At 45.0% G+C, this 138,134-nt stretch overlaps 12 protein-coding genes, 1 long non-coding RNA gene and 2 pseudogenes across 16 annotated transcripts; 9 read left to right on the forward strand and 6 right to left on the reverse strand.

Moving 5' to 3' along the window:
- Window positions 1-1,991: 1,991 nt before the first annotated feature.
- On the forward strand, window positions 1,992-57,257 carry OTUD7B (OTU deubiquitinase 7B). Of its 2 annotated transcripts, none has more exons than XM_025983080.2 (12): window positions 1,992-2,367; window positions 33,049-33,198; window positions 37,271-37,459; window positions 39,636-39,863; window positions 41,330-41,431; window positions 42,241-42,368; window positions 46,485-46,597; window positions 48,706-48,833; window positions 49,143-49,292; window positions 49,882-49,996; window positions 51,262-51,346; window positions 52,335-57,257. In XM_025983080.2, exons 2-12 carry the CDS (start codon window positions 33,114-33,116, stop codon window positions 53,541-53,543), a joined length of 2,532 nt encoding a protein of 843 aa, XP_025838865.1. In that variant the 5' UTR covers window positions 1,992-2,367; window positions 33,049-33,113; the 3' UTR covers window positions 53,544-57,257. The 2 variants fall into 2 exon arrangements, with proteins under 2 accessions (XP_025838865.1, XP_072622761.1); XM_072766660.1 differs by having other exon boundaries at window positions 1,997-2,367; window positions 39,770-39,863.
- A 3-nt stretch (window positions 57,258-57,260) lies between these two features.
- MTMR11 (myotubularin related protein 11) lies at window positions 57,261-67,948 on the forward strand. Of its 2 annotated transcripts, XM_025983076.2 has the most exons (18): window positions 58,105-60,173; window positions 60,527-60,617; window positions 61,059-61,180; window positions 61,388-61,448; window positions 61,624-61,766; window positions 62,251-62,329; window positions 62,449-62,584; window positions 62,834-62,921; window positions 63,069-63,157; window positions 63,243-63,367; window positions 63,828-63,894; window positions 64,132-64,202; window positions 64,760-64,926; window positions 65,223-65,396; window positions 65,647-65,829; window positions 66,466-66,759; window positions 67,279-67,466; window positions 67,698-67,948. In XM_025983076.2, the coding sequence occupies exons 1-17, from the start codon at window positions 60,108-60,110 to the stop codon at window positions 67,423-67,425; spliced, it is 2,103 nt and encodes a 700-aa protein (XP_025838861.2). In that variant the 5' UTR covers window positions 58,105-60,107; the 3' UTR covers window positions 67,426-67,466; window positions 67,698-67,948. The 2 variants fall into 2 exon arrangements, with proteins under 2 accessions (XP_025838860.2, XP_025838861.2); XM_025983075.2 differs by having other exon boundaries at window positions 57,261-60,173; window positions 67,279-67,948.
- Window positions 66,676-73,426, forward strand: SF3B4 (splicing factor 3b subunit 4). The gene is made up of 7 exons (XM_025983079.2): window positions 66,676-66,759; window positions 68,665-68,802; window positions 69,253-69,381; window positions 69,643-70,185; window positions 70,510-70,716; window positions 72,637-72,810; window positions 73,002-73,426. The coding sequence occupies exons 2-7, from the start codon at window positions 68,769-68,771 to the stop codon at window positions 73,187-73,189; spliced, it is 1,275 nt and encodes a 424-aa protein (XP_025838864.2). The 5' UTR covers window positions 66,676-66,759; window positions 68,665-68,768; the 3' UTR covers window positions 73,190-73,426.
- A 9,626-nt stretch (window positions 73,427-83,052) lies between these two features.
- Window positions 83,053-97,231, forward strand: SV2A (synaptic vesicle glycoprotein 2A). The gene is made up of 13 exons (XM_025983134.2): window positions 83,053-83,463; window positions 87,049-88,005; window positions 89,303-89,483; window positions 90,308-90,459; window positions 90,554-90,687; window positions 91,328-91,417; window positions 91,662-91,772; window positions 91,955-92,043; window positions 92,310-92,474; window positions 92,664-92,797; window positions 94,065-94,271; window positions 94,808-94,967; window positions 95,323-97,231. Exons 2-13 carry the CDS (start codon window positions 87,384-87,386, stop codon window positions 95,504-95,506), a joined length of 2,229 nt encoding a protein of 742 aa, XP_025838919.1. The 5' UTR covers window positions 83,053-83,463; window positions 87,049-87,383; the 3' UTR covers window positions 95,507-97,231.
- Window positions 97,232-99,898: 2,667 nt separating this feature from the next.
- On the reverse strand, window positions 99,899-100,812 carry BOLA1 (bolA family member 1). Of its 2 annotated transcripts, none has more exons than XM_025982982.2 (2): window positions 100,691-100,812; window positions 99,899-100,382 (listed from the first exon to the last, which is right to left on the reverse strand). In XM_025982982.2, the coding sequence occupies exon 2, from the start codon at window positions 100,377-100,379 to the stop codon at window positions 99,966-99,968; it is 414 nt and encodes a 137-aa protein (XP_025838767.1). In that variant the 5' UTR covers window positions 100,380-100,382; window positions 100,691-100,812; the 3' UTR covers window positions 99,899-99,965. The 2 variants fall into 2 exon arrangements, with proteins under 2 accessions (XP_025838767.1, XP_072622763.1); XM_072766662.1 differs by lacking the exon at window positions 100,691-100,812 and adding an exon at window positions 100,539-100,684 and having other exon boundaries at window positions 99,899-100,336.
- Window positions 100,813-105,306: 4,494 nt separating this feature from the next.
- On the forward strand, window positions 105,307-106,512 carry H2AC21 (H2A clustered histone 21). Its single transcript, XM_072766663.1, has one exon. The coding sequence runs from the start codon at window positions 106,071-106,073 to the stop codon at window positions 106,461-106,463; it is 393 nt and encodes a 130-aa protein (XP_072622764.1). The 5' UTR covers window positions 105,307-106,070; the 3' UTR covers window positions 106,464-106,512.
- Window positions 106,513-106,598: 86 nt separating this feature from the next.
- On the reverse strand, window positions 106,599-107,055 carry H2AC20 (H2A clustered histone 20). The gene has a single exon (XM_025983118.2). The coding sequence runs from the start codon at window positions 107,007-107,009 to the stop codon at window positions 106,620-106,622; it is 390 nt and encodes a 129-aa protein (XP_025838903.1). The 5' UTR covers window positions 107,010-107,055; the 3' UTR covers window positions 106,599-106,619.
- A 229-nt stretch (window positions 107,056-107,284) lies between these two features.
- H2BC21 (H2B clustered histone 21) lies at window positions 107,285-109,518 on the forward strand. Its single transcript, XM_025983037.2, has one exon. The coding sequence runs from the start codon at window positions 107,336-107,338 to the stop codon at window positions 107,714-107,716; it is 381 nt and encodes a 126-aa protein (XP_025838822.1). The 5' UTR covers window positions 107,285-107,335; the 3' UTR covers window positions 107,717-109,518.
- Window positions 109,519-113,370: 3,852 nt separating this feature from the next.
- LOC140599960 (uncharacterized) lies at window positions 113,371-121,932 on the reverse strand. Its single transcript, XR_012003041.1, has 2 exons — window positions 121,792-121,932; window positions 113,371-114,738 (listed from the first exon to the last, which is right to left on the reverse strand). It is a non-coding gene; the product is annotated as an uncharacterized lncRNA (long non-coding RNA).
- A 1,876-nt stretch (window positions 121,933-123,808) lies between these two features.
- On the reverse strand, window positions 123,809-124,457 carry LOC140599955 (histone H3-like). Its single transcript, XM_072766666.1, has one exon. It carries the CDS (start codon window positions 124,403-124,405, stop codon window positions 123,881-123,883), a length of 525 nt encoding a protein of 174 aa, XP_072622767.1. The 5' UTR covers window positions 124,406-124,457; the 3' UTR covers window positions 123,809-123,880.
- Window positions 124,458-125,234: 777 nt separating this feature from the next.
- Window positions 125,235-125,741, reverse strand: LOC140599957 (histone H2A type 2-C-like; annotated as a pseudogene).
- A 130-nt stretch (window positions 125,742-125,871) lies between these two features.
- LOC140599959 (histone H2B type 2-E) lies at window positions 125,872-129,324 on the forward strand. Its single transcript, XM_072766668.1, has one exon. The coding sequence runs from the start codon at window positions 126,100-126,102 to the stop codon at window positions 126,478-126,480; it is 381 nt and encodes a 126-aa protein (XP_072622769.1). The 5' UTR covers window positions 125,872-126,099; the 3' UTR covers window positions 126,481-129,324.
- On the reverse strand, window positions 129,261-135,100 carry LOC140599958 (histone H2B type 2-E). The gene has a single exon (XM_072766667.1). It carries the CDS (start codon window positions 134,870-134,872, stop codon window positions 134,492-134,494), a length of 381 nt encoding a protein of 126 aa, XP_072622768.1. The 5' UTR covers window positions 134,873-135,100; the 3' UTR covers window positions 129,261-134,491.
- Window positions 135,101-135,230: 130 nt separating this feature from the next.
- LOC140599956 (histone H2A type 2-C-like) lies at window positions 135,231-135,737 on the forward strand (annotated as a pseudogene).
- Window positions 135,738-136,323: 586 nt separating this feature from the next.
- LOC140599954 (histone H3-like) lies at window positions 136,324-137,163 on the forward strand. Its single transcript, XM_072766665.1, has one exon. It carries the CDS (start codon window positions 136,567-136,569, stop codon window positions 137,089-137,091), a length of 525 nt encoding a protein of 174 aa, XP_072622766.1. The 5' UTR covers window positions 136,324-136,566; the 3' UTR covers window positions 137,092-137,163.
- The last annotated feature ends 971 nt before the right edge of the window (window positions 137,164-138,134 follow it).

Genomic DNA, 138,134 nt, shown 5'->3' on the forward strand with positions numbered 1-138,134 from the left:
CAAATGGCTGCAGATCACTACAGAAGAGGTTCCCAGTTTCTAGGCAGAGAAACTGACACATAGGAATAGGAAGGGAGTCACTTAATGGCTTAGGGGCTGGCTGAGCTGGGACCAGAACCCAGGTGGCTTGGCTCCCAGCCTGGCTGACCACACTGCTACCCACATAGCCTGGGCTGACCCAAAACAAGCAGCCCATTGAGCAATTGCACAAACAACAATGAGTGATGGATGGTCAGAGCAAGAAACAGCCACAAAGCAACTGCAACCCCATCACTTCCTGGCCCCTAAATTTCCAGGCAAGCCTGTAAATTTGTGGTTACTTAATTGAGTTTGGCCCAGCTTTCAAATTTGGAAACTTTGTGGTCACTGCCAAAAGTAAAAGTCTGTCTTACAATGGGAGTGGAGAGTGCCTCTGAACTCTGTACCTGGTTCTAATAAGGTGGTAGCAGTGGAGTTAAGACTAGAAAGGCATTAAAAAAAAAAAAGGCTAGAAAGACAGGGTCAACAAATTAGCATAATTTCTTCCTGGGAGGGCTTTGGTGAAACAAGTCAACTTTAGATTTTTGAGGCTCCTGATCTGTGGATCTGTCCTCCTACCTCAGATTTAGCTAGCAAGGGGTGATTGTAATCAATGGAGTTCAGTTAGAATCTAATTAGATGACCAAGTCTCACTCTACTCTCCTCCTCAAATTTGCCACTGAACAGTAGCCAAAATTTGTAGTCCTCACATGCTTGAAGTCCAGGCCAAATGGCTCTGCTTGCCAATTTGTACTGTTGGTCCTGGGTGTGCCTCCTGCAAGGCACTCTGACCTGCTTGGCCTTGGTATGGCCTTAGGCCCAGCCCTAAATCAACACTAAACCTTGGGTGTCCCTAGGAGATAGAGCTGCCTGTCTAGGCAGCTTCCTGTTTCAGGTGTCCACTTCTAGTCACGGAGCTGGATAATTCCAAAATGTCTATGCTCCACCCTTCCCACTTAGAAACTGAGGACTTCAGGAAGTACTGAGGGGAAAAGCTGTGATACAGTATTTGTTTTTAAAGAGGCCTAGTGGACACAATTTAAACAATAAACATTTTGAATATGCAGATCAGGTGCCACAACGTTAGGAATCTGAATAGAAATTTAGGATTTCTTTGGTCAGATTATAGGAAGGGCTGGTCTCATTTTGTGTTTGTCATAAAGAGTAGATTAAATGGATCTTTACTAGAAATAGTCCACACTCTTCCTTTTATTTATTTAATAAATATGGAAGGTCTGCTATATGCTAAAGCTTATGTTCTCATAGTCATAGCCCATTGTAACTCACATAGCACACATGTGAGTTGTTTTATATAATAGTTTCCTGTATTTTACTAAGGTGTAAAGATCTTTGATGCCTGGGATTATGTCTTATTCATTTTTGTGTTCCTAATATCAAGGAGCATGGTACCTTGCACATAGTAGGGACTTAATGAGTTTGAATTGAATTATGCTGTAAAGCTCTTAAGAGGAATTAATAAAAACAGCGACACTTAACTTTTTCCGACTGCGCTAAGGCAGACATGTTATCACTGTGCAAGTATTAAGTGTTTTTAGAGAAGTATGTTCACTTCACGAGTGACGGAAGAAGACTGCAGACCTGGGTGGAGACTGGTCTGGTAGCAGCATTGTTAATGCTCCTCTGGTCAGTCCAGAATGACTGTGAGGAGTCACTAGAATTTCGGTCTTCTCCTTCCAAAGTATTTTCACCCCTCTCACCTTTCCAGAACTACCTGCCTCTTTCCGCTTCTTCCCAAAGGGCTGGAGCCAACTGACTCTACATCAAAGTCTCAAGAGCCTACTCGTTCCCTCCCCTCCCAGCTCCGGTTCAAGAACTCTCCAGATCAGAGGCCTTAAGAACACAGGCCAGGAAAACACGGGGTCACACGCAGGGCAGGCGCCAAACTGGCCGCAGCCCTGAGAGCGGCGCGGCAGGCGGGGCTGCTACGGGGCGGGGCGGGGCGGGGCGGGGCGGGGCCGGGCGGGCGGAGGCCTGGGGGCCGCTGGGGTGTCACCACCAACCCGCTCCGGCCGGAAACTGGCGCTAGTTTCCGGCCGGACGGCCGAAAGCCACCGATCCCTAACCAGCCGCCGGAGTCGGAGTGGAGACGGGGTGTGGAGCAGGCAAAAAGCCACTGGGGGAGGCCAGTCCCGATCAGTGCCTTCTGGCTCCAGCTTCTGATCCCGTGCGGAGCAGCAGCCGCGGTCGCAGCCTCCGCCACCGCCTCCGCCTCCATCGTCGTCAGGGGAGGGGCCAGCCGGACCCCGGGGTCACAGCAGAGGAATGAGGAGAGGCGGCCGGGCCCCGCGCTCCGCCCCGGCCTAGGGCCTTGCCCCGGGAGCCGCGAGGGTAACGGAGCCCCCTGCCCTGTCACCCTCCCCCGTCCGTCCCGCCCCTCCCGCGTCTTCGGACTCCCAGACCCTGACCCCCTGATCTCCACTGTCCCCCGTCTCTTTTCCGATGATATTCCACCCGGCGCCACCGCCTCCCGGCACCTCTCCGCGCCCCGGCTGTGCCTGCTTCGTCCCAGCCTTCCCCCGTTACTCCTCCCTTCAACCTGCGCCCCGCGTCCCCGGCCCCCTCCCCGCGCCCGGCCTCCCTCACCAAGCGGTGCCGGGCGGTCTGGACGGTCCTCCCTCGTTAGCTAGACTTTCCGGGAGGGATGGTGGAATTTGAAGGGGGTTGAGCGTGCGGACTGCCCCCTATCCTGCCCCCATAGTAGGATAAAGTTCAGTGTGAAGTCTCTAGAAAAGTACAACGAAGAGAAAACAAGCTTGTTTTCCCCTATAGATAGACAAACTGAGGTGCGTCCAGTAATGGAGGAAGGGAGCGAAGAAGGTGTGCGCGTGTGTGGGTGAGAGAGAGAGGGAGACTGATTGATAAATTCTAGGGCCGACTTGTGAACTTGAGAAAAAAAAGTTGCCATGAGCCGATGGAAACTTTAGAAGCTGATGATGAGTAAGCTGGGGGCTGCGTGATCTCACTCCTCTTCTCATAATTACTAGGTTAACGGTGTGGCTCCGGTTGGGATGGAATGGGATTTGTTTACTGGGCCGGCATATTTTTAGCTTGTCGGCTCACAAGGACCAGAGCTTTGAGTCTCCCTGAGTCTCTCTCCGTCTCTGTCTCTGTCTCTCTCCCTCCCTGTCTAGGTAGTCTGTCTAACCTAGGTGGTTCCTCTGGGCACGATACTGAGAAATTAAGTTGAAAGAAGTGGATTGGTGAGATTATATGGAAGAAAGTCTCCCCCATGCTCTTCAGGGGGGTTTCCTTTTCATAAATGCAAAAGCAGGGATTAGCCGGACTTTGAGGTTTTTTTTTTTTTTTTTTTTTTACTCATATGTAAAATGTTTTTTAGAAAAACCAGAAGCTGGTAATTTTTCAGTCTTGGCTTGTCATGCTGTATATTTAGGAGGTCTTTGAGGAGGTTACATCCCTTTGTCTTTCAGAATCTATAAGATGGAAAAGGACAAGAAGAGGTAGTGGCAAGGCTAGTCCAAAAAGATAGCAAATCCTGCATTAAAAAAAAAAACATTTGGAAAATTTCTTTTCTAGTAAACGAGAGAGCATTCCTGGTGGAGTGAGGATAGCAGGGACTTATGCTGGGTGACTAGGGAGAATTAGGCTTATAATTAAAAGTTTGCCGTGCATAATTTGTAAATGAATACATTATAGGCAAACAATTATACTCTTTGTCCTCATTGTTTTTCTGAACAGTTCTTTTAAAGTTTAGGAACCAACCTGCTGTGCTAGTCTGTTGATATTTTGAGGGCTGAACAGAACTGTAAAATAAATGAATTTGATGTTGCTCCTCTGAAGTGTGAATACCAGTCTTGTTCTAACTTCACTAGCTACCCGCATGCCTCAGAGCACCTCCCAGAGTTAAGTGGCCAGTTACTATGTACTTAGTGCTCACAAATGAGTACAAATATTAGCTCATGCTAGGAATAATTGAGAAGGTAAATATGCTGAAAAGATCTTCCAAAACTGAAATAGATTGTTTTTTGATTTTTTTTTCCATTTTGGAGTATCAGCACCCTTCTGCCAATAATTATCCATTAACCTGAATAATTTAGAATTGAACAGATATCCACTTTGGGCATTATGCATTCAAGCAGGAAGGAAAGATGGAAGGAAGATAATTTCCAAACTATTACTAATTTTTTGTTGTTGTTGCCTGACTCAATCTATCCCTTTCATTTAATGCCAAAGACTCCCTTGTGGGGGGAAGAATGTAAACCTTTGCCAGAAAAAGGGCTGTCTGCTGATTTGTATAAGGCAGGCTGAATAGTAATGAATGGTAATTGTTAGTTGGACTTGATGGAGTTAGGTCACTAACAACTTGGAAATATTCCTGAAGCTTTATTTCCTTAATCTCCTACTTTTGGGGACCCCTACTGAAAAAAGATTTAATTTGGAGGGAAAAATCAAATTTTTAAAAATCACACACACCCAGAGTTTGTCGACTATCAATAATTGTCTTAATTTGTGAGTCAGTTTATGCCAATTATTATTGATGTCTGGAAAATTCTATTTATATCAATGAGATAATTAGGGGAGATTTTTGAATCAGTACAATTTGAAATAGGATTGGAGGCTGTGGATTAAAGTCATAAAGAGGCATGACCTGTGGAGTTAGATAGAACTTGGTTCAAATCTTGATTATGGCATTTATTATGTGACCTTGGACAATTTACTTCTCTATCCTTATTTATAAAATATGTATGAGCAGTCAAGCAAATTAAATAGTTAGTCTTTGTTAGGAGTTTATGAAGAGAAAAGAACTTCCATTCAGAAAGTATATTTATTTCTATTTATATCAACCTCCCCTGCATTTATTATTTGGTGGCTGGTGGGGTAGGCTGGGGATGGGGATTGAAGCAGTTGAATAAGTAGGAATAGCATAGGGCAGCCTAATAGTCTAGCACTATTGCCATTTTTCAGAAGGCATTGTTTGGGGTTTTGAGATTCAGTATATCTAACCCAGTGAATTATGATTAAAAACAGTATTAAAAATAAATTTTCAGATTGTTATGGGCACTAAGTGCCACTTGTTAAAGTTTTCAAGCTTCCCAAGCATGCTTAAGCATGCTAAGGATCGGGGATCCCTGGGTGGCTTAGTGGTTTAGCGCCTGCCTTTGGCCCAGGATGTGATCCTGGAGTCCTGGGATCGAGTCCCATGTCGGGCTCCTAGCATGGAGCCTGCTTCTCCCTCTGCCTCTTTATGTCTATCATGAATAAATAAGTAAGATCTCTTTAAAAAAACAACAACAACAAAAAAAACTACTTCTCTTAAAAAAAAAAAAGCATGCTAAGGATCCTGGCAGATCCTTGTGAGGCTCTTTGTAAAGAGCACCTCCTCTTTTACCCCAAACATTCTCCCATCAAGGGAAAATCCTGAGACCGTGCTTTGAAGTGTGGCTTCAGCAGTGTCTTCCCATTAGAAATTTGGGAGCTGTGAAATCTTCTCAACAGCCCCTGATAAATTCAGGTAATTAAAATCTGTGTAATTGGGGCAGCCCAGGTGGCTCAGTGGTTTAGAGCCGCCTTCAGCCCAGGGTGTGATCCTGGAGACTCAGGATCGAATCCTATGTCAGACTCCCTGCATGGAGCCTGCTTCTCCCTCTGCCTATGTCTCTGCCTCTCTCTCTCTCTCTCTCTCTCTCTCTCTCTCTCTCTCTCTGTGTCTCTCATGAGTAAACAAATAAAATATTTTTAAAAAAAGATATAAAAAATCTGTGTAGCTGGAATATAGATGGAGGGCAGTTTTAGGAATGCCAGAACTCAGTTGATTTTTTGATATGTTGGAAGGTTTTTTTAGGAAAAGATTTATTTATTTGATAGAGTGTACATGAGCATGAGTGGGAGTGGCAGAGGGAGAGGGAGAGAGAATCTCAGGCAGACTCTACGGGGAACACAGAGCCTGATGTGGGGTTCAGTCTCAAGACCCTTGAGATCATGACCCAAGCCGAAATCAAGAGTCATATGGTCAATGGACTGAGCCATGCAAGGCACCCTTGCATTTTGTTTTGTGAAGTAAGAAATCCTGGCTACATAATGATTGAGCACTCTTGTGGATAAAGCTCTCTCTAAGCTCCAGTGACAGGCTTTGGGAAGATACAAAAGATATAAAGACAGGTTTCCTTGCCCCTGGGACAGGGATAGGGTTGTGGAAGGTGATTTATATAAATGGGAAGGCACACTATTACAAGCTTTAATATTTAGAGCATAACATATAAACAAAACCAAGTTTAATGTGCTATAAATAGAGTATATAAAGGCTAGAAAACTTGGAAGTAACAAAGAGTCTGTGAGATTAATTAGGGAAGATATCTGAATCGGCAAAATTTGCAATGGACTTGGAGGCTGTGGATTAGAGTCATAAAGAAGCATGGCCAATGAATTTAGACAGACTTGGTTCAAATCTTGACTATGTGATCTTAGACAATTTACTTGTCTATCCTTAACTGAAATATGTGTGAGCATTCAAGTAAATGAATAGCTGTTCTATGTTAAGAGTAGAAGAAAATAAAAGATCTTCCAGGCAGAAAGTATAGAATGCAGCATGCAGTGATGGTATGAATGACTAAGTTGTGTTTGTTGGGAGAATAAATGAGAGGGACTGGAGAGAATGTGGGTGGTCAAGTCATGGGTAGAGCAGGCAAGAGGGTGGAGGGGACTCAGAGGCCAGACTGTTGGGTGTTGATGGAAGGGTCAATAGAGTCATTGTAGGTTCTTGAACAAAGAATAGATTTAATGAGAAGTATTGAGCCTTCTGGTCCAGGAACTCAGGGACAAGGAATCAGGCAGCCACCGGTACATTGTAACTCTTTGGTTTCTCTTCTGGACCATCTTGGCCTAAAGGGATCATCTAGGAGACATAGGATTCCTTGCAGAAGTTTTGTGGTCATACATCTTACTAACTATGCTGAGCTCTGCTTGTACCTGTCTCAAATTGTACTATGCACTTGTGGGCTAGTTGGATTATCCTCAATAGTTTATGGTAAGGAAGTATCATGTTTTAAGTACATTTAACTTTCAGTTATCTCTGCTATAATAGTGAACAGTAGTATAAGTAATTCAGAACTTAATATGGAAATTTCTTGGTTAGAAAATCATTATTTTTAAAGCCAGATTCATTTTAATGTTTTGAGGATCATACTGATGTCGAAATGAATTTGCATTTCTAAGCCTATATTACCTGATGGTGAGGAGGTTATACTGATGATGAAGAAGAACAGTCAAACTTTGTTTAAAGATTATGCCTCAGAAATCCTGTAAATTGGATAATCCATTTATGAATAATTAAGACTGGGCTATATGAATATATTAATGAAGTTTCTTTTCAAAATCTGTGCAGGTCCAGTGTGGCCACTTAGGCTGTATGCCTTATGCCTAAGAGCGATTTATAGATGATGCCTATGTTGTAGCCAGAATGAGTCTTCAATCATAGTATCTGGAGGAATCCTATTGTGTCATGTTGCATTGTTGAAGATGAAGGTGGCCTTTCAAAGGACTTGGCTTTGTAGAGGCTCTTCCAGATAGTAACTCCACTAAAAAACCATCAGGTTTTTCCTCCTAAAGTAAACTTGTTTGAAAATCTGGCCAATTAAAAAAAAAATTAAAGGAATGAGGAGCAATGTCCACATTTAATAAACAAACAAAAGATCACATGCCTGTTCTTCCAACCTTGTTCTTTTTTTTTTTTTTTTTCCAACCTTGTTCTTTGAGTTGACTTGCTTTCCTTCATCCCTGCCTACCCTCCCCGCCCCCACCTTCTCACAGTCATTACCAAACTATGTGCTTATGATGTCATGAGCACAGGATTATTATTTACTTCTTGAGTCAGGAGATTGTAGTATTTTTGAGTGGAAATCAGAGGTGGAAGTCAGGAATCTTAATTTATACAGTTTAGTTCAGGATTATTTTCAGCTGTGTTTTTAGGATTATGTCTCATTTTTTTTATTTCTCTAAGACATAGTTTTGGGTAGGAAAAATTACTAAACTTTTATTTTTAATGACCTTTTTTTTAAAAAAGATTTTATTTATTTATTCATTCATAAGAGACACACACAGAGAGAGAGAGAGGCAGAGACCCAGGCAGAGGGAGAAGCAGGCTCCCTGAAAGGAGCCCAATGTAGGACTCGATCCTGGATCCCGGGATCACACCCTGAGCCCAAGACAGACGCTCAACTGCTGAGCCACTGAGGCGTCCGTAGTGACCTGCTTTGAGTTTAGTTTTATGCTAGGTACTGCAGAGGATTAAAAAAAATGACTATTTTGTGCCCTTGAAGAGTTTATAGTCTAGCTGGGAGTAAGGAATATAGGAAGATGTGAATACCTATTGAGCCTCTATTATGCGAGACAAATAAAAGGAAGAAAATGAGAAATCGTATTATTGCTTGTATAGTACAGACCTCAGACCGTATGTATTTGGGGAGAAGGGCACTCAATTCCTATATCACAGAGGAATTGTAACTTATCCCAGATCTTGAAAAAGTAAACAAAATTGTCTCAGGTACAAGGGGTGAAGATGAACCAAATAACAGCAAAATCATTTCATTTTGGAGCTGAGAGGGATCAAGCAAAAGCCTGGACTAGGCTTGGGTTTTCTTGGGGCAGTGATAAGACTGAGCTGAGTAGCAGTGAATAGTAGTGAAAGAGGTGGTTAGGTTGGTTAGGAGCTATGTTTTAGAGGGGTCTTAAAAGGCAGGCTTTTAAGTTGAGATTTTAAATGATAGGAAATAGTGAACCACTGCGAATTTTTGAGGAGGACAGTAATATGATTACAGTAGGAAACAGGTGGTCGAGGAGGGAAGAAGGATAAGGTGATGAGACCTGAGCTCAAGTTGAAGGAGGTGGGATAAGGAGAGAAAGAGAGAAAAAGATTGTGGAGAAAAAGTTGAAGTCAGTGGGGATTGGATGTAGCAGATGAGAGAGAGTGATCCATCAAGTATGACTATGACATTTTAAGCTTGGGTTTCTGAGACATTGAGATAGGGAAGTTAGGAAGGTTTCCTCATTTTGTAGGGGAATTTGATGAGTTCAGTTTGAGATACAAAGTGGCAATGAAATGCCCAAGTAAAAGCTGAACCGGTTGTTACAGATGAGCCCATAGCTGGTGGAGAGTAGAGTCAGAGGTTAATATATTTGGAAATGTGGTTTTGCTGTTCATCAACATGGATATGGTAGCTGTAGCCAAGAGAATGAATAAGCTCTCTGAAGACTAGAGTTTAGGGAAAGAGCAAAAGGCCAGAGATAATGGTAGTGATAAACTCAATTATTCTACACTCTTTGGGCCATCTCAATTGACTTCTTTGTCCTTTCTTGTTTTCTGTTCCTTTCCTCCCAACTCCAGCAAACATCCCTTGAACGTCTCTTACCTTGTAAGCACTGTCTTAGGTAGGCACTGAGGAAACAGATGAGTCAGACAAGTTCTCAACCTACAAGGAGTTATGGATCCAGGGGGAGGAGACAGATGCATAAATATGTAGATATATGAAGTGTGTAGTAGTTGTTGTGACAGAAGTTATGTAGGGGGATAAGTAGCGGTCTAAAGGTCATTTCTGCCTTGGGCATGCAGAGGTTGGAAAGTGCCTCCCAGAGGAGATGACATCTGAGATGAGTCTTGAAAGATGAGTTAAGGGTGTAGCCTATAGAAGGCAGGGAGAAGTACACTCCAGGCTGAGAAAACAGCATGAACAAAAGCTTAAAGGAACAAAACAGCCAGACTTCTTCAGGTAACTTTTAAGTAATTATTGTGGCTGAAGGACAGGGTTGGAGGGCAGGGATGAGTCTGGTGAAGTAGGTAAGGCTGATCATGGACAGCTTTAGCTTGTGCTGCAGTAAATGATGAGCATTTCAGGGTTTTAAAGCACTGGATGAAAAAGTAAGTTTCAACTTGTAGAAAGATTGTTTTGTCAGTGGTGTAGAGGGTGTGTTGGAGAGGAACAAAAGCAAAAGGCTTTTAAAGTGTGTTTATTATGCTTAACAGTAACACGTTGATTACTGAGTGATCATGTTTGTAAACTCATGGAATCAGAGACTACAGGGACTGTTTCTTAGTTTACCTTGTTTATTTTCAGAGGGCATACCTGAGATTTACTCAGGATCTTAGAAGTAGTTTTGTAATAGCTTGGTCTGGAATTCAATCTCCAGTGGCTATAATGTGGTTGGTGATTAATAAATGTCATTTCACCTCTCTGATTCCCTGACGTCCTATTCCGGTGTTTGTTACATCCTGCCACAGTGCACTGTGCTAGAAGACATTCCATTCCATTGTCATTTTTACCAGTCCAGAGTGAACAGTGGCTTTTTCCCAGGTCTGACTGAAGAAGATCTGCTCTGAGAGTACTTTGGGGGAATAGGGACTTTTGACCTGGGGCAGTTGGGTGCCCTGGAGTGGAGTGAATAGGATGTTAGGATTATTCATCTGTAATGATTCAGATGTAGAAGAATGTCAGGGTATTTATTGAGTGTGCAGGTGTAATTATCTCTCTTGCTAAATTCCCTTCAAGTTGTTTTCTTTTAAACTTAATTTTAGATTGTGCCAGTGAAACTTTGGTAGAGGAAATAGGCTTGGATAAATTGGTTACCCACAAAAAGGATATTTATCTAAAAAACCAATATTTGTCATTATACTTGTGTTCTAAATCTTCCTTTCCTGTGTTTTTAAATTTTGGGGATATATATACATATATATATATATATTAATATATATATATATATATATATATTAATATATATATATATATATATATATATATATATATATATATATATATATATTAAAGTAAGGTGTAGGCCCAACGTGGGACTTGAACTCATGACACTCAGATCAAGAGTTGCATGTTCTACTGACTGAGCCAGCCAGGTGCCCCTTCACTGGGTTTTTGTGAAGGGAAATGTTTGGGTTTAAAGTGCTAAATGAGGGTTTGGGTTTTGTGTTTCAGTCATTTTGTTAGAGAAGAACAGAACAGGATAGAAGGATATCTTAGAGGTTCTTAGATTCCCCTGGGAAAGGTTGGGCCACAGGGGATGTGGAAGTATGGGTACCTTCCATTGATAAGTCTTCCCCCAAACCTAACTGAGTTGTGATTTCTTTACCCTCCTCTCTGGGCTCTGTCCACATCTCCAGAGATGGGCCTTGGTTTGGAAACTGTCCACTTAAACAGAATTGCCAATTCTTAATTCTTTCTCAAGTGGGCAAGGGTACATTTTGTTTTTGTGAGTATTTGTAGGGGGAGGAAGGGAGAGAGGAGGCACAGAATAACTACTCACAGTGAGTCTTTATCTGAATTCCTATGTAACTAGAAGTTTCCTTGGCTTATTTTTTTGGGGCAGGGGGAGAAGACTTGGTTATACTGGCATTTATGTTGTGTGGGAGCATGGTTGTCACTCTCCTTGGATATCTGATTTAGGATGGCAATAAAAACTTCCTTCTTGTCTGTATCTGTTAGCCTTCCCCCCACCCTGTTCTGACTGCCTTTTGTGCACACTCTGAGGGATGAAGGATCCTGTTCAGTTGAGAGCCAGACTAATCAAGTGTTCCCTGAAAGTTTAGGGAAAGCGTCTTAATCCTGATCATTATTTTTGGGTTAGTGACTCCACTGTTTTTCCAGTCACCTGGCCCTTTCTTAATTTCCAAATTTTGAATAATGAGATATTTTGAATATTTAGAAAAGTCCAGGGGGAAAAAAACCCCAAAACATTTTTTTTGCCCATAACCCACACTTTATGGATATTAACATTTTGTCATATTTATTTTAGATCTCTTATTCTGTTTAAGATATAATGTTAGATATAGCTGAGTCCTACTCTGCATCCTTTCCTCTTTCCTCTTTATTGGGAAATGACTACTGGCCTGATTTGCTACCTATTATTCAATTTCATGTTTTATACTTTTATTTTTTATGTATTTTAGGTACATATAATATACATAAACAACATGTAGATTTGAAATCTTACATAAATGGAATTGTACTGTATGTATCCTTTTGCAATTTTTCCCCTCAATATTGTTTTTCAGATGTGTCTTCATGTAGATCTAATTCACGTAATCATCTAATCTTTTAGCCTCTTTCCTCCAATGCCCTTTTCATTTGTCCTGTTGAAAAATATCCTACCCATCAAAGTCCCAGTTTAAACTATATCTTCCATGAAAACTTTCCTGACTTTTCTTTTCTCCAACAGGGTATGATCTTTCCCACTTCTGAATTCTCCTCTCATTTTATTCATACTTGTTTGGTAGTAGTTGTATATTTTTGTGTTTTTGTTTATTTGTGCCCTTAGCATGCCATTTCTACTACACTATGAGCTCCCTGACAGCAGAGAAGTTTGTTTTATCTTCTGTCTCTCCTGGGGCTTGCCACAGTAACTTATACATGGTAGGCATTTAGTAACTATTAGTGACTAAATGGTTAATTAATGAACTAAAAAAATAAAGACAATCCTTTGTGTTGATGAACTGTTAATTATGAGAATGATAGTGGCCCCCATGAAAATAGAGCTTGTAAAGAAACATTCAGCACTGAAAGTTAAATAAAATGCTCATAAATAGCAGGAGCAATCAAGACTAACTTCCTGCAGATGAGCAAACATTCCCTGAGAAATGAAATGGGAATTGATTGGTGATATCATCCAATGAGGATATTCCTGGGAATAGATCCTGATGGCATTTGTGAGGCAGTGTGCTCCTGTGGCTATCAAATTCTGCTGTTGTCATCAAGGTCTTGACACCCTCACTCGAGATGGGATACTGGTGTTGAGAAAAAGCAGCCTCTCTGTTCACTTAATAAACACTGCTGAGAACCAGGAATTCTTAGGGCCCTAAAGAAGAGGGCCTAATATACACATTTTTACATACATCTGTATGTATGTACGTATACTTTTAATACTTGCCTTTTTTATTGAAACCAGATTGTATCTCAGTAGAATGTTTTGAAGCTTTTTTAATTCTGGGAGGTGCGGTCCCAATATAACATCATTTCAGCCTCACGGAAGCTTTTCCATTCCCTGCCAAGTGGAAATTAAATATTAAATGAAACTATATTAAATTGCAATTTTGTAGGTAAAAGCAGTCAAATATTGGCAGTTTTGTATGGTTAAATCTTATAGTCCAGTTTTGATTTTCTCTTGGCATTCTGCAGAACATTATCATTGACCTTTTTGAAGTGGATAATCCTAAATCCATTTATAATTCTAAAACACATTTCTGAACTTTAATTTGCAACCAGTTTTCTTTTGTTATCTTAAGCTCAAGTTTTTAGTAAAATGTTTGTATTTTTCAGCACATATTAAGTATGTAATGGGTAAGGTTGTACGGGGAAGGTAAGGATTGTAGGCCAGAATACACTGGGGGAAATAAACCTGTATTTAAGACTTTTGCTGCAGTAGCTACATACAATTGATTGAATTGCCTTTAAGGAGCATACGCTTTCTTTGAGTAAATGTCCCCTCACCCTGCACTTCCTGCCATCCCAATGTCTCCTCTTCAGTCTTGATAAGGGAGATCTGGTGGTGGGGAAAACCATGGAAGAGAAAATTACCTGTGGCCCTTGATTTTATTTGGAGACTTAACAGGAAAGGAAGTTTATGAGCCCTAGCTCCTGGCACCAGACTCTTACTTTGTAGTGCTCCAAACAGTTCTTCGTTTAAGAGAGCCCAGGGCAGGGATGGGGTGGGGGCTAAAAAACAAAGAGATAGTGGGAGTTAGCAGATATTATGGAATGGGATTGAGGACTAGGAATGGAAAAATGAGGATAGGTATAAACATTTAAATATGCTTTGTTTCCTCTCATCCTTCAAAACCTGGCTTAGAAGTCTTTCTCTTTGGCTCAGGTCAAGATCTCAGGGTGGTAGGATCAAATCCTGCATCAGCCACCCTGCAGGTAGCCTGCTTCTTCCTCTGTCTATTTCTCTGCATCTCTCTCTGTGTCTCTTATGAATAAATAAATAAAATTTTTGAAAAAAGAAAAGAGAAATAAGGGACGCCTGGGTGGCTCAGCGGTTGAGCATCTGTCTTTGGCTCAGGGTGTGATCCTGGGGTCCCGGGATCGAGTCTTCCTGCATGGCGCCTGCTTCTTCCTCTGCCTGTATCTCTCTCTCTCTCTCTCTCTCTCTCTCTCTCTCTCTGTGTGTGTGTGTGTGTCTCATGAATAAATAAATAAAATCTTAAAAAAAAAAAAAAAAGAAGTCTTTATAACCCTTCCTTGTACCTTAACTGTATCAGACTTGTATCCAGGCCACATACCTGCTTGGAAGATATCATGTATAGAATTCAGCTTTGAAAGTATCAGTTTTGTGCTCTAAAATAGTTCTTTGAAAAGTCAGGGTCATTTTAAACGAGTTGCTCTACTATTGTCTTTTGAATCATTAATAACTGACATTGAAGGAAAAGAAAACTCTGAGCCTTTAGTATTAGGAAGTCTTGGTCTTTACGTGAAGGTAGTCTCATATGAAGAACTGAGAAAGACAGAAAATATATTGCTAACAAAAATATTTTAGACAGCAAGTTCTTACTTATTTTAAAAATTCACCTGCTCTTATAAATTCCTTTGTATTTGCTTTTGTCTTCTTTGAACTAAGAGCTTATCTGGCCAAGTGTTAGACTATTCATTTTCTGAAATTTTCTGTCAGTACTAAGGACAAAATTATCTGACATGAAGAATACTTAGTTTGTGTTTGATGACAAGGGATAAAGACTTCCCATACTCCTCAGAATTCTGAGAATAGAAAGTTAGACTTAATATTTGCTGCATCCTGGTTTCTTTGTGCCTAAAATAAATTCCTAGCTATTTGGCACAAGGTGACCTCTCATTTTAACAAACCTTAAATTCCTTCTCTCTCATATCATCTTTGAAGTTTTTTGTAATATGCTAGTTCATTATGGAAATTAAGATAAAAAAATCATCTACACAAATTTCTCTTGATGTTTGCTGCCAGCTTGAGACCATAAATTCCTTTCTACCGAATACCTGCTGTGTACCAGAATTTGGACAACATGCTCTAAGGAGATGCCAAGGAAGTGTTACCCAGCAAATAAACTAGACAAGTAATAGGAGAATTTGCCCTTGGGAATTTACATTCTGTGTTAAATGGGATATAGTTACATATATATAAATACCTATATAGGAAAAAAATGTGAGAAACAAACTACCGTGTAGTATGTATACCATCATACAGCATTTTAGAGCTGAAAGGAAGTTTACATACTGTCATCATTTTCTAGGTCAGGAAAATGAGGCCTAGAAAGTTAGACTTGTCCAAGGTAGTAGTTATTGTTAACAGTAAGCATATTATTAAATATTTGTTCTCTGAAAAGTTAGGCTTCAGGAAACAAAGAGAGTCATGAAGACCTTATTCATTAGTTGTGAAGATTGAATTATTTGCATAAAAAAGAAATAATATGAAGTCATGGGTACTAAGTGTCAAGTGAGGAGTACAGTTGTACAGAATTACATAGAATGTTTTCTTTTCTTTTTTTTTTTTTTTTAAGCTAAACTCTATGCCCTACGTGGAGCTTTTACTCACAACCCTGAGATCAAGAGTTGCATGGTCTACCAACTGAGCCAGCCAGGTGCCCTCTGGAATTATATAGAAGTTAGAGGGAGTAGGGGAAAATTTTATAGTTAGGCTAATCTAGACCTTAGGAGAAGAAAGACTTCAGAAGGCATTCAAGGCATGAGCACAGTGAACTAAACCAACCTTGTTTTGAGGGTAGAGCAAGTAGACAAGCAATGAGATTAAAAAAAAAAAAAGATTTTATTTATTTATTAAAGACACACTGAGAGAGGCAGAGACATAAGCAGAGGGAGAAGCAGGCTCCATGCAGGAGGCCCCATGTGGGATTCAATCCTGGGTCTCTGGGATCATGCCCTGAGCCAAAGGCAGACGCTCAACCGCTGAGCCATTCAGGCACCCCAGCAAACAATTAGATTAATAAAATTGTAGAGTTAAGTAAATCAGAGAGGGCCTTAAATCTCAGGCAGAGGAATTTGGTTTATACTTACAGTGAAAAATCCCCAAGCAAAGGATTTTATGTGTAAATGAGTATTTTAGGAAAATGGATTTCAGCTCTCCAGTGTGAAGTGGAAGAAGAGAGACCAGGTAGAGAGGCTGTTATAATAGTCCAGGGGGAGGGAGTTTCTACAGGGGAGATGGTAATGGGAGAGAGAAGAGATTCCAGTGATTTGAAGAAAATTAAATAGAATTTAATAACTGCTCTTATAGGAAGGGTAGACAGTAACAATGCACATGTTCTCAATCTGGGTTATAGCAGTAGAGGAGCTTGGTTTGGCTGGTTTCTGATACATAGACTCTCCAAAGTGATACCTTGGTGGAGGCCTTTGAGGAGCACTGAGTCTAGCCCAACATTCTCAGTACTGAATATATAATTTAAGTGACTAGTTTAAGTTTGCACACTTCCTAAGTTAATAGAACTTGATGTGGAGCCCATTCTTTTGACTATTGGCAGTGCTCTATTATATCCTGTTGCTTAAGAGGAGGTGGGTCAAGTGGTTAAATACACAGAGGAGATGCCTGGTAAGTGAAATAGGAAGTTGCAGACCACATTATGATGAGGTTTCCCACAAGCTGTTTCAGTTCTCATAGGTTCTCCTTATTTTCAGACACTACATGTGTATACTGTCCAGCTCATAATGCAACAAGAGACTGGCGTTCTTTAGAGCTATCTTCTTCTGACATTCAATTCTTCAGTCAAGGAAAAAGATCCCTTCAGATTTTAGATGTAATTCTATATACTCTCCCACCCCTGATTTTGAAGGTGAAATATCTTTTCATCTGCAGGTAGATAGGTTGCTGTGGTTACAGGCTGCAGGTGAGGTAGCCTCAAAGACTCCATCAGTCTCTTTGGGGTAAAGGGAGGAGAGTTTTGGGCCTAAATCTTTCAAGCTTACCACCCAGTCAGCAGTTAAGAACAATTTACTTACATAGATCTTACTACCTAAAATGGTCAGTAAATAATGTGAATCAATAGAGTGTTTACGCTAATGGGAAGTTTTTAGAAGATTAAATAGCCTTCTAAAAAATCCTTTAGATTTGGTTTTTAAATATATAGTCTGGTATATTTAAGCTATGACTCAGTCTCACTTCTTTTGCCTTCTGTTTTCCCTCCCTTTCCTTTTCTCTCCCTTTTCCTATTCTGCCAGGCTTTTTATCTGACTGGTAACAGATACCTGAAGACTCACAATAGCATTATCTGGATCAACTAACATTTATTATGTACCTACTACAAGCGTCTTTTATTTAACTTCATATGCGAAGATGAAATATTCCTGGATAATATGACTAGGACCCTAGTAGTAATGCTTTGCAACGCTTGGCTTCTACAATGCTTACCCCATTTTAATCTTTGCCATGTCTCTTCTGTTATGACTTCTGACCCAGCTAGGAAGTAAAGGGAAGAAAACTTTACTATTTAATAGTGAGACCCTACCATGAGTTATATATAGTAAGTACTTGATATATCATCTCACCTAATACTCATAACAGTTCAATAAGATAGATGTTTTTATACCTATTTACAGATTAATTCATCTCATATTTATTACTGTGTTAATAACATATTTATCAATTCAGCCAAGATATATAGGTATTGTTGAAGGTGCTGAGGATACCACAGTGATTATCAGATGAATTCCCTACTAAGGCACAGAGAAGTTAAATAATTTGCTTGAGGTCACACAGCAAGAAAGTGACAGATAAAAAAAAAAAAGAGTGACAGATGTAGGATTTACATAGAGATCTGGTGGATTCCAAAGGGAATGTATGCAACCACTATAACATGCTGCCATTTATATATATTGCATGTTCTCTGTGATTATTTAAATAAATCAAATTATAGATAGGTATGGTGCCTAGTATTTTTTTGTTTAAAAAGGTTCTCCATGAATCCAAGAAAGAAATCTATCTTGGTGCTGATAAGCACACCTGCCCAATAATGCTTTTCCTCTCTTCCTTCTTCTCTCCCACCCCCTCTCCACTCACTCATACTTGGGTATAAACTGGACAGTGTGACCTGCTTTGGCATGTGGATGTGTTTGTGTTTTGAGGACTGGGAGAGTTTTTGTTTCCTTGGCTTCCAGAATGTTCCTTGCCCACTTGCAAGTGCTTTCTTGTAGCATGGTGAGTAATGTGTTGCTAATGTTGTAATGTGGTCATACCAGTTGGAGTATTTTTTTTTTCTTTTTTTCCCAGTTTTCTGATGAATATGTGAGTGAGGACTCTTGGACTGAACTTGGCCTCCTGCAGTTCATTCAAATAGAGAAGGCTTTCTGTATTCAGAGGACTAAAAAAATAGTCTTGAGGTTGGGAAGACTATTGAAATCCCATGTTGGATGCCTTGGTGGTTCATCAGTTAAGTGTCTGCCTTTGGCTCAGGTCATGATCTCAGGGTCCTGGGAGTAAGCCCTGTGGGGTTCTCTGCTCAGCACACAGTCTGCTTGGGATCCTCCTCTCCCTCTGCCCTTCCCCCTGTGTCATGTTCTCTCTCTGTCTCAAATAAATCAAATAAATTTTTTAAAAAATAAAATAAAATCCAATGTCTTCTGCCCAGCTGAAATTGAGTTTTTTTTAGTATTCTAGGTTTATTCTTTAGCTATTATGATCCAAGAGAGTACTCGTTTTAGATTATGGTCATTATCACTATGTGCTATATCTTGGATGAACAGTGTTTGTTCTGGAGTTGGGAGCTTAACAATAGGCACACAGGTTTTGTAGTAAGCATTACCTATTAGGAAGCACTAAAAAAATGTCTGTGAGAGTGAGAAGCTGAGTTGCAGTTGAGTCCTAGGGATTAATTAGGTGGGATCAAGGTGGCTGGTGTTAGAACTAGTTGGTTCCAATTAAGATTGGGATTTAGGCACATAAGGTTAATGAGATGATTTATGTGGATGTGTCTAACCTAGTGCTTGGTAGTTGATTGGTGCACAGTAAGTATTAGTTAAATCTTTAAAGGTACTTGAATGGTGAGTGCTGTCAGTTTGTCTTTCTAGGGCAGTTTTCTTATCATTAACTATTCTGCCTTTTAGAAGAATATTTATTGATGATTTAACTGGGTAAAGCATTTGGAAAATGGGTTGGGGTATCGAAGATTTACATTAGATTCTTGCTGAAACTGTGGTCTTAACATGTACAAATTGAATCAGGTCTAATTTAAGGGGAAATTTGTGATTTTCCTTTGCTAGGGTCCTATGCTTTTTTTGATAGCAATAGTGTTTCTGACCTAGTGGTAGAGTTGAAAATGCTTTTCAATTCCAGTTGAACTGGGTTTGATTTCGATATTTGAGATAATTGCCTATGGTGTTTCCTTTTATCTTCTGCATTTTTCTCAGTGACTCTAAGTAATACTTCAAATAGAAAGTATTTTGTAACTTGCAAAGCTAGCAGTTGCTATCACCACCACCACTACCAATAATAGTGTTAAAAATATTAACATTTTTAAGGTTAGGGATAAGACTCATTCTAATGAAGGTTGGTTTCTTGGATTAATTTCAAGGAGAAAAACTCAGAGGACAGTGGGATATTTGCCAACTGACTTGTGTACTAATTCATACCTTTTGTACTTTTTGTGGAAGTGAAAAGGAAAGGCAGAGACTTTTACCCTGAAAACTTTGCCTAGGGCTATGTCATCTCGAAGGGTTGCCTATACTACTTAGACATACTCTATTGTGGGAAGAAAGTTAAACAAGATTTGACATATGTTTGATTTTAGGGATTTATAGTACATTTTACTGGAAGCATCTGTCTACATAGGAAACAACTCATTCCAGTTTATTGGTAAAGTCAACTACATTCCATTACTATGGATCCTATACTGATAAAGTATATCAGTCTAGGACAGTATGGCCTCCCAGAATGGTAAGATTAAGGAAATCGTGCCTTTCATCAAAAGTTGATGCTTTATTTCTCTCTTGGTTTTTATTTTATGTTTTATTCTTTTTTTAAAAGATTTATTTATTTATTTAGTCATGAGAGACACGCAAAGAGAGGCAGAGACATAGGCAGAGTGAGAAGTAGGCTCTATGCAGGGAACCCGATGTGGGACTTGATCCCGGGACCCCGGGATCACACCCTGAGCACAAGGCAGATGCTCAACTGCTGAGCCACCCAGGCGTCTGTTTATGTTTTATTCTGTTCAAAATTTAGTTATTGCTATGATTTCATAACAGCATATGAAAACTATATTGTAGCTTTATACTATCAATAGAAAAGAAAAAGAAAAATCTATCCTTTTGTCACACTTAATTTTATCCTACCCTCTTGCTCCAAAACTTTAGACCTCAAGAATACAGTGCTAGAATATGTTCAAATCCAGTTTCTATCTTTAGTGGTGATGAGCAAAACAAAGATGATTTTCCTTAATATGATTTGTTTAAATGATTAAATTTCCTAATTAGGCATCTTTTTCTTTAGTACACATCTGTAGAAGTAAGAGATTTATCTTGGTGGCAGGAGAAAAGGAAATTTTTCATAGATAAATCCACAAAGTGGATCACATAGAGAATTGAAAGTCATCGGTATATGTGAAGTCAGATAAAGATTGCTAGAATAGGAGTCAGATAAAGATTGCTAGAATAGGAGTCAACAGGGGTGCCTGGGTGGCTTAGTCGGTTAAGTATCCAACTCTTGGTTTCCGCTCAGGTCATCATCTCATGGGTCAAGGGATCGAGCCCCACTTTGGGCTCCCTACTCAGTGCTCAGTGGGGAGAAGGGGAAGGTCTGCTTGAATAGTCTGTCTCTCTCTGCTGCCCCTCCTCCCCAACTTGGGCATGAGCTCTCTCTCTAAAATAAATCTTTGGAGAAAAAAAAGAGTAGCAGTCAACAGACTTTATGTTCTTTTTTTTTTTTTTTCTTTTTTTTGACTTTATGTTCTATACACAGTTTTAGCACTAGTTAGCTCTGTGACTTTGGGCAAGTCATTTAATCTCCCTCACCTGGTTCTCAGTGTTCTCATCTGTAATTTGAGGGTATGGAATGAAGTGATCTCTGATGTCCTGGTTCTAAAGTCCATAATTCCAAAGTACCAAACAAGGAAAATAGACTGACTTTCTGCACCTCATCACCAGACTTGTTCCACATTAGACCTGAACGTGCAGGGTTAATTATGTAAAAATAGAAATGTATAGTCTGTATTCCCAGGTAGACTAGAATTGTCAGATTATGTTATATGCTTATAACTAATTTTTTTTTATGTTTAAATATAAGAGGCTCTGTTGCTTTTATTTTAAATTTTATTTAAAAAATTTGAGAGAGAGCACGGGGAGAAGAGCAGAAGGGGTGGGAGAGAGGCAAGTAGACTCTGTGCTGAGTACAGTTTATAAGTTTGTTTTTAGAATGAGAGAGTGTGTGATGGCCCCTGTCCTGTCCACCTCGAGAGAGAGGGAAAGAGAATCTTGAGCAGTCTCCACACCTAGCATGGAGCCGGACACAGGGCTCCATCTCACAACCCTAAGATCCCTGAGCCGAAATCAAGTCAGATGCTTAACCAGCTGAGCCACCCAGTTGCGTGAGGCTTGGTTGCTTTTAAAAGAAAAATTATTATTTTTTAAAGATTTATTTATTTATTTATTTATTTATTTATTTATTTATTCATGAGAGGCACGCAGAGACATAGGCAGAGGGAGAAGCAGGCTCCTGGTGGGGAGCCCAATGTGGGACTTGATCCCAGGACCCCAGGATCATGCCCCGAGCCAAAGGCAGACACTCAACCACTGAGCCACCTAGGTGTCCCTAAAAGAAAAATTATTACCACAAATGGCACAACCTATACAAATGAAAGAGACCCAAAATTATTTGGGTCTCAGGATATCCTGTGTTGGAGTTTCTGCTTCCTAACTCCAACTTGGAAATAGAAATATGTGTGTATTGGTGGAGTTAGTGGTGAGTGGGGAGGATGGGGACAGTAGTGTGGATGAATATGGATAGTATTTTTAAAAGCAAAATATTAAATAATTCTTTAGTCTGTGGAGCTTGCATGGCTAGACTGATTGGATTTTGCCATAAATGCCTATAGAATTGACAAACCCTGTAATTCAAACTCAGAATACCTAGATCCAAACTTCTTGCTCTCTGAGTATCATTTAAGCTTTGTAAGTTTCCCTGTGTGTATGTATTTTCCATCAGAAAAGAAGGGATTAAAAATCTCAAAAGGAGTATTTAATTTTTAGAATTCTTATTAATTGAGGTCATATTTGTGAAAGTGCTATGAAAACAAAAATTACAGCAAAATAAAAGTTATTTTTAGTGAACAGACAGCTGTACAGTTCTGTTTGTTCCCTGTAGACCTTGATTATCAGTGGAGTAGATGATGACATTTGAAACCAGTAAATAATTCACAAGCCTGTTTCAAATACAGATTAGCTGTCAATCATCCATACACATGGACTAGTATGAATAACTTAGAACTACAAATTTTGTTAGGCATCTACTATGTGCCAAGCAATCTTTTAGGCCTGTTTAGAATTTTTTAAAATATAAAAGAAAGGTGCTAACCTCAGGGATTTTAATTCTGTTTGGAATGTATCTCGTTTTCCAGCCTGAGGATCTCTTACACATCCTTAGAGACCCAGTTTGAGAAACTTCCCCCACCCATCCAGGTAAACTAGTTGTTCTTAAACCTCTTCCTACCCCATTGGGCATAAATGACATGTTTAGATTTTTCCCAGCAGACTGGAGTGCCCTGAAGGTAGGACTGGCTTCTCTTCTTCATTTATATCTATCTCCAAGGCTCCAGAGCAGTGCCTGGTACATGGTGGACCCAGCTTGGTAAATTTTGATTGAATGACTGATAGTCAAATTGGAGACCTAAGATGCGAGTATCAGGAAAGCCAACTAATACTACAAGGCAGTATACTGATAACAGCAGGTGACAGTGAATGTTGCACATACTGGGCCTGGAGTTCAAATGAGGTCTAGATATGACTAGGATAAATGAACTATGGAACTTGCAGATGGAGAATTTTAAACATAGTAATAAAAAGTATCTTTCTTGGGATCCCTGGGTGGTGCAGCAGTTTGGCGCCTGCCTTTGGCCCAGGGTGTGATCCTGGAGACCCGGGATCGAATCCCACGTCGGGCTCCCGGTGCATGGAGCCTGCTTCTCCCTCTGCCTGTGTCTCTGCTTCTCTCTCTCTCTGTGTGACTATCATAAAAAAAAAAAAAGTATCTTTCTTTGGGTGGGGTTATATAATTTTGTAAAGGACAAATTTCCTTTTCTAATTGTTTAGGGCTTTAAAAAAATTAGTAGTTGTGTGCTGAAGGAAGTTAATTTACCGGAAGTTTACAAAATGAATTTCCTATGGATAACTAGTTGTAGATAGTTTGTAATTAGAATTTTTTTCTCCTGCTATTTCTCTCCTTGAATAGAGGTTTTTTTTTTTTTTTTTTTTTTTTTGAATAGGGGTTCTCTAATTGACAGTGAAATGACCAGTGGTTAGAAATCAAAGGGAGAAAAGGCTGTCAGCTACTAAATGTGACTTGAGTCTAGAGAATGTGTTTTACTATTATTGGACTAGCTCTTGATTTGTAGTATTTATTTTTTCTCTCATGTCAAAAGTGTAGCAATCAGATTCTTTAATGGCCTAAGGAGAACTTTTATTTTTACACACTATTTTTTTAAATATTTTATTTATTTATTTTAGAGAGAGAGAGAGAGAGTATAAGTGGGAGAGAGAGAGGAGAGAGAGAGAGAAGGAGCAGGGGGAGGGGCAGAGAGATGGGGAGAAGCAGACTCCCTGATGAGCAGGGAGCCTGTTGTATGGATTGGATGACGTAGGGATTGGTTGTAGGGCTTAATCTTTGGACTCCAGGGCACTTAAACTGACTGAGCCACCCAGGCGCCCCCAGACTATTCTTTTAAAAGTTGAATGTATTGAGAATCAAACCTTGAACTATATTTGACCCAAGCTGAAAGGAAAGAAAAAATCCGTTGTGTGTGGCAAATAAAATACTGGTCTGGATCTAAACAAATCAACATTAATATGATTTTTGTTTCTATTCAAGTTACTGTTGTGCCAATTTTATAATAACAGACTTTCTCTATGACTCTCTGCCCTTATTATTCTAAAGGTCACTTCTATTGTACACGTCTTCTGAATTATTAAATTTCCCAAATAACTGTAATCCAAGGAGCCTTTTATCAGTAGCACTGAAAAGACAAATGCCAATTCATAAGGAGTTCTCTGTGAACTCCCTGATCTTTATGTTAGTGTTAGGCTGTTAATGGATTTATCTCTTAGAGATTCATTTTGCTATTTGTAGGTCTCAGAAAAAAAAAAGAAATTTCTTGAAAAAATAGTTAAATCTTGTTCTGAAATGCACATATTAGTAGTAGTGTTAAAGCCATGGAGCTGATTCTTTAGTTCTTCCTGGTATATATCCACAATAGCATATGGTAAACTAATAAATTGGGAATGGTACATTATATGATTGAGTCTTTGGGTTGAGTTTTTCTTTTAAGTTTGATTTAGAGAGAGAAAGTGGCTATTCCTCGAGTATATACTGTGATGGAGGTAGAAAACAACCCAGAATTGTGCACGGTGAGTAGAGGGGATGTAAACATTTCCCCCCCCAAAAAATAGACAACATGCATGATATTAAGAGAATATTATAAAATCTTTGAATTTGGAATGGGTAGAGTAGTAAGGGATAAAGGTGGGGAGGTAGGACTGATAGATTAAGACATTAGAATTTCAGGGGCACCTGGGTGGCTTAGTGTTTGAGCGTCTGCCTTTGGCTTGGGTCATGATCCTGGGGTCCTGGGATCAAGTTGCAAATTGGGCTCCCTGCAGGGAGCCTGCTTCTCCCTCTGCCTGTGTCTCTGCTTCTCTGTGTCTCTCATGAATGAATAAATAAAATCTTAAAAAAAAAAAGTAGTTAAGAAAAAAGACATTATAATTTCAGCAAATATGTATCTTTACTCTCCCTGGAAATTTGGGAATGAGTGAGCTATTTAGCTGTGTCTGTACATCTAGGAGAGGACAGACAGTTTCCTTTTGTTGTTATTTTGCTTGAGGGACCATCTGGTAGAAGGTACAACCAAAGGAGTCCTTTTATGAAGTTTTCTTGGAGGCTCAAGGAGTTGAAAGATATTGGAATGAGAATGATAGACTGGGTCCTGTGTGCATGTGTTGACAATAACTTCGAGATAGCTGTGGGACTGGAGGTTTTTTTGGGAGGGGTAGAGGGAGCTTCTGGAGGAAAGATACAGGGGCTATATTGGGCAACAGTGGAATGAGGCAGAGTATATGGGGGGAGTTAGGCAGTAGGAAGGCAACTGACCATTTTTGAGGGCTTGCTATGTGCTTGGTACCGCCCTAATGTACATTCAGTTATTTAATCCTAACAAGAGGTCTGAAATGCAGATATTTTCCCCATTTTATACATGAAGAACTGGAGGCACAAAATGGTTCTGTTATTTACCCATAGCACAGCCCTTAGTAGGTAGACTGGTATTTTTTTTTTAAGATTTTATTTATTTATTCATGAGAGACAGAGAGAGAGAGAGGCAGAGACACAGGCAGAGGGAGAAGCAGGCTTCATGCAGTGGGACTCGCTCCTGGGACCCCAGAATCACGCCTTGGGCTGAAGGCAGACACTCAACCACTGAGCTACCAAGCATCCTGGTAGACTGATATTTGAACTTGAATCTGTCTCTGAATCCAGAGCCAATTCTCTTTCTCATTGTGCTGTTGAAAGGAGTTGCAACAGGGAGACTGGCGCATGGGTGGGTGTCACACGTTTTCTTAGTCCTCCCTGGGCTGGGGGTGCTGTAGGATAAGGGTCTAGTCTTGAGTCAGATAGGCTGGCTTTGTGAAAATCCTGGCTCTGGCACTTTTTACCTTTATGATCTTGAGTGGATTACCTAACCTTTGTGAGCTTTAGCAACCTCATCTATGTGATAGGGTTAACCATCCAAACAAACGTCCTAGAGTTCCTTGGAAGTTAAAATGAAAGAATGCCTGCAGCTTTAACACATATTACTCCCTTTCACTTCTTTCTATCTCTGGGTTGTAATATAGGTCTACATAGGTCTCCTTGGTATGGAGTTGGGTCATATTCCGCCCCCCCCTTTTTTTTTGAGGAAGGCTATATTTTGTTTCTTTTACTTGTAAGGACCCATATTAATTAAAAACAATCTGCCAAGGGAGTCTTTGGTTTTTCCCTCCCACCTAACCAAGAATTGTGTGAAATTTCTAAGAGTTTTTGTCCCTCCGCTCTCTCCCTATCTGGATTCCTTGGGACTGACATCATAGACGTGGAGGAGTCTCTGACCTTTGAAAATTCTTGACAGTCTTGAATGTTGTGGTTTTCCAGTGAGTTTTGGGAGGAGTAAGAGGGGACTTGGGCACAGCTGTAGTGCATGTGGGACTGGGAGGAGGTATAGTGTGAGAATGTGGATGCTGGGGGATGTAGTAGATGAGAAAATGTAGGGTCAATGGTTTTTCAGACACTTTAACATAACTTCTCTATAATCAGTATTTAATTTTGGGTCACTTTTCTCTGTTACTAAGTAGTTGGGCACACAGAGCATGCAGACTGTAATGTTAGTCTGGGTTAAACAACGTTTAGGAAGAGAAATCTGTTGCAAATAAGATCTTTAACAATCTGAAGCCAGTGTCTTTCAGTTGAGCCACTGTTTTAGATCTGCCTGTTTACAACACTGATTATCTGATTATCAGCAGTACTGGTGTGTGTATGCGTGTGTGTTTGCGCGTGCATGCACGTGTCCACATGTATGCATACCATGGGGTACTGTACAAATACGGTTTAGTTTATCTGAACACAAATTGAGTACCTACCAGGCGCTTAGGTATTAGGGATACAGGGTGAACAAGACAAGATTCCTGCCCTCAAATTGCTCCTGGTTTAGTGGGGAGACAAACATATAAATAAACACAAGTACTCAGTAGTGTGATAAATAACATTATGGAAGTAGAGTGCCAGGTGCAGCAGCAAGGAGGAAGTGGGCAGTTTACGTTTGGAAGCCGAGAAAGTTTTGCAAGTGAGGTAGTACTGCAGTTAACCTTATAGGAGAGAGAAGAATTCACCCGCTAGACCACAAGTCCTCCCAAGCAGCGGGAACAGCATGGACAAAGGAACTGAAGTATAAGCACATGGGATACTTGGAGAACTACCTGGAGGGGAAGGGGAATGGTGGCAGGTGAATGAGGCCAGAGGGTTAGGTAGAGCCCAATTGTGAAGGGATTTTATGCTTTAGTCATTGAAGAATTTAGAGCAGCGAGCTATACCTATTTGCATTTCAGATTGATCAGCCTCTACCAGCAACCAATGGCTGGAGAGAGGAAAAGGGAGAGATTGGGAAGCTGTTCCCTGGAGTCCAGGTTATCAAAGCCTGAGAGAGAATAAAAGAGTTGTAGTTTATGGAGAGTGTGCTATGGATTTGGGAAATTTTAAAGGGAAAATTAGTAGAACTTCATAAAAGATTATTTGTGAATGAGGATAAGATAAGAGAGAAGTCCAGGGTGGCTCCCAGGCTTTTGTGACTTGGATATTAGGGGAGATGATGGTACCATTTGCTAGAATAGGCAATACTGGAAGAGGAGTAGTTTGAAAGGAGGAAGGACAGAGATTGAGCTCATGTATTTTATGTGTTGAGTTTGAAGTGTTATGTGGGATTCCCAGATAAGCTGGAGAGTTTGGGACTCCAAATACATTGAAGTTATCAGGGGCATGAATGAAACTTCTCATGGAGATGATCTAAATTGAAAATATGGAAGGCCTGAGGTAGAACCTTGGTGCACTAACCTTTTTAGGAAGAGGAGTCCACAAAGGTGACAAGATGCAGAGCCAGAGAGGCAGGAAGAGTGATCAGTATCACATGCTACAAAGAGATCACTTTAGATAAGCAGTAAGGATAATTGTGATATTATTGTAAGTCAGTGTCATTCTCCTTCAGTAGAAGCACATTTTGGTAGGTTAGGACTGCATCTAAGGCAAGAAAATAGCATCAGTGAATGTGGTTGATTTTAGGGAGTTTTGCGAGGTGGGGAGAAGAGAAGCTGGCGGGGTAGGGACTGGGGAGGAAACCTGAAAGAACTCCTCTTGCTTCATAATGTTTTCTGTGAAGTTGGAGGCAAGTCATATGTCAGGAGTGAGGGATGTGATAAGGATTGGATAGGAGAGTGGTGGAGGTGTGGGAGAGTGGCTGACAAGATTGGTTGACTTGAACCAGAGGCAAACAGAAGACAAGTATTTCCTTGAAAGTAATGAGACTGAATACCATTTATTTGTAGTTGGGATGCTCTGTATGGTTATGTGATCTGATCTTGCTTACTAGCCCCAGGTAGTAACAGAGAAGTTGAATGTGGGAGCCACCCAGGTTGGGCTGATGAAATAGAAGAATAGCAGAACTAAGTTTTTACTAGAAAATAAGTGGTCAGTCATTGGTTTCATACTCAGTTGGCAAGAAGGGACAAAGTGGCATCTATCCATTTTTTCTCTGTCGTCACTGCTGTCATCCTAGTCCAGCTCACTATTATGTCTTTGCAATAATTTCCCAACCAATCTTCCCTAAATCTACTTGTGTTCCTTCCACACTCTTCTCATTGCAGCCAGGGAGATCTTTTAATACTTCAAATCTGGTCATGTCCTGCCCCTACTTACAACTGATCAATGGCTTTTCATTACTTTTAGGATAAAATCTCAATGTTTAACAGGGTCCATTAGGCCTCCTCTTAACCCTTACTCTGTACCATTTTCACCTCTATGTTTCTTCCTGCCACAGAACATTGATAGATGTTTCCTCTGCTTAAGCATTCTTCGTTTCCCAGTTTGTCCCTGTAATTCCTATCATTTCCTTGGGAAAGCTTTTTCTGACTTCCTATAGGAGATAACACCCATCTCTGCAGCATTTCTTTCTTTCTTTCTCTCTCCTTTTTTTTTTTTTTTTAAAGATTTTATTTATTTGAGAGTGAGAGAGAGCATGAGAGGGGTGAGGGGCAGAGGGAAAAGCAGGCCGCCCACTGAGCAGGGAGCCCAATGTGGGTCTTGATCCCCAGACTCCAGGATCATGACTTGAGCCGAAGGCAGGCGCAGAGGCACCTAGGCGCCCCTCCAGCATTTCTTTATTACAATTTTCAGTGAAATTTTGTGGGTTTTTTTCTCCACTGGAATCTTTGTGAGGATAAAGATTGTGTCTGTCTAGTTCACTTTTGTTTCTAATGCTAATCATAGTGTACCTAACACATAGTAGGCATTCCATGATTTTTGTTGAATTAGTGAATAAGGTGGTTAAGGAATTGGCTGTCTTAGTCTGAGGTGAGGAGATCTTGAGATAAGAGAGCAGGCTTAGTAGTAGAGAAGGAAAGCTGGAAGGAGGTGAGATTGTAGCCAAAGTAAGATTTCTGATGTTGAAAAAAGAGAGGTGGCGCAGTTTTAGGAGATGGCAGGACCCAGGAATGAGGTGCTGGAGTAGAGATGAAGGTCTTTGCAGTTGATGAGATTTAAAAACTCTTACAGCAGAAACATTGGATGGATTATGTAGGTGGCTGTTGAAATTGCTGAGGAAAATGGTAGGATTTAAAGTGAGAGTGATAGAAGGCAGGTGTCTAAGTCTTTAATAAATATGAGAGATAAGCACAGCCCTTTCCTATGTGGAAGAATTCAGTGAGTAAGAATCAGTGCTGGGGGATCCCTGGGTGGCTCAGCGGTTTGGCGCCTGCCTTTGGCCCAGGGCACGATCCTGGAGTCCCAGGATCGAGTCCCACGTTGGGCTCCTGGGATACAGCTTGTTTCTCCCTCCTCCTGTGTCTCTGCCTCTCTCTATATATAAAATAAATGAATAAATACATGAATGAATAAATAAACTAAAAAAAAAAAAAAGAATCAGTGCTGTTTGGGGGTCCGGTAATATCCTAGTGCCTTGGGAGGCAGTATGGGCAGTCGAATGTGTGTCCAAAATATCTGGGTTCAGACTTTGGACAACCCACCTGATTTTTCAAGCCTATTTGTTCCTCTATTTGTAAACACAGTTTTATGTGAAGAAATGCTTTCTCTAATTCTTTTTTATGAAAATGCCATCATTCCTGGGAGCAGATTTTATTGTTCTGGAGAAAAGAACAGAGGCTGTTAAGTGGAAGTTACAGTTACAGAGGTAGAAGTTACAGAGGTGTTGGAACTTACAGAAGTTACAGAGGTGGGCTGGTCATTTAGTTTTGGAAAAGTGTTTTCTAACTCTTAGAGCTGTCCAACAATAAGAGGGACATCGTGGCAAAGGAATGAGTTTTCCAACAAAACTTGTATCCATGTAGAGACTGGGTGATTTCTCTGTCAGAGATGTAATAGAAAGATTTCTACATGAGGGCAAGCATTGGATTAAGTAATCACTAACATCTCATCCAGTTGGAGGATTGGAGAGTTTTGACCTAATTGAGGTTTGTCTAAACACCATTCAATCAACAGATGTTTGAGTGCCTCCTCTGTTTTGTTTGAAAGTTCGAAAGCCAGTATTTTCTTTTTTTCCTTCCTGTGTGCTGAGACAGAGCCAAGGACGTGCGTCTTAGTCCATGTTGTGGATATTTCCCATTTGGAATTTGAGAAGCTCAAGCCAGGTGTTGGTGGTGATGTAACAAAAGCTACTGTCCTCATCTGTTGGATGGGGTTAGGGTGGAGTCTGTGGTCTCTACCTGGAAGCATCAAATATAAGAATGTGCTGCCAAGAAGTTTGGTTTAGTGCTTTTTTGAATTTCTTAGCAAGTCATTCTAGATCATGCTGGATCTCTAAATTACTTCTCGAAAATAATTTTTGGAAAGAATGACCTACTATGTTGGCAAATGAGATCTATGATGCTGTGACATTGGTGGTTCTTACTGGCTTTCTCAGTCACAGGAGCCTATGTTTGGCTGCAAAATTGCCTACATGCCTATGGCTTAATCAACTCTTCTCTCTTCTGCTGAGCATCTTTTTGCTGATTGCTATTTGTGTGCTTACCCTGTATCTCCCACAGTCTGTCAGTTATTAAAATGGCTTTACTAAGTTCCTTTGCATATTTTTTTTTTTTTAAAGAGAGAGGATTGAAATTCATTTTGCAGCTATGCTCTTGGTTTTGGATTAGTCATGCTTTCAAGTTATTTGGGCTGCAACCATCTCTTGTGACCTCTAAGTAACTAAAATGGGCTTGGAGAAGAAATTCTTGTCTGTATTAGGGGAGGGAGAAACCATTCATTTATGAATTCTGAAGGAATTTAATTCTTGTATAAGATGTAAGGAACTAATTTATTTTATAATCTAACATTTTGAATTTGAGGTATGCTAGGCCAAAAGTTCCTTATGTTATCGGCAGCCTTTTCTGACAATTGTGGAAGAAGGGAGGAAATTAGACATTGACAATGCACCAACTAAACTAAATGTCAGGATCATGGTTTATGAGGCTGTAGAGAACTGGAGAGTTTCATTTTTTAAACCTGGAAAGGACCTTAAAGGCCATCGAATCCATTGAATTCAGTCTGCAACTGAAACCCTGTAAGTAATTTGACCAGGGTGGTTAAGACCAGGGTAGACTCTTAGAAATAGAGAGGTGATAGGAAGTATGAAGGATCCTGGACTTTCTCATCTGCCAAGTTAAGCCAAAAATTTGGTAGTGGCTGATGTGGAGGTTCACTTAGTCATTTAATCATTTACTCATCAGGCATTTATTGACTGCTACAATATTGTAGGTGCTGTGTTAGATGCTAGTTGTTGGGGCTATGAATAGGAATAAAACATGTCCCTATACTCAAGTTAGTGACTTACTGGTTTTATGATCCACAAATCATTGCTGTTTATTTGCCTTAATATTTCTAAGGAATGCAGAAAATCAGGATCCAATCATACCACTAAACAAGTTTTGTCCTGGGGCTGGGGGACGTTTGAAGAAAAGGTATCTGAGTCACCCTTAGACTTAAGATTGTTTAGGAGGAGATGTTTCTGCAGTGCGTCACCAGAGTCACCTCTTTTACCTTTGAGAATTCTACTTTTGGCCTTCTCTAAAAGGCAAGGAATTGGTGGGTGTGGTAGGGCAGGTGTGTTAGGGTTATTTTAGCAGCAAGCCCTCTTCTCCAGAGAACTGTAAACCTGTCTAATGTGGCAGAATTTGGTTAGAGATTGTTCTTTACTCTACTACTGCTTCCTCAGCTGGAACTGCTAACTTTAGAGGAATGTGGATTGGTGCCAGGCTATCAAGTCAGGGACAGAGTTTCTGCCAAAGTCAAGTCTGAAAGAGATCTTTTTCAGGTGAACTTATTTGGCTCGTTTGTCCATGGTGGATATTTGGCTCATTTGTCCATGGTGGAGAAAGGCATGTTTCCTGGGTTCATGAAATTAGTGGACAAAAATGGACTTTTGTGTACCTTTGAGATCTCCCCTCTGTTTTGTGTAATAGCTTATTTTATTGTGAGTAGTTTTAGCTATCAGCTTGCTCCTTCTACATCCTCAGCTAGCCTCAGAACACTAGTCAGCTCTAAAGTTATTCAGTGTATAGTATTCTTTGTTCGTTTATCCATTCATTCAGCAAATATTTACTGAGGGCCTCTATGCCATGCACTGTGCACGTATCAAGTGATACATGCTGAGGACACATTAGTGAATAAGACACACAAGCACTCGGCTTTCAAGAAACTTACATATTAGAGGAGGAGGGTAGACAGTAACGTACTAAAATAATTTCAGTTTATATCAAGTGCCAGGAAGGAAATAAAACAAGGTGGAGAGTTCTTCCGGGTGGTTAGTCTGCTGCTTTCTTCCATTAATTTCGATAAGCAAACTGATGGATGGAAATGGAATACTCTAGAAAGGTAGAAGAAAAGCATTATTCAGAATGACATTAAGTTTTGTGATTAATTTAGAAGAATTTAATGAGGAATTAGGAAACTAAAGGTTGCACTTTATAATAAATTCAGCTGAAATAAATGAGCCGGAATAGTTTCTCCATTTGGTTAGGAAGCTGCAGAAATTGGGCTATGATCATCCTATTTCAGTATAATTTGAGCCTTATGTATTTATTTCCTCCTCAGGTAGAGGCCTGAATTTGGATCTATGTCCTCCCTACCTCAGCTGCCTGAAAGTACTTAATGATCACATGACCCTGGACATGGATGCTGTCCTGTCAGATTTTGTCCGTTCCACAGGTGCAGAGCCTGGGCTGGCCCGAGATCTCCTGGAAGGTAAGGAGTCACGAGGGGGAAAATGAGAAGAGAGAAAGTCAATGCCATGTTTATTGTTAAGATGACTTGGAACAATTAAGGTGATCAGAAAAATACTTTGTTTATGACAGACCTTACGTTTAAATTGCTTCTAATAATCTGCCTGTGTATGACTTAACATAATTTTAAAATGCAAAATTCCCTTTTCACCTTGAAAAGTTAAATTCACTGTGAATTTATGCTTAGGTAGGGATCCCTGGGTGGCGCAGCGGTTTGGCGCCTGCCTTTGGCCCAGGGCGCGATCCTGGAGACCCGGGATCGAATCCCACATCAGGCTCCCGGTGCGTGGAACCTGCTTCTCCCTCTGCCTGTGTCTCTGCCTCTCTCTCTCTCTCTGTGACTATCATAAATAAATAAATAAAGCAGTGCTCTTAAAAAAAAAAATTATGCTTAGGTAATGCAAGTGAAATTTTATATAAATCCACTAAAAGCATAATTCTAGATGTGTAAGTCTTCCTCTTTATATATAAACAGCTTTGAGATTTTTGTATTTGGGATCATTTGTGGTTTTGTTTCTTGCCTTCCCTAATTTGGGGTGATTCCATGTAGAGTGAATTAAGTTAATATTTTTATTTTGCTGCCCTGTTTATTTCTATCTGTATGTACACATAAGCGTGAACATTCTAGATTTTAAGGTCCTTAAGGCTTGGAATTGTGTCAGTAGGATTCTTTGTTTGGAGTCATAATTAACAGATGTTTTTTGATGATGGAACTATATAATGACAAAACTGGGTAAGCCTGAGGAGAAAGGGGCAAGTTCTTAGCATATATTCTAATGTTTTAGATCGTCATCGCTTAGCAAAGTATGACAGTTTGACATTTGCTTCCACCTTTTAGGAAATGGAAGATCTGGGTTTAAACTCCAGTTTGCTAATTCAGTGTGACTCTGCCCTTGACTGACATTTTTTATCTCCTACTATCTTCTTCTTATTCTTCAGCCTGGCCCAACTTGTCACCTTTCCCTGGTCACGTTAAGTTGTTTTCTAAGTCAGCAGTGTCCCTTCCTCCATTTTTCTTTAGAAATTCTCCTCATCCTTCTGGATTCAGCTCAAATGCTTCTTCTTCCTCTTGTACTCTTGTAACATGTGTTCAATATGTGTGAGGTACTTGAGATAGATACATTGTTTTATTCTTACAATCACTCTGCAATATAGGTTTTATTATCCCACTTTTATGATTTTAAAAAACTGAAGTTCAGAGAAGTTAAGTGGAATTTGAACATAGGCAATCTGTTTTCAGAGGCTGGCTTTTAACAATTATGTTACAATTAATATTTGTTTAATCTGTCTCACACACCTCTGTGCACACACTTCTGTGCACACACTTCTGTGCACACGCTTCTGTGCTGTGTGCACACACTTCTGTTCTATGAAGGAAAAGTTGAGGTACTATGGAAGTGGAAGAGAGAAACCTAATTTTAGATACAGGGTATAGAAAGGCCTTTCTAAGGAAGTGACATTTGAGTTGAACCCAGAAGGGTATGTGGGAGTAGCAAGGCAAAAGGGATAAGAGAAGAGAGTGTTGATACAGAAGCTTGTACAAGGACCTAAAGTGAAACAGAGTTTGGCACTGGGTAGAAGGAGTGGGGCAAGAGTGGTAGGAAATGGGTAGAAAGGCAGGAAGCAGAATATGGGGCCCTTTGTAGACTGTGGTAAGAAGTTTAAATGTCATTCTGTGTTCAGGGGGAAGCTGGTGAAGTATTGTAATCAGGGGAGTGAAGTGATGGGATTTGAATTTTGGTTGAAGGATATGGAACAGGTTGGAAGGTGGCCAGAGAAGTGATCAACCCAATTAAGACAGTTGCCACAGTTGAGGTGAGAGATGATGGTGGCTTGAACTGCTGTGGTAGCTGTAGAGAGAAAAGTGGATGGATTTAAGATAGAATTTAGAAGGGAAATCAAAGGGTTTGATCTTCATTTTCTCCCTGCCTCTGTCTTTCTCTCTTGCTTTTTCCTTTAAAAGTTAACTTTAAAAGTTCATAGTGTAAAGAACAAATTCGAGAGAGGACATGTTAGGGGAAGGGAGATTAGCCAAGCCCCTCCCAGAGACCAGGGGATGATCATGAGGACTTTTATGGGGACAGTGACAGTAAAAATGGACAAGAACAGATTTGAGAGATGTTCCATGAGTGCAAACATTGACTAGATAGTGAGGGCGGAAAACGAGTTGGGTCTCAGTAGTGAGGAACTGAAGGTGACCGAATTTTCTGGCCTAGAGGGCTTGTGATGCCATTACTGGTTTGGGGAATATCGAAGGAGGAGAGGAAGGAAGGAAGGAAGGAAGGAAGGAAGGAAGGAAGGAAGGAAAGAAGGAGAGAAGGAGATAGATAGGAAGGAAAGAAGGAAAGGAAGGAAAGGAAGGAAAGGAAGGAAGGAAGGAAGGAAGGAAGGAAGGAAGGAAGGAATGAAGATGATGGATATCCCATTTTGGACAAGATGGGCAAATTGGTTGTTAGGGCCTGTTTTTCAGAGGTTTACCACACAGTTACAAATACAGAGCCAGTGTTCAGTATAATGTTCTGTATTTCCAGCTGTGTGGTAAACATTCATTCATTGATTTGTTGAGTCAAGACAAAAGGCCTACATTCTTCAACAAATATTTATTGAGTACCTACTATGTGCCAGGTTCTAGGTGCTTGAACAAAACAAAACAAAACAAAAATCCCTGCCCTTATGTTCCAGCAAGACAGTCAATAAATAATAAGCATGATAACCAAATCATTGTGAAGTATATTTTAAGATGTGAAGTGCTATGGGAAATGATGAGGGTAGGTTGTGATTTTTACTTGGGTAGTCAAGCAGGCCTTATTAAGGATGTGACATTTGAACAAATACCTGAAGGAGATGAAGAGTTGTCTGTGTAGATAAACTGGGGAGAGAGCCTTCCAGGCAGTTGGGACAGTTGTTGGAAAGGCCATAGGTGGGAGCAGTTGTAGCATATGTATAGGGGTAACAGAGGCCAGACTGACTGAAGCCATGTCAGCAAAGGAAGTTGGAACAAATGATGAATGTAATGGGTCAGAAGTAAATTCATCAGGTATTAATGATTCGTGTAGCTAAAACTGAGGAATTATAGTAATAACAAGACATCACAGCAACAGCAGTAAATGCATATAAAAAAACTTACTGTGTACCAGTGTTTTTAATTCATTTGATCTTCGTAACATTCCTATGTGGAATCATCTCCACTTTCACAACCAGGAAAATTGAAGCACAGGGAAAAGGTTGGAAAAGTAGGCCAGGTCATAGAAAGCCTTGAATGTCAGACATAGGAATCTAGAATTTATTCTGTAGGCAGTGACAAGCAGCAGTTTTGATACTGGAACTGAAATGATCAGAACTGTGCTTTGGAAAGATTATCTCATGGGATACTTTAGAGTGGATTGGAGGTGGGACAGTGGGTGATAGGAATTGAATTAAGGGGGTAGCAGATGGAATAAAATAGAAGTGTGAACAGTCATAAAATATATGACAAGTCTATCATTTAAGATCTTTTCTTCAGGAGAATAGTGATTCTTAAATTTGAGGCCAGGCAGTTACCATTTTCTTTTGGTAATCTGATGACAGCTGTCAGCTCTTTTTCTTTAGGAAAATGCACATACCTATACCTTTTTATATAATTTCAGATGGTTTATGTCTAGGCTAAGAACTCTCTGGATTTCAGAATTGAGAGACCTGGGCTTTTAGTCACACTTTTCCTTGGTGAAAACTAGCTTTACATTTAGGCAAGTCATTCTTCTTTAGGCTTCTTTTGTTTTATCTGTGGTCTCTGTGGGCCCTTTTAGTTCAGAGACACAAAGATTCAATGCTCACAAAGCTGACTTAGGAAATAGACAACAGGTAAATAGATTGTCGTATTGCAGACTAAAGTGTTAAGAAAATTAAAGCACAATAAGAAACAGGAGAATGGTGGAAGTATACATAAATTTTACTTGCTAGTTTTGAGAGGATGGTTTGAGTGATTATTCTAGGTTTTTCCACAGTTTCCCTGTACTCTGAGTACCCAATTCACTTTTTGATTTGTCTCCTGCCAGGAAAGAATTGGGACGTGAGTGCTGCCCTCAGTGATTTTGAACAGCTACGTCAAGTCCATGCTGAGAACCTGCCCCCACCCTTTAGTGAAGGGAGTGGTGGCTCCAGGACCCCTGAAAAAGGGTTTTCAGATCGAGAGTCTGCCCGCCCTCCCCGACCCACGCTGCAGCGGCAGGATGATGTCATTCAAGGTACTGGGGTAACTGAGGGGTGTTTCTGTAGATGGAGTAGAGAGGAAGGGAGGGCACTGCTAAATGGAGTCATCCTTCACAGATGATCCTCTTCCTTACTCTGCTCCCCTGACAGACTGATTAGAGGTGGCCTCAGTCTGCCTCAGTGTGGGAGGCCCGCACTGTCCCACTGCATCATGTGTATTGCCCTGTACAAAGGCCTTTTTCAGATCTGGGAGAGAAATGGATGAAAGAGAACAACCTAGTTGTCGAGTTTAAGTCCATAAAGGTAGAATTCAAAGGATCACTGCCATCCACCTCTTTGGTTAATATTTGTCAGTATGTAGCAAAATTTTAAAATGAATGTGTATACTCTGACTCAGCAATTTGATTTTCAGGAATTTATCATATATATGTATGTGCATGTGAGTATATATATATATATATATGTCCTTTAAACAAATAAATGCAAATGGACACATATGCAGTGTAAAGCTTGAAAGTTAAAGCTTGAAAACAATGTCCATTAGTAGAGGAGCAGTTAAATTAAAATTTTGTATGTTGTGGCCTACTCTGCAGCCACTGGAAAGAATTAGGTAGAACTTGATGTGTTGTTTTAGAAAAGTCTCTAAAATCTGTTGAGAAAGGTAAGATGCACAGTATGTTCTTGTTTATGTTTTTTGAAATGATTTTAAAAGCTATACATGCTTTTTAAAATTTTAGATTTATTTATTTTACAGAGAATTAGAGCAGGGGGGAGGGGCTCAGGGAGAGGGAGAGAGAGTTCCAGGCCGACTCCTTATTAAGCTCAGAGAGCCCCAAGCAGGGCTTGATTTCATGACCTTGAGATCACGACCTGAGCTGAAACCAAGAGTCAATCTCTTAGCTGACTGAGCCACCCAAAGCTATATTTGCTTCTGTGTGCATAGAAAATTCTGGAAGGATCCAAAAGGATTTCCTCTGGAGAAGGAATTAGAAATTTTGAATAAGGGGGAGATTTCTTTGTAATACTTTACATCTTTTGGTAGTATTTTGACTTTTTACCATGGGCTTATGATACTTTTTGAATACCTAAAAATGCAGTTTAAAAAATAACATCACTATAAAATAACTTTAGACAACTCTTAACTTACTTTGTACATCCTCTCTGGCAAGTATTGGATTAAGAACTACTTCCCAACGCAATTTTTAGCTCTTTTGATAATCTTCACATAACTCAAGTCATGCAAATGAATTGTAATATGGCACTTGAGCAGATTATGATCACAGACTATCGGGGGTAAGTGCCATGTAATAAAAACAAGTGAAATAATTTGGGGGCCTGTCTACTGTCTTTGTCTGTAGCATGCTAAGTGAGAATGACTGCACCTATATATTTCTGATAAATAGGAGTATCCAGAAAAGTTGTAGTAAATAATGTATATAGGGATCCCTGGGTGACGCAGTGGTTTGGTGCCTGCCTTTGGCCCAGGGCGCGATCCTGGAGACCCGGGATCAAATCCCACGTCGGGCTCCCGGTGCATGGAGCCTGCTTCTCCCTCTGTCTGTGTCTTTGCCTCTCTCTCTCTATCTCTCTGTGTGTGTGACTATCATAAATAAATAAAAATTAAAAATAAAAATGAAATACACTTAAAAAATGTATATAAATGTTATTGATGGTAAATAAGAAAGTTCCCAGCTGTGTAAGATTTCATTAGAAAATCATTAATTTAAAAAAAATTAAAAAAAAGAAAACCATTAATTTTCTATAATGGTAATTCTTCTTTATAGTCTTCAAAATGATGAAAATCATCAGAGTGATTATTTGATTCAGTCTAGCCAAATGCAACCCAGTTTCCCTTATTCCCTCTTTTTCCTACCAGTGATCAAGTTGCCAAATGAATGAGTCCCTATTATGTTGGGAAATGGAAATAAAAGAAGACAGAGTCATGGGGAGAAGTTCAGGCAAATTCTCTTAAAAAAGGTAGAAAGAGGAATGTATATTTGGTGCCAATATAAGTGCTTGAAAAAATGCTACTTTCTTTATTTCTCTAATTGTATTTGGTTTGAGAAAGAGGGTTGGGAAATTTGGTAGCCAGTTGGACTCATAGGTTTTCCCTGACTGAAAGAGGTAACCCTTGTTAGGTAATCATCACCACATGAGTGGGATGTTCTTTGGGCTGTGTATATTCTAAGGTAACTCCATTTCTCATTGCAGAAAAACGCCTGTCTAGGGGCATCTCCCACGCCAGCTCCAGCATTGTTTCCCTGGCCCGGTCCCATGTCTCCTCCAATGGTGGGGGTGGGGGGAGCAGTGAGCACCCCCTGGAAATGCCCATCTGTGCCTTCCAGCTTCCAGATCTCACTGTGTACAATGAAGACTTCCGCAGCTTCATAGAGAGAGACCTTATTGAACAGTCCATGCTGGTTGCCTTGGAACAGGCAGGTCAGTGAATGCTGCTTTTCCCCTGCTCTTTACCTGTAGGCAGCCACGTGGAGGGCCTGGCCTTAACCAGTAGCTCCCAATCTAAGTGTGGGATCTGACTGCAAGTGTCAGTCAGATCAACACATATACTGAGTTAGGTGCTTCTTTTCAGGACATAAATTAAATACTTTCTCCTGGAAATTTCTATTTGGTGGAAGGCAAACCAGGTATGCACATGAAAGGCCCAGGAATCAATACCTAAAAATCCATACATGGGGAAGAAAATACGAATGAATCAAAATTGGCTCTGGAACACGTTTGTGATCAGAAAATACCAATATTATAGCTGATGTACACCGGTGATTAATTTAAAAGTGCCATTTGTTTATATTAGCCTTTCTCTGAAGATATATTTACCTTTACAATTGTGTTTTTCTTAAATTACTGTTAAAATTGGTTAACATAGTGGGGTGAGGCTGCTGGAAATTATGGAAAAAGCTAGTCAGGTATTAAAATTCCTTGGAAGAAAGATAGGGGCTGGGAGTTGGGGGCATGGGAAACAAGCTTTCATTTTTCATTTGTACCCTACTATAGTATCTGTGTGCATCTATTTAATACTTTCTTAAAAAGTTAGCAGGTTCTAGCTAGTGAGATTATAGGTTAGTTTTTTTCTATTAACTTTTTAGTAATTCAAGAAGACTTTTAAGCATGATTCATGAAATATTTTTCTCCTATGAATAACGGATTGGCAATTGTGGGATGACTATACAGAATTGAGACTCATTTTCTTAGATGTTTCATATGCTTTGTCTTGTTGCTTATATCTTTAAAGTCATATCACATACAAGTTGCCACGCAGTCATATATGCGATGATACTTATGTGACTCTGTGAATACATGCTTTGGGTTATTTTTCTTTTAGTGATGATGTTTTTGTGCTGAGTTTCATTGTTATATTATTTACTGGTCTCCTGACCAGAGGGAAGACATCAGAGCCAGCCAAGAAGCCAACACAGATTTCCACCTATGACCTTGGCCTCATCATCTAATCCAGAGTGGCTCAATCTCAGCATTGTTGACATTTAGGACCAGATAATTTGGTTGTGCAAGCTGCCTGATATGTTATATATATCATATATTATGATATGTTATTGCTAAATGTTTAGCAATCTCTCTAGTCTCTACCCACTAGACGCATCCCTTCTCCAGTTGTGACAACAAAACAGCATTTCCAGATACTGCCAAATGTCCTCTTGGATATTGGTTAGATCAGTGGTCCCCATGTAAGAACTGCTGATCTAACCAATCATGCTCTCTAGATTCTGATTCATTAGGCATTAGTGAGGAAGATATAAGGAGTAACAGAGATGGTTTTATTCTGGGTAGGCTTCCTGGAGTAGGCAAGTTTGGAGTCTTTTTTAGAGCTAGAGAAGTGGGAAGGACTTTATGGATAATCTACTCCTCTCCTTTTCCTCCTGTTTCTGTAGGGCGTTTGAACTGGTGGGTGAGTGTGGACCCTACCTGCCAGAGGCTGCTTCCTTTGGCAACTACTGGGGATGGAAACTGCCTCCTGCATGCAGCCTCTCTGGGTAAGTTTTGAAAATGGTGTTCCGTACCCTCAGAAAGGAAGCAATGGAATTAAATCTTATGTGTAGGACTTAATCCGCTAACCTTGATCTTAGGCAGAAATGATGGCATAGTGTGTATGTGTGTGTCTGTGTTTGTGTGTGTGTCTGCGTGCGCGCATGGGTATGGGCATGCGATGCAAGAGGAGGTGGAAGAGAGCCCTGCCCTGGTTTTTCAGTCTTGTTCAGAGAGCATATGGAGAACACATGCTTTAGTGTGGGTCCCACTCTGAGAGCTACCCCCAGAAGTAGTGAGCAACAAGTATGTAAGCAGGGTAGAGCTATGTGTGTCTATCATTATACTTAATATTTATTCTTTTGCTGTATAAAAAAGATATGCTTTCATCGGTTTTTGTGAGATTTGTTTAATTATAAAACTTATTTATAATTCAATATGTTTTTTGCCTTAGATTTTAAAAAATTCCTCATTTTCCAACCATCCCTCCAGCTTTGATGGTGATTGCCATGTGCCAGACCCATCTTCTATGCCGCCACCATGTATTTTAGTTTGTTAGACTTGTGTCATGAGTAAGGAATTTTCTGTCAAGAGTTTGTAGGATGTGGTATATCTCCCACTTGTAAGTTCTCAAAGTATCTGAACCTCCAGAGTAGGAACACATTTTCTGTCATGGTTAAGTACCTCTCCCCTGAGTCACAGGAGTTTCTTTGAATCTGGCCTTCAGCCTGATTTCCTTCATGCTAGGACATATGCATCATAATTAATAAAGGTAAGTCAAGGTAAGGTGTCCTATTGGTATGTTTTCTTGCTGCAGGCATGTGGGGTTTCCATGATCGGGACTTGATGCTACGGAAAGCTTTGTATGCGCTGATGGAGAAAGGAGCCGAGAAGGAAGCATTAAAACGGCGCTGGAGGTGGCAACAAACACAGCAGAATAAAGAGGTGAGGGAGTTTGGGAACACCTTGTTCTTAGAGTTGGCTATGGTGAATGCTCAGTGTGTGCCAGTAGGCAATGTCTCCTGGTGCCTGATCAGTGGTACTCCCTTTGGAATCCTGGAAATTGCAGACAATACAAAAGACACCACAGGGCCTGTGCCTTTCTGAGATAGTCATGAGAACTAGCATGGGGAAGTGGAGACTCATGGAGGAGGTAACTAACATGCTTCTCACCTGATGGACACTCATTAAGTCTTCAGTAGTAATCTTTTGCAAAATAAGATAGGACAAGTCCACAGGATTTTTGTATTGTTTTGGAGCTTTTTTGCTTATAATAATAAAGCTAAACCAATTTTTAAGGACTTATGTTTTCAACCCTTATAGGAATGTAAATGCTTAAAATTTTGTTGGCTATATGTAATACTTGTTTTTCATACACTCGGTTTGTTTAAAAATTTTAAAAACATGCCTATTAAATTGAGTTTGAATGATACTTCTCAGGGCCTTAGCAGGTGTTGAGACTGCTTTTGTATAAGAACGTAACAATGGCTGTTTGTACTTTCCATCCCCATAACTGGGGTTGAAAGCTAACTATGACCTGTGAGACAAATCTCACTAACAGTTAAAAAAAAAAAAAGTTTTATTGGAACACAGCCCTGTACATTCATTTATATATGTTTGCTTATGTTAAGTGCTTTCCTTGTGTAAAACAGAACAGCAGCAGGATAGAGTAGTTACATATGGCCCACAAAGCCTCAAAGATTTACTGTCAGGCAGTTATGATGGGGCAGTAAAAGAGTTGGCTGAACCCTAACTGTAATGATGACACTGTACACTTACACAAAGATAACAAGTCTCCCTCTTCCCTTTTCCCCTAGTTCTCTCTCTCTCTTCTGTGTTTATCTTACACGCTGTTTGAGTGTATCTGTTTGTTTGTTTTGCCATTTATATGGCTGGGTGTTTTGGCATAAATATGGGACAGTCTTTTTGGAAACTTTCTTTTTTCTTTCCATTTTCCTTCTTGTTGCCTTTTATTGCTCTATCATAACTGGCTATTATATAGAACTAAGAGGTTTTTTTTTTAGTTATTAGAATTTTATATCCTGAAGATTAAAATATGAAGGTAGAATGTGTCCTGTTTCTTTCTCAAAAACAAAGAGGCCAATTGTTAAAATTAGGATGGTATTAAGATCAGAATGGTGTCTTTGATCAGCCAGTCTGCCCCAGAGGATTCTGAAGGAAGCAAGGCCAAGTAAATGGCATTCTTTATTATTGCCAAATCCCATGGTTCTCTAGTGAACTGAGCAGGCACTTGTGGAGAGCTTCTTTGGCCTGAGCTAGAGCCGACCTAAACTTTGCCTTCTTTGCCACTGAATTCATACCATACCTGAACCTTATATTTGACCACTCCAGAGTCCAGAAAAGCATTCAAACTAGAGCATTTAGCTGTTATGTAGAAGTTACAGCAACAGTCAGAGAATAGGTATAGCCAAGTCCCGCTATTAAGCTATTGTAGTTATTTTAAGGGTGGGATTATATTGTGATGGGTTTAGCTGGGAGACCCAGAAATACCCAAATTATGTTCTTGGTCAGCCACATGTTCCTCCCCAGAGTCTCCAGTGGAAATGCATGCATAGAGAATAGTGGCTAACAAAGGAGCAACATCTTACTCCTTTTGCCCAGTACATAAAAAGTTCCATACTGGAAATGTGGCCTAAAGAGTTGTTTTAATTGAGACTATTTATAGCATCATACTGCACCTTGGGCATGGGAATGGAGGGAGGCAAGGGGGACTGGGGGGCTTCTTTTAATCAAGACCGAACACCACACAAACTAAATTGGTTTTGATTTCCCAGGCCTCCTTGTTTTGTGTTGAAATTGGTGGTCAAGCCCAATAAAGATGGGCCGCCTGGATAGCTCAGTAGGTAGAGCATGCAGCTCTTGACCTCGGGGTGGTGAGTTTGAGTCCTATGTTAGGTGTAGAGATTGTTTAAATAAACTTAAAAAAAAAAAAAAAAATCTAACCAGTAAGGACATTTTCCAGTAAGGCTGAATGGGTCCGCCACCTAGTGGCTGCATGTATGAAAACAGGAAGCTGAAATAGGTGAGAAAAAGACTGACCAAAGCACCCAGTCAGTACATATTGCCTGTGCATTGTTCTTTTTATTTTTAATTGAAAAACTTTATTACAGTATTTTACAAAGAGAACATAGCTTTGTAATTTTTAGTTATTAAAGTAAAATGTTGCTGACAACAGCTCTTTAATTCTTAAATTTGTTCCTCACACCCCTCATGTTTCCAGTTTGATTCTTTTACTCTGTCAGTATGTTTAAGCAGTATAAACTCATTTAAATACTAATTTAAGTCAAGTATAATTAATAACAATAGACTTATCTCCCAAATTATCATATATATCCTAAAGGCAAATGATATTTTTAAATTGTTTGTACCACTTCTCCCATTTCTTTGATAAAAATTATAGTTTCACTCAGCATGTATTGATTACTGATCACATCTTAGGCACTAGTATATTGCCTAGAACACAGTTCTGGCCCTTAAGAGTAGTAGGTGATGGACATATAAATATGTAATTGTACCAAAGTAACAGGTTGTTCCTTCTGTGATGAAGTTTGTATAGTAGATTAGGAGGGAGGGCACAAAGGAAGGAGTGAGTCTACCAGGAAGATTTAGGAAAGCCTTAGAGAAGATATTTGAGTTCTCTCCTGACAGTTGAGAAATTGTTCACCAAGTGGCTAGGAAGTAGGCTGCTCCAAGCAGAAGGAATAAGCTAGACAAAAGGTCAAGTATAAAGCAATGCAGTACATTCAAGGAACTACTGCTAGTTAAATGATGTATTAGAGAGGTGGATAGGGGCCAGGAAGTGGACTTTGTGTGCTACACTGAAGTATTTTGAACTATAATAGGCCATGATGGTTCTTTTTTTTTTTTTAAGATTTTATTTATTTGAGAGAGAGAGAGAGTGAGCATGAGCAAGAGGTAGAGAGGGGCAGAAGGAGAAGCAGACTCCCTGTTGAGCAGGGAGCCCGATGTGGGGCTCAATCCCAGGATCTGGGATCATGACCTGAACTGAAGGCAAACGCTTAGCTTACTGAGCCACCCAGGTGCCCCAGGTCATGATGGTTCTTAAAATAATTTGTAGCAGGGAACAAACATCAGATTTTAATTTTAGAAAAACCTTTCTGGTAACACTGTAGAAAATGGATCAGAAGAATGCATGACTGGAAGTAGTAAAACCAATTAAGGGTCCATTGCAATAGGCATGCTTAATAATTATTGACTAAGGAATCCAGGTGTGGGGTGGGCAAAAGGAGAGAAGTCTCTCCTTTAGCAGAGACTTCTAACTCCCTCGTTTCTAGCTTAGGTGTTTGGGTGATATTCAGTGCTATTCACTAAGGCAGGAATACAGGAAATAGAGTGGGTTTTGGAAGAGGTAGGAGTTCCATTTTGACTGCCTGTAGTTTGAGGCAGTCATGAGCAGGTGGCAATCTTCAGTATGCAGCTGGATGTGAATATAGTATAGAAATTCAGAGGAGGTCTGGGATGGAGAGGGAAATTTTAGAGTCCTGAGCATATAGATGGCAGTAGATGAGATCACCCAGAAGGAACCAAAGCTGCTAATATTGTTGACATAATACCAATATTGCTAGAGTGGACAGAGTTGAGAGAGATAAGAGAAAGTAGTGTTGCAGAACCTTAAAGAGAAGGAAATTTAATAAGGAGTTGAAATGCGACATGAAGACTAAGAAAAACAAGAACCAAAGAGTCCACTGAATTTCCAATTAAAAGGTCATTGTCCTTTGCAGAGTTAGGTAGGTAAGGTGCTGTACATGGGGCAAAGGGGGGCAGGCTGGTGGACAGAGACAGAAGCTGGACTGAAATGGGTCAGAAAAGAATGGAAGAAAAAGAAGTGTGAGAGAGGTCATAGACTTTTCTTTTGTGGACTTTGACTAAGAGAGGGAGAAGAGATTTGACTTTTTACTACACATTGTAAGCACAATGCTAAGAGAATAGGGAGTGGGCCAGTGTGAGTAAGTTGGGATAGCTACTGCCCGTGAACCTAGCCTCTGACTGCTTGATCTCCCCTGCCTGTCTTTTACACAGTCAGGGCTGGTTTACACAGAAGATGAATGGCAGAAGGAATGGAATGAGCTGATCAAGCTTGCCTCGAGTGAACCCCGCATGCATCTAGGTACCAATGGAGCCAACTGTGGTGGGTAAGTATGGCTAAGCGAGGGAGTAGGAAATCATCTTTCCTGAGTCCTTAGTGTCCAAAAAACTTCATGCTAAGAGGATGTTGGAAGGAAAGAGAAAGGGACGCCTGGGTGGCTCAGTGGTTGAGCATCAGCCTTCAGCTCAGGGTGTGATCCTGGAGACCCAGGATCGAGTCCCACGTCGGGCTCCCTGCATGGAGCCTGCTTCTCCCTCTGCCTGTGTCTCTGCCTCTCTCTCTCTGTCTCTCATGAATAAATAAATAAAATATTAAAATAAAAATAAAAAAAAAAGGAAAGAGAGAGGCCATGGCAAGGGCACAGAAGTATGTGACAGCATGGTATGTTCTAGGAACTATAAGTAGTTTAGCACTGCCAAAATACAGAGTACGTGGTATAGAGTGATAGATGAGGCTGGGTAACAAGAGTTTTGTGTGCCATGCTGAGGTTTCTGTTGTATCATGCTAAGGAATTAAAATCATATCCTGTCCAGACTTTGAGAAACTATGGGACAGACAGTTCAGTTTTCTCAATAAATACATTGCAAGGAAAATAAAAAGGGAGCGGGAACCTAAGTTTAAAGACACTTAGACAAATCAACTAGTGGGAATGTATGGATATTTATAAGACAGTTGGGGAAATGTGAACAATGTCTACATGTTTAATTACTGTTAAATTGGGGGGAATCCCTGGGTGGCTCAGCGGTTTAGCGCCTGCCTTTGGCCCAGGGCGTGATCCTGGAGTCCGGGATCGAGTCCCACATCAGGCTCCCGGCATGGAGCCTGCTTCTCCCTCCTCCTGTGTCTCTGCCTCTCTCTCTCTCTCTACGTCTATCATAAATAAATAGATAAATAAATAAATAAATAAATAAATAAATAAATCTTTAAAAAATAATAATAATTACTGTTAAATTTTTAAAGTGTGGTATTAATGGTTGTGTGGTTGTTTTTAAAAGGAGTCCTTTATTTTTAGAGATAAAATTGAAATGTTTATGGATGATATGATGTCTAGGATTTGATTCAAAATCATCTGATATGGTAGGCTGGGGCAAGGGTGGGGACTGATAGGGAAATAGATCAAGGTCTAGGTGAAATGACATTGCCTGTATGTTTTAAATTATTGAGGCTGGGTGATGGATACATGAGAATTTAGGTATAATACTCTTCCTAGTTTTGAATGTTTAAAATTTTGACATTTTCTTTAACACGAAGTTAAAAATTATAACCTATCCAGACTTGATTGTACATAAAAATAATATGGGAGGTTTGTTAATGCAGATCTCCACCCTGAGGAAGTTCAGTTGAGTTGGACTGAGCTATGGCCCAGAAATCTGCATTTGTACCAAGTACCCAGCGTTGACGAACCTGGCTTCAGGGATCAGGAAGCCCCTGAATTGTGTGTATATGAGTGATAGGAGCAAATTTATGTATTTGAGCACACTGCTAGCTGAGCGGGCAATGAAGTGGAGGGCAGTGAGACTGGGTTGTAGTAATTCAGGAGAGAGGGCATGGGTGTGAACAAGAGTGGTGGATTGCAGACAGACTGGAGGAGATAGATACAAGAGACAGCTGGGAGATGGAATCGGTTAAGCCAGGTGATTAATTGAAGATGAGAGATAAAGAAGAGTAAATATTTCACAGAGTTCTGATTAGGCTACTAGGTAGATATGGTGAAGGTGAGATGCTCTCCTTCACTTAAGGGAACATAGGAGAGGAATTTTTATTCTTTTCTTTTGTCAACTATGATGCATGTGTTGTCTGGGTAGTTGTGGTGGGTAAAGAAAGGCTCCACAGTTGTGCACTGAGCTACAGGATAAAGCAAATTGGGAAAGACTCGAACACGATTGGTTTTAGCAGAGGGATTACCTCCAGATTCCTAACACTGCTTTGCCTCGAGGGCCTTTAGATCTCTCTTCTTGTATTTCCCCATCTCTGAAACGGGAAGAGAAACAGCCACGGTAGCATGAAATGATCAGCTCTGTCTGTGACAGCCTTAAGTTTAGAAAGCAAGAAAAGGATATTCCTCTTTTTCCTCTTTACAGAACTGGTCGTCGGGGGTATCTTGTTTCGTTTTGTAACCCCTCCCCTCCAACACTCCCCTTGTACTCCTTCTAGGGTGGAGAGTCCAGAGGAGCCTGTCTATGAGAGCCTAGAAGAATTCCATGTGTTTGTCCTCGCCCATGTGCTCAGGAGGCCCATAGTCGTTGTGGCTGACACCATGCTGAGGGACTCTGGTGGGGAAGGTGAGTCAGTCCTCACTGCCCTGTGCGCCTTCTGTTCGCAGAGCCTTGGGCGAAGTCCTGAGAGGAGGAGTCGAAGGGGGCTATATGGACCTATGGGGAGAAACAAGGTATACATGAGAACAATGTGAAGTTCTCAAAGGATCCAGAGCAAAGGAGTTGGGGTTAATTGATGAGGCTTCTTAGGAATGAATGACTAATTAGGGGTTAGAGTGAATTGAAATGAGGGAACTCATGTGGTAGAGTGGGGCGTGGGGATTGCCCTCTAGGCAAGAACACCTCCTGAATAACAGTCTTTGTGGTTTGTTGCAGCATTTGCCCCTATTCCCTTTGGGGGAATCTATCTGCCCTTGGAGGTCCCAGCCAGCCAGTGTCACCGCTCCCCTCTGGTGCTCGCCTATGATCAGGCCCACTTTTCTGCACTTGTGTCCATGGAGCAGAAGGAGAATGCCAAGGAACAAGGTGCTGAATACAGTGTTGGTGTCTGTGGTATCTTTTGGTCTGCTTTGTTTTCTTTTGGAAAAACTGAAATGGGAGAGAGCGTAGGAGGGAAGACTTAAGTGACATGCAAGCCCAGACAGTGCACACTGATACTGTTTTACTAAGCTAAAGATAAACCAGCGTGTTTAAATTAAACATAAATACATTTGACAAAGAGCTTTGGGGAAAAACATAGTAGCCTGCCTGTATTTGCCTGCTCTGGAGTAAAGAGTGTATGTGTTAAGGTCATAGAACCTTCCAAGTACTTGTCATAATAATGACTTTGAATTCCTTGAATCCATGTTAATTGGCAAGCACATCATGAGTGTGCATTTGACTGGCTGATGGAGAGTCATGGAGATTAGAGGCCTAAATTGTGTGTTGGTTAGTAAGGGAAAACCAGTCTGTTTGTTTTTAATACCAGCATAATTCACACTTGAAAACTGAGGGGTGAACTCAGTTCGAGGCCTGTGAGATGATTCAGCCTCCTGTTTAGTGAAGTCAGTTTGTGTTCAGTTGCCTTCCTCTCTCCTCAAAGAGACTCCTTGATGATATGTTTCTTCCTCCCCAGCTGTGATCCCACTTACAGATTCAGAGCATAAGCTGCTGCCCTTGCATTTTGCTGTGGACCCTGGAAAGGGCTGGGAATGGGGCAAAGATGACAATGACAACGTCCGATTGGCCAGGTGAGGCAGGCCTAGCCTTCTCACCTGCTAGGCATCTCTTCCACATATAGCATCCGTTTCCCCAGGGGTTTTTCCTCAGTTCAGAGGCAAGACAGCCACATCCTAGCTCTGGTGTTTTGGGGAAGATGGAGAAGGTGGGGGACAGGTTGGGCACCAGGATTCTTGCAACACACAGCTGCTTTTTCTCCCAGCCCAAGTGAGAAGGTTTTATTTTTTTTTTATTTAAACATTTATTTAAGATCTTATTTTTTAAGTAATCTGTACATCAACATGGGGCTCGAACTTAACCCGGAGACCAAGTGTTGCATGTTCTATTGACTGAGCCAGCCACGCCCTCCATGAGAGGGGTTTTTACATAACTGACCAAAATAGTTAGTTTGCTTTGGATTGTTGCCTTTCTGAATTTAAATAGCAAGGAAAACTCATTCTTTCTGCCAGCCCCCCTCCCTATCACCTCCCAAAGCAGGTTTACTTTTTAGCCTGTGCCCTCCACAGCTTCCAGCAAAGAGGGTATGAATGTAAAAGCTCCTCCCTTAACTCTTATCCAGTGTTTTCTTCTTTGGGCTCCTGACACTGAGATCCAATTGAGAGGGTTTGATTAAAACTCAGAGTTTAGACTGTCTTTTAAAATAAGTTCTCATGTGTGGGAAATATCAGAAAGGGAGACAGAACATAAAGACTCCTAACTCTGGGAAACGAACTAGGGGTGGTGGAAGGGGAGGAGGGCGGGGAGTGGGGGTGAATGGGTGACGGGCACTGAGGGAGGCACTTGACGGGATGAGCACTGGGTGTTATTCTGTATGTTGGTAAATTGAACACCAATAAAAAATAAATTTATTATAAAAAAAATAAAATAACTTATCACCTAAATATCAAAATAATATTATTTTATTATTAATAAAATTTACACCACTTAATAATATTTACACCAGCCACAATAATGGCTACTATTCAGTAAGTATTTCCTATTTTCCAGACATTATGCTGGGTCCTCTCCAATACTATTTTAATCTTCACAACAACCCTAGAGGGTAGATATTATCTATACCCATTATCAACCCCAACTGAGTTTTAGGGAGGGTGAAGTGACTTGCCTCAAGGTCATAAAAACCTAGTATTAATGGGTGGAGCTATAATTTAGACCCAACCTTGTCTGAGTCCTGAGCCACAAAGCCCTTTCCCATCCTACCTTCCAACTGGATCACACGCTTTGCTTTTTAAAGGTCACGGTATGTTTTCAATTCTTTTTTTCCTCCTCTTCACAGTGTAATCCTGTCCCTAGAGGTCAAATTGCATCTGCTGCATGGCTACATGAATGTGAAGTGGATCCCAGTGTCCACTGATGCACAGGTGAGGACTTCTCTGACCTCGCCCTTGAACATCCTCATTTTCAGCAACAGGGAGAACAAGGTGATCTGGTAGTGGTCCCTGAGTCTCTTTTGAGTGGTAGCTGATGATTCAAGGTTAGGAATAACGGGAAAATGTCAGATAAGTTCCAGAAGACACTTTTTCCTGCCTTTTTACCTGCTGGTGCCCTCCACTTTCCACAGCTCCTCTCCAGTCAAGCTCTACTTGGCGATACTAGTATGCATTCTTCAAGAAAAGTTTTCTAGACTTTTTGGTGAACTTGACATGGTTGTACTTTGTCCCGACCCTTGTATATGTAGACCTCTGTGGAGGTTACCAGAGGAAACAGTATAGCTTAAGGAGATCCTGATCTGGTAGAGTCTGAGGATGTCATCATTCTCCATAGAACAGGAACGCAGGAACAAGGGCAAACTGACAGACTCCAGTGCTGGATGTCTGAAAGCTGAGGGACTGAAGAATGGTTCCACTTTCTTGAGATTAATTTTGGGCGGAATCTGGCACAGAGAAATTTCTAAGAAAGGATATCCTAGTATCTATGGAATATTCTTCCTCCTTACCCAGAGGCCATGTATTGTATAGTTGCTCGTTGCTCTAGAAGGAGCAGCGGGCTTCATTTTGATATCTCCGTATTACAGAAGGGAATCTGATTACAGAGGCTGAGATAAAAGTCAGATATTAGATTCTATCTTTCCTCGGTCCATGGGAGAGCTGACGGGCTGGGGAAGGACAGTGCCTCCCGTCGAGTGACCTTTCCCCATCATGACAGAGCCCTTTGCTGGAACCAGGCAGGCACTCCAGGGTTGGAGGACATAGGGGTGTAATCAGCCCTTTTCCACATGGCTAATTCCTGTAGCCACCCTGCAGCGAGCCCCATGAGCCATGAGCCAGACAGATGGCCTAGAGGTCCCTGGGCCCTTCCCTCAACTCAGCCCAGTGGGACAACCATTAATACCATGCTTATGTCCTCCAGGCTCCCCTGGCACAACCTGAGTCCCCCACAGCCTCAGCTGGAGATGAGCCCCGGTCCACTCCCGAGTCCGGGGAATCAGACAAGGAGTCTGTTGGCAGCAGTTCCACGAGCAATGAGGGCAGCAAGCGGAAAGAGAAGTCAAAGAGAGGTCGGGATAAAGACAAGAAGAGAGCAGATTCTGTGGCTAACAAACTGGGCAGCTTTGGCAAAACCTTGGGCAGCAAGCTCAAGAAGAACATGGGAGGCCTGATGCATAGCAAGGGCTCCAAGCCTGGAGGGGCAGGCGCGGGCTCAGGGTTAAGCAGTGGCACCGAGACCCTGGACAAGAAGAAAAAGAACTCGCTGAAGAGCTGGAAGGGTAGCAAGGAGGAGGCGGCTGGGGATGGGCCTGTCTCCGAGAAGCCTGCAGCTGAGTCTGTTGGTAATGGAGGGAGCAAGTATAGCCAGGAAGTGATGCAGAGCTTGAGCATTATGAGGATTGCAATGCAAGGGGAGGGGAAATTTATTTTTGTTGGAACCCTGAAGATGGGTCACCGTCATCAGTATCAGGAGGAGATGATCCAGCGCTACCTTTCTGATGCCGAGGAGAGATTCCTGGCAGAGCAGAAGCAGAAGGAGGCAGAGAGGAAGATCCTGAATGGAGGGGTGGGGAGTGGGCCTCCTCCAGCCAAAAAGCCAGAGCCAGATGGCGGGGAGGAGTTGCCAACTGCCCCCCTAGTGGAGTCCAAGGCTGTGGCATTCTCTGCTGGCTACCCTGGGGGCTTTACTATCCCTCGACCTGCTGGGGCTGGAGTCCATTGCCAGGAACCCCGGAGGCAGCTCGCAGGGGGTCCTTGTGGGGGGGGCCTGCCGCCATATGCCACTTTCCCCAGACAGTGCCCTCCAGGGCGACCCTACCCCCATCAGGACTGCATCCCTTCTCTGGAGCCAGGCAGTCACTCCAAGGATGGTGTTCACAGGGGTGCATTGTTACCACCCCCCTTCCGAGTGGCTGATTCCTATAGCAATGGCTACAGAGAGCCCCCTGAGCCAGATGGGTGGGCTGGAGGTCCGCGGGGGCTTCCTCCAACCCAGACCAAGTGCAAACAACCGAACTGCAGCTTCTATGGACACCCTGAGACAAACAACTTCTGTTCCTGCTGTTACAGGGAAGAACTGAGGAGGAGGGAGCGTGAACCGGGTGGGGAGCTGCTGGTGCACAGGTTCTGAGTGGGAGAACCTTGGAGGGCACGGGGGCTAAACAAAGAGAGTTAAGCTCAACTAATTGGCTCATCAAGACCCAGCCCCCATGCAGATGGGGCAAATGCAGTAATGTTGGCAGGAGCCTGGCTAGAAACTTTTAAGTGTGTGTGCGCTAGAGAGCTGCCAGGCTGGCAAGAGCAGGTCCGGCCGATGGTGCCTGGAGGGCTGCACTAGTCCTTTGTCCATCTTGATGGGACCCAGGAGGTCCAAGGGGGAAAGATGGTGATTCTGTCTCATCACTGCTTGGGTACACCCAAGGACCTAAGGGAAATGAGGGGAAGGTTTAGTGTGTGGGGGAGGGGAGGTGGGCAGAAGTGGGGGGTAGGAGCAGGCAAAGGAGGTTCTCAGTCAATAAAAAAAAAAAAAAAAAATAGACCAAAGTTCCTGTAGGTTGGAAACAAAGCACATGATGGTGGAGTTGGGAATGTGGAGGGAAACTGGGGAATTAGATTTGCTATTGATATGAATTAAGGTAGAAATTAGGGTTGGATAAACTCTTCCTCCTCAAGATCTGGAAAGACAAGGCAAGTAATGTGTTCTCATGGGTGCTTGTTAGCTTAAATCAGTTTGAGATGGAAAGGGAAGAACTTCATAGGGGAATCCTTTTCCTCTCAAGTTTGATTTCTTTCTCAACAGCCATCTGTCATCTGTTCTAGTTCGAGAGGAAATTGCTGATTGCCCCCTATCTTTTCCTCATCCTTTTTGAGGGCTGAGCTCAGCTAAGGTTGTGATTTTTTTTTTAACAACTTTAATTTTATTAAAAAAAAATTCCCTCAGGGGAAGGGAAGAGTAATGAGAAGAATAGCTATATGGCTGGATCTTCTCCAGGTGAGTGGGTGGGTGCACAGGTGATGTTTTGTAACTACTTAGCAATAACCACACATTGGGGTGTGAGTACAACCTGGGAGGGTGGGAGCAGGACAGACCTTTGGCCAGACTGTTGCAAACAAAACCAAAAACCTAAAGAGAGCACTACCATCCTCTGCTGCTGTGTTTCTATAGAAAGTAACTTAGTTGGACTATTTTTTCTTTAAGGAAAAGAAACAAAAAGACCCCAGTGAGAAAAACATATTAAAAAATGATTTTTTTTTTTCCTATTTAAGTGATTCTTTCTCTCCTTCCTCTCTACTTTTGGAGAACAAACTTAACATCCCGGCTTCTTTTGTTAAGCCATAGCTGACTTTAATCTGTGGTTAGTTTATTAAAATAACAAAAAAATACTTTGTAAGTAGACATATTTTTGATAATAGGATCAATGTTGAAACATGAGGGTAGGGGTTAGGGGCAATTTATAAAAAGGTAGTTAGAGAAATATATTTTAGTGAACTGTAACCACAGATAACAGATTACTCCCAATGAGCTGATCTGTCTTTGGGCTTCCCCCTTTCCCTAACAACCTTTTTTCCCAGAGGGTGGTAATGGGCCTACTAACACAGAAGGGGGAGCTCCTTTGCGTTTTGCACAAAGCACAAGTCTGGGCAGCCTTTACTCTGACCAGCACCATTTCTAAGAGCTTTAAACTGGAGGACTTATCCTGGGCCAGTTTCCCTTTTGCTTTCTTTTTTTCTTTTTTTTTTTTTTTTCTGGGGAAAAAAAAATCAACTATGCAATTATATACACTCCTGGGTACATATGAAGAAGGGGAATAAGTGTACTTAAGTGTCCAGAGTGTTAATTGGGGCTGTTTTTCTGTGTGGATTTCTCTTTTGAGGTATGTACTCCTAACCTATCTCATGGAATGTAATCCCCACATTTGCTCTAAACCGAACGTGGGTTTTGTGTGTGTGTGTGTGTGTGTGTGTGTGTGTGTTGGGGACCTGTAATTGCTGTGTGTGTGTGTGTGTGTGTGTGTTTTGGGGACCTGTAATTGCCATATGTTGCTTCTGCCCAGTCAGGAAATTCATCATCCCACGTACCCCCTGGTAACAAATCCTGTCAAGAACATCCTCTTCATTGGAACTGCTTACAGTTTAGAAAGGTTCCTCTCTCTTCAGCAGACTTGAAAGTCACTCATTTTTCAAATCTGATAGTCTACTGATTTAACCATTTCCTATGGCTATTAATTCTTAGGCTTTTATCTGAAAATAGAGTGGTTTTAAGGAAGCACTGAGGTCAGAGACAGATTCCAAAGGAGGGGATGTACATATTTCTGGGCAGGCTTGGGACTAGTACAAGGTGCACTCCCCTTTTGTACAGAACTTTAAGGGGTACCGAAAAACTCAGTAGTTAAGATAAATACCATTTTAATGCAATATTTAAAATACAATGCAAAAAAAAATCCATGATGAATAGAATATCAAAATCTTAAAGATAGGATCCAACAGGACTGAGACTAAGGGCAAGGGAAATAAGGCTGATTGAGCAAGCATGGGGCTGAATCTTGTCTTTACAATTTTGATACTTAGTTCATTGTAGATTTTTTACATTGGTTTTGATTTTCAAAAAATTCTGCATTAAAATAGTATGTTGGTTATTGAGTTTGGGAGCACCCCTTAAATTTTGTGCCCGAAGTGAGTGCCTTGCTCACCTCACGCTGTCTCTGGGGATAGAACAACACTGGGTGAGACCATCACCTCTTGAGCCTCTGTCCCCAAAATGCACCCAAACTGCAGGTGGCTCCAGCTCACACCTGGGACAGCTCACCTAGCGTTCCCATAGGTGCTGATCTCCAGCATAGGATTCTGGCCTGGACCAATAGGAATGAAAACAGACCAGGGGTTTTCCCAGAGAATAAAACCAGGAAAGTTTTAATTCTCCGCTGGACTGCTGTATTTGGATTTGATTTGTTATTAGATTCTAGTTAATGCTTTTGTTTTTAAAAACAGGACAAATGAACAAAAACAAACCTTGTGTCATGTTTGTTTTTATTTTGACTTATAAACTAACCAGTCTCAATTTATTTGACCTCTTTTCAAATAAAAAAGGTAGAAATTTTTTTGGGGGGGTTGTCTAGGGGTGAGTATGATAAAATAGGACTTTATTTAGGCCCTATAGCTTTTTATTCAGAAACAAAATTATTTTTGTTTAATTTGGGAAGGTAACTATTTATTGAGGCATTCAAAAAAAAAAAATCCTCCATTCTAAGGATAAGGGGCCCCAAGTCAATGGATGTTTTTCTGTAGGGATGAGTAAAGACTGTTTTGCTTTATTTGAGGGGGTTGTGTGGGCTGGAGGGTGAAGGAATAATGCCTGGGAAATGAAAACAGACTGGTTGGTTTGTGGTATTTTAGGAAGATAAGGGGATGGAAAAGGCAAGCCCATGCAATTACTGTGCTGGGGAGGTGGGTGTGGAGGGGTACATGATGTGCACCCAAAATTCTGTGGTTAAGGAGGGGTATGTGGTTGGAGGGGAGGTGGATCCTGTAATCCTGCCCGAGGGAAGGTATCTCTCAGGCTTATACAAGTGCACTTAGTTCCTTTAATCCAGGGCATTGGGGTACCTATAGGGGATTTTATTGAAGAGGGGAAATAGTTGGGGTTCTTATTTTCCCCTTTTAAGACAGTGCTACCCCTCCATCCTAATATTCTTCACACCAGCCCTGATGAAGCAAGTATACTATAGAATAGATCTCCAAATTCCTGCCTTGATCTCTGCTCATTTTATTAGGAGTTACAAGATTTAGTCAAAAGTTTTTCCCTCATACTGGATTCTATCAACAAAATAAAAGGATTGTATCAAAACTCTTTTTTTTTTTTTTTTTTTTTTTTGGTAAGATTTAGCCTCTTTATGGAGCGGGGATGGTGTTAAATTCGGTGCTGTGCAGGGCCTGGGGGGGGAAGTACTCCCTCCTGCTGGCTCAGTCTCTTAAGCGAAACTAAAGCTCACAGACCAATAAAACAAAAATTAGCAATGACTTCATATTGTGTATTTGGGCAGTGATACAGAGGCAGAAAAAATGGAGCTGGTTTCGAATGATCTTCAAAAACCTAGCTTTTGCCACTCTTAGTCCTTTGTAAACAGCCACACATCCAAAGTTCCAGTCACATTTTGTCTTTCCCAATAAAGGGGTTTCAGAGATGATCGTCCCTGAGTTACTCAGATACTAGTTAATCTGGACTCTGTGTCACCTGTCTCCAAGCAGTCCGTGCCCCACACAGATAAGACAGAATTAGAAGCCCCTTCCTGGCCTGGAATCACCTGCACCCCAGATTTTTCTAATTTCTTTTTGCCTCTAGGCCCTTCAATTGCAGATTGAGTGAGTCACACAGTCACTCCTGTCTCTCACTTTGTAGCTACCCAAGCTGCAAATTGCAGCGTGTTTTGCCCCTGTAGTTTAGCTTAACCAAATATTTATTATGACGTCCCTCATGTAGACCTTCTTCATGCCACCACCCTTCGCAGGCCACGTGGGTTAGGGGTGGTAGAAAAGAGGGACTGAAGCTGGCTGACGGTAACCAGAGAGCAGAGGGGGGTGGGGAGGACGTTGGCCTCTTTCTGTGCTTATAACTGGATCTGTGTGACTCATCTTGTGAGTCACTCAGCTCCACCTCCCTCCTCCAGCTGCCCCTCCCAGTAGCCTTCACTCTTGGCACAAACCTACAACCAGACCAGGATTCTGAAAATGGAAAAATCTGATATAGCCCTTTGCTTCTGCATCCTTCCTTTCATCCACTAAAACCTCCACTGGTGTGGGGGGGTCTGGGAGGTGGTCCTCCTATTAGCCTTTCGATGCTGCCCATTTGCATTCCTGTGCTGATCCAAATCACCCACTTTTTTCTGCCTTCCACCCCCCCCCCCCCATTCCCCTGAAGTTTTTTCTTTGGATTCCTCTGCTGCCGCTATACCTCAAAATACTAAAGAATAGAATGAAGCTCTTGAATGAAGGGTAGTGGGGAGGAGAAGGAAAGCGGATAATGGGATTTCAAAACTGTGGAACATGGCTCTTCCTACTGCAAAAGACCTTGGGAAGTATTTCTTCCTCCAAGAGATTGAAGTCCATGTAAAGTAGGTGGGCCTTGGGGGGGTGCTTGGGAGCTTTACAACTTCTAGAATAAGGCTTCTGGGCCACCTTCCTAGCAGGTGTATGCCTCTTTGTTCCAAATTAACTTCCTGTCTCACAATATCACTATTTCCACAGTAGCAGCCAAGATGGGGAACTTTTAAAGCTGAGGCCGGAAGGGTGTGTGTGCTGAGGGGAGGAGAGAGTTGAGTGTCACTTTGGAAAACTGGGGCCCCCACCTAAGGTCTGCCTCTGTACAGACTCAAAATTAATAAAACAGCAGCTCATTAATCCTTATTTTGTATTTCATTTCCTGTCTTTTTCGCATCTAAATGCAGATTTTTGCTTCAGACCCAGGTGCCATTGACTGCAGTTCCTTTATTTCCCTCTTAGTGTCCTCACTCACTCCTGCTGCTCTCGTTGCAGGGGGGAAGGTGGGGCATGGGGCTGTTGAACTAATAGAAGTTTCCAGCGCTGAGCTTTGAAGGTCCTGAACTAAATTATTAATTTGGAGATCTGGTGTCTGGGTTGGAGGGAGGGATGATGTACCTGGAATGGGCTTTGGTTTCCCACTGGTGTGTGTGTGTGTGTGTGTGTGTGTGTGTGTGTGTGTGTGTATGTGTTGGATTAAGTGGTAAGATGTCCTCCTTGGGCCTCCCCCTAACCCCAGAACTTGCCCATAAACACACCTGTACCTGTGTCTGCATCCTGGAGATGAAATATTTCAACTTCTCTTCCTAGTTTTCTTAGGACACCCTCCACACAAAGTATGTTTCATGCTCTCTGTAGACGCATATACAAGATGCTTTCACTCCTCTCCCTCATTTCTTGGGCCTCCCCAGGCAAAAATCTCCTGAGGTCCCATTTCCTACTACTTTTGTCAAGTGTGTTGGGGAGGCAGCAAGGAAGCTTGAACTGCTTTTGCGTTCGTCCCACCGCTCCAACTCCTTTGAGAAGACAAAAAAAAAGGGTGCCTGGGTGGCTCAGTGGTTGAATATCTGCCTTCGGCTTGGGGTCGTGATCCCGGGGTCCTGGGATCGAGTTCCACATTGGGTTCCCCTCAGGGAGCCTGCTTCTTCCTCTGCCTGTGTCTCTGCCTCTCTCTCTCTCTCATACATAAATAAAATCTTAAAAACGAGCCTAAATGATCCCAGGCTAATATTCAGTATTACTGCTCCCCTCAAATAGTTTCCAGTGCTTGTGAGCAGAAAGAGCACAGAATCTGGTATTGGAGTAAAGAATCTGGGTCTTGTTTTCCCCAGATACCCACTTTTCCCTCACCTTTTTTAGGCTCCTCCACTTTTCCAAAACTGTGTGTATTCCCCTTTAAGGGGCTGGGCATCTCTCCCGCCCTCCCCAGAGCCGACTGAAGTTTCCGAGGAGCCTCCTCTTGCTGGGTTGGACACACCTTTCAAAAGACCCCTAGTCGCACTACGTGCACCTCAAAGGATCTTTTCCCTGGCGCTGTCCCCAGCCACTCTCCCTGACGTCTCTCTTCTCAAACTACAAGATTCAGCCTCTCCCTAACGGGCTTGAGCATCTTCAAGGTTTCCCACCCGTCACTGCTCCGTCCCCGGATGGAGCCAGAGAAATGTGGTGGGGGGGTCGGGGCCAGAGTTTCAACATCGCCCCCCAGAAGGTGGAGCCAGACCTGGGGGTAAGGAGAAGAGACCTGGCTTGGGAGGGAAGGGCACTGTGGGCAGGAGGGTGTGAATGAGGAGGAGGTGGAGGTAGAAGGGGCTAGGAAAGGAACTAGAGGAGGAGGAGGGTGTGTCCCATATCAACTTGGCTGATGGAGCTGGGTCTGTCTTTTTCAGTCTCAAGTTCATTGTCTCATTATCCATTAACCAGGCCCTCCCTTTACTGTCTGCCAACTGGGTCCTAAGCTCCCCACAGCCGGTACTCTCAGTTTCCCCTGGGAGTCTGAGTGTAGGCCCCCAATAGTCTGCTGAGGTAATCCCAGATGCAGGGGTTGGAGAGGCCTGGGGATTGACCCTACGCTCTTCACAGCTCTCTGGACCAAAGTCTGTCCAGAGGACTGGGATGCTGGAGTCCAGGAGTTGTCAGCTTAGCAGTCACCTGGCTTCGGGATGCCTCCCAGGTAACAAAATCCCTTTTGATACTTCCAATCCCCAAAGACTCTTCCAGATTTCATCCTGCTTAAACTTTGCCTTGAACCTGACCAACAATATCTGTATATTTCTCCGCTCTCTCAAAGTGCTTCTATCTGAGACTTGCTGTCTTCTCTGTCAGCTGGCTGTGAGCATGGACCTTGATGGGCCTGGTTTTCCTGACTCTTTTACTCCCTTTTCTTATTTACTTATTCAAGAAGTATTTGAGTGCCTACTAACTATGTGCCAGGCACTGTTCTAGGCTCTAGAGTGAATGAATACAAATGATCTCCTAAGCTTTTGTTCCTGTGGAGTGAGGGGAGGATCTTAATCTTCCCTCTTTACATCCTCCTGTCTCAGAGGAGTAGGTGTATACCACTGTGGGTGATGCTGGGAATAGTCATAACCTGGCTTTGCCCCTTCTTCTGTAGGGGAGCAGATCCTAGCATGGGCCCCAGGAGTGAGGAAGGGACTGGAACCTGAATTGTCTGGAACCTTGATCTGCACCAACGTGAGGGTCACCTTCCAGCCCTGTGGATGGCAGCGGAGTCAGGTAAGATGGTTAGGGCAATGGAAAGGACAGTTAGTGAGAAATGGAGAGTCTAGAAGGATTTAGGCAGGGAGAGTTATGCTTAAAGGGTTGTCTTGAATGTATCAGGGACAGTGAATTGGGCTTATCTCCAGGAGGTTAGGGATTGCCAAGGTAGGACAATGAGTAAGATTTCAGATGTCTTTTGCAACAGTCATGTGCTTCCTCTAGGAGACTCCCCTGAGCAGTGAATATGATTTTGCCCTGGTCAACATTGGGCGATTAGAAGCTGGTGAGTGGGGAGGCTGGGGGCAGGATGTTGGTGAAGATGCTTACTGGGGGCTCACCCTTCCTCATCCTTCCTCTCTTCTCAGAGGGCAGAAGGGATGGGGTGGGATGGGCTAGAAGACCTCCTTGTAGACGGACCCTGATCCATGGCTACACTGCTTTCTAACTCTTGACTTCAGTGAATGGCCTGTCCAGAGTCCAGCTCCTCCGTCCAGGGTCCCCACTTAAATTTATCCCTGAGGAGATCCTCATTCATGGCCGAGACTTCCGGCTGCTCAGAGTTGCTTTTGAGGCTGGAGGACTAGAACCACAGGCCTTTCAGGTAAGAGGGCTTCAACCCAAAGACTCCTCCTCCCTTTAGAGCCTTGGGATCCTCTCCTTGGCATTCCTGCTACTCCCCTATATTGTAGGACTCCTCTCATCATTTTTTGTGCTTCTCTCCTCAAGGAGAGTCTAAAAGGCTGGGATAAAGGGTAGTTTAATGAGAGCAAGGGGCCTGAATTCTAGCCCAGCACTGCCAATTATCAGGAGTGTGACAATGGGCAAGTTTCTTCCTTTGAAAAACAAGGAGGGCTGGATGAGATTGTTCTGGAGATTCCTCCCAGAATTGACATTCTATGATTCTGTGGTTCTGGATGTGTTCTCCCGACCCCAGTCCCCACCACCTATGGAAGCTCCCTTCCTTAGGGATGGTCTTCGCTATTCTCTGTTGGTGGCTAAGACAGCTAAGCAACATATGGGTCTCATTTCCTTCTCTTCACTTCTTCAGTTTGAGCCCCAACGTTGGGATGCCCTTTCCTCCACAGGTGACCATGGCCATTGTCCAAGCCAGAGCTCGGAGCAGTCAAGCCCAACAGTATGCAGGGATACCCCTGAGCAAGGCTGGTGAGTGAGGATGCTTTAGGGTAAGGGATGAGTAAAGAATCTGAAAGAGATTAGCTGAAGACAAAAGAGCTGAGAAATTCTCTCTGGTTCTTCTTTGCTGTGCCTCACTCCTGCCCTAGGCCAGAGTTCAGGGTCCAGAAAACCACCTATTCCCCTCTTGGAGACCTCAGAAGACTGGGAGACTGAGCGGAAAAAGCAGGGGGCCAAGGGCTGGAGGGTCAGCACTGTCAACGAGAGGTTCGATGTAGCTACCAGGTGATTCCCCATCTACCCCAACCCCCACTTCCCTCCTAATTTCCCCACAGTTCTCAGATCCTCTAAAGCTAGGACTGCCCACAAACTCTAGCCTCTTAGGATATCCACAGAGCTATCCCCTTTACTGCCTAGATCTCTAAACCTGCTGGGTTTAGAAATAATCCTCTCCTAAGCAACTCCCTTTTAATGACAGGTTTGCATTGTAATGAGTTCACTGAGCCAAACTGTGACTGTAACTCAATTTCACAGCCTTCCTCGTTACTTCTGGGTCCCTAAGCGAACTCTGGACAGTGAGGTCAGGAGAGCATTTGGCCACTTCCATCAGGGCCGTGGACCGGTCAGTGTGGGGGCCAGGGTGCTGGTTGAGAATTAGATGGTTATGGGAGGTCAGGGGGGTCATTGTGGTGGGAGATTAGTGTTGGGGCAGGGAAATGTGGGGCCAGGAGTTTCTCCCGTAGTGATCCTAACTTCCCACCCTCTGAAGCGCCTGTCTTGGCATCACCGTGGGGGCAGTGATCTTCTCCGCTGTGGTGGATTCTATACAGCCAGTGACCCTAACAAGGAGGATATCAGGTGAGGGGAGGTTTGATGAGCAGAATCAAGGGTTGGAACGTGAGGACAGACTCATTCCTTTATGTTGTGACTCCTTCCTCTCCAGAGCAGTGGAGTCAATGCTCCAGGCTGAGCATTCAGATGTTGTCCTGGTGGACACTGTGGATGAGTTGCCTAGTCTTGCAGATGTCCAGCTTGCCCACTTGAAGCTGAGGGCCCTCTGCCTGCCTGGTGAGATAACATCTGATCTCAGCCCCCACACCTAGGCCTGCTGACCCTAACCTTGTTTACCCTTTTGCCTGTTACATATGAGTAACCTTATAGGCCAAAGATCCATAGTTTTCTATTCAACTCCCATCTCCCATAGAGTCACTGATTCCCTGTCTTCCTGTCCTGTCCCCAGTGTACTTTTTTTTAACAGCTTTATTGAGATCTGATTTACATACCATAAAATCCACTCTTCACCCATCTTAAGTGTTCAGTGCATTTTATTACATTTATAAGGTTGTACAACTATCACAACTTAACTGTAGTAACCTCATGGCCATTTACAGTTACTGTTTATTTTTGTCCCCAGTCTTGGGTAACCATTACCCAACTTATTTTTAACCCTCAGGCTGCAGACCTTGAATCCTGAATCCCGAGTTCTCCTGATCTCTTTGTCCTTCTGATCCCTCTACTCTCTCTTCAGATTCATCTGCAGCTGAGGAGAAATGGCTCTCAGCCCTGGAAGGAACACGATGGTTGGATTATGTCAGGTACTTTCTCATTTTCTGGTCAGGATTTATAATTCAATCCTCCCAATCTTCTGTTTACCTGAATTCCTAAATGGCCTTCCATTAACTCTTCTCTTTGGTTTCCCAAGAAGACTCTTATTTGCTGTCCTTAGAAGAAGGGGTAGAATTCTGGAGTCTGCCTCTTTTCCATTTCATGACCCATCCCTCCCTTCCTCCAGGCTTATCATTCTCCTCTCCTCTTCTCATCTGTACTCTCAGGTCTTGTCTTCGAAAGGCCAGTGACATCTCAGTCTTAGTGACATCCAGGGTTCGCTCTATAGTACTACAAGGTGAGTTTATTGGGTTAACCTACTCCATTCCTTCTTTTCCTTTACCCACCCAACTGGAAGGAAGACCTAGAAGTCTTCCTTGTCCACATCTAGCACTAGTATCTTCCTCTCCTGTTACTAGGAACTACCCATAGGTCCTAACTCATCCTTCCCTGCTAACCCTGCCTCCCAGTAGTAGTATTGTTACTACTAGCTGTAGTGTTACTATAGCTTGTGGTCCCTAATAACAAGGTTCTTTTGCCTTCTGTTCCCGTCCTTCCATCAGTGGATGGTGCCTGGGTTGGGGTGGGAAGGACAATGTGGAAGCTGGTTTGAGATTTATGATTCTCCCTCCTACACGTGAAGCTGGGTATTTCTATCCAGGCGGAGACTATGAACTGAATCATTCAAGGCCTTCATTTTCTCTTCACTTCTATTTGTCCTCTCAATCCTACCTATGCAAAACTTTTCCCCTCTGTGTCCCTCTCTTCTTTTTGCCACGTTTCCTTTTCTCATTTTCTTCTGCTCTAGTTTCTTGGCCCCTTCTTCTTTGTCCCTTCTCCTTCTTTGTCACCCAGAGCGCGGTGATCGTGATTTCAATGGCCTCCTCTCTTCACTCGTCCAGCTGCTTTCAGCCCCTGAAGCCCGAACACTGCTTGGCTTCCAATCACTAGTACAGCGAGAGTGGGTGGCAGCTGGACATCCCTTCCTGACCCGGCTTGGGGTAACTGGAGCCAGTGAAGAGGTGAGATTGCTTTAGGAGGGTGCTGGGGGGAGGTATTACTAAAGATATAAGAGGATGAGAAAACCATATAGTATAATACATTGGAAGTGAAACTGGGTTAGAAGGATCCTGAGATTGAGTTTGAAGGGAGACGTAGATGAATGAGGCACCACAACTCCCTTCTATCTTCAACCCAGATTTCCATTCCCTGATCTTAGTAGTTCTGTTGGCTGTGTCCCTTGGCCCTCATCATTTTGTCATCCTCCCCCCTCAGGTGCCTGCAATCCCTTCTAACCTCTTACTTTCCTTCATCTCAGGCTCCAGTGTTCCTCCTCTTCGTTGATTGCGTCTGGCAGCTCCTCCAGCAGTTTCCAGCTGAGTTTGAATTCTCAGAATTTTTCCTTCTTGCTCTTCATGACAGTGCCAGGGTTCCTGACACTCTCACGTTTTTGAGAGATACTCCTTGGGAGCGTGGAAAACAGAGTGGACAGGTCAGTGACTTCCATTTTTGAGTTGTCTTTTTGTCTCCTTGAGAAATAGCCTCTCAAGTTTAGTCTTGATTTATGGAAAGTGAGATCTGTGGCTGGGAAAAGGGGAGGTTGGTGCTTATTCAATATATGACTGGACTTTAACCCTACATCTGATTCCTGAAGGAAGAGGTGAGCTTTTCATGATTTCTCTCCAGACTTGGGAAAAGGATTTTTTTATTTAACCATCCTTTTTCTTGTTTCCTTTGTCCAGTTCAACTCCTATACACAGATCTATACCCCAGGGTATTCCCAAACTCCTGCTGGGAACTCTGCTAACCCACAGCTGTCTGTCTGGGACTGGGATTTACGCTATAGCAGTGAACAGATACTACAATTCCATAATCCTGGCTATGACCCGGAACACTGCCCGGATTCCTTGCTCCCTAGGCAGCAGGTGAGGTGTCTACATTTCCTAAATTCCCTTGATTTTCTCATAGGCTCATCCTACTAGATAGGGAGAAGTGGAAAGACACGGTGTCTGAGTTCTCTAGGGAAAGCTGCCCCACACTTCTGTAGCTGTTACTTAGAGTCCCTGGAAACTATCCCCAGGAAAGCAGAAATCCTAGAATAGCACAGAAGGGATCCTTCTTGTCCACATCTTTATTAGTTTTTCTACCTCTTACACACATTTAAAAAAAAAGATTTATTTGAGAGAGAGCGTGCATATGTGTGTGCCAGTGGGTGCCAGCCGAGGTGGGGGGGCAGACTCCCCATTGAGCGAGGAGCTCCATGTGGGTCTGGATCTCACAACCCTAAGATCATGACCTGAGCCAATATCAAGAGTTGGATGCTTAACTGACTGAGCCACCTAGGCACCCCTCTTATACACATTTTACAAGTTTCCCTAAGATTGACTTTAATCAGACCTGATGCTTAGTTTGAAGCCTATGAGGAGAGTAGATGGGGGAAGGCCTGTAGTTTGATCACTAAGGCAGTTTGAGTAGGTGGAAGCTAGACATTCTTTCCTGACCTTTGGGGAAGGGGAGTCAGGGGTTTCTAGGTTGTCAGTTGATTTCTTTTTTCCCTTTAGCCAAGCTTCATGGTTCCTGGACCCCCAAATTCTGTGTGGCTCTTCACCAGAGGGGCCCTGACCCCACTGAATCAGCTCTGTCCTTGGCGGGACAGCCCCTCCCTGCTGGCAGTCTCTTCTCGTTGGCTCCCTAGACCTGCTATCTCCTCTGAAAGCCTGGCTGATCAGGAGTGGGGGCTCCCCTCACATTGGGGAGCTTGCCCTTTACCCCCGGGATTGCTGCTGCCTGGATATCTGGGACCCCAGATCAGGCTGTGGAGACGCTGCTACCTGAGGGGAAGGCCTGAGTTCCAGGTGAGGAGGGAAGACAGGGATTGGAAGTGGGAGAAGGGGCTTGACTGCTAAACCAGATGTTCTGGGAGAAACCAGAGGTTTTTAGGAGCTGGAAAAACAAGGAGCTGGGGGGACTGAGGAGTGAAATATCATTCCTGTTGGTATCACAGTGGATAGGTTTAGGAGTGTATGTGTATGTGTGGGAAAGACTACTTGTGGTTCATATCAAGTAGATCCTAGAACATAGTTGGAGGGGGAAAGAGAATTAAAGACGCCAGAGGTGATGGGAACTAGATTTATGGGGATCACTTTGTAATGTATAAAAATATCAATTTTTTGTATAAAAATTGTATAAAAGTGTAATTTTATAAAATTTTATTAAAGTATTAAAAAATCACTAGGATGTGCACCTGAAACAGGACATTGTATGTCAGTTATAGTAATAATAAAAAAGATGCCAGAAGTAGTGGACACATCTCAGAAATAGGGAGCTAGAGCTATAATAATATTCCTCTCTGCCTCTCTTCACCCCCTTCCCAGAAAGGCCTCTCAGCTCCCACAATCTCTGGCCTCCAGGATGAGCTATCCCATCTTCAGGAGCTTTTAAGGAAATGGACACCAAGAGTATCTCCTGAGGATCACTCCAAGAAAAGAGATCCAAATACCATTCTTTCCCAGTCCCACTGAAATTGCTGTCTTTTTTATGGGCATGGCAGAGGGGGTCCGGGGTGAGGGAAGGTTCTGTCTAATCCTCCAATTTTTCTTATCTTGGTCTTGCTGTCTCAGCTTTTGACACTCCAGCCCTCAACAAGCTCACTGACCTTTCTGTTGCAGATGGGTGGTGCTAACCTTCTCCAACTCTTGCCCTGTCCTGTTTCATTCTCGAGATATGTTTCTTGTGATTTGAGGAATTAAGAAACAAAAGCAACCCAGAATACGATTACCTTTGTTCTTTTCAGGGCAATTCCATCCCTCTGGATACCCAGCCGATAAGCTGTGAGATGAGAGATGCTGTTCATCAGTTCAAAGGAGATGGCCTACAGAACTCATTCTCACCTCCTCTTGCTGCTTAATTCCAATTTCTGTTTCTTCCCTCTGGTTTTCTATGGGTATGCTAGTGGGTATGGGACACATCCTGTCTCTCCCAATTGTATATTTTGTAGTGACATTTTTATTTAACGAGTTCATTAAAGTACAGTTGCTGGCATTATCTCTGGTGTCTGAATAAAAGATCCTAAGTAAAAAAGCGATGATAAACTGGGAGAAGGGACCCACCATATTATTGTTCAGGAAATATGGAGATAGGTCAGGCTGTCCACACTAATCTTTTCGTAAGATGGGGCAAAGAGCATGCAAAGGCATGGTTGGTGGGTCCGGGGTATTCTAGCGGTTGAAACTGAGGCCCCTGGGCTGCAATGTCAGGTACCCTCAGCTCTGGGCACACATCATCTCTCAGCCTCAGGTTTCCATCTCCCTCATGCAACAGGATTATGTGAGCTCCAACGCCACTCCAGCTCAGACGCTCCGCAATCCTCTCCCCAGGCTGGAGCTGCTACCCAGAAGCCGCGGGCCACGGTGGAGGGCTGCCTCCGCACCCTAAGGCAGCCGAATCCTTGGGTTGGAGGGTTTCCTCAGCACACCCTTCTCCGGGGAACAAAAGGATAGTTTGCCAACAAAATATTTATTTAAAATAAAGTTTTGTTCTTTTAGCTTTCGAGTTTACATTTTTAGGAGTACTGTGATCCTTTAACGTCCAGCACTGCCTGAAGAGGGTCTGGGCATTTCCGTTCGGCCCTCATCGCTTTGACCGCTAGCAGCGGCAAATCCGCGCAAAACCACCGACCGGAGAACGCGGCCCCACAAGCCGCATCAAGTCTCCGCAAGTCCTAAGATGGCCGGGGCCGCTTCCGGCTCCTCCCCCATCAGGCCCTGCCCACTGCCCTCGTGACTACCTTCGCCCCGGAAGTGGAAGTACTGACTGAGGTCGGAGGGCGGGATCGCTGCCTGGAGACGGCGGGAGCTCTTTCGCCATGGCGGCCGGGCCGATCTCCGAGCGGAACCAGGGTAGTTGGAGGGGATGAGGCCAGGGAGGCTGGGAGGCCTCGAGGAAGGCCAGCCGTGTTTTCGCCGGGGCAGGAGATCGGATCCTCCCGGAGGGCGCGAACCCGGCCCGGCCCCCGTGCCGGCTGGGGGTGGGGTGGCCGGGTGCAGGCTGAGGCCTGTGGGTGTGATGCTCTGTCCAATCTCCTACGCCTTCCCATTCAAAAAAAAAACAAAACAAAAACCCAAACGAAAACCAAAGACAAAGCAATTCACAGAGAATTTGCAGCAGAACTTTCAGTTAGACTTAAGAAGGTTCTCTAGTTCTGGAATGAGAGAGATGTAAGGGCTCACTCTCACGTCTTTTTCCTTTTTTGTTCCTATATCCCATCTCCACTCCCAGTTCCCCTGCCTGTCACTTTCTTCTTTCCTGTCGTTGTCTCATCCCTGCCATAATCTGCTCATTTCTCATAGATGCCACTGTCTACGTCGGGGGACTGGATGAGAAGGTTAGCGAACCCCTGCTGTGGGAGCTTTTTCTCCAGGCAGGGCCAGTAGTCAACACCCACATGCCAAAGGATAGAGTCACAGGTCAGCACCAAGGTGAGTACATGACAAGAGGCGTGTTTATGCATTGAGGGGACAAGCTGCTCCTGGAGGGTTCCGGCAGTATTCATAGGCAGTATTCATAGCCGTTTTGGAATCACCTGCAGATTCTTCCTTTTAAGTGTCATTCAATGTTTGCTTCTGGAACCATTCCCAGTTGAAGTGAGGTGGTTATTTCATGTTCTTTGTGCTTTGGAAGGTGCATACACGAAATTGAATCACTTCACTTAAGTTAATCTCTGCTTTTCTACTTCCCAGGCTATGGCTTTGTGGAATTCCTGAGTGAGGAAGATGCTGACTATGCCATTAAGATCATGAACATGATCAAATTATACGGGAAGCCAATACGAGTGAACAAGGCATCGGCTCACAACAAGAACCTGGACGTGGGGGCCAACATTTTCATTGGCAATCTGGACCCAGAAATTGATGAGAAGCTGCTTTATGATACTTTTAGCGCCTTCGGGGTCATCTTACAAACCCCTAAGATTATGCGGGACCCTGATACAGGCAACTCCAAAGGTTATGCCTTTATTAATTTTGCTTCATTTGACGCTTCGGATGCAGCTATTGAGGCCATGAACGGGCAGTATCTCTGTAATCGCCCCATCACTGTGTCCTATGCCTTCAAGAAGGACTCGAAAGGGGAGCGCCACGGCTCAGCAGCTGAACGACTTCTAGCAGCCCAGAACCCACTCTCCCAGGCTGACCGCCCTCATCAGCTGTTTGCTGATGCACCCCCTCCGCCTTCAGCCCCCAATCCTGTCGTATCATCATTGGGGTCTGGGCTCCCTCCACCAGGTAAAGCTTTTATTCAAAATATTTTTGTCTTGGGCTTGGGGTGTGGTGGTGAGGGGGGGGCAAGAGGAGGGGAAAAGAACTTGATAAAGGGGGACATGGAGTCAGTAGGTGATGAGAAAGGGAGTGAGGGGTGACAGTTGTGGGGAGAAAGTTGTTGAGTTCAAGAGGCTGAAGTTGTTCCTCGTTATCTAGTATTGCTTCTGATTTTAGAGAGCTGGGAGGAAGGGAAGAGAACTTACCCTGCCTGAGGAGGCCAGACTGAACGGGCTTTCTAAAGACTTTCTCTCCTTACTATCGTTAACTCTTCTTTCATTTCCTCTATAGGCATGCCTCCTCCTGGGTCCTTCCCACCCCCAGTGCCGCCTCCTGGAGCCCTTCCACCTGGGATACCCCCAGCCATGCCCCCGCCACCTATGCCTCCCGGTGCTGGAGGACACGGTCCACCATCAGCAGGAACCCCAGGGGCTGGACATCCTGGACATGGACACTCGCATCCTCACCCATTCCCACCAAGTGGGATGCCCCATCCAGGTGAGTGTTCTTTGCTGGGGAAAAGGATAGATAAGCTTGTTGGAGAAGCTCCACTGCCATGTGCAGTGCTGCCCTCATCCCTCAGCAGTAATAGTAGATAGTCCCGGAGCTCTGCTTTTTTTTCAGACATTCTTTTATAAAAACAAACACAAGACACTGTTCTCTGTTTACTTTAACAGCTACCACCCTGTCTCCATTTATTATATAAGTTTTTCCAAAGAGTATAACTGTACTTGTTTGCTTTTTCCTTTAACTTTTACTTCATTTTTCTCCTCCGACTTCTACCCCAAAGCAGTAACCTAATTGCCAAATAGAGGGGGCACTTCCATTCTTTACCCGGTTTGCCATTTGGTATACTTGAAACTAGGTGTGTTGTCCTTTTTGAAAAACTTGCCTTTTGGTGTTTCTGGAATTTTCATCTGTCTCAGACTCCTTAAAGTTAGCCCCATTAGGGATCCCTGGGTGGCGCAGCGGTTTGGCACCTGCCTTTGGCCCAGGGCGCGATCCTGGAGACCCGGGATCAAATCCCACGTTGGGCTCCCGGTGCATGGAGCCTGCTTCTCCCTCTACCTGTGTCTCTGCCTCTCTCTCTCTGTGTGACTATCATAAATAAATAAAAATTTAAAAAAAAAAAAAAGAAAGAAAAGAAAAGAGAACCAGATACAAAAACCCAGGTACATGGAGAGGGAGAAAAGCCTACTAATGTGGCCAACTTTTTTTTTTTCTAATTTATGATAGTCACACAGGGGAGAGAGAGAGAGAGAGAGAGAGAGAGAGAGAGAGAGAGAGAGAGAGAGGCAGAGACACAGGCAGAGGGAGAAGCAGGCTCCATGCACCGGGAGCCCGACGTGGGATTCGATCCCGGGTCTCCAGGATCGCACCCTGGGCCAAAGGCAGGCGCCAAACCGCTGCGCCACCCAGGGATCCCTCTGGTTCTCTTTTCTTCATAGTTCCCTTACTTGTACACTGATGCCACCCAGATATGCTTATCTGGTCTGTGACCCTTAATCCCACTGCCTGATGGACAGCTCCACTTTTCTAACCTCCCCTTCACACCTGTTGTTCCTCTAGCATTCTTTGTTTTCAGATGCTTAATTCAGAAATCTGGGACCTATTTTTAACTGTTTCCTATCACTCCTGTACTAGATATCAAATCTTACTAATATATCTGGTATTGGCTCTCACTGCTAGTGCCCTAGTGCAGGCCCCCTCATACTCATTTCACACCTAATTTATTGTAGTGATTTTCTAACATTTTGACTTCAATTTCTCTTTGATCCACTTGCACAGAGTAATTTTTCTAAAACACAATGTTCACACACTTTTGCTCAAAATTCTTTTGTTGCTCTCTTTTACGTACAGCATAAAACCCAGACTTGTCACCATACCATTGTAGGCTGTTTGTGATTGGTGCCTGCTAGTTACATCCATGACTACATGCTGCTCTTTATTTCTGAGTTACCAGTTTTCCCTGAACATACATCCCTGTTTGATGCCCTTGTGGTTCTCACATGCTAATATTTCCTGCTTGGGGAAAATTCTGTTCCATGCTCTTGTCCACCCGAAAAATTCTTGTTCTCTAGAATTAGATCTTTGCTCAGACAATGTTTCTGCTACTTTGCCGAATCTGTCAGTGAAATAATCACTCCATTTGTTACATAATTCTGCAGCACTGTTATACTGTCTAAATTGTGGAAGGAGCAAGCAAAGTGGGCAAGCAGTTGATTGGGTGGGTAGTTAATCTGCTTGTACCCTTGGAATGAGGATGAGGGTGAAGGGCGCTTTGTACCAGCCTTATTTTCCATACTCCTCTTTTCCTGATGTCACTTCTTTCTCAGTTTTGTTCTCTTCCTTTCTCCATTTTCTTTGCTCTCTGTATTCCTTGTCTCCTTGTTATTTATGGCTGTTTTGTTCTCACAGGGATGTCTCAGATGCAGCTGGCCCACCATGGCCCTCATGGCCTAGGACACCCACATGCTGGGCCCCCAGGCTCTGGGGGGCAGCCACCACCCCGACCACCACCTGGAATGCCTCATCCTGGACCTCCTCCAATGGGCTTGCCCCCTCGAGGGCCTCCGTTTGGATCTCCCATGGGTGAGTAGGCTCTAACCATTTCCCTCATCCTGAGTATCATAGTCTTGTAGCTTCCTTTGTCACATCCCTGTTTCCTGCCCTTTATTTACACTTGTGCTCATGGCCTCCCTGTCCGTGTTCTCCACGCATTGGCCCAACATCAGCTACTTCCTGTTTCTTTCCTTGATTGACTTTTCTTTTTCTTTGTGCAGGTCACCCAGGTCCCATGCCTCCACATGGGATGCGTGGACCTCCTCCACTAATGCCTCCTCATGGATACACTGGGCCTCCACGACCCCCACCCTACGGCTACCAGCGGGGGCCCCTGCCTCCACCCAGACCCACCCCCCGGCCTCCAGTTCCCCCTCGTGGCCCACTCCGAGGCCCTCTTCCTCAATAATTTCTAATTCTCTCACCTCCTGTTCTATCTTCCTAATATCTTTTCAATTCCTTGGACCAATCAGATTTGCTGTAGCTCCCTAGAGCTAAGGCACTAATCCCTCTAAGGTCTTTTTCTTTTTCTTTCTTTCTTTTTTTTTTAGTGTAATTTTCACAGGAGGGTTTTATTATTGTTTCTTTGTTGGTCCTAAGTGTTTTTGCAAATGCACAGAGAAAATAAAACTAAACTCCTTGTTTATTCTTTGTGCTGTTTTCCTTGGCAAAGTAACTACTCTCTTTTCCCTGAGATGTTAATTTGTTGGGAGAAGAATGGTAAGATAGGAGTAAGGGTGCTTATTGCATTTTTAAAAGGCATATGTTTAGTTTCTAAGCTGGAGACCCAGTAGCTATGACACAGGATGGTTGTGACCATGACATGAGGACAGAAGTGAAGTTCTTTACTGGCAAAAATATGAGGTAACGTATAAAGCTACTCATCACAGTACTGTAATGACAGTGGGCTGGAAGCAACTCTCCTCTCCATAGGTAAGACACTGATTGAATAAACTGGTAAATCTACCTAGCAGCAGTAAAAAAGAGTAAGCAAAAATTCTTAGAAACTATTTTGGAGAGCTCTCCAGGATACATTAAGTGAAGAAAGTAACAGAATGTGTAGTATGTGGCCTGATCTAAGAGGCAGCACAAGATACACACGTTTGTTTATATTTAAAAAACAAACCAAAAATGAATGGAAATCGATACCAGCGGGGTGGTTGGGGTGATACGAAGGGAAGCCAGAGTTCTCTGAGCATGCTTTGTTGAATTTGGTTTACTTTGACACCATATAAATAAGCTTCTTACATAATTGCAAAACTGTTGAAATTGGGATGGTAGGAACTCCGTAAACCTTCATTTTCTTCCATTTTTTATCTTCAGACATCCTGGGTAAGGGGTTTGGATCTTATGCCTATTTTTTTTCTCATTCTTAGTCGTTTCAGACCTGACTTCCATCCCATTTAAATCTGTGTTCAAAGACTTTTCAGTGATTAGACCAAATCGAGTGGCCCTGAGTGGCCCTTTTCCTATTCATTGCTGCATTTACTCCTCCTATATTGCTGCTTTCATAAAGCTCTTTTTCTGGCTCACGTGACCATGTCCTGAAATCTAGGTAAAAAAAGGTGAGAAAGGTGGGCCTGGCCCTCATTCCTTTCCATCATTCTCATCCATGTGACGTAATAGTTGCAAGACCTCTGCTGGTGGTAGGTGAATAATACAAAGACAAGCAAGGCAGTTCTGTTATCAAGAGAGTAGGATGACACATATGACATTATTATAAAACAAAATATTTTGAGAGCATGAGGAAGGATAGCTAACCTGGCATGAAAGTCCAAGAAAACTTCTGGAAAGAAAAGAAAGTGATATGTTTGAATGTAATCTTACAGGAAGGGTAGAGGTTTCCCAGGTGAGGAAGGGGAAGCTCATTCCAGATGGGTGAGATATTTCTGAGTGAAAAGAGACATTGCTGAATGGCACAATAGATCATGCACTTTGGTGTTGAAGCTAGCTGCAGGGCTTAAACAGATGAGTGCTTCTCTGCCCTTTCTCACATGCAGAGAACCCTTTGAAACAGCACAAGCTGAAGTAAAGGGAGGAGGCTGCTATGGGCTGGAAGCTATTTGGCTCAGTAATAGTTGCTGTCCAGACTCTGCTTAGCAGCCTGAAGTGCTGCAGGAGCTCCTCCGTGAGCACCACTCTCAGAGTGCACTGGTTGGGAATCTGCTATCCATGGGGGATACCCACAGGGAGGATGGAAGCAAGGGAGTGAGGGATCTGCACTTTAGAACCCGGGTAACGGTGGGGAGAAAAAGTTTGAGGGAGCAAACTGAATTTAAATAAAATATATATAAAAAAAAAGATTTGAGGCAGAAGACGGGCAAGGTGCCACGCTGGGCAGTAATAGGAGCTGGGATGGAGAGGAGGAGCTATATTGGGGGAGGTATTTAAAAGGCAAAATAGGGCAGCCCAGGTCGCTCAGTGGTTTAGCGCCGCCTTCAGCCCAGGGCGTGATCCTGGAGACCTGGGATCCAGTCCCATGTCAGGCTCCCTGCATGGAGCCTGCTTCTCCCTCTTCCTGTGTCTCTGCCTCTCTCTGTGTCTCATGAATAAATAAAATCTTTTTTTTTTTTTTTTTTTTAAAAAAAGGCAAAATAGTAGGATGAGATGTTAGAATGGATATGGTGAATGAAAGACGGGAACCGGGATGAGAGTCCACATCAGGAAGAGTATTGGGGAGCAGGATGGAAATGGTAAGTTCAGTTTTGGCTATGTTGACTTTGAGGTGAGTTGACATAGGCAACACAGGGGTCATCTAGTGGATATTCATCAAACGCTTGGGGAAGATTCGACATGATTCTTTCACACCATGGATGACTAAGGCTGTCAGGCTTCTAAACCACAGTGGGATTAATTGACCTCATCGTTTCAAACAGAGCTCTGCTCCACAGTTACTTTGCTTGGTCCTAAGCTGAGGTCCTGGCACACTGGGAATCTGCCGGGCTAGCAGCTGGCTCTGGGCCCATGCACCCGAGGCCTGGGCTCCAGAAGCTCCAGGTGGTAGGAGGCCTCTCTCCCACTCTGTGTCTTTTCTGCCTCGGCATCTGTCCCAGTGAACTGACTTATAACTGATCCCCACGAGGACTTCAGCGACTGTTACCCTTGTGCTGAAGATTTCTAGCTTTTTTTGTTTTTTTTTTTTAAGATATTCATGAGAGACAGGCAGGGGGAGAAGCAGGTGCCATGTGAGGAGCATATACCTGGGTCCCCAGGATCATGCCCTGGGCTGAAGGCAGCGCTAAAATACTGAGCCACCTGGGCTGCCCTAACTTGTTTTCACTGAAGCTCTTGTGTGGTCTTTTCAACCTGTTCGTGAAAGATGGCGCATTGGTGAATTCACACCGCCCGACTTACCCCTTCGGAACCACTGTTTGCTCAAGTGCTCGCTCTCAGAATTTGAGCTTTCATTCAGGCAACACTAATTTTGGAGTGCCTCCTCCAGTCGTTGAGTCTGACTCCCCTCTAGCTCTCCACTCCTGGCTGTTTCCTTGGGAATTCTCTGTGCAGAGCTAGTACTGCTCCTAGGTTTTGTTACTTTGGTTCTCACATTTGTTACCAAACCGGGGTTTTTCAACTTTTTTTTTTTTATTCCTCCCACCCCACCCCACCCCACCCCTGGTTACCTCTCCCACCATGGGACATTGTTTTCATTTTTTTTTTTTTTAAAGATTTTATTTGTTTATTCATTAGAGACACAGAGAGGCAGAGACAGGCAGAGGGAGAAGCAGGCTCCTCGCAGGGAGCCCAATGCGGGACCCAATCCACGGACTGGGATCAAGTCCTGAGCTGAAGGCAGATGCTCAGCCGCTGAGTCAACCAGGTGTCCTGGGACATTGTTTTCAAATTGCCCTCCCTCCATGCATGAAATTTTAATATCACGGATATGATGTACATCTGTTTATGTAGGAGGGCCCCTTGGAAGGACACAAACCATTGTAATATCTAAGATTCCTGCTGCCCCCAAGCAGTATTTTACCCCTTGGGTAAAATCACCCCAAGGGTGATTCCCTTGGGGGAATGTGTGCTCTGGACCTTGGGCCACAGACAGTCCTTTGAATATGACAAAAACTATGGACCCTACCCAAGAAAAATACATATTTGCATATATATCCAATATCCTGAAGCAAAAATACCATAAGGTTTGTGGATCCCAATCTAAGTATCCCTGTATTGCACTGAACCCTCAAGGAATTTCATTTTATTAATCTACCTCCCAAGAGCACTGAAAGGTGCTTGGCATATACAATAATAATTGTAAAAATAATGACAGCTAATATTTACTGAATTCTTACTAAGATGCCAGGAACTGTCCTAAGTGTTTTGTCTGCATTATCTCTGTTAATCCTCATGACAATCCCCTGAGGTAGGTTTTGTAATTACTCCATTTTAAGATCGGGAAACTGATATTAAGTGATTTGACCAACATCACATGCTCAGAAATGAGAGATGCCATAATTGAACCAAGACCTGCCTGAACTCTAGATAGAGCCAACTGCATAGTCACATTATACTATATTTACTGAATAGATAACTTGTTGAATGAATGATGTTTTCCTTTGCTACTTACCAGCTTTCTTATAAGATATTCCTTCTTTAACTGAATTATAAACTCCTAAAGGACAGGAGCTTTTTTTGTGCTTTTTGTGTATCACTTGTTAGCATCTCTCCCTGGAACTTTAAGGTATCTTAGAGGTGCTATCACTGGGCTGTTTTGTCCTTTTACTCCCCCCATCCTGACAATATCCTGTGCTTAGAGTGTGATGGGTGGAAGCAGCAATGGAATACAGGGGGGTGGCTAATGTGAAGTAGCCAATTTGATGGGCAAATGGGCAAAGAAACCATACCAGGAAACTTTATAAGGTGGTGGTTAAAAATCCTGGAAAGCTCTAAAACCCAGAGCTATGAAGCCAGAGACCTAGATACTTACATGAAACTCTAAAAAAGACAAATCTAATATTTGATGACTAAAAGATCAGTGGTTGCCAGGGATGGGAATATGAACTGCAGAGCGGCAAGGGAAGTTTTGGGATTACAAAAAATGTTCTTTTTTTTTTTTTTCTTAAGATTTTATTTATTTATTCATGAGAGAGAGGCAGAGACATAGGCAGAGGGAAAAACAGGGTCCCTGTGGGGAGCCCTATGTGAAACTCCATTCCAGGACCCTGGGATCAAGCCCTGATCCAAAGACAGACTCTCTACCACTGAGCCACCCAGGTGCCGCAAAGGAAATGTTCTTTATCTTGATCAAGGGAGTGCTTTCATGGGTGCAAACTTGGTTAAAATCCATTGAACTATATGCTTTGAATGGATGCATTTAGAAGGCATAAGGGCTCTGAATCTATATTGCCTGGGTTCCCGTCCTAGTTTTGCCACTTGTGAGTTATGTGATTATTTCAAGTTACTTAGCCATTCAGGGCCTCAATCTCATCATCTGTAAATGGCGATTATCTCATAGGGCTAATGGGAGGTGGGGTGAGTTCATCAATGTAAAGTGGTCAGAAAAGAGTCCATGTCGGGTCAATGCTTGAACTAGGTTAACCATTACCTATATACCCACTTACTACCTCCTGGGCCATGATCTTGTTTCTCCCAACTAAAAGAGAAGAGCTGAGTCTGGGAGATAGGAACAATTCTACACTAAAAACGGGGCAAATCTCAGTAGGCAATTAACATATTCTTTCGAACAAATTCTTTACCTATTAGTTCAATAATCATGTTTAGTGGGAGTAAGCAGAAATTTATCATAGGCGCTAAAAGTAATGATCTTTAACTTATCTGGAATACTCTTTCATTAAGTGCTTACTTAATGGATATGGGGATACAGCAGTATATATGCGAAATGAGGTCCTTACTCCCTTAGAACTGACAGTCTAGGGATCCCTGGGTGGCGCAGCGGTTTGGTGCCTGCCTTTGGCCCAGGGCGCGATCCTGGAGACCCGGGATCGAATCCCACATCGGGCTCCCGGTGCATGGAGCCTGCTTCTCCCTCTGCCTGTGTCTCTGCCTCTCTCTCTCTCTGTGACTATCAAAAATAAATAAAAATTAAAAAAAAAAAAAAAAAAAAAAGAACTGACAGTCTAGGTAGGAGAAGACAAAACATTTTTTACTTTTTTAAAAAGTAAATAAAGGGCAGCTCTGGTGGCTCAGCGGTTTAGCACCACCTTCAGCCCAGGGCCTGATCCTGGGGACCCAGGATCAAGTCCCGTGTCGGGCTCCCAGCGTGGAGCCTGCTTCTTCCTCTACCTGCATTGGGCTCCCTGCGTGGAGCCTGCTTCTCCCTCTGCCCCCCACCCCCTCTCTCTGTCTCTCATAAATAAATAAATAAAATCTTTAAAATAAAAAGTAAATAATAATTTTAGATAGGGATATCTTGTAAAAAAATAAAGCTGGGGGGATCCCTGGGTAGCGCAGTGGTTTATCGCCTGCCTTTGGCCCAGGGCGCAATCCTGGAGACCCGGGATCAAATCCCACGTCGGGCTCCCGGTGCATGGAGCCTGCTTCTCCCTCTGCCTATGTCTCTGCCCCTCTCTCTCTCTGTGTGACTATCATAAATAAATAAAAAAAAAGATTAAAAAAAAATAAAAAATAAAGCTGGGTGATAGAATAGTGACTGGGGAATGGGGAGGGTCATCTGAAGAGGTGACTTTTGAGTGGAGACTTAAATGATAGGGCAACGATCTGGGAGAAAGGAGTTCTAGGAAGTAGGACCCCCAAGTGCCAGGGTCCTCTATTGTGTTCTGCACTGGGCGTGTTGGAGGCACAGCTCAAAGACCAGTGAGGCTAAAGTACAGATGGGAGGAAGAGGGCTGGGGAGACAGGCAGAGGCCAGGTCCTGTAAGGCCTTTTAGGCCTTGATTAGGAGTTTGGGTTTAATTCTTAGTACTATGGGAAATCATTGGAGGATTTAAAGAAAGAGGAGTGGTAAAATCTCATTAAAACTTTCTCTAAAAATTGCGGTTTAACATATTCAGGAAAACACACAGGTCTTAAGTGAATTTTTACATATGTATGTACCCTTTTAACCACCATTTAGGTCAAGATGTTAGTACATTTCCAATATCCAGAGGGCTCCCTTGTGGCCCTTTGCAGTCAATTTCCACTTCCTCTGTCTTCTCCATTGCCGTTGATTAATTTGCTTTTCCTTGAACTTTGTATATGGAATCCTATAGTATGTACTCTTTCTGGTCCAGCTTCTTTTGCTCAATCTTTGGTTTGTGAGATCTTTGCATATTGTACTTCCATCTGTTGCATATAGTACTCAAATCTCTTAAAAATTTGTCATGTAGTATTTATTCTCTATACAAATATACCACAACTTGTTTATCTAGGTTTAACCATTCCTGGGCTGATGGACATTTGAAGTTTTTTAATATGATGAATGAAGCTGCTATGAAAATACCTGAGGCTGTCTTTTTTGTGGGACATATGCCCTCATTCCTCCTGGGAAAGTATCTCCTAGATCAGATTTGATTTTAGAGGATCACCCTGACCACTGAGAATTACAGGTTTTAGCACAGCAAGACTGGAAGTAGAGAAATCAGTGAAGAGGTGATTGTGGCAAAGGGCAGAGATGATGGTGGCTTAGACTACAGGGCAGTGGGGAAGTGACAGATTCGGAATATTTGTTGAAATGGGGCCAGCAAGACTTGATAAAAGAAAGAAGCATAACTTCAAGGTGTCTGGCCTGAACGCCTTGGTGAAGATTTGAGAAAGACCTCGATCTGGAAGTTTGTTAATGGACGTTATGCTTGAGATGCTTCTGAGATATCCGTGTGGTTGTACTGAGTTGACAGGTGAAGATTTTGAATTGGGGCTTGGTGGAAAGGTTTGCACTAGAGATATAAACATGGGAATCATCAGCATGTAGACAGCATTAAAGTCCTGGGACTATCTGAGATGACAAGTGAGAATAGAGCAGGTGGAAGGGGAAAGGGGCCTAGGACTGGCCCCCTAGGAACTCTTATGTAAAAGGACCTCAGCAAAGGAGATAGTGAAGGAGTAGATGGTGAGGTGTATGGGTCTGTGGTTCCTGAGAAAAATGATCAAATGTTTCCTCAGAACTGGAAAAATATACACAACCTTTCAATGACTATAAGATTTCTATTTTAGCAAGTAATGGATAAGTGGAGAGTATGCAAAGTCACCTTAAAGATAAGAGCCGGCTTCCTGCCAGCAAGACTTGGAAGCAACCTAATTGAAAATATTAACATATTTAAATAAAGGATGTATCAAGCTGAAGAGAGGTCAGCAATGGAAGCCTAGTAAATGGAGAGTCTCCGAGTTCCATGCGGGCACAGTCTTTCTAAGCACCATCCTGGAAAGAGTGCTTTAGCTAACAGAGTAGTCTGGGAATAATGGCAAGGCTGCCCAGAGCATAGAGATGGGGGTGGAGAACCGTAGCCAAGAAGAGTTTTCTGAACCCATTGGCATGATTCCTTACCGGGAATGGCCAGATGCCATTAAAGATAAAAATAATCCTGTTCAATTATGTCATTGTGCATTTATTTGTTGATATTCTGATTCTGATTTGGTTTAAAGAAGAGAATGTGCTGGCTTAGGAGTCTGAGCAACAGTAAAATTTCTCATGGTAAATTATATGTATTATGGCATCTCATGGTATAAATACTTAGGTATTATGGTTTTATATTTCAGTAGATTGTAGACTTCATTGGCACAATCAAGTATTTCCAAGATGCAGCTTTGAAGTCTATGAAACCCAGGCCCACATCTCTATGAAAAATGACATAACTGGAGCCATTTAAAAAATCAAACCGGAAAAGTCATTTCAAGAGGAACTGCCTTGCACATCCTGTTTTCTAAGCCTTTGAATCGGGCGACATTCCAAGACATCCACAAGAATGAGAAAATCTTGTTTGAAAAATCTGAGAAAAGTGAACTTTTGCCCAGTGACCCCTTCACTTGACCAGTCACTGAAGTACAAATCTGGCCCTGCTTATCAGCACCAATAAACCTCTTTTTATTTTTAAATTTCTTTTAGATTTTATTTATTTTTTCATGAGAGACGCAGAGACTGAGGCAGAGACAGAGGCAGAGGGAGAGTTCCAGGCTCCTCACAAGGAGCCTGATGTGGGACTTGATCCCGGACCCCAGGACCACACCCTGAGCTGAAGGCAGATCCTCCACCGCTGAGCCACCCAGGTGTCTCTAAACCTCGTTTTAAAAGCAAATATCTAATCTTCCGGGGTTTTTTTTCCCCAATAAAAACCCTGAGTCCACCTCCTGTCATTAGGACACTACTTGGGTTTCAACGTAAATCTACATAACCCCGAATTGAAACTCTGATCTGAAATGAACACTTTGCCTTTTGAACTGGTTTCTTGTTTTTTTGACTGACATTCCTGTTAGTGGTAAATTCAATACTGCAAATCCCACCTGGAGCTCTCTTGGGACATGGCCTACTAGGCCTCCCCATGTAACATATTCCAGCATCCTGAAACCTGCATGTTGAGTAAAGTAGAATCACAGGCTATTAGATCTGAAAGGGAGCTGATGCAGTATCCAGTCCAAGCCAGAGGAGAAAAATGAGGTTCATAGAGGCAGAGAACCTGAGCAAGAGTTCACAGCTTATAGAAGTGAGAACCCAGGTCAGAGCTTCTGATCCATGCTCTGTCCAGAATATCCTAAGCCCTTAACCCAGAATAGGTAGACACATTCAGTATGTATATCCCCAAACCACAGGGCTCCCTTCACCTCCGGAGCAGGGTCAGTCACTTACCAAGTGGTATGTCTTACTTAGATCTATGAGTCCAGGTTGTTGGTAAGAGGTCAAGGGAAAGAACTGAAATCATTCACTTTTTCCTGTCCTGGAAACAGACCCTTGAGTGTGTGTGTAGTAAAAGGAATTGGATAGAGCATTGAAGAAGCCCCTTTTTGAGTCATTTGAGCCAGTGGATAGAAGGGGAAATGTCCAGCTGGTTAGGCCTGTAAATCCCCCTCCACTTCTTCCCCTACTCAGTCTGCTGCCACCAACTGAATGGAGGATGGGAGATCTGCACTGGAAATAAATCATCAGGGCTGTTTCTGTTTCTGGAAAAAGTGGTAGGAATCTGTACAGGAGTCTCACCTCTGGCAGTGCAGGATTAAGAACCTTGTTATTCCTGCTTTCTCTAAAATGGCCAGGTAAACTTGGATTTGAGCACTCCGGATTGGGGAGAGGGTGGTGAGAAAGGGGTCTGGCTGGGAGTAGTGGGGAAGGGAAGAAGGGAGGTGTTTTGGAGGCAGAGCGAACCCCTGAAATTCCGGAGTCCTGCCATGCTAGGAACGGGGCGCCGGAGAAAGGGGCTGCGGGCTCCCCACCTCCCCTTCTGTCTTCCCACTTGTCTTCCTAGCATCGCTATTTTTTCCTTTGTTCCTTTCATCTTTTATTAGGAGCGGGCTGGGAAGGGCTGAGTGCTCTCTCCAGCGGAGTCCGGACAACCGAGACAACCCCGTAGCCCCTTCTCCCTCGCGCCCGAGCTCCGGGCCTCCCCACCCCCGACAATGGTCTCTCCCGGTGCTCGGAGGCGCTGGGGGCGGGCGGAGGCGGGGCGGGAGCGGCGATGGGGGGGCAGGTCTGCATTGCCGCTTCCCCTGGTCCCCGGAGCAGTCGACGCTGCCGCCGGCCCCGCGCCCGGACCCCCGCCCTCGATCGGGACTCCCTTCTCCGGGGACCCCCCGGCCCAGGTGAGACCCCTCTCGGGCTCTGACCCCCGCCCCGCCCGGGGCAGGAGCATCCTTGCCTTGCAGCCATTTTATCCTCCGATGCTTGGCTTGGGGGGGGGTGACTGTCCCCGCTTTCGGGGTGAGGGGGCTGGGGGTGGTTTGAATGGGTATTTATTTCAGTCGCTGTGCTGACCGGAATATATATATGGAGTCGGGGTGTTTTTCCCCACCTTAACCAAGTCGCTGCAATCCTCTCGGATATTAACGGGTTGTGGGGCTTTAGGTGGATAGGATTGGGGTAGGGTTCGCTCAAAGCCCAATGCCCTCCCTACCTTGCGCGCGCGCGCACACACACACACACACACACACACACACACACGTGATAAATGACCTTGGTTGGGGCCAGAAAATGGATACTGCTTCAGTCTGCTGGCCGGGACTTGGGGGTGGGGGTGGGGGGCGGCGGGGGGGCCTTGGAGGAAGGGCAGGTGAAGGAGGGAAGGAGGGGAAGGGAAGAATGGAGATGCTGGGTAGAGCGATGGTAAATGACCAGGGTTGAAGCGCGCACGGCGGGGCTTTGGGCAGTTGCTCCCGGGTTGGGGGGAAGGGGTGTTGAGTGACGATGGGCACTTGCCCAGAAGCCGGGCTGAGGGTGGGGGGAACACTCAGAGAATGGGTTCAGTCAATTCTAGGGGCCCTTCTCTTATGCCAGAGCAGAGGCCAGATGGGGTGCTGGGGCTGTCGCTGCAAATGCTGGCAGGGGCGGTCTCTATGCCTGCGCCCCTGAAGGTCTCTCCCTGCGGCCCTGCCTTATTCCTCTGCTGTGTGCCTTCTCAGCTGACACCTTCATCTTTTTTCCCCCAGAACTGTGAAGACTCCATCTTCCTAACCCTGGGATAGGATGTAGGGAGGGGAGGTGTGGCCTTGGGCATCCTGGGTGGGAGCTGACGCGCAGTCACCCAGCTGTAACAGGGAGGGGTGCTCCAGCATATACCCCCCTTGGCCCCCCCCACCGTCTTACCCCCCCCCCAGCCCCGTGGATGTTTTAACTGACTGCTTCTTGATGACCTTGTCACATGGGCTAAGGAGGGCTGGGGCATTTAAGTGACTCCCAAAGTCAGGGACTTTGATTGGGGGTGGGGGCTTCTGGACCCTCTTCTGTTCAGGCCTACGCTGAGTGCCTAGCGCAGGCAAGCATTTCCTCCGGAACCCCCTCCCCCATTCTGCAGAGAATCTCCTGGGCACATCTTTCTAGTCAGGTGGAGCCAGTCAACCTTAAAAGGGCCACGTAACCCTGAATCCTGACTCCTCTAACCTCCACCTCTTCAGGTCCTGTCTCTCTCCCACAGGCTTAGCCATCCTGTGCTGCTTTGGGGTCTAAAAATAGCACCACTTCCTCACCAACTCAAAGAATTTGTCTTCTTTCTCTCCCTTCTGACCTCCTGGGCTCATTGGCCCTGGGAGAGCTGGCTGTTGAGCACATCATATCCTGCTGTGGCGCCGTGAGGCCTTCTCTACCCTGCATGTACCTCTCAGGGGTAAACAGTGTTGACAAACACAGGATGTGGCTCCTAGTGGGTCCATCTGTCTTCTTCAGGGTTTGGAGGTGGGGGGAGATCCCAGATGGGAAAGAAAGGAGAGGAAAGCAAATGGCCATGCAGTGAGGGGGTTCCAGTTCCACCGTTCTCTCTCTTGCACGGGGGATCGTTTGGGCCTTGAACCACAAAGAAAAGAAGGTGACATGGGGGGTCACTGGTTTTGGTCATCTAGTCTACCCTTCACATCTGGCCCGAGGGGCTAAGGCCCAGCTTGCGGGTGCTTCTCCCTGAGCCGCGTAGCATTACTTACCCCCTTCTACCAGGGCCCCTATATGCATGTGGGACATTTAATGAAGGCTCTGGATGGGTGGGAGCAGGAGGCAGGATATTTTTAGGGGAATGATCTCTGATCAGAATCTAGTCCTGCTTCCTTTTCTTCTGTGAAGGAAGGGGGATGCTTTCCTTCTATGTTTCCCTCTGGAGGATGTCCTTTTTTAGGGGGGACCCCAGGCCCCCTTCATTCTATACTGGCCTTCTACGCAGTGCGGTATTTGTGGACTCTTTTTTCCTTGACTCTTGGAGAAGGAGCAGAAAGGATGAAGGGGGATTAAGAAGGGAGGCTGTGGAAAAAGGAGGCACAACTATGGACCTTAGACCCCAATGCTGGCAGAGTATGGATCTGATCAGCCATTTCTGTCCCTGCCCCCACCAGGGAAGGGACCTATGGATGATGTCCTGAACGAAGATGGCAGTAGCCAGACATCATCCCTTCTCCATGGCCTCAGGTTCCAGGTCTCCCTTTTTTTGTGTCTCCCCTTGTTTGTCTGGAGTGAGTCAGTGTGGGCCCATCTGCTGGCATTGATTTAACACAGAGGCCTCCAGAACTCTGTTTGGGGAGGATACTGGGCAACAGCATCCAAGTCTGACCCCCTGCTCTTCCCTTGCTCCTTCTTGCTTCCTTCACATTTTTTTTTTCAATCTAATGGGAAGGAAGAAAACTGATATTTATAGAATATCTACTGTGAGGTTGGGTTCTCTTGGGGACTCAGAAAAATAAAATGATCCCCAGTTTAAGTATAAGGACACTGAGGTTTAGAGAAATTAAAGAATTTGCCCAAGAGCAGCTGGTAAGTAAATGGCAGAGCTGGAATTTCAACTTAGGTCATCGAAGCACCAGGTGCTTTGCCCCAAACCAGCTTTCTCTTTGATAGTATCCCTTTTGCTCTTTACCCTAATGAGCACCCAGAGGTGGCTTTTATTCTGGCATTTATGAGGAAGTGGAGAGGATCTCACTATATTATCATCGTCACAAAGAGACTGATATTTCTTGATCACTTTTTATGTGCCAGGTAGTATGGTAAGGAGCTTATACACATTACGTCATTTAATCCTTACTTTCCCCTCCTTAAAGAAGAGGAAACTGAGGCCCGGATGTTAGGGACATGCTCGAGGTCACTTAATTAGTAAGTGCTGAAGCAAGAGGTCAAACCCAAATCTGTCTGACTCTGGAAGCAAATTTTTACCCACTGAGAAGACCTCTCCTTGTGAGGCCTGTAAACTTGGAAACTGAGGGAAAGGGTGGAAGAGATCCACTTCAGCTGCCATCGGTGGACTGAAGTCAACAGTTTAGAGGCCTTGGGCCTCCTATACATTCTCCCTAAGCCCTGTCCCAAGTAAGAAAGCTGGACCAGAGTGGAGAGTGGAGTGGAGTGGAGAGTGGAGAATTCTGGTTTCTCATATTTCCTGTTTTATTCTTTGCAGGTCAGTGGTTAAGCAAGGGATGTGATCTTGATGTGGGGTAGGGGATCAGGAGAAAGGTTCTAGTTGACCCTGACTCAGGCAAATCTCCTAGGACTGATCTCCAAGGTCAAAGTAAGTGGCCTTATGCCAAATGATCTACAGTCTGTTGAGGTCATCATCCCTTTTTCCTGAGTGTGGGCTTGAAGCAAGGAGACCACCTGCATCACCTGGCCCCAGTGGGGCTCTGGGTTGACTGGAGCTCTGTATTGGCCTTCTTTGACATCATAGACTTTACAACCTCCTTTATCCCCCCTTTTATATTTTCTAGATCTCCAGAAGCTTCTAGAAGAGAAGTAGGCGGCCTTTCCTGAGTAGTCCTGGCTCCCCAGCTTAGCCCCCACATCTTGGCTCCCTCTTCCCTTTCTATCCCCTTGCTTCCCCTCTCCTTCCCCCATGTATCCAACTGAAGTGGCCAGAACTCCTCTCCCTCCTCTCCCCTCCTAGACACCTCTATTTTCTCCTGTCCCATGCCTGGAGATACTTGAATGCTCTTCATCTAAGTAACTGAGGGAAGGAGTCTTTCTGACTTCACAAGTCCTTGAGCAAACCTGAATAAGGAGCAGGGATTCGAGGAGATCTAGTGAAGAGTCCCAAAGATCCATCATGGAAGAAGGCTTCAGAGACCGGGCAGCTTTCATCCGTGGGGCCAAAGACATTGCCAAAGAAGTCAAGAAGCATGCGGCCAAGAAAGTGGTAAAGGGCCTGGACAGAGTCCAGGATGAATATTCCCGCAGATCCTACTCCCGCTTTGAGGAGGAGGATGATGATGATGACTTCCCTGCCCCTGCTGATGGCTATTACCGTGGGGAAGGGGCCCAGGACGAGGAAGAAGGTGGTGTATCTAGCGATGCCACTGAGGGCCACGATGAGGATGACGAGATCTACGAGGGGGAGTATCAGGGCATCCCCCGGGCAGAGTCTGGGGGCAAAGGCGAGCAGATGGCAGATGGGGCCACCCTGGCTGGAGTGAGGGGAGGCTTGGGCGATGGGGAGGGCCCCCCTGGCGGCCGGGGGGAGGCACAACGGCGGAAAGAACGGGAAGAACTGGCTCAGCAGTATGAAGCCATCCTCCGGGAATGTGGCCACGGCCGCTTCCAGTGGACACTCTATTTCGTGCTTGGTCTGGCGCTGATGGCTGATGGCGTCGAGGTCTTTGTGGTGGGCTTTGTGCTGCCCAGTGCTGAGAAAGACATGTGCCTGTCAGACTCCAACAAAGGCATGCTGGGTAAGACACAGAGGGTGTGGGGGGCCCCCCAGCCCTATCCAGCCCCCAAACTCTAGAAACACCTCTGCTCCTGAGAACCCCTGTCCATACTGCTGGGCTCCCTAGGACCCTGGTCCCCAGATTTTCCCAGAGAGCTTGGACTTACCCTGCACACTCTCCCCTCACACACCCTCCTCTTGAGATTGGGTCACAGTGAGGCTGTTTGTGCAAGGGCTTGGGGAAGGGCAACTGGGCTGGGACTTGGGTGGCACTTGGCTTAGTTCTGCAGGAAGGTGCTATGGTGGGATGGGCCCCTGTGGGGTGTTTCGTCAGAGACTTCCCTCTTGTCATCTTGCTCCCTTCCCCTGACTGGGGAAACAAGTCAGTATCTAAACTCGCTAGTTTAAATGGGGGGCCAATTTAAGGGGGTGGGGAGAGGATCACGATCACTCCCAGGCCTGCCTTCAACCAGAGAAGCCAGCCACACTTGCTCTTGGCCAGCCATGGGAGTGTTCAAGGGCCAGTGAGCGCCCTCTCATGACCCTTCCTCATGTGGACTCTGGGGGAGGAAACCCCTTGGCTCACTCCAGAGGATCCCTCAGTCTTGCTCTGCTGCCAGGTTGCCACGGGACCTTGGGCAGATCCCCACTCCTTGGGGCTTGGCTGGAGCCTGGGGATATGCAGAGTCCACAGGGATGATTTTTAAGACCAGTTCCAACTCTGAATGTAGGAAGGAAATAAGAAACGGGAGAGTTTTAGGACCAGAAGCCCTGGAGCTGAGAGGAGTGAAGGATGGGTCTATGGGGCGAATTTCCTGAGGGAACTGAAGGGATAGAACTGCTTTCCCAGGGATGCAAGAAACCCCTTGCTACTTTGTGGGCCTCAAGGCAGGGAGGAGAGGGGGGGACCTTAGGAGGCTCTGGGGGTCTGGGCCGATCCATTCCTCCTTCCAGGCAAGCCAGAGATGGCGGTGGTGTGTGTGTGTGTGTGTGTGTGTGTGTGTGTGTGTGTGTGTATGAGAGAGACAGAGACAGTGAGTGAGAGGTGAGAGCAAGCAAGAGAGAGTGGGAGGGAGAGAAAGAAAGAATTTTGGGTGGGAGTTGGGGGCTCCCATATCTGCATTCCTGCCTTTGAACCCCGGGCTTGCAGAGATGGCCTTCTGTCTTTCCTTGCTCTCATTTCTGGGTGGGTCAACTTAGTTATTCTAGAAGTTGCCTGGCTCTTTGATCCTCTCCGCAGCCGCCTCTGGTAACGCATTGCAGGTGCGAGAACCAAAGCATGTCGGCTCATTGCCCTGCTGCCTCTGTTTCCCCCTCAGGCCTCATAGTCTACCTGGGCATGATGGTGGGTGCCTTCCTCTGGGGAGGTCTGGCTGACCGGCTGGGTCGGAGGCAGTGTCTGCTCATCTCGCTCTCCGTCAACAGCATCTTCGCCTTTTTCTCATCTTTCGTCCAGGGCTACGGCACTTTCCTCTTCTGCCGCCTCCTTTCCGGGGTTGGGTGAGTGGCCGCTTCCTCTGCCCCCCACAGGCAGCCCTGAGAGGGCTGTGCCCGGGGCGCTGTTCCGTTTCTAGAGCCCAGCACCCAGCACCGTGCTAGGCACAACGGCCGCACCTCAAATGTGTCTGAGTTGAATGAATGAATCCCTCCCGGCTCCATCAGGCCAGCTTCCCCCAGCCCAGGACCCACTGCCGCCTGTCCAGAACACCATCCGTGTCCGGTCCGCTCCTGAGTTCTGCACCCCGCCCCCCAGGTCCATGCTGAGCCCGGCTCCGGGAAGAGAGAGGCCTGGCGGTCTCAGCCTTACCCCCGGGTGCCTGCGAACCCTTGAGTGGTCCCTTTCCCCATTGATGTATTTCCTGCATTGACAACAGACCTGGTTAACGCCCACTGCTGCCAGGACTCTGAAGCCGTGACCATCAGGCTCCTACACCCCAAGCCTCCCGCATGCATCCTTGCCCTGTCCCCAGCTCTTTACCTGCATCCTTGTCCTGTCCCCAGCTCTTTACCTGCCTGCTCCTGCACACCTGACCTGCTCTTGGGCTTCTCTTTGCCCATCTTTTTCCTTTGGGGATCTCCCCATTGTCTATAATTATCTCCCCCCTCTGCAACCCCATAGTCATCTTCAAGGCTCAACATGCGTTCCTTTCCCTGAGACTTCCCTGCCTGTTTCCCAGGGTCCCGAGGATGGGTGCCTCCTGGGCTACGGGGCTCTATGTGACAAGAAGTCTCTTGTAAGGTGTGGAAGCTGACAGGTGCTCGGGGAAGCAGAGCACTGGGGCAGGGGATTGGGATCTAATGCTTAATTCTTACCATCCCTCCAGGATCGGAGGGTCCATCCCCATTGTCTTCTCCTATTTCTCTGAGTTTCTGGCTCAGGAGAAACGTGGGGAGCATTTGAGCTGGCTCTGCATGTTCTGGATGATTGGCGGAGTGTATGCTGCGGCCATGGCTTGGGCCATTATCCCGCACTACGGTGAGCAGCCCCCAGGGAAGGCACCCCAGACTCTCCCTTGTGGCAGGAGCCCCCTGCCTCCCATCCCTCTGCTGATGCTGACTGTTCCTGCCAGGGTGGAGCTTTCAGATGGGGTCTGCTTACCAGTTCCACAGCTGGAGGGTTTTCGTCCTCGTCTGTGCCTTCCCTTCTGTGTTTGCCATCGGGGCTCTGACCACACAGCCTGAGAGCCCCCGCTTCTTCCTGGAGGTGAATGGGGCTGGGGCTGGGGAGGGGCGGGGGGAGGCAGAAGGTTCTATGTTCACACACTCATGGTGAGTTTGGTTTGTGGGACCCCCACAGGGGCCGTACTTCTGGGGACTTGATCTTGCTTCCTTTGTCTTGTGTCTCCAGAGGGGCTCTGCACCTGGAGAAACCAAGGTGCCTGCTCAACCCGGGGTGGCTTAAGATTCTGCAGGGAGGGGCCCTGGCCCTGGCTTCAAAGCTTAAGAGAAGTTCCCACCCTCTACTTCTTCCCCCTCCAAGTAGATGTTGGTCCGGCAGAGTCAGGATGCTGCTTCTCTTTTGCCGACTGATCTACTTGCCCCTCATCATCAATTCCCTTGTTTTCGGTTTTCTTTTTCCATTGTACCAGGGGATCCCTGGGACCTGTAGTTATATCTGTCTCCTGGACTCCCCCTACTCTCGCCCAAGTCTGATTATATTTTGCTGTTTCCTTCCTTGGGGCTCTTTCAGAGTGGGTGATGTACGTGCCTGTAGGTCAGAGGTAGGGGTGGGAGCCGTTTGGTATTCTGTGACTACAGAAGCCCCCCCCAGGGGGGGGGGCGGGTCTATAACCCTGGGCTGGGGGGAGCTAACCTGGATGTGGGAACTGTGTCTGTGGCTCTAGAATGGGAAGCATGATGAGGCCTGGATGGTGCTGAAGCAGGTTCATGACACCAACATGCGAGCCAAGGGGCATCCTGAGCGAGTCTTCTCGGTGAGCCGGAGCCCTCCCTTTGATCCTCCAAGGCCCTCCAGCTCCAGCCAGCCCCTCTCTGGATACCACCCCTGCCTTCCCTAGACATCTCCCACCACCCTCTCCTTCACTGTTGTCTCTCAGGGTATCCTATCACATCTACCCCCTGTCTGCGTTTTGCTACTACAGGAGAAACTGAGGCTCCTGAATGGGGGCGTTGGGAGATACAGACTACTTGACTGCTAACCTCTTCTCTTGACCCCAGGTAACCCACATTAAGACGATTCATCAGGAGGATGAGCTGATTGAGATCCAGTCAGATACGGGGACTTGGTATCAGCGCTGGGGGGTCCGGGCCTTGAGCCTGGGTGGCCAGGTAATGAGGGATAGTGTGGTGAAGAGGGAAAAGGGAGTGGAGAGGTGGAGACAAAGGCAGGGCTAGACCTGTGTGTGTGGCAGTGATGGGGGAACTGAGGGAAAGGGTTAGGGAGACAGAGGGGGGATCTGGGGGTGCGAGGAGTTAGTGCAGCCACTCTGACTTTGCTCCATTCCACCTAGGTTTGGGGAAATTTCCTCTCATGTTTTGGTCCAGAATATCGACGCATCACTCTGATGATGATGGGTGTGTGGTTCACCATGTCCTTCAGGTGAGGAGGTGTGTGGGGGTGGTGGGAATCGAAGTCCTAAGGATGGCTGGGGATGGGCTGGGGGTGGGCTGGGGGTGGGGGTTAGGCCGAGGGCAGAGCAAATGCCTGGGAGATAAGCCCTCCAGACCCAGCAGTCGGTGCAGGGAGGAGTGCTGAGAGATGAGGCGGGAGAGGTGAGCAAGGTCCTGACCCTCCGTCCCCTCATTTCTGGACCCCCTGGTCCTAATCCTGAGCCTTGTCTGACTCCATCATCCTTGACTCTTCAGCTACTATGGCCTGACTGTCTGGTTTCCTGACATGATCCGCCATCTCCAGGCGGTGGACTACGAAGCCCGAACCAAATTATTCTCTGGGGAGCGTGTAGAGCATGTGACCTTTAATTTCACCCTGGAAAATCAGATCCATCGAGGGGGACAGTACTTCAATGACAAGTATGTGGGGACTTTTCCATATCACTTCTTCCCTGCCCTTTATATCCCTTGTTTCTTTCAGGAGCCTGGGAGTTCAGAGACAGGGTGTGTGGGGGTAAATGCCTATGGTTTCTCAATTCCAAAGGAATGAGCCTTGGAGGAGGGTATGAGGACAAGGGGAAAGCATGTCTCCTCATCCCGGCCTTACAGGTTCATTGGGCTACGTCTGAAGTCAGTGTCCTTTGAGGATTCCCTATTTGAGGAGTGTTATTTCGAGGATGTCACATCGAGCAACACGTTTTTCCGCAACTGCACGTTCATCAACACTGTGTTCTATAACACTGGTAAGGTGGTGTAGCTGCTGGCTGTCGGACTGAAGGTTTGGATGGATCTTGAAGAGGGAAGAGGGAACCCTTCTCATTCCCTAGCTCAGGGTTCATGAGCTGAGCTCTTGGGAGCCCCAGAGGAAGGTGGTATGGGGCCTATTAGCTACCACTAAGAATTCCCAAAACTGAATGGAAATAGACCATTTTTCTGTAAAATTTTTAAGAATATCTGGCAAAAACATCAAATTCCTTTGCCTTTGAGTTGGAATTAAAGCAATTCTGTGGTGTTATTAATGCTCTTTGAAGAGGGCAAAATTCATTCAAACAGGGTCTTCAGGGAAAAAAAAACAACAATAAAAGGGATATTTGGTGCATAAAAGGCTGAGAATTATTGCATTAGTCCACTGTTTGGTTGTTGTTGTTTTTTTAAGATATATTTATTGGGGGGGCAGGGCGGGGAGGGTCAGAAGGAGTGGAAGAGAAAGAATCTCAAGTAGACTTCCTGCTAAGTGGGGAGCCCCATGTAGGGCTTGATCCCATGACCCTGAGATCACCACATGAGCTGAAATCAAGAGGCAGCCACTTAACCAACTGAACCACTCAGGCGCCCTCATATTAGTCCAGTTTTTAAAACAGTGATTCTCAAACTATATGCCCATGAAGTGCTGCTTCATCAGCTAGACTAAGGATCCTGCCTCTAATGGAATACTGGGTGAGTTTTTCCTACCTTACAGGGAAAAATAATGGAAAGGACTTTTATTATTTTATTTTACTTTATTTTTTAAGATTTTATTTATTCATTCATGAGAGACACACAGAGAGAGGCAGAGACAAAGGCAGGCTGTCTGTGGGGAGCCTGATATGGGACTCAATTCCAGGATCCTGGGATCATGACTTGAGCCAAAGGCAGACGCTCAATCACTGAGCCACCCAGGCACCCTGGAAAGGACTTTTAATGATTTTTAATATTTGGCTCAGTAAATTTTCCTAATCCCATGGCACTGCTACTGTTTATAGTCAGCTCGGGCAGACGAAAAGAAGCCAAGATTATTAATGAGAAAACTTGGAAACAGCCAGTCTCACCGGTCATGAGACTGTGGTCATTTCTTACTGTAAGGGTTTCTAGTTCTATGGTGCTATCATTTGATGTTTTGTGATGATGGCCCTGAGCAATTTAGAGCACCCCTCCTCCCCCACTGACCCCACTAAGGCAGCGCCCTGAGCCAGAAGCAGTGGTGGCGTTCCTCTCGCATGACTGCCTGCCTGTCTTGGTCTTTGCCCCCAGATCTGTTTGAGTACAAGTTTGTGAACAGCCGTCTGGTGAACAGCACGTTCCTGCACAACAAAGAGGGCTGCCCGTTAGATGTGACGGGGACTGGAGAAGGTGCCTACATGGTGTACTTTGTCAGTTTCTTGGGGACGCTGGCTGTACTTCCTGGGAATATTGTGTCTGCCCTGCTCATGGACAAGATTGGCAGGCTCCGCATGCTTGGTAAGGGGGCAGAACTGATTCGGGGGCTGGGGAGCAAGGCGAGCCTGTCAACACGCTTCTAGTCTTATTCTGAAGGAAGAGCTTAGCCAGAGTAGGTTCTCTCTCTCTCTTCTGTTTAGGTCTTGGCTGGGTGGGGCCTGGCATGGAAGCTTCTCTAGGGGTAGAGCAGGTAGGCAGAATAGCAAGCACACGGGCTTTGAGGTTCCGGGTTTTGAACCTCAGCTTCACCACCTACCTTGGGCAAAATGGGAGTGATGACAGTACCTGCCTCACTGGGCTGATATGTTAGATCGATGCATGTAAAGCATCAGGCTCCTTGGCCTGTAGCTGTTATTGAAGAGATAGTTGTAAGTGATACTATGAATAAAACGATAATTTAAGGGAGATTGGGGATGAGTGTAGAACCTCCCTTTTGAGTACTTTCGGAAAAAGTCTCATCCTGGGCTACCCTCAAATCTAGTTGATGGCATGGGGTGGGTTGTGGGTGGGCATCACCGTGGCCAGGTTCATGCAGCTCCCTCCTTTCCTGGCTCCAGCTGGCTCCAGCGTGATGTCCTGTGTCTCCTGCTTCTTCCTGTCTTTTGGGAACAGCGAGTCAGCCATGATCGCTCTGCTCTGCCTTTTTGGGGGGGTCAGCATTGCATCCTGGAACGCGCTGGACGTGTTGACCGTTGAACTCTACCCCTCGGACAAGAGGTAGTTGGAGTGTCATGGGAGCAGGGTAGCCGCGTTTAGGGCCTACAGGGCAGGAGGGAGGTGGGGTAAGGAGGTGGGAAATCATCTTGAGGGTTAAAAGTGCACGCATTCCCCTTGAGTTTCTCCTCTAAGGGCTGGTGACTTTTGTATTTGCTCCTTGAAGTCTTAACCATTAATCTAATTTTTTGGTCTTCTTTTCCCCTTGTCTCCCAATCTATATTCCCTGATCTTTCTCTCCTTCCTCTCCTTTGTGGCTACTGCCTGCCATCTCTCCTCCACTTTCTCACCCACTCACCCATCCCCCACGCTTCCTCCTCATCTCCTTTTCGTGCTGCCCCGGGGGACCTCTGAGCAGGACCACAGCCTTCGGCTTCCTGAATGCCCTCTGTAAGCTGGCAGCTGTGCTGGGGATCAGCATCTTCACATCCTTTGTGGGGATCACCAAGGCTGCCCCCATCCTGTTCGCCTCAGCTGCCCTTGCCCTTGGTAGTTCTCTGGCCCTGAAGTTGCCTGAGACCCGGGGGCAGGTGCTGCAGTGAGAGGGCCGCAGGGGTTCAGAGGATGGCAGGCACACTGTGAGAGCAATGGCTCCTCCTTCACCCTCCCTGCCCTGCCATCCTGGGCCCGGGACCCTCGCTCCCCATTCCCCTGTGTTCTGTGTCTAGGCCGTGTGTGTGCGCGCGTGTCTGCATGTGTGTGACCCGTAGGCAGGAGCTCCAGGGAAGGCTTCTTCATCCTAGTTGTGGGATGCAGCTCTACTCCCCATCTCCTACCCCCATTGACTTTGCACAAGAGAAAGCTTGGCCTTACCCTTCTTCCCAGTGTTAGCTAGGGGCCTAGCTCCTCCTGGCTCTAGGAGCTCCAGAACAGGCCTCCTGCCCTTCCCCTCATCCCTCTGCCTAGGCCCTTGTGAAACCACAGTCATGTGGTTATGCTGGGGGCTGGGGCTCGGTGGCGTCTAGGGACCAAAAGAACTTCTTAGAGTTGGAAGGGCCTCAGGTGCCCTCTCACATCTGTTGGATGCAGGGGGAGTAGCAATAAACCTCAGCCCCCTGGCCTCCACTCTCCCCTCAATCTGGGCTACAGGTAAGAAGCCTGAATTTTATGAAATTAGCTTTCTGATTCTTATTTATTTATATATTAAGTTCTGAGGCAGCTCTGCAGGACTGTGTGTGTGGATGCATGTGTAACACTTATGTGTGTGTATGTGCCATGGGGTGGGGTGTCACTATGCTGTCCTCAGATACCAGCCACAGGTCATCTCAGTCGACACACACACTGCCCTGCCTCCCACAGCCCCTCCCTTGATCTTGTTTCTGTGCCAGGCCTGGGAGAGAGGAGCCCTAGGCCAGGTGAGGATGAGTCCCACAGTCTAGACAGACCTGACCACACATGACAAGGTCCATCTCCTCCCCTCCTCTCAAGAAGCACAGGCCTCTGGAGTGAGAGGCTCCACTCACTATAGCACAGACAGGGACAGCACAGCTGCCCTCCCACCCTTGGTCTGTACCCCCACAGGCAGAGCAGCAGGGGAGGGAGAGAAATCAGGCCTACCCCCACAGGCAGAGCAGCAGGGGAGGGAGAGAAATCAGGCCTAAGGTCAAACCAGCAGATTAAAAAGCACAAGGGGCAGAATGTAGGGGCCCTCCCACCAACTCCTCTGAAGTGGGAAGAGGTTGGGCAATAAGCCAGGGACCCCTCATGCGGGATCAGAAGCCTCAGTTTCCCCATCTCACCCTTCTACGTGAGAGGCCCCTGTAGTTAAGCTGCCCTTGCCTCACCCCACTGTGTGGCTGCTTTCTTTGGTGCCCTCCTGCTCCCCACCCCACCCCCCACCGTAGCTGTAATATGTTGTAGTTTTTAGCTGTTTGTAAAATGTTAAAAAAAAAATGAAAAAAAAAAGTGAAAACAACAATAAAAAAAGAAAATCCAAATTCACCCTCCTCATGCTTCATCTGGCGCCCCCACCCTATGGTCACTCCTCCCATTTTGTAACACTGAAGGGGGGGCGCTGTTTAACTCTTTGGTATCTGTGCTCAAAGGATTGCCTTCTCCAGTGTCCAGTGTATGAGTGTGTACCCCCTTTCCTCACCCTTCATTTGCTGGACGCAACCTTCTCCCCTCTGCCCCCCCCCCCCCCAGAGGGACCCATCCATCTCTCCTGCTCTCCTGGGGAACCCCCCTAAGCCCAACTCTGTTGATGTGAAAAATGAAATGAAAAATATTGATGAAAAATAAAAAGGAAATAAATCCTTAAAATCCAAGATGGCTATGCCTGCTTCTTTGCCTCTCCATCTACATCCAACTCTGTTCTGCCTGCTGGGAGAGGAAGACAGTGAGATGGAAATATTATTCCTCTTTCCTCAAACTGAAAGCCAGAATAATATGATGTACCACATTTCTTTCAATTGGCCTCTCTATCCTGACTTTTTTCCTGACCTTTATCCTGACCTCCTCGTCTCCCAAATTTGAAAAGTTGGGGTAATGTCCTACAACTCGCTAGCAAAAAAAACTTGTAATTGGTTTAAAAAGGGAGCTAAAGACTTGAATAGACATTTCTCCAAAAAGACAACGTACAAATAGCCAACAAGTCTATATAAAAAATGCTCAATAGCACTAACCATCAGAGAAAACACAAGTCAAAACCACAATGAGACATCTCTTCACATCTATCCATCAGTATGGCTTTTACCAAAAAACCACCCACCCCTCAAATCCAAGCAAAATAAAAAACAATGGTGTTGGTGGAGATGTAGAGAAGTTGGAACACTTGCACATTGTTGGTGGGAATGCAGAATGGTGCAGCTGCTATGTGGAAGAGTATGGAGGTTCCTCAAAAAAAATAAAAATAAAAATAGAATTATGTGATCCAGCAATCTCACTTCTGGATATTTATCAAAAGAATTGAAATGAGGATTGGCAACATTAGCACTCCCATGTTCACTGCAGCACTACTGGGAAAAGCTAATGTGGAAACAACCTAAATGTCCACTGGCACATGAGCTGGTAATAGAATGCTAGTCAGCTTTTAGAAAAGATGGAAATTCTGCAATATGTGATGACATGGATGAACCATGAGGACATTAAGTTAAAAAAGCTGGGTACAGAAACACAAAGACCAAATGAATGATTCCACTAGTTATGAAAGATAGTCAAATTCGTAGAATCAGAGTAGAATAATGGTTGCCAGGGGCAGGGGAGAAAAAGAAATGGGGATTTGATTATTAAATCAAAGGGCATAAACTATCATTTAAGCAAGGTGAATAAGCCCTAGAGATGTGTATGACTTTTTACCCATAGTCAATTATAATACATTGTGCCCTTAAAAATTTAAGGGGCGCCTCGGTGGCTCAGTCAGCTAAGTATCTGCTTTCAGCATAGGTCATGATCTCAAGGTCCTGAGATTGAGCTCTAGAGTCAGGCTGCCTGCTCAACAAGGAGTCTGCTTGTCCCTCTCCCTCTGCCCACTCCGGACTCATGTGCATGTGCACAGCCTCTCAAATACATAAGTAAAATCTTTAAAAACAAATTTGGAAGTGTTTCTTGAGATTAGAGCCAGTTCTCCTCCAAATCCTCTCATGTGTCTTTTAAATATATGGATTCCAGTTTCCATTCTTGTGGAATCGGAATTTTTTTTTGGGGGGGGGGGAGGGAAGAGTGGAGTTCTAGAATCCACATTTGAAACAAGCTTCCATAGGAATTCTTATCTGTGAGATCTGGAAACCACTGCCTAGGGATTATACTGGACTCCCCCTCATTCACAGTTAGTTCTAACCAAGCCATTTTCTGACTTTTTATGGTAGCTTTCAATTTCCATTCCTACAGCTGACTTTGAAGTCAGGGTCCCATCTTCACTCTTGATCTCTGTGCCTCCAATCTTCTATGCCAACTCACACATCACTGCCTGATCCATCTGCCCCAAAATGCTCTTTGGTTTGCCCTTCTGCAAAACTCTTCAATGACTTCCTCTTGTCCAACCAGATGCAGTCTCAACTATAGCTCAAAATGATCAAGATATATGTTCAACTTTTTTTTTTAGTATCTAGATTCTATTGCCACATTAAGGTCACCAAAGTGGTTTATCTAGACATCACTTAAGCTCCAGTCAGAAATATAACTTTAGAAGGCTAGTAAGACAAAGGGCCATATAAAGTTCTTTTCTTCTTCTATACTCATTTTCCATGTTATTATCTTTTCACTGCATTCGTGTGTTCTGGTTTTTCCTTTGTTTTGTTAAGGATTTTTCTAAGAAAAAAAGTCAAATCCTTTTGGAAACTGATAGGCTGACAGAAAGACAAACACTCCCCCAGTATGAAATTGAAGTGTGTCTGTAACTCCTGTCTTGTCCAATCACTGGTGAGACTGTCTAGTCCAGCTTCTATGCCTTTGCTAAGGCTCTTCCCCCTACCTGGAACATCTTTCCTCTCCTTTCTGGTTTAATTCTATGCTTTCCCTTAAAGATTACTTTCATCACTCCCCCCAGTGAAGCCCTTCACGACTACTCTAGGCTATAGGTATCTTTCTTCTCCTCAGAACAACTGATTCAACAGGCCATTGGCCACACAAAGCAGTCCATCTCCTGTGATAATTTCTTTTTTAATGTACAGGATGATTTCCAACTTATCAGGTCTGGTAGTTCCTCAGTAACATTTTTTTTTTTTTTAAGTGATGTGGCCATAGTTTTTTTTTTTTTTTTTTTTTTTTTTAATTTGCATTTAAAAAAATTTAAATTCAATTTGCCAACATAAATCTTAGTCACAATTTAACATGAAACGCCCAGGCAGCTTTTCCTAAATAGATCAGGGCAAGGGGGGTTGGAGAATGATTCTACTCTTTGCTTGGATAGCTTTGATCTAAACTGAGTCATGTCCAGAGAGTATGTACGCGCTGGTTGAATGGGACCTCTCATCACTTACAAACACCAGACCATATTGGCAGAAAGCCCGTAGTTTATTCCCAGACAAACCATTAGAATCCTGGCCTTCCCTCCTTTGGGGCTCAGGGGGTTCCCCGAGTTTTCTTGTTCCCACCCAGGCAAGGGGGGCTCATGTCTAGTTGAGGATTTTCCTTCCACTGGGCGGGGGTCCGTGTCTGTATGGCCAGTGCGTGCACCGGCCCAGCCAGCTCCTCAGACAGGGCGGCGTGGACCAGCCGGTGCCGTTGTAAGGGGCTCAGTCCTTCAAAGCGAGAGCTCACCACCGCCACGCGGAAATGCGTCTCGCTGCCTGGTGGGACCGCATGGGCGTCGCTCTCGTTGCGCAGCTCCAACACCTCGGGGTTCAAGGCCTGCTCCAACTTTGTGCGAATGGCTGCCTCGACGGGACCGATGGTTCCCAGTCCCGCGCTGCTCCGGGACAGACAGACGCGACCTGCCATGGAGAACAGGTGCCGGACCAGCTGCCCACTCAGCATCGGCTACAGCGGAGAACAGGCGCAGAGCACTGAGGGCCGGGGCCTCCCGCCCCCTCCCACCTGCTACCTCCTCCCACATGCATACTCCGCTCCTGCAGGGGGCCCGCCTCCACTGCACACACCACCCCTTCCTTCTGTGTGACGTGGGGAGAATTCGACCTAGGCCGCGGAGGGCTGACGCGCGACTGGAAGGGGCCCGCGGAGGAGAGTTAGCAGCGAGTGGGCTGGGGACTGCAAAGGCAGGGTATGTGCAACTCCGCGTCTGTGGCCGAGCCGTGTCCCCTCTGAACCCCAAGCCGGGCATTTTCTACCTTCCGCTCAGCCTCGGCTACCGCAGTCGCGGGTCAGTCACCGGACCCCAGAAGTTCTCGGAGAGTAAGGTCGTCGTCGCATCCTGAGGCACTCTGGGAAATGGAGTCCTCGCTACGCGATAGTAGAATGGGCAGACGCCACGTGAGGGCTCACGGGAACTGTAGTCTATCATTTTGGCGACTCGTGCTGTTAGGTTCTGAAGCAGGGAGATGCAAAAAACCCGGGAATTCCTGCTCAGTTGGATTGCTGTTATTTGATAGATTTTATTGTCATCGAGCTGAACTCATTTATTTTACATACAAGAAAATTGGAAGCTCGTTCCACTTACTGCATACAGAATTTCTGTGCGCAGACCAGTCCTGGAAGATGGGGAATAAGTTAGGGCCAGTCCTCGGGAAGTTTAGAGGATGACCTGAGCCAAAATCAAGAGTCAGACACTTAACCGACTGAGCCACCCAGGAGCTCCTACATTCAATATGGTCTAAATGTGTTATGTCAGAGTACCTGGGTGGCTCAGTTGGTTAAGCATTTGCCTTCAGCTCAGGTCATGATCCCAGAGTCCTGGGATTGAGCCCAGTGTTGGGCTCCCTGCTCAGTGGGGTGTCTGCTTCTCCCTTTCTCTTTCCCTCTGCCTCTACTCTTTTTCATGCTTGCTCTCCACTAAATAAATAAAATCTTTAAAAAAAAAATAAATGTGTTATGTCAAGGTCAGTTTTGGCACACCCGGGTGTTCAATTAAATGTATTGGATGGATATATGAACTATTGTATGAAAAGAGGGCCAGTGGCATTATTATTTCTGTTGCAAAAATAAATAAAAGCTTTGTAAATTACAAACTCCATAGAGCAAGCTTAGAGTCTTTGCTTCTAATAAAAACATAGTCATAATACCTACTATGTAGTGAAGGTTTGTCACAGCCAGATTGAGACTTTTAGAGACTTTAAACACCAAGATTATGGTGGCCACCTCATGTGTAATTAAAACAAAAAACAATAAACACTAATCTGTGACATGAGGATTGGGATGTCCAACAACATACTAATTTTCCCCCCATGATGATTACTTTAATATTTATTCATGGAAAACTTAGTTTGTGCTTATTGATGTATACTTTACACATAAGGAATTTACAAATCTTTAGTGTACAGTTTAATTCTACCTATGATACAACACGTCAAGAGACAGAAAATTTCCAGCACCTTGAAGGCTCCAGGGAAGTCAATACCACCCTGCCACAGGTAACCATTATTCTAATTTCTATCACCATAATTAGTTTTGCCCATTTTTAAACTTCATATAAAAAGAATCACATAGCATGAATTCCTTTTGCTTGCATTATTTTGTTCAACATTGTGAGATTCATCCATGTGCATGGCAGCAATTTGCTCATTTTCATTGTAGTATGACAGTATATGAACATACCACATTCTGGTACATGCTTTTTGTTGCATGCAAACATTCATTTCTGTTTGCTTATATCCAGGAGTGGAATTGCTAGGTTATCTGATAAACCCAATGTTTATTTTTGAAATGACAAATTGGTTCAAAGAATTTTTGGTACTGTGAACTGTTCTAAATGTTTTACATTTATGAACTCTTAATTTTTACAACAACCCCATGAAGTAGCTACTATTATTACTTTTGCTTTACCAGTGAGGAAGCAGAGAACCTTAGAGGTTAGGTAATTTGCCCATGGTCACAGATCTGGTAAATAATGCAGAGGCAGGCTGTAGAATTTGGGCTTTTAACCATTAAGCTATTTGGCCTCAATACAGCTTTAGGCCCTCTCAGGTTCCAGGCTCTGTACTAGGTTCTTTACATTTATTCTCATTTATTCTAACAACTCTAATGTGGTTGGATATATTATTTTTGTTTATTCAACAAGCTTTTAGTATATCTCCCATCACTCTGGCTATCACAGTCTACTGTTTATACTTGGCATTTGGAGAGTGGTTGTTGAGTAGAGAAATATTTTTGAAAAGAAGACACTAATTCCCTAAGAGTGTTATGTCATTTATTCATGCCCCAAACATTTAATTACTCTATGAAGAGCCAGGTAGAAGGAATTAAGGACTCCGATTCAAAAAGACATGGTCTGTCTCCTGAGGGGGTTATGGAAAGGATGCGAGAGCAAAGTCCAAGCATGGTACAGAGTGGTAAGTGCTATCACCAGGATTTGAACAGAGAGGTGGGCACATGGAGGCTGTGTGGGTAGTGGAAAGGAAGACCTCATGAAGGAGCAGATGATTTCTGGGCAGAACCAGCCGGATGAGGAGGATTCTGCTAAGTCAAGAGTAGGATGAAGCTTCTTGCCAAAGGCCACAGTATGTGCCATGGCAGGTCACTGTGGAAAGGCCTTGCTTGAATGGTGTGTAGCTCAGTATGGAGGAGGCTGAGGGTCATGGTGAGAGAGGTGGAGGGACAGGGCAAGAGAGAGGACTATGGTTAGAGTGGTGGAATGGGGTGAGAAGGCAAAATAAATGCTTGATTCACAAGATTGCCTGGGAAGGAACTCAGTTGCCTTTTTGTTAAAGGAAATAAGATCCAGCCTATTTGTCTGTGATGGTGCACTACTTTTAGGGATGGCCTGCTCTATTTCATGTTTTAATAGTTCTGGTAAGAATGCTGGGAAAAGAGCTCGGGGGAGCGATAGATAGTAATTGAGTCTCATATAATTTGTAGGATAATGGCCTATCTAGACTTATCTAATAGGGTTTTATAGCTGGATAGAATCTAAACTACTAAATCTAATTTCCTCTGATTCTCTTTTTCTCTTTAATAGAGGAAGAAAGGGAAGCTGTACAAGTTAAGTGGCTTCATGAAGCCCAACATCTGGTGAGTAAAGCAGTGTGAATGAAGTGGTGAAGTGTACAATTTTTGAGTCAGGCAGACCTGAGTTCTAATTATGTCTTAGTAAATGGCTGTGTCACCTTCAGCAAGTGCTTAGCTTCTCTGAGTCTCACTTTCCTTATCTATAACACAAATAATTGCATCTGCATCATAGCCCCTAGCATAGAGTTTATCACATAATAAGGTTCCATATCATCTCTTTGTCCTTCACCTTTCCTAACAGCACAGGGTCACTGTGATAGAAGTAAAAAGGAGGTCAAAGAGAGGGTGAGGTCAGCTGTGCCCTCAAGCAGGGCCTCTCAAGGTGACAGATTTGTAGTGGGGTCCCCATTATCTTGGGTTTCAGCCTCGGTCTGAAAAGTTAACACTATCAGAACTTCCAGAGTTGGGGCACCTGGGTGGCTCAGTGGTTGAGCATCTGCCTTTGGCTCAGGTTGTGATCCTGGGGTCCCCGATTCAAGTTCCGCATCAGGTTCCCCAGAAGGAGCCTGCTTCTCCCTCTGCCTATGTCTCTGCCTCTCTCTATGCCTCTCATGAATTAAAAAAAAAAAAAAAAAAGAACTTCCAGAGTGGACTGGCTTATTGGGGGAGAGAATCACTGAAAAAAACAAAGCAAAACAAAACACCAGAAATTTATGAATAGCCTAGAATGCAATTTCATTCCCCTCTAGTGATGTATCTTCTCATAATTGCCTCATCCCTTCTCAGTCTCATATTTTTATCTTGTAGAATAATTGGAAAGTGGTTGAGCCTAGAATCTGAGCTGAGTGTTAGTCTTTAGAACTATTTCACCCAGGTTGTGAGAAAAAGCTAATGTTTTCACAACCAAGGACCCTTCTATAATAGCCCAAACCTTTGTGTCTAGCAGACATATAAAATACATGCTTAGTGCTGGAGAAACAACACATTCCTACTGGAATTGCCCTGTTTTGACTCTGTGTGGACCACATCTTTCTATTAACACATGCATCTTCTGAAATGATATAGCTGATTGAGTTAGAATTACCTTCACAAATCTATACCAGCGTTCTTACCAGGGATCTCTACAGATAGTTGATATTAACTGCCAGAGTTTAGATTTTCTCTATTTTCTAGTTTTCAGCTACCGGTATACCCATTGCCTGGTAGGTAGCCTGTACTTAATAAAGGTGAAGATAAAGAATATCAGAAATGAGCTCAAGGAATAAAATTTAAGTCTATTCTTTTTTCTATTGTATTCTACCTCCTGTCCTTATGGGATACTCAGGAGAGGGTGCAAATGGTGTGAGGGATGTGGAACACCCCAGAGTGGGAAACTGAGGAGGAAGAAATAAAACTTTCAGGAAAGGTTTCTCTAGAAGGAAGTTGGAAGATTAAGGAAAACAGGTCTGCAGGGCTACTGCTGAAGTCTAAGAGAGCAATGAGGAGGCAGACAGGAGCACGGAGAAAAGGCTGAAGAAACCTTAGGGAAGTAACCGGATATGCTGTTGAGATGCAGGTGAGTGTAGATTCTGGCTTAGGTTGTAATTATGGGAAAGAGAGCAAACGGGCGATAGGGGGTTGTTTGGGTGAGTTCGCATTTGGATAGGTCGAATTGTTGGGACAGATGGTTTGAAGTCCCCAGTAAGCAGTTGGTGTAAGGATCTAAGCTTCTGGAACAAATCTGGATGTCTGTAATTTAAAGCATTGAAGTGGGAAGACTCCTCGGGAAGAGTAAAGGATGGAGGGGGTGTTGGATAGGAGACAGAGCCCAGACGGACGCGGGAAAGCAGGGACCGATAGAGGAAAAGGACCGGGAGGAGTAAAGTCGGAGGACATTTTGCAAGCCCAGGGAGCAAATTTCAAGGCGGTATCGGATGCCTCCTGTAGGTCAAGAAGAGGAAGACAAATCTATTCCAGTCCTCGGTTACGCAGGATTCTGAAGAGCGGAGGCGGCTGGGGGTGGGGCGAAGCCGCACGGAAGGCCACCACCACGTTGCAGAGAAGGCAGGCGGCCTTAGTAACAGTTTTTTGGAAGTCTGGCTGTAAAGACAGAAAAGGCGGGACTTGGAAGGTAATTTAAAGTTCAAGGGGATAATCAGTTTCAGAATCCCTACCCCTGAGCGGGAGCAACTCTGCATCTCCTGGAGGCCCTCTGCAGGCCGTCTGGTACTTCTGAGGATTTCCCTTCCAGCTCCAAACTTGGGGGGGAGGGGGGAGGGAAAGAGAGGCCCCCATCCCCTTCTCTAGGCTGAAAATAAAAAAAATGCCATTCAGTAAAAGGCAAAACAAAACAGCGTTCTGTCCGAAAGCCTTCTTTCTTTAAAAATCCTGGCATGCAAATAAGGGGCTTTAATGTGGCTCCCAGCGATTGGTAGGTACTTTCGGAATCCGTCATTTCCTCGCAGTGCAGGATGCAAACGGAGTCTGCTTTCTGCTTCCCTATTGGCTGCTTGATTGGGCTACTTCCCTTCACCCCTCCCGGTAATTCTTATAAATTACACCAAATTGGTTATCCGTTCCACTTCCTTCTCCTTGAATAAGAAGCTGTAACTGCATTTTTTGGCTGTAATGTCAGGACGCGGAAAGCAGGGAGGCAAGGCCCGCGCCAAGGCCAAGTCGCGCTCGTCCCGCGCCGGCCTGCAGTTCCCGGTGGGCCGGGTGCACCGGCTGCTGCGCAAGGGCAACTACGCCGAGCGGGTGGGGGCCGGCGCCCCGGTGTACCTGGCCGCGGTGCTGGAGTACCTGACGGCCGAGATCCTGGAGCTGGCGGGCAACGCGGCCCGCGACAACAAAAAGACGCGCATCATCCCTCGCCATTTGCAGCTGGCCGTGAGAAATGACGAAGAGCTCAACAAGTTACTCGGGGGTGTCACCATTGCCCAGGGCGGCGTCCTGCCCAATATCCAGGCGGTCTTGTTACCTAAGAAAACGGAGAGTCACAAGCCTGGCAAGAACAAGTAACTGGGATTGAGAGCATCCCCACTAACCCCAAAGGCTCTTTTAAGAGCCACCAACAATGTCAATGGAGGGGCTGGTAACGAAATAGCGCCACTAGCTCTTTTTTTTGAAAGCTTAGGTGGCTCTAAAAAGAGCCTTTGATCTTTGGCTTGTCAGGGCTTATTTACTTTTGGCTTTGTGGCTTTCAGTTTTCTTTGGTAAGAGAACAGCCTGGATGTTGGGCAGGACGCCGCCCTGGGCGATGGTGACTTTGCCCAGCAGCTTGTTGAGCTCCTCGTCGTTGCGGATGGCCAGCTGCAAGTGGCGGGGGATGATACGCGTCTTCTTGTTGTCGCGGGCCGCGTTGCCCGCCAGCTCCAGGATCTCGGCCGTCAGGTACTCCAGCACGGCCGCCATGTAGACGGGAGCGCCGGCCCCCACCCGCTCGGCGTAGTTGCCCTTACGCAGCAGCCGGTGCACCCGACCCACTGGGAACTGCAGGCCGGCGCGGGACGAGCGCGACTTGGCCTTGGCGCGGGCCTTGCCTCCCTGCTTGCCACGACCAGACATGATTGCTAGCGAGGTTAAACCACCTAGAGCTCAGACCTGACAACAAAACAGCAGCGAAAGATGAGCGATGGAAAAGCCTTTATAAGCTTTGCTAGGGGTGGGGTCAGGAACGAGGTTTTCATTGGTCCTAAATTGGCTCCAGAACCAGCCAATGAGGCCAAGAGTAGGTGTTGTGACGTAGTTGTTGCTGATAACGCAAGGTCCCCACAAGGCCCAATGGAAACGAAAGGTTTTAGGAGCCCTTATTTGCATACGGTGGTTATAAAAGGCTCGGGCCCGCCCATTCTCGCACTTCCTTTCTTCCCCAACGCGTTTGCTCCTTTACAATGCCTGAGCCGGCGAAATCCGCTCCCGCGCCCAAAAAGGGCTCGAAAAAGGCGGTCACCAAAGCCCAAAAGAAGGACGGCAAGAAGCGCAAGCGCAGCCGCAAGGAGAGCTACTCCATCTACGTGTACAAGGTGCTGAAGCAGGTGCACCCCGACACCGGCATCTCGTCCAAGGCCATGGGCATCATGAACTCGTTCGTCAACGACATCTTCGAGCGCATCGCCGGCGAGGCCTCCCGCCTGGCGCATTACAACAAGCGCTCCACCATCACCTCCCGGGAGATCCAGACGGCCGTGCGCCTGCTGCTGCCCGGCGAGCTGGCCAAGCACGCCGTGTCCGAGGGCACCAAGGCCGTCACCAAGTACACCAGCTCCAAGTGAGTCCCTGCCGGGACGCGGCGCCCGCCGGGGTCGCCGGCCGCCTGACTCCAAAGGCTCTTTTCAGAGCCACCCATCTAATCACCTGAAAAGAGCTTTGTTCACTTGTTTTTACCCTTCACTTTCTTCTCACAAAGTAAGTTCCTTGTGGAAGGTGGAAGGTAGTCCGCGGAGCTTTTTAAGCCATTCATACTTGGGAGATTCCTGGCGCGTGACTGGCTTTGCTTTCTAATCTGGGTCGCGTCTTAACCCCGTAACTGCTGCTTAGTTCTCCTACAAACTCCTTCGAATTAGGATACTGAAAATCTCCCCACCTCCCGTCGCCGGACTATTGTGTCCTGGCGGCTCTGGGGTGGACGTCTCCCTGTGTTCTAAATCAATTTGGGTGACTTCGGTCGTCCTTTAAGAAAGGATCCAGTACAGCTAAGCCCGGGTCCCGGGAACGTTGCGTCGAGCCCTGAAGAATTCTGAGCGTGCGGCAGCCGCCTGGCGCGGTCACCGCCTCTGCGGCGCGGCGCGGCCTCCTGTGGACCCAGCGTTGTGGGCGCCGGGGGCGGGGTCTGCGCTCCACTCCTAGCCTCTTCGTGATTGGACGGTATGAATATTCAAAATCTGGCGCCGGCCCCCAAAGTCGTGGATTCTGGTGTCCGCCGAACCGTTTGAAGCTTTGAAATCCCTATTCTCGGTTTGTGGATCGTTTTTGCATTTAATTCTCTTGGAATGCTCGGGTCTCCGGTCACTCTAAGGCGCTGGTTCATTTAATTCTGGGCTCAAAAGTCACCTCTCAGAGACCTTCTTCCCAAGTCTCACTCAGGAATTTGCGTCTCTTGTTCCTGCCTGTTATCTGGTCTCCCTGTTCTCTTCCTCCTAGGAGCTGTCAGAAACTGGTTCGTTTTTTTCTAATTTATGATCTTCTCAAGCCCTTAACCTTGCTGGTCGGATTTTCTGCAATATTGTCAGCGCCAATCCGTGCCTGGCACATAGCGGACACTTAACTACTTATTGAAATTTGTCGAATTAATTTTCTCACGCCATCCTTTTCTTAATAGCTTCCGTGGATTGGGCGGGTGTCGTTCATTTCCATTAGATACATGTGAAGACCTGCCTGAAAATGGAAATGTTTTTGGAGCTCTCTGGCCAAATCCGTCCATGGTCCCCTCAGAGCAATAGCTCTGAGGAGGCCCGGGTTGAGACTTTTTGTGCACCCAAATGGAGGTGGCAGTGGTGGGTTCTCCCTTCCTTTACACTTAGTGTAGTGTACCCTCTTTTGGATTTTCATTAGAGCATTGGTCGCTGGAAAGATCCTTTTCCCATCTCCTTTTCCGACACTCACCATCTCCATCCTGATCCTCTGGCCCCCACGGAGATGAGCTTTTAATTTATATTCACTTTCTCACTTATCAGGAGGTCCTGAAGAGATAGACCCCGTAAGACAGGCAAGATTAATAACCCTTTTACAAAGGAGGTTGAGAAAAGCAAAGGGGTTGGTTCACTGCTCATGAGCTAATACTGTCCACCTTTGTATCCTCAAATGCTCAATTGCATTTTAGTTTTATTTTGTGTGATTACAGAATGTTCAGTCTTTCTGTCCAAGCCTTGATTTTGCTGATGAAGACACTGATGGTCTGATCAGTTATTCAACTGCTTTTGGCTCTTGGGTCCTGGAGTTGATCCTAAGGGTTTCATGAATCCAAATGGATGCCAGGCATTATCATAAACTGAATAAATCTTATGTTTCTTACATGTGTGTTTTCAAATGTGTGTAGATGCTATTGTTATTAATAAAACAACTGATTATTTTAGAAGTGTGGCTGGATTCTTTTTATCTGCAATATATTTTCTCATTAAATGAAGTTAACAGATGCAATCACTGCTGCGTCTGTGAAAAAGCTTGTTGCCTCTGACTTGGAGGATGAATATTTGTAAGCCATTGGCCAAACTTACTTCTACCCAAGAGGTGCACTGGGACTGAAGTAATTTGTTACGAGGTTACTGTTAATGCCTAGTCATTTAGAAAGAAATGATCACAAATAACAAGCCTTATAAACAAGAGAGAAGAAATAAAGTCCTTAAGAAAGCTTAGCTAACATCTATAGAGCACTTGCTATGGACCAATGTTCTAGGCCCTTCACACACATTAACTCATTTAACCCTCATAAGAATCTCATGAAATAGTCACCGTTATTATCTCCTATTTTATAGATGAAGAAACTGAGGCACAGAGAGGCTTCTCCTTAGAAACTCCAGAGAATAAACCCCTAGTTCAGGGTTTAAGGGACCTGAGAAAATTAAGATCAATCTCCGAAAATCTGGACCCCTCCTTGGAGTTTGGGGGGAATCTATCTAGGCTTTAAAATTAAAATTAAAAGGAATAATCACCTGCTTTATTCTGTTTAGGATGCATCCTGTATATAAATCTATGGTGGTAGTAGTGGAAATCCTTGGAGATGGGATTGGGGGGCTCTGGTTCTCCATCTGTTTCTCCATCCCAGAGGCCATACCTCAACTTGCTTACCAGCTGGAATCCCTTCACTAATATAAGAGAGTCTTGGTTACTGGTTTCAGGCTCCAGGCATGGTATTTAGCAGGAAGGAAGTTACAGAATGGGGCAGGGGAAAGAGATGATAGAATTTGGAATTTTAACTCCGGAGGGGAGATAATTTTTTTTTTTAAGACTTTATTTATTTATTCATGAGACACACACACACACACACACACACACAGAGAGAGAGAGAGAGAAGCAGAGACACAGGCAGAGGGAGAAGCAGGCTCCATGCAGGGACCCTGATGTGGGACTCGATCCTGGATCTCCAGGATCAGGCCCTGGGCGGAAGGCAGGCACTCAACTGCTGAGCCACCCAGGGATCCCCTGGAGGGGAGATAATTAATGGTAGTTTAATCTTCCTAATAAAACCTCTTTGGGATCCCTGGGTGGCGCAACGGTTTGGCGCCTGCCTTTGGCCCAGGGCGCGATCCTGGAGACCCGGGATCGAATCCCACATCAGGCTCCCGGTGCATGGAGCCTGCTTCTTCCTCAGCCTGTGTCTCTGCCTCTCTCTCTCTCTCTCTGTGACTATTATAAATAAATAAATAAATAAAATTAAAAAAAAATAAATAAAACCTCTTTGATCACTTCTTTCTCCTGCCCAAGCATCTATATACATTTGCTTATATTAGGGTTAATAATAATAATTGTTATAATAATAATTGCTTCTACTTATTGAGCACTTAACTGTTTCCATGGTCCCCTGCTGAGTGGTTTATCTGCATTGCCTCATTTTGTCTTCACAGCCACCATGGAGTAGCTTCCATTTTTACCATCCTTATTTTATAGATGAAGGAAACAGACTCTCAGAGAAGTTATATAACTTGTCCAGTATCATTGAGGAAGTAAGTGATGGAACTGCAATCCAATGTACATTTTTACAAAGCTTGATATTCCAGGGAACCTGGGTGGCTCCGTCGGTTAAGTGTCTGACTTGATTTTGGCTCAGGTCATGATGTCAGGATTGAGATCAAGCCCAGGATGCCCAGTGCAGATCCTACTTAAGATTCTCTCTCTCTCTCTCTCTCTTTCTCTCTCTCTCTCCCCCTTTCCCTCGGCTCCTCTCCACCTGTCCCTAAAAAAATAATAATAATAAAATAAAATAAAAAAAGAAGCTTGATATTCAAAACTCTCCCAAATCTGCCTCTTCCTCCAGTTATAGCTCTGTTTCCTACTGCTCCCCTATAGGGCTAGGTGGGTTTTCTGCTCTACTCTAAAGGGTCTGCTCACCCTCCACTAAACCCATTTGCTCAGGTCTGGACTGGACTGCCCCTTCCTTCTGCCTTGGCCAGAGCTTTCTTTCAAACCAAAGCCTTATCTTCCAGCTCAATGACACCTCTTCCCTCATCTCTCTACCCTATCTGTGCTTATTTTTTAACTTTATTGTGTTATAATTGGGATACAGTAAACTGCACATATTTAAAGTATAATTTGCTAAGTTTTGACGTATATACACATATACCAACAAAAACATCACTACACTCAAAATAGTGAACATATCCATCAGTCAACCCCAGAGTTTCCTACTGCCCCTTCATAACTCTTCCCTCTGCTTTATTAAAGATAGCTTGCCTTTTCTAGAGTTTTATGTAAATGGAATGATACAGTGTCTGTCCTTTGTGTTTGGCTTCTTTTGCTCAAATTCCTTTATTGTCAAGTAGGTTTCTGGTTGTACAGCTTCACCATAATTGTTAATCTGTTCACTTGTTGATGGATAGTTGGGCTGTTTCCAGTTCTTCTACTTTTTAATGCATTCCAATTTTGTGTCATGATAGTTCCACAGTTGAACATGATAAATTCTTTGCCCTCAATTGGGAAGGAACTCAGAAGGGGCCTGAGATATATACACAAATACCTATTCTATTCTGTTCAAGTGGGAGAAAGTGTTAAGGTTACCTCTCTCCTCTCCTAGGCTCACATCTCTCAAATCCATTCCATGCTCTGCTGCTAGAGTAACCTTCTAAGCTCAGATCTGGCCTCATCACCCACCTGCTCATAAACCTCCAGTGGTCTGCCTCACTGCCTCATTTTGGCCTTCAACAAAAAAAATTTAAAACAAAAAAATATAAAACTTTATCAACAATCTTACCCCATATTTGGCTTTACAGTGTGGTCCAGAGCCCTGATCCTTTGAGAGGGAGGCTAACATAGCTCACAATATGGCTAATCAGTAATTCTGGCACAGAAGGTAAGCCTGAGGGGCAGTTCTGTTTAGGTTTCAGTAAGCGACCCTTAACTGGGAGACTGTCCCTGTGCCTGGGGAGACTAGGTTTAATCATTCATATGAGGGATGGGAAATAAGGATCTACTAATTTTGTGAATGTTTTAAGTCTCTATTGATATTATTAAGTTCTGTAAGAAAGATTCTCTAGGACCATTCCTCTTCTCTGATTTCTAAGCATTGCTAGGTCTGATATCATTCATTTTTTTCAGTCAATAGTGTGTTGAGTATCTGTTGGACATCAGGCAATCCATTGGGCAGTGAGAATACAAGGTTCAACAGAACAGAGTGGCTTCTGCCTGGATGTGTATTTTTTATTTTTTTAAAGATTTTATTTATTTATTCATGAGAGACACACTGAGAGGGGCAGAGACACAGGCAGAGGGAGAAGCAGGCTCCCTGCAAAGAGCCCGATATGGTACTCGATCCCAGGGCCCCAGTATCACAACCTGAGCCAAAGGCAGATGCTCCACCACTGAGCCACCCAAGTGCGCATTCCCTGGACGTTTAGTGGGTAGGAGGGAAGTCAGATATTAAAGCAGTGACTATAATAAATTGTGACAGGTATTAGATGTGATAAGTACCCACATGGAGAGTGAGATGGAGGGAGGCCTAACTTGACATTGGTGTGGGTGAGGAAGGCCTCTGGGGGGAAGGGACTTTAGGATGAGACCTGAGGCAGATGGGAAGGGAGTGTGTTCCAGGCAGGGAGTGGCATGGGCAAAGGCCTGGAGGAAAATAAAAGACAGCAGGCCCAGAGAGGTAGGAGGACCTGCAAAAAAATCTAGTCTAGGTAGTGTTCAGATGGCAGAGGAGAGTTCAGTAACATGCTGTTACGATGGAAGGCAGAGCCAGACCTTGCCAAATTAGACCAGATAGGTGGAAACAGACTTTATTTTTATTATTTGTAAAAGATTTTATTTATTTATCCATGAGAGACACAGAGAGGCAAGACATAGGCAGAGGGAGAAGCAGGTTCCCTGCAGGGAGCCTGATGCAGACCTCAATCCCAGGACCTGGGCTGAAGGCAGACGCTCAACCACTGAGCCACTCAGGCATCCCAGGAGCAGCCTTTAGAGAACCCAATTAGCTTCTAGGCTAACATGACTAGGAGACAGAAAGGACCAATGGCATGGAAAACAGAAAAGTCAGTTTCAGAGGCCACAGGGTCTGTGTCCACTCAGGCACCTTCTGGGGCAGGTGGTACCTTGACTCGAATGAGTATCCATTCCCTGCAACAGGCCTTCCCTTAATGTAGAAATGGCTACATCAGGCCAACCAGTCTGATACCAGCCACCATTGTGCTCTGAGGTGACCATGAGGTCATTAATAGGTCAAATGTAAAGTTGGCTAATGCCCACTGCTGGTCAGGGCTAGAGAAATGGGGTAGGCTTATACACTATTAGTGGGAAAAGAATGTAGTGCAAACATTTCAATGGGTAATGTGACAATGACTATCACAATTTTTTCATATACAAATGCAAAACAAAAATGCCTAAACAAAGTACTTCACAATATTCACACAGAGATGGTAAATAGTAACTTTTTATACAAATGTATTTTTAATTCTTGATAATTGAGAAATTAAAACATGTACACAGAGGTCACATCCCTGTTATCCAACTTCATCAATCACCAAACTCAAGACTGATCATCCTGTATCATTTTGAAGCAGATCCCAGATACCATATTATTTCATCCATAAACATTTCTTTATGTAGCTCTAAAAGGACCACAATACTATGTCACATCAAAAATAATTAATGATATTTAATTAATTCATCAAATATCCAGTTGGTGTTAAAATTAATCTACGTCATGTTTTTGTTTTTGTTTTTGTTTTTGTTTTTCAAAGATTTTATTCAATTATTCATGAGAGACACAGACAGAGAGAGAGGCAGAGACACAGCAGAGGGAGACTCAGGCTCCATGCAGGGAGCCCGTTGCAGAACTCGATCCCGGGACCCCAGGATTGCGCCCTGGGCCAAAGGCAGACGCTTAACCACTGAGCCACCCAGGGATCCCATGTCATGTTTTTTAAAAATGTTTTGTTTGAATCTGAATCCAAGTAAGTTCTATACATAATGGTTGGCTGACATGTCTTTCAACTCTAATATATATTTGCCATCCATCTCTTTTTTTCTTGTAATTTCTTTGTTGAAGAGACTGGGTTGTTTTTCCTGTAGTTTTCTGATTGGGAATTTGCCGATGGCTTCCCTGTGGTGTAGCTTTTCATGAGATCCTGTCCCTCTACATTTCCTGTAGAAACAAATCGAGTAAATGGAGCAAAGGATTGATTAGATTTAGGTTCACTTCTTCACTCCCTGGCAAGACTGCTACATTAGTGGTGTTATTTTTTTTTTCTATCGGGAGGCACACAATGATTGCTTCCCTTTTTGTGATAACATCTGTTGATGCTCAATGCTTAGATTCTTTAATTCGTTAGGGGCTGCAAAATGATATTCTGGTATTCCTTAATTTATTAGCTAGGATGCTTCCATAAAGAGAAACAAGTATTATTTTTAATATTAAACACTTAGAATTTACTTAAATATCTATTATTGGGTGAAAAGAAAGTGATAGGGTCCTCTTTGGTGTAAAAAAGGGTGGGTGCATATGTATTGATGTGTAGGCATGTGTACATGAATGAAACATTTTTCTGGAATTTACATAGTAAAACCAATAACAGTGGCTACTGATATGGAGAAGAGTCTGGTTAGGCCACAAGGAGGCTTTTACTTTCCATATGTCTTTCATTATCATTTGAATTTTGGGGGCACCTGGGTGCCTCAGTGGTTGAGCAACTGCCTTTGGCTCAGGTTGTGATCCTGGGGTCCTGGGATCTAGTCCCACATAGGGCTCCCTGCAGGGAGCCTGCTTCTCCCTCTACCTATGTCTCTCTCTCCCTCTCTCTCTCTCTCTCTCTGTCTCTCATGAATAAATACATAAAATCTTTTTTAAAAATCATAAAAAGTTGTGAACATCAACTTTAAGAATTATGCTCTGAAGTGATATTTCTGACTAGGCAGCATCGTTGATGAGGCCTCAGAGATCTGGTTCTCAGCTAGATCAGGAGAGCCAGTCAGGTTCCTCAGGGAGGACCAGGTCATGGAGAGGTGTGAAATTAGAAGAGAGTACGAAGAACTGGCCCTGGACAGCTGGTGTGGGTTACTGGGCAAGACAAGAGCGATATTTGGGGAAGGTTATTCTGACCTTCCTATCTTTATTCTGATTGAGATACGCGTGATAAATTGATGCACCTAAATTTTACTCATAGTTTTCTAAAGTTTGCAAATCATACATAATCTGAGGATATCTTACTGTATTTCATCTAATAAATGTAGAACCATTGCCCCCTTTTCTTATTCATTAATTCCTTTGTATGTCCATTCTTTACTCCCTTGCAGACAATCATTCTAATTTTCGTTCTCTGTGTTTTTGCAAGAAGTGTATTGCTTTCTATGCATTAAAAATAATTATCCTTGCATACTGTGTATTGCATTTATATGGCATTCTTGAAATAACAAAACTATGGAGATGAATAGATTAATGGTTTCCAGGCAATGTAGGGGAGATAGGAGGTGGTCTGAAAGACACTGGGAAGTTCTTTTGAGATGACTGAATAGATCTGCATCTTGATTGGGTGGTGGTGACACGAGTTTATACATGGAATAAAATTGCATAGAATTACATGTGCACATGCATATGAATGCAGGTTAAAAAACTTGTGAGCAGTAATTAAGGTCTGTATATTAGTTAACAATAATGTACCAATGTCAACTTCCTGGTTTTTTTTTTTTTTTTAAAGATTTTATTTACTTATTCTTAAGAGACACAAAGAGAGAGAGAGAGAGGCAGAGAGATAGGCAGAGGGAGAAGCAGGCTCCATGGAGGGACTCCAGGATCACGCCCTAAGCCAAAGGCAGACGCTCAACCACTGAGCCACCCAGGCTTCCCCTGGTTTTGATATTGTATTACAGATATGTAATATGTCACTGTTGGAAGAAGCTGAGTGAAGAGTACATGGAACTCTTTGTACTATTTTGGCCACGTCCTGTGAGTCTATTATTATTTCAAAGTAAAAACTGAAAAGCTGCAGAACATGCTTTACTACTAACTAAATAGATGCAAAGGTAAACTAGAATGGTATATATATTTTTTCTATTGTTTATGTACTCTTCCTTGGCATCAAACAATGTTTTAAACACTTTACATGGATTAACGCATTTTATCTTCCAAAGCATCATTATTTCCATTGTATAGATGTGGAGATGGAATCACAGAGAGGTTAAGTAATGTGGTTAAGTTGCATGGTCATAAAGTGTCCAAGCCCAATTAATAGCCAGACTCTGCTTTCAGACATTAAACTGTACTACTAATGTCAAAGCAAGATATTGATGCAGCACTTATAGCAGTTAACAATATTAGAAATAACCAAAAATGTAGGAATGCTGAAATAAATTTTTGCAACTCTAAGAAAAAAAAATCCTATCTTAATCAACCTACAAACACCACTTAGTCTAACAAGCCAGGTTTACTAATTCGTTTTCAAAGAAGAAGAACACATACCAAAAAGACTGTGATGTGTCTCACCAAACAAAGGAAAAAATAGTTAATGTAGGTTGTAGGGAAGCATGGAGTGTAGAATTTTGATGGGCTTAAAGCAAAGCAGGGCTGTATGAAAGGGTAGACATCAGAATTAGGCTTTGAAGTGCATACAGGATCCTGTTTCCTTGGAAACCACAAAGTTAAGATAAAGGTGGAATGTTTAGAAACCTTATTGAAGTTTTGTATCTGGCTTGAAAAATTAAGGCTGATTCTCAGCGTCAGAGTGATTTAGGTTCTCTAGGCAGGAGGGGGATGCTTCATTCTTGCTGTTGTGATTTCAAACAGTGAAGGTTCTGGTAGTCTGTGACTTTTAGAACAGGTTTCTCAATGAATAAGAGAAGCAGTGGTCACTCAAGGAAGGGATCGTGACTCCATAGCTACAGCATGTCCTTGGGAGAGATGTCTCCTGCTAATTCTTTGGCTAGCTATATCTGTTTTCCCAGCCTGATGAGTAGCAGAACGTGTTTTTACTTTCTCAGTTCCAGTTAATTTCTACTTTCTAAGAATCTATATAAGTGAGAATGTGTTTTATATCTTATTTTATGTTTTACTTTCCCCTTTATCCACTCTGATTTTAAAAATTGGCCTTTCCTGTTCAATTCCCTCAAAGCTCAACCTGCATCTCTGCTATCCATGTTGTGATGTGAACATTCAATCTGTTGATTGAATTGCTGCATTAAACTTCACGATGAGCAAACATCACACTTTATCTCCTTACTCTCAGTAAGCAAACACCAGGTTTGCTCCATTTTCCATCACGAAAAATGCTGCAAGGAACATCGTCATATATTTCCCTTATAGACCTATGTAGGAATATCTGTTAGATAAAAATCCAGGAACATAACTCTGGTTATTAGGATCTGTTTATTATTTTTAAGATTTTATATATATATACATGTGTGCGTGTGTGTATATACATATTTAAAGATTTTTATTTATTTATTCATGAGAGAGACAGAGAGAGAGGCAGAGAGATAGGCAGAGGGAGAAACAGGCTCCCTGCAGGAAGCCTGATGTGGGTACTCAATCCCCAGACCCAGGGATCATGCCCTGAGCTGAAGGCAGATACTCAACCACTGAGCCACCCAGGCCTCTCTATTTTATATATTTATTTGAGAGAGAGATATTGAACGCACATGTGCAAGAGAGGGGGAGGGGCAGAAGGAGAAGGAATCATAGCAGACTCCCCACTGAGCTGGGAGCCCACCTTGAGGCTCATTCTCATGACCCTGAGATTATGAACTGAGCCAAAATCAATACTCAGATGCTCAACCAACTGAGCCACTCAGGTACCCTGGATCTGTTTATTCTTAATTGAGTGAAAAGTACCAAGCTCCCCCTAGAATAGTCTTCCCAGACTTTCAGCACCATGGCATCAGCACTACTCTGAGCCCACTTCCAGGCCAACCCTTGGGTCACCCAACTTTCTGAATTTTTCCACACTCTGGTGTTAAGTGATATCTCGTTGTTGTTTTCATTTTTGTTTCTTTGATTATTAACGAGCTCAAGCATCTTTACATGAGTTTGATAGCTTTTGTGTTTGTTCTCTTATGTTGACTATTCATATCCTTTGCTCCAACGTTGTTTATAGAATAAAACCTAGCCCCTCCCTAGTTTGGCATTGAGTCTCCATTACTAAGAGCTCACTTTTATTTTTTTCCTTTTTTTTTTTTTAAGTAAACTTTATACCCAAAAAGGGGCTCAAACTCAAAACTCATACCCTGAAATCGAGAGTCACATGCTCAGGGGCACCTGGTGGCTCAGTTAAGTGGTCAACTCTTGATTTCGGCTCAGGTCATGATCTCCAGGTTCTGGTATGGAGCCCTGTATCATCCGGGCTCTGCATTCAGTGGGGAGTCTGCTTCAGGATTCTGTCTCTCCGTCTGCTCCTCCTCCTGCTTTCTCTCTCTCTCTAATAAATAAATCCTTAAAACAAATAAAAATAAATAAGAGTCATCTGCTCTACTGACTGAGCCAGCCAGCCAGGAGCCCCTAAAATCTCACTTCTCATCATTGCCCTTTGCCCATGCTACATGTAGCTCCAGAAATTCTGTTTTTATGGTCTCTGCCTGGATTACACCACCTTCCCCTAGCCCCCAATCTAAACATGTCTCAAAACCTAAATACTCTTTAGAACCCAGCTCAAAATATCACACCTGAGCCAAATATTTGCTCAGGTGGCTTCAACCTTTCCCTTTCAGCTCCCACAGAGCTTAACCTGCATTTCCCTTGGTCATCTACCACAATATGCCTCTCCCTCTGGCAACGGAGGTGGGGATCACCTACCTACAAGGACAGGTATAGGTTATGTGCAAGCACCGAGAGATTCAGAAGGCATGTGCAGAGAAATAGTAAAACTTTTAAAATAAGTAAGATGATTTTTACTTTATTCTTTTTTAGTTTCCTCTAGCCAGTGATCTCCTAACTATATGTTGTAGCCCCTTAGCGGAGTTCTCTTCCTCTACCATCCCCATCACTGCTCTGCCTTGCCTAGGGGTTGCCTCAGTCCTCTTCTCTTCTCCCAGACCCCTGGCTAGAAGGTATCAAATTCCTTGCCTTCTATTAGCCCTTATTCCATTACCCTTCCGCTAAGGGCTTCCCCCAAAGTATCTCTAACTGAGCCCCTTTACAGAATAGATTAATATTCTGAACTCCTGGTGGACACTTCCCTCTAGAGGGTTAATGGGATTCTCAATATCAATGTCAGGAGGATCTTTAAGCATCTTCTGGATTCCAAAAGCTGTTTGTTCTTCCTGAATTCCTCACTTTAGTGAAATTTTCCATCATCCCCCAGTTCCGCAGGTGAAGGAGAAACTCCTTCCTCTCTTACATTCTCCAAATGCCTAAATCACCAAATCTTACCAAATTTACCCTTCTATGATTCCGTCCAATCTATCACTTCATCTCTGACTTCTCCTAGTCCCTGCTGTAGCCCAGGCCACCATCAGCTCTGATTAAAAGACCCAAAGTCCAATTAACAAAACCAGTTCCAGGGCGTTTGGGTGATGCAGTTGGTTAAGCATCGGAATCTTGGTTTTGGCTCCGGTTGTGATCTCAGGATTGTGACATCAAGCCCTTCATTGGACTCTGTACTCAGCACGTAGTCTGCAGGAGTTTCTCCCTCTGCGCCCCCCCCCCCCAACACTCTTTCTCTAAAATAAATAAATTCTATTTTAATTAAAAAAAAAGATTTTATTTGACAGAGAGAAAGAGAGAGAGCATAAGCAGGGGGAGTGGGAGAGGGAGAAGCAGGCTTCCCACTGAGCAGGGAGCTGGAGGTGGGGCCCAATCCCAGGACCTGGGAATCATGACCTGAACCAAAGGCAGATGCTTAACCAACTGAGCCACCCAGGCACCCCAATAAATAAATTCTAAAAACAAAACAAAACAAAAAACCGAATGCCAGTTCCATGGCAGACTTCTAGATACCGGGTTGGCCAAGATGAGACTTGGTTATTTTCCTTCAAATTTTATGAGGGGACTTTTGAAGAGAACATGAATTACTTTCTGCCTGACTTCCTTTTCTTTATGACTGGTCTGAAAGTGAGAAAATTACTTAAGTACCTAAAACAATTAGATTTTGATACTGGAAAAAAAAAGATTTTGATTCTGACATTAAAAAATTTTAGTACTCATTCACCCTAGTTTCTCAAACCAACAAAGACATTCCAGAAATTCCCTATTAGGCCTAGGAAGTTTGAATTTCACAGAATAGTGGCAGGAGTGTCAATTTTGTCTTACTACCAAACAGGTGTCAAAGGTGTCACCTAAATGCCTGTGGTAGTTTGCGAAGCCCTTGAAGACACAGCAGAATTCCTCGCAGTCCTCCCCAAACCTGCTCACAGTCAGAATCAGATTCTGTTGCCCTAGCCCTGTGGGCAAATCTCCAAGATGGCTGCTGAAAGGTAAGGCAGCATTGTCCGGCCAAGACCTAATCTCTGCTGGGTGAGAAAGATTGGGCTAATAGCCCCCCACTTCCTCAGAAAGTGAGTTTGTACTGCCTGTGGCTTCCTGGCCCTATGTGAGGGCAGGGGGTTCACCAACCAGACCAACCAGAGAGGACCTCCACTGTCCAACACCAGTGGGGGCCAGGCCCTAATTCCCCAATCCTCTTCCTCTTCTGCTTTCATTCACTGTTTTCCATTGCTATCTTTGAGTTTAGCGAGTGAGCAGTCCACTGTTGTGGGAGGAACAGAAATGGGTAGAAATGTGAGGAGAGGAGTGAAGGCAGATCAAAGCTATTCCCACCAAGCTAAGAACCCCTGAACTGCCTTAGCCATGGCAGATATACACAGGCTGTCCGCAAATCTAAGGGTCAGTGGTGGGTCTTTGGTATTTTAGGTTGGTTGGTATCTTGCTTTGAATCTGCTTTTGTATCAGTTCAAGGCATATGATCCTGGGGAGGCAGGGCCCTGACATGGAAATCTGCATGCTTGGGTGTCTGCTCAGACACTAATGGCTCTGACACTCAACTTCAAGCTGCACCTTTGAAAACAAATTTCAGCGGATGAGATGCCGGTGCAAAGGGGTCTAATTCACTGCTGTTTCTGCTTGTAACTAAGTCACAGACGATCCCATTGTGTACTGTTGGTTTGAACAGAGACCTGGGCAGAGACCCTGGAGCCTGTATTGAACTCCTAGGGCTGCCCTAACGAAATACCACACAGACTGGGTGGCTTAAACAACAGAAATTTATTTACTCACAGTTCTAGAGGCCAGAAGTCCAAGATCTTTGTCATCAGGTTGGTTTCTTTAGAGGCCTCAACTTGAAGATGGCTGCCTTCTCACTGTATCCTCCTCTCTTATGGTCATCCCTCTGTGTTGGCTGTCCTGATCTTTTTTTTCCTTAAAGATTTAGAGAGAGAGAGAGAGAGAATAAATGAATGTGACAGTGGGGGTACAGGTGTGGGAGGGCAGACAGAATTTTAAGCAGACTCCCCAGCTGAGCACAGAATCTCATTACCCTTGCTCATGGTCTGAGTCAAAATTAAGAGTCCGATGCCTAACCGAGACACCCAGGTACCCCCTCTTCTTAAAAAAGACTACTCATATTGGATTAGGGCACATCCTGATGACATTTTAACTTAAATGCATCTTTAAAGGCCCTACCTAATGACCTTTAAATACAGTCACATTCTGAGGTACTAGGAGTTAGAGCTTCAACGTAAGAATTTGGGTGAGGGGCAGAGGACACAAAATTTCATTTATCACAGGGACTATAATGAAAATCTCGGAGTCTGGGACTGAAAACTGGGGAACCCCCCGACAGGAATAGCTACAGTGCATCTGCTCTCTCCTCCTCCACCAGCCCACTTGCAAAGGCAGAATGTTTTCAAAAGTATTTCTGCCTATTTCTATTCCCCTCAGTGAATTTTCACCAATCTCTATAATGGTTTTATCGGTGAACAAAAACACAAATTCTGTTCTCTTCCAGGTGCAAATAAATGGTGTTTAAGGATAAGAAGAGGTGTCATTCATACAACTGCTAGGAGTCTTGTGTAGTGCCAGCTTTCCAAGGTCCTGTTCTACTATTCTAGTTAAACCGACTCATTTCAAAGTACCAAGATGCCTTTAGACTTCAATTTTCATCTGGTGAACAAATTGCCCCTCTGGGATAAATTCAAGTCTCTGCCCCCAGATGTTGGGGCTGACAAACATTAAGAAAGGAAGGGGAAGTGCAGGGCATGTTGTGCCTTTCATTGGTTCCAGCCACCCAAGAGCTTGAACTACTGGCCGCCTGGCACTGGGCAATTCCTCAAATACCTGCTACACAAATCTTCATGTGTCTGCATCCAGGGTTGTTCTGAACAAGTCTCCTCCCATGGACGTGAGCAGGAAAGGATACTCAACGAGAGCTCCCCGGGGGCAGTGCCCTGGTGAAGGGGGCTTTTGCATCCTGGTCCACCTTCCCACTGCTGCTGCTCTAACGAAGCCCACGGGACTCCCCGAACGGAATGCTGGGCCACAGAAGCCGGACCCTCTGTCCCCGGAGTTGGCCCATTCCGGCCTGGAGCTGCCCATGCTGCCTTCCCTAAGGTCCGCTGGCATTAGGAAGGCGGGCGGGTGTGTGTGTGTGTGGGGGGGGGCCGCGCAAGACCGGGGAGAGGGAGTGTGCACGGGCGGCTGTAAGGCCTCTGGCAAAGTCCCTCAGGCGCACGAGGGACCCCGGACACACTGGGTGGAGTAAGGAGGGCGGGGAGAGCGGCACCCGCTAAACACCCCGCTGCCCGGGGAAGCCAGGGAAGGCATTACAGATACCCGACGCGCAAGCAAAGCTGGGGGAATCCCGAACTTGTCGCGACAGAGATCAGGCGAGCCCGACTCTCCCTCCCCCCACCGCCCAGATCTCCTCGGAGTCCCTTCCGGCGGGGGCGCGGGGTACGCGCGGTACGCGCGGGCGCCTAGTCCCGAGCGTCCCCGATCGATTCCTCGCCGCCCCGGCCCGCTCGCGAGCCCGCAAGCCCTTCATCTCCTGCGCTGACGGCTTACACCCCCGAGCCCCGGCGGGGAACTTCCAAAACGCCCCAGAAAAAGGCCCCGAGAGCAGGGCGAGTTGCGCGCGCACACGCGGCCGCCTGGCAGGGGATCCTGGCCGCCGACGCGGCGCCCGGGATCCCACCCGCGCGGTCTCCGCGCTACCTGTCGGGAGTCCCCCGGCTCTACCGCCCCACCCTCCCGGGGCAGGAGGCGCCCCCGGGGAGGAAGCTAAGTGACACAGCTACTTCCGAATGCCGTCGTGGGTGGCTCTGAAAAGAGCCTTTGGATAGGATGGAACCTCGAGCCGAGCGCTCACTCAAGCCCGCTCCCCGCGGATGCGGCGCGCCAGCTGGATGTCCTTGGGCATGATGGTGACGCGCTTGGCGTGGATGGCGCAGAGGTTGGTGTCCTCGAAGAGCCCCACCAGGTAGGCCTCGCTCGCCTCCTGCAGCGCCATGACGGCCGAGCTCTGGAAGCGCAGATCCGTCTTGAAGTCCTGCGCGATCTCGCGCACCAGCCGCTGGAAAGGCAGCTTCCGGATCAGCAGCTCGGTGGACTTCTGGTAGCGCCGGATCTCGCGCAGGGCCACCGTGCCCGGCCGGTAGCGGTGCGGCTTCTTGACGCCGCCCGTGGCCGGCGCGCTCTTGCGGGCCGCCTTGGTGGCCAGCTGCTTGCGCGGGGCCTTGCCGCCGGTCGACTTGCGGGCGGTCTGTTTCGTACGAGCCATGGCGAAGCGGCGGGGAGAGTAACGGGGCCCCGGCCCGCCGCAGCGGTCTTTATAGGCACCGTCTCTCTCCGATTGGGCGGGGCAATAATTGAAAGTCCCGCGCTGGCTGTCCATTGGCCGCTACGTCACCCTCCCCGGCGCCACCGATTGGCCTGGGCGGATCCTCCTAGCCCCGCCCACCCGCCTCGCTCTCTACTCTCCAGGTTGCCAACGGTCTTCCCTAGCTTGTTTTTCCTTTCTTTTCCGCGGGCGGGGGGGGTCATCTTTGATCGCCGCCGTGTCCGAATGTTCCTCCTCAGCCCTTCGCCCCCTTTAGAACACGGTACCCCCCCTTCCTTCACACGCGGTCTCCCCAACTCAGCCTCAATCTTGCCTTTGCGTCCCGTCCCCCCCAAAACGCCCGGTCACCTTCTAGGAACCCCGTCGGTGGTCGGGCGGATCTTTTTTCCCGCCTGTCGGTGCTCTTCGGGTCCGAAAGTTGCCCCACCCCACCGCCTGCCGAGCGCAAGGCCCGCCTCGAGGAACCTACGTGGGGACTAGTACCCAGCGTTACCGGAGTAAGCCGGCTCAGTTAAGCCGAGGACCAGGCCCGCCACACTCACTCCCGGAAACTGCCCGCTGCGCTGCCGGCCCGGAGCGCACGTGCGTGTGGGGGCGGGGGGCGCGGGCCTCGGGAACTGGGGAGCTGCGCGCGAGGCAAGAGTCGGGGACCGCCTCTCAGTTCTTAGGACGGAGTCGACCGTGGCTGCGCCCTGGGGGTCCGGGCCCCCCCAGCTGCGCCACCAAGTCCGAAGGTCCGCGACCCACCAGACCAGGTCAAGATAGCCGAGCGCCCAAGGCTCGGAGTCGAGGAACGGTTGAGGGACAACCCCTCTTCCCCCCTCCACGCCTTAGGTCTCCGCACGCTACTGGCAGAGGTGGAGCGGAGCAGGACCGCCTACTGTACGCTGTATACAACTCCTTTTATTTGACAGAGTGGGTGGCTCTTAAAAGAGCCTTTTGATTTCACAGGTGTCCCCTTCGAGACCAGGGCTGGCTGGGCTTCCGGACGCCGGCCTCACTTGCCCTTCGCCTTGTGGTGGCTCTCCGTCTTCTTAGGGAGCAACACGGCCTGGATGTTGGGCAGGACGCCGCCCTGGGCGATGGTGACTTTGCCCAGCAGCTTGTTGAGCTCCTCGTCGTTGCGGATGGCCAGCTGCAAGTGGCGGGGGATGATACGCGTCTTCTTGTTGTCGCGGGCCGCGTTGCCCGCCAGCTCCAGGATCTCGGCCGTCAGGTACTCCAGCACGGCCGCCATGTAGACGGGAGCGCCGGCCCCCACCCGCTCGGCGTAGTTGCCCTTACGCAGCAGCCGGTGCACCCGGCCCACTGGGAACTGCAGGCCGGCGCGGGACGAGCGCGACTTGGCCTTGGCGCGAGCCTTGCCTCCTTGCTTACCACGACCAGACATGACAGCGACGCTCGCTGCAAACACCTCCCGCTCGACGACTGAGAAAGTCGCCGCAGAGCCCGCCACTTCACCCTTTTATAGGCAGAACCGGGATTGTCTGCGGAGCACTGCGATTGGCTAAAGCAGAGCTTTGTCCGTTCGACCAATAGGGTGGCTCAGCCAGCATCCGTTCATTTACATAATCTCGTCCCCCTCGCTGGAGCGCCGCTGAAAACTCGCGAATCACGACGCGGCGTAAGCAGACCCTTAATTTGCCTACGGCCTCTTTAAGTACCGAGGTGCTTCCGGTAGCCTGGGCCTGACGGTGGTGGCGGCGTCCCTTCTCCCGTGTGCCCGCCGTTTGCTTGTGCTTCCCGCCATGCCCGAGCCGGCAAAATCCGCTCCCGCGCCCAAGAAGGGCTCCAAGAAAGCGGTCACCAAAGCCCAGAAGAAGGACGGCAAGAAGCGCAAGCGCAGCCGCAAGGAGAGCTACTCCATCTACGTGTACAAGGTGCTGAAGCAGGTGCACCCCGACACCGGCATCTCGTCCAAGGCCATGGGCATCATGAACTCGTTCGTCAACGACATCTTCGAGCGCATCGCCGGCGAGGCCTCCCGCCTGGCGCATTACAACAAGCGCTCCACCATCACCTCCCGGGAGATCCAGACGGCCGTGCGCCTGCTGCTGCCCGGCGAGCTGGCCAAGCACGCCGTGTCCGAGGGCACCAAGGCCGTCACCAAGTACACCAGCTCCAAGTGAGTCCCTGCCGGGACGCGGCGCCCGCCGGGGTCGCCGGCCGCCTGACTCCAAAGGCTCTTTTCAGAGCCACCCACGTTCTCGCCGAAAGGAGCTGTTTTGTCTCTACTTTTCAAAATGCCTTTTTTCTCGTATTACTTAACTTCGCTTCCCTGGTCTGTATCGACATTTTCCTTTGGAGGACAGGAAAGTAACTCAAGGTGGAATTTGATTCTTTACCATTGTGGAGAGCTCAGAGTACGTGTATTTTCAAAAAGAGCTCTAGTAGTGAGCGGTTAACAAGACGTGGCATTCAACCTAAGTCTCCAGGTTGTGGAAATCAGTGGTAAGGAGTGTTTAAAGCAATTACGTACGTGCCTGTTACTGCCATTTTTCTTGCTCTGGAAGATTCATGTTTTTGTAAAAATGCAAAGCAATACTTTTGAAACCACGCCCCCCACCTAGAAGTAAACTTTTATTGTGTATCGGCGTTGATTCTGTCATTGCAGTAATTTGTAGTTTATCAATGCTCCTGTCCTTAATTCGAAATTCCTCTCAGCTGCACTGAATCCGTATTGCTCAAATTGGAGACTTAAACTATCAGAATAAGATAATACAAAAACCACTTTTCCATGGTAAACTTGCTCAGGTGTTGAGAAGCTACACAATTGTTCATAGTTGTGGTTCTGCTATTTTATAACCTGGATAAGGAGGGAGGAAAGAGTATATAAAATACTCCGGGATTTCCAGAACTTGGGCTGCTAATCCTAAAATGTCCTGAAACATTGTTAAAACTTAGTTGTCTTAAAGATGTTTTGTCACTTGCCTGAAACAATTCTTTCTCTCCCTCTGAAAATAGAGGCACTAAATATTAGAGAAAAAAAGGGCCTTTTCCATTTTTGAGACTAGATGTTTAAAAGCAGTCCTTAGAATAGTTAAAAGGCCATTTGATCCCGAATCAGTTTTTCCCTAAAACCGCATTATTTCCACCAAACCCAAATCATGCACATTCAGGCAAGGATGAACTGCCTCTGGAGCACTCCAGGTGATTCATGTTTGATAAGCACTGACCCTGACTACGTAGCTGCCATGTTACTTGGTAAGAACCTGTTTGCAGTTTTCAGTTACCACCCAGATGCTTGCTTTTTCCGAAAATTTCCTTTCCCAGAATTGTTTATAATATATCCAAAACTAGTTTTATTTCCTCATTAATTCAGGGCACCAAATATAGCATAGGACTTTGCCTTTCTACCTTCATTAGTCACCATTTGGTTCTGAGGATTCTCTGAATATGGGTAGGAAAGCCAAAAATAGCTAATTCTTAAAGGTGGAGGGAACTCAGTATAACTATATTACCCATCAATAATAGTTCCCTTTACCACCAGAATTTACACTCACAGGTGCAAAAGCAAAACGGACATCTGTTCAGGCTCCACTGTGAGTGTACACACCATTTCCTGCAATAAAGGAGAGGGGGGAAAAACATTTTGCACCCTGAGATAATTAAAACATGCTGGGGATGCAGTAGTAAACAGAAGAAAAAGTGCCTATCCACATAAAGCTACATTTTGTTAGTGGAGGCTGAAAACAAGCAAATGAAAGAAGTGTGTAATAGTATAATATTCAGGGAATGATATGTGCTATGATGTACAACATATAGAATACAGCATGCATAATAGGTCTGATCAGTTAATATTTGAACAGAGGCCTGAATAAGATGGTGAGCCATAGCCTGTTTGGAAGAGAGTATTCTAAGAACTGGTATTGTTTACAAAGACCCTGAGGCAGGCACAAGTTTGGTGAGTTCAAGGAATAAGCAATACTAGTATGACCGAAGCACATACTAGTGAGCAAAGGAAATATCTGCAGGGATAAAAGATCAGGGAGTTAGTTGAGGTTCAGATCATACAGGCCATGGAGAGGTCTCATAGGCCATTGCAAAGATTTTGTGTTTTATTCTAAATGAGCTGGAGTGCCCTTGGAGGGTTTGATCAGAGTAATGACATTATTTGACTTGTTTTTATTAAAGCTCCCCCAGGATGCTATGTTAAAAAATAGACTATAGGAGAGCAAGAGTAGAAGCAGGGAACAGTGCAGGTGAGAGATAGATGGTTTCAGTGGAGATCTGGGAAGTAGTGAAGATATTTTAACTGAAACTGATTAACTAAATGTAGGTTATGACAGAATAGAGGATTAATGCAGGTTTTTGGACAGAGCACTTAGAGCTGCTATTTACTGACATGAGTGATGAATAGATTTGGAGGGAGAAATCCAAGAGTACTGTTTTGGACAGAATTGTGAGATTCCTGGTTGCTATCTGAGTGCAAAAATCAAGTAGGAATCAGATAGGAAAGAACAAATTCCCAAACAAGTATGAAATATGATAATCTGGAGTTCAGGAAAGAGAAAGGAGTTTGGTGCAGAAAGTCTGATTCTTGCTCTTTTGTAGATGATCTACCATCTCTTTCTGAAAACACTTTGAATCACTGTAACATGTCAAGATACATTTTCTCCCTGAAAATGACTTAACTTTAGTCGCAGTATTTGACTAAAATCCCCTTGACTAAAATCCCCTATCCAACTTCAGTTTTAACCTTAGATTTTAAAAGACAGAATAACCAAATGTCAAAGCCAATGTGATTTGAGTATCCTTGGACTAGTGCAATCACGTAAGTCACTATTATCTTTAATGAGTAGAGCAAGTATGATGAGCAAGAGATAACATTCAGAGTTCTAGGTAATATATGGACGATTACTCTCAAAAAGAAGCCCTTTAATGAGGTGAGAAATCTTATATGTTCATGTTGAAATTGCATCAGTTAACAGATTTTATTTATTGCAAAAATAAAATGGATGATGTCAATAGAAGCTAGACACTTTTACTTCTTTACTAATAGTAAAGACACTACTCTGTAGTAGTCTTTAATTACAATTAAAAAAAATTTCTCAAGGAGGGGAAGTTCAAACCTGCAAAAAAGTTGAAAAAAAAAAATCTTCAACCATATCTTCATCTAGATTAACCAGTTGTTACTATTTGCTGCAATTGCCTTATGACTTTTCATTCACTTACACATTTTCTGAACAATTTAAGTTACAAACATCATGACACTTTTCCCTAAACATTTTAGCACATCTCCCTTAAAGACATTCTCCTATATAATTACATACCATTATTACACTCAACAAATTTAATACTGACTTAATATTAAGTATATGCAATCCATACTCAAATTTCTCCAATTATAAAAAAATATCCTATATATAGCTGTTAGTTTCCTATGGCCTAATTGGAAAGTCTTTGCAGTTGTAACAAATTACAGTTGACCATTGAACAACAATGGATTGGGGGCACTGACACCTGAGCAGTCTAAAATTTGCATATGAATTTTGATTCCAAACTACTAATAGCCTACTATTGACTGGAAGGAAGCCTTTCTGATAATATCAATCATTAACATATAGTTTTTATGCTATATGTATTATATACTATTTTCATACAATAAAGTAGGCTAAAGAAAATGTTAAGAAAATCATACTTACATCATACATATTTTTTGTTAAGAAATAACGCTTAGAGTCCTGTGCTGTATATATATATATAAAAAAAAAAGTGTACAAGGGAACTTGTGTAGTTCAAATGTGTTGTTCAAGGGTCAACTCTTAACAAACTTTGTGGCTTCAAACACATGTATTCTCTTCCAGTTCTGAAGATCAGAAGTGTAAAATCAGTTTCACCAAGTGGAAACCAAGACTGTTCTCCAGAGGCTCAAGGGGGAGAATCCATTTGCATTTTCCAGTTTCTAGAGGGCCTTTCTCTGTTCACAGTCCCTTCTTTTCTCTTCAAAGCATCATATCATCTTCAAAGCTCTCTCTTCTTTCATCACCTTTTTCCTCTCTTGACCTTTCTGTTTTACTCTGATAAGGGCCCTGATGATTACATTTGGGGCTCATCCAAATAATTGAGGATAATCTTCCTATTTCAAAACTATATTAGTAAAGTCCCCTTTGCCATATAAGGTAATGTTCCCAGATTCTAGGATTTAGATGTGGACATATTTGGAGGCCATATTCAGCATATCACAGCTGTTGACTACTGTTACAGGTTGAATTTTGTCCTCTAAAGATATGTTAGGGACGCCTGGGTAGCTCAGCAGCTTAGTGCCTGCCTTCAGCCCAGGGTGTGCTCCTGGGGTCCTGGGATTGAGTCCCACATCGGGCTCCCTGCACAGAGCCTGCTTCTCCTTCTGCCTGTGTCTCTTCCTGTCTCTCTTCTCTCATGAATAAATAAAGTCTTTAAAAAAATTTAAAAAGAAAATAAATAAAAAGATATGTTGAAATCTCACTCCCAAGTGACTTAGAATGTAGCCTTATTTGGAAATAGGGCCTTTGCAGAGATGTACAGACATACCTCTGAGATCCTGTGGGTTAGGTTCCAGACCACTGCAAGTAAATCAAGTCAAATGAAATTTTTGGTTACCCAGTGCATATAAAAGTTATGTTTATATTTTATTAAGTGTGCAATAGCATTATGCCAAAAAACCCAAATATGTATACCTTACTTACAAAACATTTTATTGCTAACAATCATCTGAGTTTTCAGCAAGCTGTAATCACTGATCACACATCACCATAACAAACTTTTTATAATAATGAAAAGTTTGAAATATTGTGAGACTGACCGAAATGTGACCGAGACACTAAGTGAGCAAATGGTATTAGAAAAATGGTGCCAATGGACTCGTTCCAGTTAGCGCTGCTGCAAGCCTTCAATTATAAAAAAAAATGCAATATCTCCAAAGCATAATAAAATGAGAAATGCCTCTAATCAATTTAAAATGAGGTCATTAGGGTGGGCCCTAATCCCAGGTGACTAGTGTCTTTATGACAATGTAGAAACACACAGGAAGAAAACTGAGCCAGAAGTCAGTCATGCTGTCACATGCCAAAAAATGGCTGGAGCTACCAGAAGCTGAAAAATAAGGATTCTCCTTGAGAGCCTTCAGAGGGACAGGGCCCTGGCAACACACTGACTTCAGATTTCTAGCCTCTGGAAGTATGGCATAATAAATCTCTGTTGTCTTAAGCCACTCAGTTTCTGGTACTTTGTTATGGCAGCCTAAGAAACATATACAAATACTAAAATTTTAGCAATAGAATTAGTTTTTTTTTTTTAATTTTTAAAAAGATTTGACACAGCACAAGCAGGGGGAGCAGCAAGCAGAGGGAGATGGAGGAGTAGGCTCTCCTCTGAGCAGGGAGCCCTATGTGGGGCTCCATCCCAGGATCCCAGGATCATGGCCCCAGCTGAAAGCAGATGCCTAACCAACTGAGCCACCCAGGCACCCCGTTTAAATTTTTAAACGAAATCTCAGATTTCCTTAAATCCCCAGACATTCCTTCTTGATAGTAATATTAATCTCTGGTCCTGGTGAAATAATTGATTTTAACACTTGAAGACAGTCCAAATGTCCACTTGGAGTACCTCTATTTTTTTATCTACCTTATTTGGCCTCTGAGATCTTTCAGGACAAAAGGTCTATCTTTTATGTTGGGAAATTATTGTTTCTCAAATATTGAAGAATCAAACTAGTTTAAATAAAAGTATGTCAGACAAATGGCCTTAACTGGATGTCTGGCAGTTCAGCAGGGCTTTGCGGTTGGATGACTCCCATCAGTGGTTCAGTTTTCTGATTCTCCCCTAACATGTACCTTCCTCTGTAATTATTCTTTGCCTTCACACCCAGAGAACACCATCTTTCCTGGCTCTTCAAAGCAAAGAAACTTCTTTCCCAAAAGATAAAAGCACTCTATATTTCCTTACTTAGTTACTTCAATTTCTAAAATGTGTATGCTAATTAGATTGGTCCAGATTCCTGAACTAATCAATGCGCAAAGGAGTTTGGGATTACATTTAAATCAATCAGGACAACCCTGTAAGATCCGTTTTCTGGGAAGCACATGTGACAGTGGTTCTCAAATTTGCCTGTCCATCAGAATTACCTGTAGGGCTTTTTCAAAAGTGCAGACTGCTCCCCAAAACGCTTAAATCAGAATTTCTGGAGGTGGCATCCAAGTATGAGTATTTTTTAAAGTTCTCCAGGTGATTACAATGGACAAATTTGAGAGACACATAAGGGATTATAAGTGGATTCCTTAATGAAAATCAGGATACTATTAGAAAAACAGAAGGAGAAAAGTAAATGCTACAGTCAATAATATACATTATAGGACTATCAGCTGTACCTCATGACAAACACATAAGAAGAAATAAAGTCTTGAATACTTGAAGGAAACATAAATTGTTACTTTAAGGGTAAGCCTTCATCCCCACTGCTGTGTGTGTGTTCTTTTCACTGAGCTCTACATGCCAGCTCTCAAATTGCCAACTCCATATGTCCACCTGAATATCAAAAAGCTTTTCAAATTTAAATCAGAATTCTGGATCACTCTTCAACGCCCCAACCCCATACCTCCTCCCAGTACTACATACTAACAGCACCAATTGTTCAAGGGCACCTTGGTGGCTCAGTACTTTAAGTGGCTGACTGTATTTCAGCTCAGAATCTGAGTCTTGGGATCAGCCCTGCCTCAGGCTCCCGGCTCAGCAGTGTGCTTGAGATTCTCTCCCTTACTATTTTCCTCCCGCCCCCAACTCTCTAATAAACAAATCTTAAAAAACAAAAACAAAGATCACAGCACCAGTTTTTCAAACAAAAATTATGGGTTTTGCTTTTAATCTTATTCCTCAGCAAAACCTGTTAATTTTACCTGCAAAATATAATCCTAATTCAACATATCTAACAATCACCATTATTATCGCTGTATTCAAATCTAAAATGTCTAGACTTCTTAGTGGCTCTCACATTTCAGCATTCATCAGAATCACCCAGCAGATCACATTACTGAGGACTGAAATTTTCACTTTTTAAAAAAAGTATTTGAGAGCACAAGCAGGGGGAGCAGCAGAGGGAGAGGGAGAAGCAGGCTCTCTGCTGACCCCAGGGAGCTCTGAACTGAAGGCATCATAACCTTCAGTGAAATTATCACTTAATAAATTCTCAGGTAATGCTAAGGCTGCCGATATGGAGATCAGACTTCAGGATCTATGACAACCTAGGATGTATGATCCACTAAGCAATCAGAGTAATTTTCAAGGTTAATAAAGTCATATTATGCACATCCCTGCCTAAAACAATCCAAGGGTTCCCCAAAAAGCAAGAAAGGTTAAGCCAATGAACCTCCTTTTCACTTTCCCAGCCATATGGGGCTTTCTGCTCCTCTAGCATTTCACACCGTTTCCTGCTTCAGAAATTACCCATATATTGTTCCCATTGTGAAAATAGCCTTTAAATCGGATACATTTTTCTGAGTAGCAATTAATGGAAGAAATCACTTAACACATATTAAAGAGATTTTGTGGGATTTGGTTAACAGAGGCAGAGAGAAGGCATTAAGGATTAAACCCCCAAAATCAGCTTCGATTTTCCTAAAGGAAGGATTTTCATACAGATGATATGCAGGCAGGTGCCGGTTAATCGAGGAAATGTACTCGATTTGTTGGAACCAAATGCAAAGTTATCACTTTTTTGCATACACCTCGGATACACATTGGTGCAAGATTTAAGAACCACCACCATTTTATCACTGGGATGCCATACGAGTGCTGATTTTATCCCGAAAGCTTTATCTTGCAAAAGTTAATCAACACCGCCTTTCTCCGTTTGGCAATAGTGTACTTGGTCGCAGCATAGCCAAAGCCAGTTTCAGAAACAGTCATCTCGGACAACCACAAAATAACCATTAAGTTTTTCACCCATAACTTAAACTATTCCGCCGCCGAACTGAAAAAGAGACAGATAATTGAAGTTAACAAGCATATATTTAACGTACTGTTAGAGAAATAAAAAGCCAAAGAAAGAACACCTTCACAAAGTACGTGAACAGCTCCTTTCGGCGAGAACGTGGGTGGCTCTGAAAAGAGCCTTTGGAGTCAGGCGGCCGGCGACCCCGGCGGGCGCCGCGTCCCGGCAGGGACTCACTTGGAGCTGGTGTACTTGGTGACGGCCTTGGTGCCCTCGGACACGGCGTGCTTGGCCAGCTCGCCGGGCAGCAGCAGGCGCACGGCCGTCTGGATCTCCCGGGAGGTGATGGTGGAGCGCTTGTTGTAATGCGCCAGGCGGGAGGCCTCGCCGGCGATGCGCTCGAAGATGTCGTTGACGAACGAGTTCATGATGCCCATGGCCTTGGACGAGATGCCGGTGTCGGGGTGCACCTGCTTCAGCACCTTGTACACGTAGATGGAGTAGCTCTCCTTGCGGCTGCGCTTGCGCTTCTTGCCGTCCTTCTTCTGGGCTTTGGTGACCGCTTTCTTGGAGCCCTTCTTGGGCGCGGGAGCGGATTTTGCCGGCTCGGGCATGGCGGGAAGCACAAGCAAACGGCGGGCACACGGGAGAAGGGACGCCGCCACCACCGTCAGGCCCAGGCTACCGGAAGCACCTCGGTACTTAAAGAGGCCGTAGGCAAATTAAGGGTCTGCTTACGCCGCGTCGTGATTCGCGAGTTTTCAGCGGCGCTCCAGCGAGGGGGACGAGATTATGTAAATGAACGGATGCTGGCTGAGCCACCCTATTGGTCGAACGGACAAAGCTCTGCTTTAGCCAATCGCAGTGCTCCGCAGACAATCCCGGTTCTGCCTATAAAAGGGTGAAGTGGCGGGCTCTGCGGCGACTTTCTCAGTCGTCGAGCGGGAGGTGTTTGCAGCGAGCGTCGCTGTCATGTCTGGTCGTGGTAAGCAAGGAGGCAAGGCTCGCGCCAAGGCCAAGTCGCGCTCGTCCCGCGCCGGCCTGCAGTTCCCAGTGGGCCGGGTGCACCGGCTGCTGCGTAAGGGCAACTACGCCGAGCGGGTGGGGGCCGGCGCTCCCGTCTACATGGCGGCCGTGCTGGAGTACCTGACGGCCGAGATCCTGGAGCTGGCGGGCAACGCGGCCCGCGACAACAAGAAGACGCGTATCATCCCCCGCCACTTGCAGCTGGCCATCCGCAACGACGAGGAGCTCAACAAGCTGCTGGGCAAAGTCACCATCGCCCAGGGCGGCGTCCTGCCCAACATCCAGGCCGTGTTGCTCCCTAAGAAGACGGAGAGCCACCACAAGGCGAAGGGCAAGTGAGGCCGGCGTCCGGAAGCCCAGCCAGCCCTGGTCTCGAAGGGGACACCTGTGAAATCAAAAGGCTCTTTTAAGAGCCACCCACTCTGTCAAATAAAAGGAGTTGTATACAGCGTACAGTAGGCGGTCCTGCTCCGCTCCACCTCTGCCAGTAGCGTGCGGAGACCTAAGGCGTGGAGGGGGGAAGAGGGGTTGTCCCTCAACCGTTCCTCGACTCCGAGCCTTGGGCGCTCGGCTATCTTGACCTGGTCTGGTGGGTCGCGGACCTTCGGACTTGGTGGCGCAGCTGGGGGGGCCCGGACCCCCAGGGCGCAGCCACGGTCGACTCCGTCCTAAGAACTGAGAGGCGGTCCCCGACTCTTGCCTCGCGCGCAGCTCCCCAGTTCCCGAGGCCCGCGCCCCCCGCCCCCACACGCACGTGCGCTCCGGGCCGGCAGCGCAGCGGGCAGTTTCCGGGAGTGAGTGTGGCGGGCCTGGTCCTCGGCTTAACTGAGCCGGCTTACTCCGGTAACGCTGGGTACTAGTCCCCACGTAGGTTCCTCGAGGCGGGCCTTGCGCTCGGCAGGCGGTGGGGTGGGGCAACTTTCGGACCCGAAGAGCACCGACAGGCGGGAAAAAAGATCCGCCCGACCACCGACGGGGTTCCTAGAAGGTGACCGGGCGTTTTGGGGGGGACGGGACGCAAAGGCAAGATTGAGGCTGAGTTGGGGAGACCGCGTGTGAAGGAAGGGGGGGTACCGTGTTCTAAAGGGGGCGAAGGGCTGAGGAGGAACATTCGGACACGGCGGCGATCAAAGATGACCCCCCCCGCCCGCGGAAAAGAAAGGAAAAACAAGCTAGGGAAGACCGTTGGCAACCTGGAGAGTAGAGAGCGAGGCGGGTGGGCGGGGCTAGGAGGATCCGCCCAGGCCAATCGGTGGCGCCGGGGAGGGTGACGTAGCGGCCAATGGACAGCCAGCGCGGGACTTTCAATTATTGCCCCGCCCAATCGGAGAGAGACGGTGCCTATAAAGACCGCTGCGGCGGGCCGGGGCCCCGTTACTCTCCCCGCCGCTTCGCCATGGCTCGTACGAAACAGACCGCCCGCAAGTCGACCGGCGGCAAGGCCCCGCGCAAGCAGCTGGCCACCAAGGCGGCCCGCAAGAGCGCGCCGGCCACGGGCGGCGTCAAGAAGCCGCACCGCTACCGGCCGGGCACGGTGGCCCTGCGCGAGATCCGGCGCTACCAGAAGTCCACCGAGCTGCTGATCCGGAAGCTGCCTTTCCAGCGGCTGGTGCGCGAGATCGCGCAGGACTTCAAGACGGATCTGCGCTTCCAGAGCTCGGCCGTCATGGCGCTGCAGGAGGCGAGCGAGGCCTACCTGGTGGGGCTCTTCGAGGACACCAACCTCTGCGCCATCCACGCCAAGCGCGTCACCATCATGCCCAAGGACATCCAGCTGGCGCGCCGCATCCGCGGGGAGCGGGCTTGAGTGAGCGCTCGGCTCGAGGTTCCATCCTATCCAAAGGCTCTTTTCAGAGCCACCCACGACGGCATTCGGAAGTAGCTGTGTCACTTAGCTTCCTCCCCGGGGGCGCCTCCTGCCCCGGGAGGGTGGGGCGGTAGAGCCGGGGGACTCCCGACAGGTAGCGCGGAGACCGCGCGGGTGGGATCCCGGGCGCCGCGTCGGCGGCCAGGATCCCCTGCCAGGCGGCCGCGTGTGCGCGCGCAACTCGCCCTGCTCTCGGGGCCTTTTTCTGGGGCGTTTTGGAAGTTCCCCGCCGGGGCTCGGGGGTGTAAGCCGTCAGCGCAGGAGATGAAGGGCTTGCGGGCTCGCGAGCGGGCCGGGGCGGCGAGGAATCGATCGGGGACGCTCGGGACTAGGCGCCCGCGCGTACCGCGCGTACCCCGCGCCCCCGCCGGAAGGGACTCCGAGGAGATCTGGGCGGTGGGGGGAGGGAGAGTCGGGCTCCCCTGATCTCTGTCGCGACAAGTTCGGGATTCCCCCAGCTTTGCTTGCGCGTCGGGTATCTGTAATGCCTTCCCTGGCTTCCCCGGGCAGCGGGGTGTTTAGCGGGTGCCGCTCTCCCCGCCCTCCTTACTCCACCCAGTGTGTCCGGGGTCCCTCGTGCGCCTGAGGGACTTTGCCAGAGGCCTTACAGCCGCCCGTGCACACTCCCTCTCCCCGGTCTTGCGCGGCCCCCCCACACACACACACACCCGCCCGCCTTCCTAATGCCAGCGGACCTTAGGGAAGGCAGCATGGGCAGCTCCAGGCCGGAATGGGCCAACTCCGGGGACAGAGGGTCCGGCTTCTGTGGCCCAGCATTCCGTTCGGGGAGTCCCGTGGGCTTCGTTAGAGCAGCAGCAGTGGGAAGGTGGACCAGGATGCAAAAGCCCCCTTCACCAGGGCACTGCCCCCGGGGAGCTCTCGTTGAGTATCCTTTCCTGCTCACGTCCATGGGAGGAGACTTGGATTCCTCAGCTTTGAGTATACTCAATACCCGCCTTTCTAGCCGGTAGCATGACCCCTCC

The sequence above is a fragment of the Vulpes vulpes genome, chromosome 8, assembly GCF_048418805.1.
Source record: "Vulpes vulpes isolate BD-2025 chromosome 8, VulVul3, whole genome shotgun sequence".
Lineage (NCBI taxonomy): Eukaryota > Metazoa > Chordata > Mammalia > Carnivora > Canidae > Vulpes > Vulpes vulpes.

What these genes read in the sequence shown, in the direction of transcription:
- OTUD7B (XM_025983080.2), top strand. Translation starts at nt 33,114, where the DNA reads ATGACCCTGGACATGGATGCTGTCCTGTCAGATTTTGTCCGTTCCACA. An exon ending in GAGGGACTCTGGTGGGGAAG is followed by an intron (nt 48,834 to 49,142) that starts GTGAGTCAGTCC and finishes GGTTTGTTGCAG; the next exon opens with CATTTGCCCCTATTCCCTTT. An exon ending in CAGTGTCCACTGATGCACAG is followed by an intron (nt 51,347 to 52,334) that starts GTGAGGACTTCT and finishes TATGTCCTCCAG; the next exon opens with GCTCCCCTGGCACAACCTGA.
- MTMR11 (XM_025983075.2), top strand. Translation starts at nt 60,108, where the DNA reads ATGTGGTGGGGGGGTCGGGGCCAGAGTTTCAACATCGCCCCCCAGAAG. An exon ending in GTGGATGGCAGCGGAGTCAG is followed by an intron (nt 61,181 to 61,387) that starts GTAAGATGGTTA and finishes TGCTTCCTCTAG; the next exon opens with GAGACTCCCCTGAGCAGTGA. An exon ending in TCGCTCTATAGTACTACAAG is followed by an intron (nt 64,203 to 64,759) that starts GTGAGTTTATTG and finishes TTTGTCACCCAG; the next exon opens with AGCGCGGTGATCGTGATTTC.
- SF3B4 (XM_025983079.2), top strand. Translation starts at nt 68,769, where the DNA reads ATGGCGGCCGGGCCGATCTCCGAGCGGAACCAGG. An exon ending in GTCTGGGCTCCCTCCACCAG is followed by an intron (nt 70,186 to 70,509) that starts GTAAAGCTTTTA and finishes TTTCCTCTATAG; the next exon opens with GCATGCCTCCTCCTGGGTCC. An exon ending in AAGTGGGATGCCCCATCCAG is followed by an intron (nt 70,717 to 72,636) that starts GTGAGTGTTCTT and finishes TTGTTCTCACAG; the next exon opens with GGATGTCTCAGATGCAGCTG.
- SV2A (XM_025983134.2), top strand. Translation starts at nt 87,384, where the DNA reads ATGGAAGAAGGCTTCAGAGACCGGGCAGCTTTCATCCGTGGGGCCAAA. An exon ending in CGCCTCCTTTCCGGGGTTGG is followed by an intron (nt 89,484 to 90,307) that starts GTGAGTGGCCGC and finishes CCATCCCTCCAG; the next exon opens with GATCGGAGGGTCCATCCCCA. An exon ending in GGCCATTATCCCGCACTACG is followed by an intron (nt 90,460 to 90,553) that starts GTGAGCAGCCCC and finishes TGTTCCTGCCAG; the next exon opens with GGTGGAGCTTTCAGATGGGG.
- BOLA1 (XM_072766662.1), bottom strand. Translation starts at nt 100,683, where the DNA reads ATGCCCGGCTTGGGGTTCAGAGGGGACACGGCTCGGCCACAGACGCGG. An exon ending in GTCAGCCCTCCGCGGCCTAG is followed by an intron (nt 100,337 to 100,538) that starts GTCGAATTCTCC and finishes TCTCCATGGCAG; the next exon opens with GTCGCGTCTGTCTGTCCCGG.
- H2AC21 (XM_072766663.1), top strand. Translation starts at nt 106,071, where the DNA reads ATGTCAGGACGCGGAAAGCAGGGAGGCAAGGCCCGCGCCAAGGCCAAG.
- H2AC20 (XM_025983118.2), bottom strand. Translation starts at nt 107,009, where the DNA reads ATGTCTGGTCGTGGCAAGCAGGGAGGCAAGGCCCGCGCCAAGGCCAAG.
- H2BC21 (XM_025983037.2), top strand. Translation starts at nt 107,336, where the DNA reads ATGCCTGAGCCGGCGAAATCCGCTCCCGCGCCCAAAAAGGGCTCGAAA.
- LOC140599955 (XM_072766666.1), bottom strand. Translation starts at nt 124,405, where the DNA reads ATGGACAGCCAGCGCGGGACTTTCAATTATTGCCCCGCCCAATCGGAG.
- LOC140599959 (XM_072766668.1), top strand. Translation starts at nt 126,100, where the DNA reads ATGCCCGAGCCGGCAAAATCCGCTCCCGCGCCCAAGAAGGGCTCCAAG.
- LOC140599958 (XM_072766667.1), bottom strand. Translation starts at nt 134,872, where the DNA reads ATGCCCGAGCCGGCAAAATCCGCTCCCGCGCCCAAGAAGGGCTCCAAG.
- LOC140599954 (XM_072766665.1), top strand. Translation starts at nt 136,567, where the DNA reads ATGGACAGCCAGCGCGGGACTTTCAATTATTGCCCCGCCCAATCGGAG.